General features: G+C 30.4%; 4 protein-coding genes across 7 annotated transcripts; 3 read left to right on the forward strand and 1 right to left on the reverse strand.

The window, feature by feature from the left end:
- The first annotated feature begins 1,130 nt into the window (after positions 1-1,130).
- LOC136976519 (gastrula zinc finger protein XlCGF8.2DB-like) lies at positions 1,131-3,203 on the forward strand. Its single transcript, XM_067271822.1, has 2 exons — positions 1,131-1,221; positions 2,662-3,203. The coding sequence occupies exons 1-2, from the start codon at positions 1,131-1,133 to the stop codon at positions 3,201-3,203; spliced, it is 633 nt and encodes a 210-aa protein (XP_067127923.1).
- Positions 3,204-16,487: 13,284 nt separating this feature from the next.
- Positions 16,488-43,164, forward strand: LOC136976418 (UBX domain-containing protein 7). Of its 2 annotated transcripts, none has more exons than XM_067271681.1 (12): positions 16,488-16,831; positions 27,423-27,549; positions 30,800-30,867; positions 30,965-31,033; positions 31,124-31,239; positions 34,735-34,881; positions 35,875-35,965; positions 36,197-36,250; positions 36,315-36,376; positions 36,483-36,765; positions 42,105-42,184; positions 42,281-43,164. In XM_067271681.1, the coding sequence occupies exons 1-12, from the start codon at positions 16,768-16,770 to the stop codon at positions 42,443-42,445; spliced, it is 1,326 nt and encodes a 441-aa protein (XP_067127782.1). In that variant the 5' UTR covers positions 16,488-16,767; the 3' UTR covers positions 42,446-43,164. The 2 variants fall into 2 exon arrangements, with proteins under 2 accessions (XP_067127782.1, XP_067127781.1); XM_067271680.1 differs by having other exon boundaries at positions 16,489-16,831; positions 36,315-36,379.
- An 8,094-nt stretch (positions 43,165-51,258) lies between these two features.
- LOC136976423 (ecto-NOX disulfide-thiol exchanger 2) lies at positions 51,259-95,093 on the reverse strand. 2 transcript variants are annotated; one of them, XM_067271687.1, is made up of 13 exons: positions 94,884-95,093; positions 88,464-88,644; positions 88,221-88,391; positions 85,740-85,963; positions 81,580-81,694; positions 78,532-78,738; positions 75,575-75,808; positions 75,253-75,465; positions 66,358-66,464; positions 59,909-60,050; positions 55,149-55,369; positions 52,691-52,847; positions 51,259-51,669 (listed from the first exon to the last, which is right to left on the reverse strand). In XM_067271687.1, exons 2-13 carry the CDS (start codon positions 88,642-88,644, stop codon positions 51,449-51,451), a joined length of 2,193 nt encoding a protein of 730 aa, XP_067127788.1. In that variant the 5' UTR covers positions 94,884-95,093; the 3' UTR covers positions 51,259-51,448. The 2 variants fall into 2 exon arrangements, with proteins under 2 accessions (XP_067127788.1, XP_067127789.1); XM_067271688.1 differs by lacking the exons at positions 59,909-60,050; positions 66,358-66,464.
- Positions 95,094-122,475: 27,382 nt separating this feature from the next.
- On the forward strand, positions 122,476-132,180 carry Mid1. 2 transcript variants are annotated; one of them, XM_067271683.1, is made up of 5 exons: positions 122,476-123,777; positions 129,189-129,354; positions 129,436-129,809; positions 129,897-130,214; positions 130,294-132,180. In XM_067271683.1, the coding sequence occupies exons 1-3, from the start codon at positions 123,187-123,189 to the stop codon at positions 129,693-129,695; spliced, it is 1,017 nt and encodes a 338-aa protein (XP_067127784.1). In that variant the 5' UTR covers positions 122,476-123,186; the 3' UTR covers positions 129,696-129,809; positions 129,897-130,214; positions 130,294-132,180. The 2 variants fall into 2 exon arrangements, with proteins under 2 accessions (XP_067127784.1, XP_067127783.1); XM_067271682.1 differs by having other exon boundaries at positions 129,897-132,180.
- The last annotated feature ends 11,999 nt before the right edge of the window (positions 132,181-144,179 follow it).

The following is a 144,179-nucleotide window of genomic DNA, read 5'->3' on the forward strand; positions in this document are numbered from 1 at the left end:
GAGTTATCGGAAGAGCTCAGAATAGGTCCCCAGATCCTGCACTCGCCTTCGACAGAGTCTCCTCCTCTCGAAACCTGACGACGCCCAAGGTACTAGAATATATTCTAGGACCTTGGACGACGCCTCTCGGGGGGGGATTCTCAACCCGGAAGTTGAAGTTGCTCTTCAAATCGAATGTTTGCAGCATTTGGAATGAGTCGTGGAAAATCCAACTGTGATTTTCCACGCGAACTTCTTTTATTAGTAGCAACAGAATGTTTGGCAGATGGTTTCGTGTCGTGTCTTACAACAGGATACGAACATTCCGTATTGCTCGATTCTTTCCCTAAAGTTTTCTGAATATTATCACAAGAATTTGGGGCATGTTTTGCATCTCTGAGGTAATAACATCATTCAATGACAGAACAGAATGTTTTAGATGATGCTTGGAAACTCGTTCCGTGATATCATAAAATTCATAGTCGAAAAATCTGAATCACTTCCAGTGAATTGAAAACTTGCGCTGCGAAATGCCGATGCTAAAATTCCCGAATCAGATGATACAACTTGCGGGATCTCCCTATTAATCTCATTTGGTGTTGTTTCGTGACAATTGTCCAATTCGTTTACTTTCTCCACACTACTTTGTATTTTATCAAGACTTTACTATTGGGAAGAAGTAAATTATGTAGTTTCAGATTTTGAGAATTGTCAATACGTACTCGTACCATTACTTTTTTTGTTCGCTTCTGTTGCCTCGAATATCACATATTGAATATTTACTGACTTGTACTCCTAATTATTGAGGTAACAAATACCTGCCGAAAATGCCCGAAAGCGGACTAGAGGCTTATAAAAGTTCAGGCGGCGGTGCCGCGGTCACGTGACCCGCGCGAGCGGGCCGCTTCAACTTCACGGCCGAGGTGGGGCCGCCTGGACGGCCCGTCATGTGCAGTGCGTCCCTCGGCCTCACGCGTCAAGTATGAGTTATGAAGTGTTTCAGGCAGAGCGACCTGTCTGAGTGCTGGTGCTGAGCGCTGTGCGAGGCTGGTGCTGAGAGAAGTAGACTGGCACCTGTCAGAACGGAGGTTTGAGTTCCTGCTCAGGTAAGAGATGTAATAATAATAGATAGTTGTATTTACAGGCAACAGATGGCGATTCTGGACGACTGCAAGCGGGAGACTTGGCCCGCGGGCTGCGTGCGAGGAGACGGTGGTGGCGGTGCGGACAGGAAGAGGAGGCGTGCGTTGGGAGCTAGGAAAGGGAGGGCACGCTTTTTTAAACACTGAGAGATGGAAAAAGCGAAGAAAAGAAAATTTCGGCCACATGACGCCGTCCCTTTTGGGCGCGGAGTCACGTGACCGGAAATGACGTAGGTGCATCTTTGGAGGGCTATATCTCGTGAAGGGTCACATATAGAGGTGTGGTTCCATTGACTTTTTTACTTGCACGGGGAGTCGACAATTTGGGGGGCAACCGTGTCATTCGCATCTAGAATCTTGCCTGTAAAAGTTTAAAATCAGTTCATAACACTTTTTTTTTTTTTTTTTTTAAAAAAGAGAATCAAAGTCTGTTTTTCCATGTAATGGCCAGAATTCTTTCATACTTCAACAGAAATAAAAGATTTGAACAGATGAAGAAGAAAAATATTTCCAAAAAATCTTTAATTTTATGAATTTGTATCAATATACAAATTCATGAAATTCAGTTTGTGGAATTTATCAGAGGATGCCTATTACAATCCAAAGTAATTATTTATAGTGACTTTTAATTAGAATATTAATTCAAAGTAAATTTCCAGCCAAAAGTCATTAAAAAAAATATAAAGAGCATTCTCCGTAAATACTTGTTTCTAAAAATCGCATGTAAAATTATTTTGAATGTCGTAATTGATGTCACTTTACAAATTCGGTTAATTAATGTATATGAATGCATATTCCTTAGTGAAAAAAATTAATTTGGATTCCTTTCTCTTTCAGATTTTGACTGAAGACGAAATTTTGCCATTAAAATGTCTAAAGTGGAATTTGTATAATTATTACTTTTAATTTTGAAATATTTAATTTGAGTTAGAAAATAATGGTTTGACATTATTCTAGTGTCTTGTTTCATACACGACTTTGTTGTTTGCAGATTCGCCATCGACCAAAAGAGGACATTTCTGTGTGATAACTGATGAACTGTTTAAGAAAAGTGAAAGGACGTGTATAATACTTTCTTTTATGGAAGATGAAAATTGAAAACGGCCATTAGAAATGACACAAGAATATATAGAAGAAGGAAACATATTTTGTGCGAATGAAGGAGAAAAGAAAATCAAATGAAGATGTTTTAAAACTATTTTTGAACTATTTTATTTTGCAAAATTGTATATAAATTGTTTTGAGAAAAAAATGTAAATTGCATTAATTTGTGATAGTGGTTACGCGTGTTGAAAATATTTGTCAATGTTGGTCTAAGTAATTAGTATATATGATCTAATGGTGTGATTGGAGTAGTTGTAACCTTTACATTTTCGTTACAAAAACTTATGAGGAAGATGCAAATTACACTTATATCTGCACACAAAACTTTGTCAATTCTTTAAAAATCTTCTTTACTTCTTTATTTAATTAAGAAATATATAAATGTAAATTAAAGATTTTTGATATTTTTGTTAATTGTATTTATCATATTTTACAGGTTTATCTCATCGTAAAACAACGAACGGGAAATATCAATGTGAAACTTGCAAGAAAGAATTTACTTCAAGATATGGATTTAAATGTCACCAGAAGATTCATACTGGAGAGAGATCATTTACGTGTGATCGTTGCAAACGAAGTTTTACACGTAAACATAATCTGATAGCTCATCTCCGAATTCATACCGGGGAGAAGCCTTTCACTTGTGATCATTGCAAACGAAGTTTCGCACATAAACATAATCTGATAACTCATCTCCGAATTCATACCGGGGAGAAGCCTTTCACTTGTGATCATTGCAAACGAAGTTTCACACATAAACATAATCTGATAACTCATCTCCGAATTCATACCGGGGAGAAGCCTTTCACTTGTGATCATTGCAAACGAAGTTTCACACAACAAATTCATCTGATAGATCATCTCCGAATTCATACAGGGGAGAAACCTTTCATTTGTGATCATTGCACAGAGAAATTCGCTTCCAGATCGCATTTATATGGTCATATTATGAGACATCATAATAATAATCGTAAATGATGTTTTTTATGAAACAAAATGTGGAAAATAAAAGTGATTGGCAGGTTGCATTTATTTAAAAAACATTTAATACTCGTAATTATATTTCATTAAAAACAAGAAAGTAGTTTTGTTTTCTTGATTTGTAATTTTTACATTTTAGATTTTAAAAAATTCGATTTTATGGACTAAATGGGAAATAAGTTGTAAAATTTATAACTAATTGGATTTATAAATAAATGGAAGTTGAATTAGTAAAAATACACTAAAGTATTTGTATGATTTACTGAGTGGACAAATTTATTCTTTATTTTAATTAGTAATAACTCGTTTAAAATTTGAATATTGTACACAGAAACACGAGAAAATTCGCAATATTATTTACTCAATGATCCATTGCCGTTACTTTATCCTGAATCCGAGGTAACAAATCTAAGTAAACATATCCGTTATTGTGACCCTCTTGCCTCAAACTTGAAATAGTTCTTGTCTTTCAAGTTGAGAGGAACTGGCAACACTTAAATTATTTTGGAAAGTATTATTAACAGTAGACTTTTCAATATTGAAAACGTCACTAGTCATTCAATGCCAGATATTCTAACAGGAAAGATGGGACTTTCATATCTTTGTATTGTGTGAAAATTTGGAAATGCAGGCCACTAATAATGCACGTTAGTTTTTGTATTTAATTATATTTTTGCATGTGTAACAGCCTGTTCGGGATTCTTTACCCATTTTATGAGATTTTATACAGGGTGGGAGAGAAAGCCACCTAACACCCCTGCTACAGAATATATAGAATGTATACTGTACATTGAGCACATCATGTAACGTGCATAACTCTAACCGTTTGAGGCAGTGAAACAAATTTTTCAGCAATCAACTCCTTGTGAAATTCTGACCCTAAATGATGTCACATGATCCCCTTCCCATTCAGTTTCGGAGTTGCATTCAAGATGGCGGCTGTGCGTGTAACACACAGCTGCCAAGGCAGCATGTTACATGCACACATGCTCCTTGGTTTAACGGATTTCTGACATGAGCGAATTAAGTTTGGGTTCAGTAGCAGGAGTGCGTCATTGCGTCTCAGCCGGCAGAATTTTCTGCCGGGCAATTCGCGCGAGTGTCTACTGTCTTCGCCCTACGCGGGCTTTGTATAAAGGGGTAGAAGACTGCCTTCGACCCGTGGGAGTGTCTTCTGTCTTCGCCCTACGCCGCAAGATTAAAGCCCACGTAGGTCTTTACCCCGCGAGATTAAAGCCCGCGTAGGTCTTTTGCCCTACGCGGGCTTTAATCTCGCGGGGTAGATGGCGGCTTTCGACCCGCGGTAGTGTCTTCTGTCTTTGCCCTATGCGTGCTTTAATCTCACGGGTAGACAGCCGCCTTCGACCCGGGGTAAGGTTTTCTGTCTTCGCCCTACGCCGGCTTTGTATAAAGGGGTAGAAGGCTGCGTTCGACCCATGGGAGTGTCTTCTGTGTTTGCCCTACGCGGGCTTTGTATAAAGGGGTAGAAGACTGCCTTCGACCCGTGGAGTGTCTTCTGTCTTCGCCCTACGCCGCAAGATTAAAGTCCACGTAGGTCTTTACCCTGCGAGATTAAAGCCCGCGTAGGTCTTTTGCCCTACGCGGGCTTTAATCTTGCGGGGTGGACGGCCGCCTTCGATCCGCGGGAGAATCTTCTGTTTTCGCCCTACGCGGGCTTTGTATAAAGGACTAGACAGCTGCATAGGTGCCCCGTCAGAATCGAGTAAACACGTGACATCTCATTACCTGAAAGTATCATTTAATTGTTTTCAAGAGTTTCGACATTTAATAAATGCTTCGTATATTTTATAATTTGAATCGGGTAAAGGAAATTTCGTTACAAAAGAAAATTTTTAAATCGTGTTGTATAACATATTCTAAGAATCGAAACAAAGTTTTTATCACTTAAATATATCATTTGTTGTCTGGCCATAGAAATTCAGCGAATGTTGGAATATGAAAAACTACGTACAGCTGAACTTGTCTATCCGGAATCTTGCGAGAAAGGAAAGTAAATTCGAGATGAACAGGTTTCGAGATATAGAGGTTTATACATTTGCATTTACACGGAATATAGGAGAAATTGAAGATTATATAGCTACGAAAGAATGGAGAGTGCTCGGGAAAATAGATCCTAATTAAAATTACAGTCAAGAGATACTATGGAAAACCCTTATATTGTGTGACAGGAAACTGTAAACAGCTTCGACTTAACGCAGTTCGTCTTAGCCAGGTTTTACTGTACGTAAAAACGACATTATAAGGAAGCAGGAGACAACTTCAACATACATAGAACGTATCGAACCTATCTATATATATAATCGAGACGAGTTGATGATGATAATAATAATAATAATAATAATAACTCTCCCATGGTCACCACCTGGTCATGGTGGGAGAGCCCAGTAATTTTACTGATCCATAGGGCAATGCAGGCTGGAGCACAAGCTCCTGGTAGGGACACCCATGCCAGTAAGGTTTATGGGGAGAAATGAAGCTAAGAGTAACCACACCCACATTCTGTGGTGATATTTATTATGGTAATAACTAGATCAAAGTGTGATACCGGCTCGGACGTCGCCCGGGTTAACAAGGTCCGCGTTCGTGGGTTAGGCAGAGGCTCACGTTCGAAAAATAGGTCACAGTCTCCCTTGGTTACCGGTGGCGAAAGCAGCACCGGCCCAAGCATGGCTACTGCAATGCCCTCAACAGATGTGAGGAACCAACCCAGCCTTGGTGTTTCTGTGACAATGCATCCACAGACCACAAAGGCTGGAAAACCATGCCAACGGATGAAATGGACAGTAGAAATGAACGAGTTTATCATCCGTACTTACTACACCATCACAAAACTTGAAACAAACATGACAGCATACAAACAACAACTACACCATAGATTCACACAACAGTATCCTCATCTCACTGCCACCGAACAAAGGGTTGTTGATCAAAAAAGAACAATTATACACAACAACCTTATTCCACAAACAACACTTGAACTTATCAAACAACAGGTTGCTGATCAAATACATCAACAGACAGAAACATCTAACATTAATGAAGATCATGTAACCTGTAAAGATAATCCAGTAACAAGCATTGATAATAACACACATACAACAATTACCACTAATGATACTACAGACACTTCCTCATCCATCACGGGTAACATAGACATGGATTTAGTTAATACGCTCTCACTTATATTTCAGGAAACACTCACTAAATATACAGGTACAGATCCCACACAACGACCACGAATACCAAAAATCAACACGTCAAAAGAAGTAGGAAAAACACTAAATTATGTAAACACTCACTTACTACCACACTACATTCATTCAATTTCTACACTCGCAGACTTTCATATATTAGTTTATGCTGGGGCAGTCACAGTAGTGACACACCATGGACTGAAAGTACAATCACAGACAAATACGCAGAAAACACAATTCTATCATAAGCCTGCCTGGCAGAGAAGAATAGAAACACAAATAAATGACATTAGACAGCAATTAGGCAGGCTGACACAATACACTAAAAACAACATATCACCCAAATTAAGGAAACAGCTCAGAAACATTTTCAAGAAAATAAAAACACACACAAAACATGAACATCACAACACACACATTACAGAATACATTGATACACTAAAACAAAAACTTGCTGCCAAAGCACGTAGACTCAAACGATACAAAACATGTACACTACGAAAACAACAAAATAAATTATTTACAAACAATGAAAAACTCTTTTACAGACAAATTAATAACAAAGCAAACACATACACAGCACAGTGGCACACCAACAGAAGAAGAACTCACAACTTATTGGTCTTCTCTTTGGTCCAGTGCTGTCACGCACAGTGCTGAAGCAGGCTGGATCGAGGAGGCGAACAGAAACTTGCACAACATACCAACTATGCCCTGTGCTGAAATAAACATACATGATTTCCAATACATTGTTAACAGAACACACAACTGGAAGACACCTGGTGTAGACAACATTCACAATTTCTGGTACAAGAAAGTTTACATCACTGCACCAGGAACTAGCTAAACACCTAACACACATCATCATCAATCCACAAGACATGCCAAATTTTCTTACTCAGGGCATCACCTACATGAAACCTAAAAACAACAATACCACAGACCCCACACAATGCAGACCAATTATATGTCTTCCAACACTACAAACTATTGACATCCTGTATCGCAAACAAAATATACAAACATATTGAAGAACACGACATTCTAACGGAACAACAAAAAGGTTGCCGTAGAAATCACAGGGGATGCAAAGAACAGTTACTCATAGATTCAGTCATTTTACGGCAAGCACACAAACAACACAGAAACATACACATGGCATATATCGACTACAGAAAAGCATTCGACAATGTTCCACACAGTTGGCTGCTACATATCCTATACATGTACTGTACAAAATACATCCATCACTCATTGCATTCTTTCAAAACACTATGCAGCACTGGAGAACAACACTACATCTCAGGGTTAGTAACACTTCCATACAAACAAACCAAATTTTTATTAGGCGAGGAATTTTTCAAGGTAATTCCTTGAGTCCTCTCTGGCTCTGCTTAGCCCTGAACCCATTATCCAACATGTTAAACAACACGCAATATGGCTATAATATCAGACATGAAAAAACAACACAGTATACACTGTCACATCTCATGTACATGGATGACATAAAACTTTATGCATCCACACAAAAACAACTTCATCAACTCCTACAAATCACACATTCATACACCAAGGACATACAAATGGAATTTGGCCTAGATAAATGCAAAACACTTCACATAGAGAAAGGAATCCGAAGAAAGAAGATTTTGCACTTGGAAATGGAAACGTTATTGAATCCATGGAAGAGGGCGAGTTCTACAAGTATTTAGGATTCCAACAGGCCAAACTAACAGAACATACACAAATAAAGCAAAGATTAATTAAAGAATACCAAAGTAGGTTAAATGCTCAAACCTTTTAAATTTCCGGTACTCCATACGAAAATTAACAACTAATTAACTAACGTTTTCGATCGCCTCCGCGATCTTCGTCAGGTTTTATCGACGGTTTTGAAATAGAATGCAAAAAGAATTATTTCAAAATTCAAACGATCGAACCTCTCCCGCGTGCAATAATTGCGAATGATCTAACATGCAATTAATCTCCCTGATACCATCATAAAAATGTCTCTGTCCATCCATACAGGAATACTACACTATCCTGAGATGCTACCATTGCGGGTGCATTTCGGATACATACCGCCACGCATATGATAATACGTTGCCATCCTTGAAATTAATACATTTCCCCGATTTTGACGCCTTGTAAATCTCAAGGGTCTCCAAGGCCCTGATGCGGTCCGTGTCGAATGACGTTTTAACGAGGCTGGTTTTATCAAAATCTGCCTTTATCTCGGGGTCGGTGGCGTACATCGACAGGGCGGTGGTGTGTCTTTTTTTGGCAACGTCATATTTGTGTTCCGAGATCCTTCTTTGAACGGACCTCTTGGTAGATCCGATGTATATTAGGTCCCTTTGGGACCTGTGATCCCTTATCGGGACACTATATACCCCTGGTGCTCTTAGAAAATCCGGTTTGTCTTTGGCGTTCCTGAGTAGCGAATAGATCGATTGGGTTCTTGAGTACGCCAACTTGGTGCCCTTCTTCCGCGCTATTTCCTTGTATAGGTCCTGCATACCTCTGTTGTACTGGACCACCGTGCGCCGGTTCGGCCCCGAATTGGACCTATCCCGTGCCACCGAAGCGCTAAGTGCCGTGTTTGTATTACGGAAGTTACGCGCTAATCTACGGACGAGGCCACGTCAATATCCATGGCTAGCGGCTATGCTCTATGTGTCCAGTACAACAGAGGTATGCAGGACCTATACAAGGAAATAGCGCGGAAGAAGGGCACCAAGTTGGCGTACTCAAGAACCCAATCGATCTATTCGCTACTCAGGAACGCCAAAGACAAACCGGATTTTCTAAGAGCACCAGGGGTATATAGTGTCCCGATAAGGGATCACAGGTCCCAAAGGGACCTAATATACATCGGATCTACCAAGAGGTCCGTTCAAAGAAGGATCTCGGAACACAAATATGACGTTGCCAAAAAAAGACACACCACCGCCCTGTCGATGTACGCCACCGACCCCGAGATAAAGGCAGATTTTGATAAAACCAGCCTCGTTAAAACGTCATTCGACACGGACCGCATCAGGGCCTTGGAGACCCTTGAGATTTACAAGGCGTCAAAATCGGGGAAATGTATTAATTTCAAGGATGGCAACGTATTATCATATGCGTGGCGGTATGTATCCGAAATGCACCCGCAATGGTAGCATCTCAGGATAGTGTAGTATTCCTGTATGGATGGACAGAGACATTTTTATGATGGTATCAGGGAGATTAATTGCATGTTAGATCATTCGCAATTATTGCACGCGGGAGAGGTTCGATCGTTTGAATTTTGAAATAATTCTTTTTGCATTCTATTTCAAAACCGTCGATAAAACCTGACGAAGATCGCGGAGGCGATCGAAAACGTTAGTTAATTAGTTGTTAATTTTCGTATGGAGTACCGGAAATTTAAAAGGCTTAGGAAGTGATATTGGATATTGGAGTACCGGTATGAGGATTGTTTTCTAGGTTAAATGCTATTCTCAGAACACAGTTAAATGCAAAACATACAGTTAAAGCAATAAACACATATGTCATCCCAGTACTTACATATTCTTTTGGAGTTATACATTGGACTCACACAGATCTTGAGCAACTCCAAAGGAAAACAAGAACAACACTTACTAAGCATAAACAACATCATCCTAAATCTGCCACAGAAAGATTAACCCTTCCACGTAAAGATGGCGGACGTGGCCTGATTGACATAGTTAACCTTCACTACAAACAAATACAGTCACTGCGAGAGTTTTTCTACAAAAAACAAGAAACATCACAGTTACATAAAGCAGTAACTCTAGCAGACTCAAATAACACACCATTAAACTTACACTCACATCATATGGACACAACACAACATATAAAAAGCATAGACACCATTAAACAATCGTGGGCTCGAAAGGCACTCCATGGCAGGCATCCTTATGATCTGGCCCAGGGTTTTGTTGACAAAACTGCGTCTAACAGCTGGTTAGCTCGGGGATGCCTCTTTGGTGAGACGGAAGGATTCATGATTGCCATACAGGATCAGGTCATAAATACTAAAAACTACAGAAAACACATACTCAAAGATGCAACACTCACAAATGACACATGCAGAAAATGTCACATCATGCCAGAAACTATACAACACATCACTTCTGGCTGCAAGCTCTTGGCACAGACAGATTATCTACACAGACATAATCAAATAGCAAATATAATACACCAAGAGCTTGCAAAGAAACACAAATTAGTAGACATCCACGAACCATACTACAAATACATTCCACAGACAGTATTGGAAAACAACACGCACAAAATGTACTACGACAGAGCCATAATCACAGATAAAACAATTTACCACAACAGACCAGACATCACACTCATTGACAAACACAATAAAATCACATACATTATAGACATATCCATTCCAAACACACAATATACAAAACGCATGCACTGGAAAAATTAGCAAGTACACAGAACTCGCCCAGGAAATAAGGCATCTGTGGAGGATGGATAGGGTGCTTATTGTACCTGTTGTTCTCTCCTCTACAGGTGTCATACCACACACACTACACAAAAGCCTGGGCACATTACAATTGAATAGAAACACATACATCACACTACAGAAGGCCACTATATTGAATACATGTCATATTGTGAGAAAATTCCTGAATACAGACACACACACTGATACACTTCTTTAATTTCTGTTTTGGTTACTATGCCTTGACTTTGGTCCGGCATAGTACACAGCCACCGGTGTTAACCGAGTATATCTCACTTAACCCAACATAATAATAATAATAATCAGTGCAGAGCCCAAACGGTTAGGAGTTGAAAGTTGAAATTTGGTACACAGTTAGGGTACGTCACGAGGACGCACACTAAGAAGGGATTTTTCGAAATTCCTCCCCACGGGGGAGAGGGACAGGATTAAGTCTTAACACTTCCATCAACAATGGAAGTGTCAAGTAACAATGGAAGTGTTAAGTAACAATGGAAGTGTCAACAATGAAAGTGTTACGTAACAATGGAATTGTTAAGAGAAAGCGACGTGCAAGATGCAGATGCAGTTTTTTTCGTTTTTGTGGGAAATCAAACATATTTTTAGATTCATCTAAAAATTCTCTAATTAATCTGGAAACAGGGGGTCCCAATTCTTGCATTCTGTGAAAACGAGTAAGGTAATAATCTTAATCTTCGGTATTGTTACTTTAGCCCGAGCAACGCCGGGCCCACCCGCTAGTCTATATATATAATCGAGACGAGTTGATAATAATAATAATAATAATAATCAGCGCAGAGCCCAAACGGTAAAGGGTTGAAAGTTGAAATTTGGTACACAGTTAGGGTACGTCACGAGAACGCACGCTAAAAGGGATTTTTCGAAATTCCTCCCCACGGGGGAGAGGGACAGGATTAAGTCTTAACACTTCCATCAACAATGGAAATGTTAAGTAACAATGTGAAGCGTTAAGTAACAATGGAAGCGTCAACAATGGAAGTGTTAAGCAATGGAAGTGTTACGTAACAATGGAAGTGTTACGTAACAATGGAAATGTTAAGAGCACAAACGGTTAGAAGTTGAAAGTTGAAATTTGGTACACAGTTAGGGTACGTCACGAGAACGCACACTAAGAAGGGATTTTTCGAAATTCCTCCCCACGGGGGAGAGGGACAAGATTAAGTCTTAACATTTCCATCGTTGATGGAAGTGTTACGTAACAATGGAAGTGTTAAGAGAAAGCGACGTGCAAGACGCAGATGCTGTTTTTTTCGTTTTTGCGGGAAATCGAACATATTTTTAGACCTATCTAAAAATTCTGTAATTAGTCTGGAAACAGGGAGGACCCAATTCTTGCATTCTGTAAAAACGGGTAAGGTTGACTATAACGTAATAATCTTAATATTCGCTAAAACGGTTAGGAGTTGAAAGTTGAAATTTGGTGCACAGTTAGAGTACCAGATTTAAGTACTAAAGTGTTAAGTAACAATGGAGAACAAGAGAAAGCGACGTGCAAGATTTACGGGCGCTGGAAAAAAAAGAAAAAAGAAAAAGAGTATGTTGGAACATATTCGATTTTCAAATTTAAACACATTAGTTCGGTTTTTCTCGACCTTTCTTCTTTAGAACATTCTATGAAAATCGAAGGATATAATCAGAACACGTCGTGAAAATCGAACAATATTAGAACATTCGATTTTCAAATTCGACCTTTCTTTAGAAAAACTTAGTTCGTTGATGAAATTACTCTTTTTTTATGACTATAATGTAATAATCTTAATCTTCGCTATCGTTACTTTTGCCCGTGCAACGCCGGACCTACCTGCTAGTTTATTATAACATTCAAACTGATGTATAACTATTTCCAATCAAATTTTATACGTAATCTGATAAATTAATTTCGAAAATCTCGTTTGAAATGAAACTCGAAATCTTAAACTATAATATTTTATCGCCAATAATTCAATTTTGATTTCCTGTAAATCATGAATAACAATTTACTTACTTACTGAAGTTCATTTATAATGAAAATTCTTTCGGAAAATCTCATAAAACGCAGGAAAAACGAGAAAATTTCCATTTAAAGATGGCGACCAACAATAGATAATTCGAACAATTAGTTTGTTCCGAACGTTCAACATTCGAATAAATACGTCACGCGTTACGTCAAAACATTAATCGATTTGAAATATTTTACTTCAAAAGTTGACATAATCCTGTTTTTATCAATAAGTACTACGATTCTGTGTTATATTAATATAATGACAAGTTGAAACCAAAACTGAGTATATTATAAATAATCATATTGCTAGGAGCAAACAAAACAATCCAGATTTAGATGAGAGAAATAGATTCTAAAGTGGCAATCCTGCCCAACACGTTGTTTAGACCTCAATGTTTTGACATAAAGTAAAATGGCAGTCGATAGTACCCGTCATCGACACCAAGCGCGTTGTATCTAAACTCACAGCCACTCTATAGTATATTCTAGTTCGTTGGAAGTTACTTACCCGTAATGCGAATTCATTTAAAATGTCTTCCTTCCATAGTAATTTCTTCTTAGTTTGGCTGATGTCGGCTTCCAAATACTTTATTTCAATTTCGTTTCCTTTACTGAAATTCGGTTTTTCCGTCTTTCCCTCAATTATTCTGCCATTTCTCGGCTTCTTCTCTCTAAAACTAGAAAAAAAATTCGGTATTTGTTTTGGAAAATGCCAGCGATATGAAAATGGCGTCTGGATTCCGACGAACAACAATGGAATTTGTATTGTTGATTCATTAACAATCAGCGAAAAAGCTCGTAACTAATTGTCGTCGATGACGTTGTCGATAGCTTAGCTTCTGCAAATTAGTAGAATGATTACGATAAATAAATGTTTCTGCTCACAATTTGTGTTAATTTTGAAATATTTTGGAAGTTTTCATAGTGAACCCATTATGTAAAAGTAAAGATTTATGATAGAAGATTGTAGAAAATGGTGGTTTTAATTAAAATAAAAATTTCAAAGTCAGAAATCAATATTATGATAAAATCTTTAATTATTAAATATAGTAATTTTAATCTTTCCAACGATTTTTAATGTTCGATATACAATTTAAAAAATCTGTCCATATAAATTATACAATACTGTCGATTTCCATAACACAGAATATTTGTGAAAATAGGAAAATTCTAATTAATTAAAACGGCGTGGGATATAATGTGTATATAAACCATAGCGGGAAATAACAATTTAATGTATTTATTAATTTCCATTTTGCAAACAATTACAAATCTTTAACAATTCGATTGGACGAAATTTAACAATGAAAAGGGTGAAAAGTATCTCTCAAAATAAGTGAAAAAAACCCCATTCGTCGTCTTTGTGACCAAAACGATCAATTGTTATCTAAGTGGAGCTTTGTCGGAAAATCATTGCCACTAATTGTGATATTCGACTTAACAATGTTCAAAAATACCTAAATTTAGAAAGTTCGTGGTCTGAACTTACCGATGAAATCGCTGCAAAAGATGCAAAACTCAAAAAACGCTTGAAATAAATTACTTTTAATCGCACGAACAGAAAATCAGACCGCTCGCAACAAATTGTCGGAGATTTATTGTTGCGTGGCCACGAAATTTAATGTAAAACGAAATTTAATGTAAAACGTTTCGCGGATCATTGCTTGCATATACATTCATGTTAACAGTAATATGAATTCAGAAATCTAATATTCTCGTGTTTCGTGTCTGTATAAATGTGAATAAAAATTTCGACTTTATGATGATCCTTCTAACCGAAAAAAAATAGACTTGAGGTAGAGTAATTCCCCTTTCATCTACCAATCTATTAATAAAGTTGAATTTTCTTTAAAGCGACAGATAAAAGCTTACACGTGATAAGGACTAGGAGACGAGATACGAAAGATAATGAAATCTATTGAGTGACTAAACATCCCTCTTGAGAATGATTTATTTTTCCATTTAAAACGAATTAGAAACTTCATTCTAGACGTGTTAAAATAGGGTTTCTCATTTCCCGGTCTTTTGCTTGTCCCGAGATTCCAGGATAAAAGTGAACTGTTTCCCGGGATCCCGGGAAATCCCGGGATAGAATTAATTATTTTTAAGATATACAAAATATCATGAAATCAAGTGATATAATTATTTTTCATTTTTTAAATTAATTTAATACGTTCCGCAACCTCCAAAATCATATTAATAACGCAGTGTAAGATATATATTAAAAACTACCTTTGAATTACGTAGAAATTTTCACAAAGAAAAAGTTAATTAAAGTTTGCTAGAAACTGCATACAACAACAAAGACAACAACAACAACAACAACAACAACAAAATACTTTGAATTGAGTTGAAAATTAAAAAAAAAGAACTTAGATCAAACTTCTAACTTAAACGGTAATTTTCGTTTTTAAATAAAACATAATACAAAATATTATTGTAAATTTTTATAATAAGATTTTAAAAAGCAAAGACGGTCAATACTCCCATTACTCAATCTGATTCTTATTTCAGTAATGAAATGTCCTGCTACCGAGAATGTTCTTTCCGATTCAATTGATATGAGTGGAATCGTATTTAATGCATTTAAGAGAAGACAGATGTTATGTGTTTTTTCACCTGTCGACTGGAAGATTTCTAGTTTGTTTTCGAGATTATAGTACTTCTTTTGTTCTCTAGTAATCTTGATTTGTCTGCCTCGGCTGCTTTAATAGCGGCATCGAGCTTATAAAGCCAGATAATTCGGCAATTCGTTTGGCTTTAATAATTAGGTTTATGAAGAAAAACTTCATACTTGCAGACTTCATACTCGTTTGTATCCTTGCCCAATTTGCACAACCTGGCGTTACGCAGTTATTGAAGCTACTGGGGATGGTTAAAAATTCAGACAGCATAAGCACAATTATTCCAGATATTACAGGCTCTGACAAGTAAAGAATTTTCAGAGTGCTGCCACAAATAAGCTTCATATTGATTATTGACCATTTGTGACATGCCATAACGAGGAAAAATAAAAAAAAAACTAATAAGTAGGTTTAAAATTAATAAATACAAATGTATTCTGACAATCATTATACTTTCTATTGGCAAAATTTCCACAACCTTAACATAAAATAAGCAAAAAGTGAACTTTTAAGAAATTTGCGGAATTTCCCGGATGAGAAGAATTTCCCGGGTTAAAAAAACAACCGGGATCCCGGGATCCCGTTTGAGAAACTCTAGAAGCTAGTGTATCGCATCCGCAGATCAATCAAACACGTTTTATATATAATTTTATTAATATTCTAACTTGTAGTATTATAATATTATGAAAAAAGAAGTAATATTAAACTCGTTTAATAAAACGGATATTATTTCAAAAAGGTATTTTCATTTAAATATAATTTATCTTGAATAAAATTTTCAAGCTCATTCCCGCAACGCGAGTTTATAAAATTTTGTTATTATAATTTTTATTTTATAAAAATTTATATTACAATTCAATAAAATTTCTGTAAGAAAATAAATTTTATATAATTAAACTATACGAATTTAATATATCGAATTTTGAAAAACCAGACGACAATCATAAACGAATTCTTCTGACAATACGTGGCGCTTTATTTTGCGAACAAACAAATGGGGGGAATGAATTGCAATCTTTCGAAATTAATGTAAAAGAAAATAGATTTCAAAATTAAAAATGATGACAACTTAATGAAATGTACAAGTTTGGGGTTAACAAACGTTAAATTTTATAATAATTGACATCGAAAAAAACCATTTTTATTCGTTTAGAGGTCAATAAACAATTTTGTAAAAATCGCCCGAGTCTATAATGCTTTTGTTTAGTTGAAAATCTTTCAGATAATGGCCTCGAGTTCACAACCAAAACATTTTAAATCTCTTATTGAAAAATTTTGCGCCATTACAGGTGAGAACATTTTCTTTTAAGTTTATTTAAAACAAAAAAAATTTCCCATCTTTTTGTTAAGAAACAAAAATTCTTTAAAGAAGTATGCAAATGTCAAACAACTTTGCATTTAGTTGAAGTAAACAATGTTTAAATTTCTATATTTGATGTTTCAAATTAAAAAGTATTTGATTGTTTCTAAAATTATTCAATGTCACTGACTCAGCATATAAATAGACAAAGTATGCAGGATTATTTAAATCTTGAATCCCAAATGTTACAGGATCCTAGTAAGCTCTTTTATAAGGTACTGTATAATGCTTATTTTCGTTATTTTGAATTATATATAAACATCACATAATGAATTTGACCAACATATATTTTATATTTCAAATATATTTATATTTTTTGACCATTTTTGGATGTTGGATTAATGATGGTACTTTGTGTTGAAGATGATGTTTTGTTGTTAGAGTGCAGCTTTTGTGTTGTAAATTTTTTGGAAATGACATAAATCTATGTGCTGCTGGTGATTTGTGTTTGTGTTTCGGATCTCGAGCATATTCCACGAGAAAATTGTTTTTGCGTGTAGGAAAACCGACTGGATGCGCAAGTGTTGGCGATAAAAGAATACGCCTTTTAAAATTCTGGCGACTTGGATTTAGTCTGCACAGAGCACCAAATCTGTAAACGTAAAAGATACGTAAGAAATGATTTCTTATGCTTGGAGGTTGCTATTTGAAATCCCTTAGCAATGTATTTTTTTCCAAATACGTTTTCTTGTTTTGATTTTAATTTATTTTTGATTGATGATTTAGTTGTTTATTTTATTTTATTTTGACTATAATGTTTAAATTTTGTAAATGTTTATATATCCTAATGGTTTTAAATTTTACCAATGTTTTGTGATTTAAAAGTTTTATTCCTTTTTTTTATTTTAGGTTCATTTCATTGTTCTTTTGATGTTCATTTAAGAACAACCCAAGAAAGGCTTTTTGTCCATATTTAAATATGGACAAAATGTATATTCTGAATAAATCTAAGTTGCTGGAATTTCAAAGATATAGCTTATTTTATTGCTGTTAATGCTTTTTATGTGTAACTTGAAATTTCTAGTATGTGATATATTTAATGTATTGGGTTGTTTGGAAAGTAATTTTGTTTTTTCCATAGAAAAATAAATGCAATATTCTTATAATAAATAAATATTTTATTGAATTATATATTGACCATTTTGGTCAAATACCTGTTGTCATTGTTTCTGGTAGTAGCATGATTTCACATTCATAAAAATTTTGATCGTTGTTTACAAAAAACTGATCCAAGTGATTTTTGACAATGTCATTTCAAGTAAATGTCTTACAGTTAAAAAAAATTTGTATAGACCAGAACAAGTAATAATCTGAGTGTGCCCGATCTGTCGAATATGGTTAATATGACAATACATCCCATCTAAAGCTATAACAGTTTCTGACGAGTTACCAAACTTGTGTGAAATTTGGCATTATCATGGTAAAACACTACACTTTGTTTGTTGATCAATTCTGGTCTTTTCTGTTTGATGATATTACTTAATTTGTTTACTCGATGGCAGTACACTTTTGAATCAATTGTTAAATTGTCTGGTAAAAGCTCAAAAAAAAATTTATTTAAAATCCCACCATAGAGAGCATCTCTCGTTAATAACATGTGGAACCCATATATCGAGCTTTGAAACGGAACCAATTCGTTTTAAGTAATAATAAACGGTTCAGTTTAACAGATTTAATCTCTTAGTGATTTCACGTCTTGTTATACGGCAGATTGCTTCAATCAGTACCTTTATTTTGTTTTCATTGGCTTCAAATGGCCATCCAGAATGTGGTGTATCTTCGATATTAAAATTGCCAGAGTGCAATTTTGTAAACCAGTTTTGGCACTGTCTTTCTCTCAACACATCTTCTCCAAACGTCACCACAATTTTTTCTTGTTTGAACAGCATTTTGATTTTTTAGTTATAAAAAAGTAAAATATGCCGTAAATGAGGCTTTCGATTTTCCATATTTGATGGGTCACCGGAAAAAAACAATTGTACAGAATCAAACAAAATTTTTTACAAATAAGCCTTAAAATGTCAGCTGTCGAAGTATATAATGAAAATGTGGTTTAAAATAAAATTGGCTGGTAAAAATACATCTAATTCCTCTAGTAATAAAAAAATGAAATTACTTTCTGAACAACCCAATATTTTACTAGTATACAAGAATTACAGGCTTGAAATATGTTCTGGATCACTTCTGGATTTATTTAAATTAAAATAATTTAATTATTAGCCTATTGATTTAAAATTCTATTTGTTTGAATGTTAAATATGTAATAATTTGTAACAAAATTCATATCTTAAATTTTTTTCCATATCATTGTTACTAGAAGTAAACAACTTATCATTTATTTTATGGTGCATTTATAAGTAGATAATTAAATATGTATCTACATTAACAGTTGGCTTTGCAAATGTATCTGCAAATTGTTACGTATATAACTGACTGCTATCATAGTCCCGATAATAGGAATTTTTATTTTGACATTTGATCTTATATATTATTTATAATAATTTTGTTAAAATTATATATTTTGACTATTTTTTTATAATTATGACAAAAATCTAGAAAAATAACAAAAATATTAGACAAAATAGAATATTTAATACTTTTATAATTTAAACAAGACAAACTCATGTGAAGTATATAAAAAAGTATTTCAGGTGAGTTAGTCATTCTATAATTTGTAATTATTATTAAAAACATTTAATGCTTTTAATAAATAATTGAATAAATAGAAAGGAGATGAAAGAGGTGTTTAGATGAAAAGAAGACTGTTCAAAAAATTATATGAATTCATGGTGCACTAAGAACAATTGATGATAAATGCCAGAGATCTATAGTGAAAAGCTCATTTTAGAGCCTCCAGTGAGATAAAAATTTATGAATCCAAATTTCCTGAGTGTTGTGAATATATCACAGACTCAATGTATTGTATTTCTTGAGTTCTGTGACACAATTCTAAGATGTTTTGTAAAATTTGAAGTTGAATTTTAAGATTTTTCTACAAAATAAAAAATTTTTAAATAATTAATAGTTTTTTTTTGTTTTGTAATGAGAAGTTAAAAACAACACAAATGCCATGAAACAGGTAAAGCTTGCTGTTCTATTTCTTTGTTTTTCCGATGCAACATTAAAACAACTTTATTTTCTTATAATTTGTCAAAAAGATCTTTTTTTATCATGCTATACTTTTGATGGAGAGGGTTCAGGATGTGCTCCATCTACAATTTTTTAAATATAAACAACTTTGTAAAAAATATTTATAATACAATTTATAATGTATTTATTATTATTTTTTAATTTTTCAGGTATATATTATAAGGACAGTAATCAAATATTTTTAAAGCCATTTAAACATTGGATAAATAAATAAAATGTCATCAGGCATTTTAAATGCTAAAAAGCAGTTTAAATTAAATGCACATCATCAGACAAATCTGTTTGAACTGATGTGAGCATTGAGGAATGTGTGTTATAATGTCTTATTGATATGTAATGCATCATGTAGTCTACTTGTGATGACTATTGATTGTTTTTTCAACTGCAAATATAAGATACCATCACATCTAAGATATGCCTCTATTTTGAACTTGTGAAAAAAAGATTTAAAAAATAAGTTATATCTAATAAATTGAGATAGAACTGAGGAAGTACAGTGATTTTATTTATTTATTTTTGCTTGCTTATTACAAAAATCAATTTTTATTAAAAACAAAAAAAAATGTACTATTATATTACTAGGACATATTAACATCTAATCATAGAACCTCTCAGCATCCAGTAAAATGTGGAAAATGAAACAAACCTTTTCGAAATCCATCTGATTCCAGCTTTAGGTTGAAATAGTTTGTTTCTAATTGGAATGCACTGAATAGAAAAACTATTTCAATCTGAAACTGGAATCAGGTGGATTCCAAAAACATTTGTTTCTCTTTTATGTTTTTCTGGATTTCTAAAGGGTTCAACAATAAAAATTGACATCTAATCACAGAACTGTGATTAGACTTGTTGTTACTCTTAAAACAGTATATTTTTTCAGATGTGATCTCATCAGTTTGAAAATTATGACTTGCAAATATTAAGTCTGTAGTTTTTTGGAGTTAATTTTATAGAAATTCTATACATATTTGAGGTGGAGTGTTAGTGAAGCCTCTTCTATATGGTTTTTGTATTGCATTCAATCTCAATATTTGATTGATTGATTTGACAAAGTTTTAGCATTTTCCATTTATTGCATTGAGAAATCCAAAATCATCATAAAAGATGGGGGTGCATGACTTTTTTTTTTCAAGATATAAGAATGTAGCATAAGCATGCATGACAAAATGATATTGCATTGATTGCACAACTTTGTCAGGTGATGTTGCAAGGTAGCTAGCACCTCTTCTATGAGCTTATAGAATTGAGTTTGTTCTTTGTTCTCAAAATTTGATGGGCTTGATGAAACTTTGCCATTTTGCATTAATTGAGATGAGGAATACAAAAATGTAATGATGGTCTATTTAAATTTAAATGTAAAAATTGGGGATCCATGACTTTCTTTTTATTATACAGTGGAGTCAAAATGATATGTCCATGTTCCTTGACACAATTGAACATGCCTAATGGAATTTAGGTGCATGCAATGCCATTTTTTTTTATTTTTCTCTCCTAACAGAAAATAGTCATGAAAAACAAACAAAAAACATAAGAATACAGCAATCACAATTGATTGCTGTATTCTTAGATTCTCTCTCCATATCAGCAAGTGCAAGGATCATCTCTCTGTACCTGTCCTGTGCAAGGATCACCTCTCCTATGGCTGGCAGGTACAGTACATTCTGAGTCAAGAAAAAGCAGGGGCAGAAGTGGTAGGTGCCAGGGCACCAAGATGATGCAGTGACAAAATTCCAAAATTTTACATGAGTGAACTAGTAAATTTACAGAAAACTGTTGCACACAAGTATGAAAAATTATATTAATAAAAAGTGATTTTATAATTTTTAAATTTCTAATGGACTAATGAAAGGCTTATCCAAAAGGTGCCATATTTAAGTTTGCCTCAGTGCAAAATGCTATAGCCATTTAAGGGGATATATGAGGATAGCCTCTTTTGTGGTGGCAAGTGCGAAGTTTGCCTGTCTGCAACTGCCAGGAACAAGGATTGCCTCTTCTATGCCTAACAAGTGCAAGGATTGCTTTTTTTCTTTTCAGCTCTTCAATTCTATTGATATCACAATACAACAAAGTCATACGATATCCTATTCTCTATATTCATAGTATGTGTTCTTAGCAGATGGCTAGATATCTTTTAATGGAGAAAGTATTACTGAAAAAAGTTAAATGCAACAAAATCTTTTGAGGAAAAACTAAATAAAAATAAGTAGTGACTACAATGAGTGTTTATAAAAGTGTCTAACAAGGAGAACCTACGGATTTTGATGATCTTCGGTGTGGAGGTAGTACACCGTGTGAGTGTACTACCTGTAAAATACTAAAGTGCAATACTCAAATGTAATCGAGAAAAATGAACTTAAAGTTTTCTTTAGCACTTTATGTATAAGTTACGCGTACTATGGCTTAAGCATGCTGTGGCGTGAGTGGTAACGCTCCTGACTCGTGCGCTGGCATGCTCGGGTTCAATTCTCTTTTGTAAAATTTTTTTTTAATTCATAAATACTTATAATTTATTTATTATTTATTATTTATTTATTTTAAGTATTTATGAATTAAAAAAAAAATTATACACAAGAGAATTGAACCCGAGCACGCCAGCACACGAGTCAGGAGCGTTACCACTCACGCCACAGCACGCTTGAGCCATAGTACGCGTAACTTATACATAAAGTGCTAAAGAAAACTTTAAGTTCATTTTTCTCGATTACATTTGAGTATTGCACTTTAGTATTTTACAGGTAGTACACTCACACGGTGTACTACCTCCACACCAAAGATCATCAAAATCAGTTTCCCCAAAGCCGTAGGGTCTCCTTGTAAGTATTAGATAGTATGTAATTTAATTAATTAGTAAATGCAATTAAATTAAGAAATGTACAGAGAGTATTAAAAAATTATTATAAAACAATGATGATAAATATTATTTGTTTAAAATTACAAAAATTTAAGGAAATTTTTAATATAGACAATACATAAAAGTGCAACTTTGTCCTTTCTAACTTTGTACTTTTGCACATGCATGAGGAAATTAAAAGTTCCATAGCAGAGTTGACCTTTTCTTAGAAGCTACTTGTCTATCTCAATATGTAAAACTTTAAAAATCTTCCCTCTGGTGATGGTACAATTAAAAAATATTATTTCTTTTTATGATTCAATGTAATATTGAGAATCAATAATAAAGTTAATGGAATATAATGGTGATTTAAATTAATTTTATTGAAAATAATATAAACATGGAATAATAACATTTTCCATTCTTCTATTACAAGTACAAATGAATTGTATATTTTAAAGGAAGTATTATTACTGTATTTAAATAGAAAATTAAAGGTTGATTTGTTTTTCTTGTTTTCAAATTCAGTGACATTAAGCTAATACAATAATTTTTTCTTTTTAAACTTTTCACTGTATGACTTAATTATTTTTTTCTTAAAAATTAAATAAAAATTTGAATTTAACCTGAGTGTGCTTATTACAAAATTCAATAATTTCCTTGGTTAATGTAAACTCTAGAATCTGAAGTTGAACATTCAATAGGTTTTACAATTTTAATGTAGAATATGTACAGTACTTCTGCATACAAAAGTGACACAAAAATAATGTGTTTTGGTTTATCAAACCAAAATTAATTTGTATGAAAATTTTCAACTTTATTAAACACGATAATAATTTTTAGGTGAATATTTTCATATGCTGTATTTGTGATATTGTTTATTTTTCATTTATTTTTCGATCATGAGTAATAGAAAACACTGTAATAAATTGGGATGTATATGTTGCAGCCTTAGAAACAAAGAAATACTAACATTATGTAATTGTTGTAATTGATTGTACATCTAATGTAATTGAACATCTTCCATATTATTCTGTTATCATACTTAGTGACAGTTCCAACACTATCATTTATGGTGAGCACTAAATCTATTAAATTTTGACATCCATTATGGAAGAAAAACAGTAAGCACTACTATTATATGTTCATACCTATAAAATTTACAAAACATGCCTTTTCCAGCAATAACTTTAATCATGGAACAAACATTTTTGGCCAAATTTACAGGCCTGCTTTCAAGTTAAAAGCTGTTCCAAAAATGAAAGAGCTATTGAGTTCTAAAATGGAACAAGTGATTAAAGTTATTGCTGGAAAAGTACGAAATGTGCTTTGAGATTTTATCCAAGAAATTCCAGCTTTTAAGTGTTATTCATACTACACAATACAGCTTGAACCTCACACCAAACATCACATAAAAAGGAAGTAAAAAAAAACTGAGTGCAGGTTGACAATTTTTTTATTTTCACTAGCACTTTTGAACTTATGTTCATCTTCAGGCAAACAAAATTTTTTCATTCATCTGGAGATGTCAGTACCTAAACATCTAAATTTTTAATATCAGTAAGAAAACCTTAATGCAAATTTTTAAAGGCAGATTACTGTTACAAGCATTCTGATGTAAAAGCTCTTGGACATTTTAGCTATATTAAACGATAGTTATTATATTAATATTATTAATTTTCATTTTGAGGTCCATCAGAATGAAAAGTGTCCATTTATTTTAAAATTTTTTGTGTAAAATTCCCTTATATTTTCTAAAAAAGAGGAAACATTCTTTTTTTTCTCTCTTTACACTTTCAAATTCCCTGTATCTACTTGATATTCATAGACTTGGCAATGCTGTGCTGAGAAGATTAGTACTATCAAGTGGTAAACTGTGGAGTTAATCCTTTTCATTGCAGAGTGCATTTGGAATATAAAAATTTAAGTCTATAAAAAGGCAACAAAATGTGTCTAAAATCAAAGGTGGCAAAAGTAGCACAATAGGATTTATTCAGAGAGGCTCTAAAGTCATGTCCATTAAAAATGTTTTTTGGAAAGTGCAAACTTGCAAATCTGTATCTGAAATTTGAAAAGTTTCCAAATTTCAGATACAAACAACCCAAAACATCATATATCATACAAAGAAGTGTATTTTTTTTTCTGATACAAATCTCGTTGATCATCATTAAGAGATTGGATTTGGAAGCAATTTATATTCTTAGAAAAGTATCAATTGCTTCCAAATCCAATCTATTAACCCTTTCAGAACCTCCCCACAATTATCATTCACACCTTCAATTGGAGGTAAGGTGTTAATGAATTGATTTTAAAAAATAAGAACAAAGTCTGAAAATTGATAAATATTTGTAATTTATTGGTATTATTTATCATTTTTTATTTTAATAATTTTTATTGTGTAACAAAACATAATTTCTAATTTCTTTCCAGTATATTAAAATTTTATAAAATTTATTAAGGTATAAATTTATACTTCTGTAACGACTACAGAATTCATTAATTTCCTGCACTTTGATACATAGTTTAATAGACATAAAGTTGGGTAACAAATATAACAGATTTTGGCAAATTTAGGGCTTAAAAACTGTCAACATTGATCATATTTGTAGTAATACTGTAGTATGTTAGTTTTGAATAACAATTAGATAGCCTGATTGATTTTTTACATGGGATTTTTTCCCATGTAAAAAATGGGCTTTATTTGAAGATTTTTAAATTTAACTTTTTGTTAAAATTATGTTGCTATTTAAAACAGTTGCCTTTTTTGTTGAAAGATTGGTTTTAAAATTACAGTACATGTTTCTAAGTCAAGAGTTCATTTTTTTTAAAAACACAGTACAGTACCATTTGTACATCAGAAAATACTGTTTGTTGATTTTATGCTATCTTGTTTTAACTAGGTTTACATCCAAATAATGATAAATGATGATAAAATAAAAAAGGCCATGTTTTGTTTCTAAATTGCTTTTTTTTTTTCATTACATTGAAGTGGATCCTATCAAACATTTTTTTACAGGATGTATATACTATACTTTTTGGCACAGTTTTTGGAATATATCAACTGTGTAAAAAGAGGGATAGTTGTACTCAATGTTTACAGTAAGTAAAATGCTGTTTTATTATGTTGATATTCCATACTGTAAGAAATGTGAGGTCAGGGAATTTGGACAAAGTTGGTCAGGGAAAGTCATGGAATTCAAAATAAAAATTTGAGTAGGAATCCTGTATACATATCCAGTATACACGATTTCATAATACAGGTATCCCTTGTATAACACAGTAGTTATGTTCTAAAAAAGTACCATGTTATGCAAATCTGTGCTATACGAAACAAAAGACTAATAGAAAACATGGGGTTAGGTTCCAAAAGTTAACAAAAGTATACTGTTCTTTTTTATTACTAAGAGATATACATTTATTAAAGCAGTCAATAATTTATTTCCAATCAATAATTAACTAACAATCACAATTAAAAGTACTGTATTATGCGTTAATGCCCTTATTTAACTAAAATTAATATTTTCTTTTGGCAAGGTATTGCCGTCATCTGATCTTCTTTTCGATCTTGATCAGAAATATCAGCAATGTCTTCATTTTGTTATTTTCACCATATAAATTTTTTATGTATGACAAGATAAAAATAGAACAAATTTTCAATTAATAAAATAACGGATTGTTTTTTTTCTAGAATTTGTGTTCTAAACTGAAATTGTTTGAGTTGTAACAGTTCAAGTACCGAGATACCGCTGTATTTCATTTGTAATTTTTACAAATGATTACTTACCTACAGTTAAAAAAAAGATTAAAAACACTTAGTAAAGTTTATTTAAACATTTTTAGGTAAATACAAAGATTAAAATATAGAAACAAAACAATGACAATCTTAAAGCCTAAAATCTGAAAGCAATGATACCTGGTTGATAGGAAAGCTAGGAAAAGGAATAAGAAGGATTTCATTGTCAGTTTTCAATAAACCTGATGAACGACACAAAACAAATTGAAAAATTCAATATTCTAAAATCCATGGATAAATTTGAATGAAAAAATATTGAATAAAGGAGTTTGCACTTAAAAGTTGTGAAATTTTGTATAGAGGATTTCCCAAATTCTTGAACTGTATTAGAGTGAAACCGGAAACAGTGTTGTATGGGGGGTTTCTCCAACTTTTTTCGAACCATGTTAAAGTGAAGCCACGTTGTACAAAGGATACCTATACTTTTATTCATGTATATGGAAAAGTTGATCATGTTAGCTTTATTGTTTTTAACATTAAAAGTGATCTAGAAATTTATTTATATAAACACACAAATACATGCATATATGCACACCTCTGTAGCATTGAAATTGAATTTTTGTTGAAGTTGAAATTCAAATATTGAAAGGTTAAAGTTAACAGATTTAGTTTTTGGCTTAATATTTTATATAACAAATTTATTATTTTATATTACCAAATTTAATCTATATAGTTAAAAATAATAAATTTTCATTTTACTAATTTAATTTTTTTTTAATCTTTCAATCTGAATATTCTTAATATTAGGTGCTGATGAAAATGCAGCAAAGAATTTGCTGGAAATTTGTAATGGTAATTTAGAAGTTGCTATAAATATGCATTGTGATTATGGAAGTGAAACTGTTCAAAATCCTTCCAGAGGTTCTTCATCAAAGTGAGTTAAAACAATTATTATTTGCTTTTATTTTTATTTGAATCAAAATATAACAGTTTCTGTAAATATTTATACAAATTAAAATACACTGTTTTATGTGAATATCACAAAATATTTATTTATTTAAAGAAAATTGCAGTTTCATTTGAGCCATCTTCTGTTTACAAATTGATTTTGTTTGATTTGTAAACTAAAGATGACTCAAATGTATCTGAAAATGTTTTTGGTTCTGCATAAAGCAGTGTGATTTTAATGGTTAAAATTAGTTCCAGGTTTTGTATACTGAGGATTTAAATAAATTTATTGTTAAGGTTCAAATATTTTTGTTGCCAGGTGACATTGTAAAACCCCTTCATTTACACATGTATATATATGAGACCCCTTTGTTTAGACACACACTTTTTTTTCCTTTGGGTTACACTAAGAACAGTGGTGGATTCAACTGTAGTTTTGTGTATCTCATGCCTTTGTTTGTAGTCTCTATACCTTGAGTTAATAGAACAACATTTATCTGTATACAGTATTTGGTGTAAATTAGTCTTGTTATGCGTTCCTGTTTTATTTAAATACAGATTTATATATCGAGATGAAGTAAAACTGAAAATTTGAACAGTGTTACTAAAAATATTAATTACTAGATTATACATTTTTTCATCAGTTATTTATTATGAAGACAGAACAGGATGAAATCATTAAAAAACAGGGAAAATGTAAAGTACTGATTTCAAAATTGCATTTACTAAAATTAAATGGTGAAACTGAAATTTAAAAATCTACAGAATGGTTATCTTCAAATTTGTTGCATTTCATTGAGCATAACAATAATTTTTTTTAATAACTATAATGCAGAATTGTTGTATTATAGTCCAAGGATAACTTGTTTAATTTATTGAAAATAACATTATATTTGTTGCATTTTATAATTGTATGCATTACTATAATAGTTTCAGATGAATTATTACTTCAAGAATTAAAATATACTATAAAAATTTTTCATAAATGATCTTAAAAAACTTTATTATTTAATGTAGCCATACATACCTTAATTCTAATACACAGTGCAGCTGCAAGCTGAAGAAAGTTAGATAGCATGTTGTTTATTATAATAAATACATTATTTATATGTTGAATTATATCTATGGGAGAGAAAAAAAGATTGTTGTGGACTGAATTTTGACTGTGGCCATTTGTTGAATGGTAAGATCAATAATGCCCAAACTATAGTTTGTAGGTCATACCACCCTTTAAAGATATTTGAAGCATCAGTTACAAGTGATCAAAAAACCAGTAATTCATAAGTTATACAATTCTCTATTTAAATTGCTCTTTGTTATTTCAAATGAAAGGAGAGAGTGCTTCATTTTATAGATAGTCATGTATATATGTTGGATGAGACTTGTTCTTCAAAGAATATTTTTTTTATCTAGGCTACTTAAAATATATAAAAATGTTTGTGAGCCACTTATCTATGACTTACTTGCAATTTGGCCCACCAATCAAAAAGTTTGAGCATTGCTATTTTAGATCACTTTTTCTTGAAACTTGTTTAATTTAATATTTTTTAAATAAAGATTTAAATTTATTCATTTATTTCCTTTAAATAAGTTGAGAGGTTGTAAATTTCCTGTTAAGTTTTTCTATGCTTAATGTTTCCATTTTATAATTTTGTAACACACTATGTTTGTAATAGGGGGGGAGAAATTGTGATGTGTTCATGTTCAACTTGCCAACATGTTTGCTTTCTTATCAATGAAAAGTTGTAATAGAAAACATATAAAGATCATATTTCCACATCACAGTTTTAGATGTAGAAAGAACCATTTCATATTTTTCAAAAACTTTATTTATGCATTATGTTTATAATACAGTTTATCAAGGTATTTTGTAACAGATTGTGTGTCACAGATTTTTCCTTTACCATCATCATGAAGCTTGTTGCTGATAGCCATCATTTTTAGGTAGAAAACTTTTTTATTGGCTGACCACATCTATCCACGACATCTGTATTCATGAAAAGTATGATTGACAACTATTTCATTTCATTCCATTATTTTACCATTTGTAAACTTGCTTCTGCTAAGCAATAATCTCTCTAGGTCTTGCTTTGCTGGAAAATGCCTTACAGACGAAACTAGTCTTAATACAGTCAAAAAAATGATGAAGAATATTTTAAGAATAATTGTTTGAATAGTAATGAAAAATTAAATATATTATAATAATAATAATGTTTACTGTTACTTATCATTAACAAAGACAGATATCTCTGCTTTTTTGTGTAGATTTTTTCTTTTGTATCTAGTCCTAAATTTTAGGCTGCCAGTAATTGTAATCAGAAACAAGAGCTCTGTATTTTGTAGGTATTATCCACTGTAAAAAGAAAAAGGGAAATGCATTGTTTTGAATTTGAGTTGTTAACTACTAAACTATTCAAATGAATCTTTTCATATAATTAATTAAATTTGTCTAACAGATATTAATTCTTAATTTACTTTCTTGGCTATTATAGAATATAACAGAAGGAAAATATGACAATTAGTCAATTTTGACTTCCCTCAGTTTTTTGTATTTTTGACATTTTGACATTTCATATACTCAAAAAGTGTTAATAAAAACTCTTGCAAAATTCTGTGTTCAGCATCTATTTGGCTGTATATATCAGGATCCCTGGACCAAAAATATTGAAATTGGCAGGAATATTTCTATATGTGGAGCATTGATATTATCACATTTTGGAGATTATAAGTCAAGAGGGTAGTGAGATAGAAGAAGTCATGCATCATATCTCAAGTAGGGACCTAGTACTGTTTGACTTATTGAAACCCATGTTCTATAACCCAAATCCAACCAACCAACAAATAGTTTTTTTAACAATGTACCCATACTCCAAAAATAAGGCTTTTTAACTTTTTATAACAATTAATAATATAAAAATTATTTTTTAATAAAATCTCATAACATAGCCATACCCTTAATGATTTTTAAACTTAAATATTTTTTTTTGAGAAATAGAGAAATTTCTCATAATACAATGTTACTCCTGTTAAGCTTTTATTATTATTTAAATTTTATATTATAATGTAACTGAAAATTATCAGATTTCCTCCTTGTTTTCTGAACCATGTATTTGAGTTTCAAGAAAGTCATGCAAGAGCCCTTGCTAACTTTTTTCTTTTTATTTAATAAATATATATTTATTTACAAATTAAACAGAATGTTATCTAATTATATATATGTATTCTTATATCTTCAGAGATGGGGAAGATGTAAGACCACCCATACCACCTACAAGAGGAGTTTTAGTTGATACATTACCTTTTGGTAAATAAATTTTATAAAAGAGAAAAATATTTATAGAAAAATTACTATAGACTATTTTTGAATAGTGTTACTAATATAAATGTGTCATTTTAATTAGGTCCAAGAGGGCGGCAGCAATCGTCTCAATCAATTTTTGATGGTTTTCGTGATTTTCAAGCTGAAGCAAGTATGTTGTTAATTGAATTTTATTAAAATTTACTAATCTTCTTTGAGAAAAGTAATTTTCAATATGATTTGAACATAATTAAATTTTCAGAATGGCAAGAAGAGAATCTTTCTTTGGTAGGAACCAAACTTTCCAAGAAGAGAAAAACTTTAGAAGATTTGTTCCGTCCACCTCTTGATCTAATGCATAGAGGTTCTCTGGAATCAGTAAGATGATTTATTTATTTATATTACAAAATTAGAATCTCGTATATTTAAAATTTTTTTTTTATTTCAATGTTTGTATTGCTACTTGATTTCAGAGTATTGTATATAGTATTTCTCAACAAAAATAACAGTGACATTAGTATATTACACTTGAAGAAGTGAGAAATTATGAAACTATTTGTTTCTGATTTTATTAGTTATATATATATTAAATCAGAAACATATTCTTTTATTAAACATTTTAAGCTATTTTTTAGATATCACTGGTTTTCATTTTTGATAATTTTTTTTATCATTTGAAATAGTGTAATAATGAAAGTACATGTAAAAGGTACAGGTCTGTTTAACAAGAAAAGTGATGAAAAGTTTTAGTGAATGCTTGGCCCTGGGGAAATTTGGCAGGTGATGACATCATATTGTATTCTTACCAAAAATTAGCTTAAATCAGAGGTCACAATTAAGTTTGAATTTTTTAATATGGAATTATATCTTTTATAGACAACTAATATACATTTTAAGATAACAGTTTATGTTTCTAATGATTGTTTTTCAGAATGATAATTGCTTAGTTATTGGTACATCACATACCACACTCTGTCATAATGCACACTGCTTGTTTTTAATCATGTCTTTAGGATCAAAGAAAAGTAAAATTGAAATAATGGTACCGGCAGTTTTTAAAAAATAATTCATTATAATTTAGTGAGCACTGCTTACCATACTTGTTTTGCAGCATCAAGTGTAGTGATGTAAAGCACTGATTTATTTTCAACACAGTATGCTGAAATAATGGGAAAATTATTACAATGGCTTAGGTGCATTATTAATTGCTTAATGCATTTTTACTTTCCCAGCTGTTATATAAAATAGAGGAAAAGTATGGTGATTGGTCAAAAAAATGACACCCCAGAATTTTACATTTTTGTACTCTGACCTTGAAACATTGAGAAATGCAACAAAATTTGGGGATTTTTTCTGTATTTATTCTGGATTTTTGTGTGGGGGGGACAACTTTGTTCACCCTCTTTGAAGCTTAATAACTCCTGTGCTTCTCAAAAATTTCTCAAAAGTTTGCAAGGAGGTTTGTTTATTAAGGGGATTAATGCCATTTTTGTGATTAAAGCTTGACAGGGTGAGGCAATAAAGGGGGTTGTGTGTATCTTCAGTAGGGTCAAACTTAATGACAATTTTATTTGTTGTTAGCATTTTTTACAATTTTTTATAAAACCCATCTCTACCCTCAAAATTCAACTTTTTGCCATTTTATAATACAGCCAAACTTCCATATAATGAAGTTGCTAAATTCTGAAAAAAAAAATTTGTTATAGGGGAATTTTGTTATACAGAAATTACACGTTTTGGTAAATAAAGTATTATTTTAACATAATTTCTTTTTGTTACTTTACATAATTTAAATTAATATGAATGCAGTTTTAATTTTAAGTAAGTTTATATTTGTGTGTTAAAATACTGTATTTACAACTTAGTTTAACTACATTTACGTAAAAAATTGTAATTCTTTGGTAGTACAGAACAATTTAAAAAATGTTCTCTATTCATCATATGCTTCACTCTTAAGAGCATTAAAACTGCTTCATCTACATCGACATAAACACAGGTTCTAGGACGTTTTCCCATAGATCTTGCATCTTTGGCTAATTTCAAAATTGATTCACAGTTTGTTATTATGATTGATAAACTACTTGCAGAAATTCCAAACTTTCCTACAATGTCTTTTTTTTTTGAGCCTTTATCAACTTTCATAACACATTAATGTTTTTAGTAATGCTTGAACACTATATTAACAAAGTGAAGGTTCCTCTGCCTGTCCTCTGTCTCCTCAAGCAGCTTTCTTGAGCAAGTAGGGCCTGAGATGTTTCAAATGTACCGTAGGTTCATAGGAAATAAAAATTCACTCTCAACTCGTTCATTATTGTAGTTGTCCTTCCTACTTTTCTATTACTTTTTTGTCCTTTTTCTCTTTTGCGCCCTTTTTTTCTCTTGAGTTTTGTCATTGCCCCATTGTGGCCTGAAACTCTCAGAAAAATCTTGCTACAGTTACATGCAGTTTATCACAGCACCAACTGTATCGATTGACACACTATCAATCAAGGATAAGTTGGAATAATCAGGAATTGATGTCTCCTTGATAATTTCTATACCGTAGAGAGGCTCTGTCTGCACTTTTCATCTGATCTCAGACCTCATCCGTACCCAATTGTTCTTCCCGGAGGAGGATAACTTCTCATCCTATCGTCAATAGACTTGCCAAGTTCTGAGATCCAAGTGTTATCAGCTGCTAGCCTTGCCCTCCACCTCTTTTACTCCAATCTTCTCTCCAATTTAAACATTTTTTGGGAGCCAACTTATGACCAATCAGAAAGGTGGTTGTGTACGAAGCTTTCTTTTATATCCTCTCTGACCCAAATATGGGTGGTTGTCCTCCCATGTTTACTTGTTTAATTGTAGCCATTTCCATACAGCTGTAAATGGTTTTATGACTGAACTGCACCTGGATCCAATTTAAGAAGCTACAAGATTGCTTTGTTTTTCTCCCAAATTAATAATTTAAATTAATTAAAAAGTAAAAAAAAAGTTTTGTTATATAGAAATTCAACTTCATTATTTAGAAGCAATTTTACATATATTTTTGGCTGAAAGAGCAGTGTATGATGTAAAAATTTGTTATATGGAGAAATTTGTAATATGGAAATTTGACTGTAGTTAAAAATAGAAAAAGTTTTTAAAATAAAATATAACAGATGGCACTACTAAATGTTACCAGGAAAGTTAAGCACTTCATTGCTAGATATTTTTCTGAAAAATGATAAAACCAATGCAAAAAATTTTTATCATAAAGTATGGTATCATTAAGAAAGTAGTAATTTTTTCAGAATTTTGACTAATCTGTTTAAGTTTTTCATTTTAAAGAGTTTGTTGTCTTACAGAAGCTGTGTGACTGCTATGTGGCTAAAGAAATCTTAATGTAGCAAATAATTTTTTGATGGATATTTTGTATTCTGTAATAAATCATTAATGTCAAAAATGAACATTATGAATTGTAACTTGTTTATCAGTTTTATTTTATAGTATCTGATTAAAAAGAAGTAAAGGTATTACTTAACAGGGATAAAAAGACAATAGTGTAATATTTTGCTATTTTCCTTTATATTTATTTTCATTTTATTAGTTTCATTTATTCAATATTATACTTATATTCATGATTAGATCAGATATTTAACTATAAATGTGGGTTTCATTGAAAAGAAATTGTCTTCGACAAGAATTTGTATTTGATCTTTAATGTGTGTGTTTTAGAAATCATTGTACAATATTGACACGTGAAACAAAAATTTATATATATTATAAATTATTATTGTTTTTTATTATATTATTATTTTAAAAATCAAAAATAGTATTATTGTTGCTGAAAAATATGCATACTAATTTAAAACAAAGAAATACAATAAATATTTTGAAAACATTATTTTTTAGGCAAGAGAACTTGGACGAACTACCAATCGATGGCTTATGGTGAACATACAAAATGTCCAAGAATTTGCTTGCCAGGTATTAAATAGAGATGTTTGGAGTAATGCTGCAGTGAAGAGTATTATTTCAGAACATTTTGTATTTTGGCAAGTAAGGAATTTTTGAAGTTAATTTTAAATTAGCTTAATTTTTTAATAATATAGGTCAAAAATTTACAGATATGTACTGTATATAGAGAAATAATGGTTCCATTCAAATTTAACATTTTTTGTTGGAAAATTATAAGATTTATTATATAAATCTTTAAAATTTGTTTGTCTTTGTCTTATTTTTGTTAATAACGATATACAGTAGAGCATCAATTATCCGAAACAATTCGGGACTGGGATTGTTCGGATAAGTGATCATTTACGAAAAAATATATTAAACACAAAACTGTACTGTATATATTTTGTATCACACGTCTTACAAATACATGCCTTGCATAAAATAGTACATTAAAGTAGGTGTACAGTTTAGGTTGGCAGGGAAGGGGAGAGTGCTGCAACACCACAGCACTAGTGGAAATTTGAATTTGTAACTGGAATGCTTTTGGTTAACCGATGTTTCAGTTGATCGGTATTTGGATAATCGATGCTCTACTGTATTATTATTATCATCATTAATTGTTATAGTTTAGTAGTTATATACTTTTAATATTATGATTAAATTAAACATCCTTTTCATTTAATTTATTTCAGCCAATATGAATATTTCAAAACAAACAAATTAGTTTGAGTAATATTTCATTTATTTTTGGAAGAAAAATGTTGAAATATTACATTATTATTATTTAAAACAAATTTCTTGTAGCTAAAAATAGCAAAATTGATAACTGATATTTTTATGAAAAAAATTAAACTGCTTTGAGAAAAATGCTTTTATTTTTTGAACATTTGATTATTTTTTATGATGAACTACTTTTCATTTGAAATAAAATCAAAACAAGAAATAAAGTTTTGTTAGATGTTGGAAGTTATCATTATCATTTAAAAAAATTATAAAATATTCTTTAAGATATAAATTTTTTATTTAATTTTATATAAATAAAATTCTTCAAATATTGTAAACCTTGATCTGATGAAATAAAAATTTTGTATTTAGGTTTATTGTGAAAGTGAAGATGGTCAGAGGTATATACAGTTTTATAATGTCACTGAATATCCTTACATTGCAATTTTAGATCCTAGAACTGGTAAGCTATTATTAATTAACAATATATATAACTAATTAAATGAATAACTTTGATATTCAAAGTTTTAAATTAAATAGTCTGGAATTAAAATATTTTATTTTTCATTATTTATTAAACTTCATTTATTTCTAAAAAAAATGAAATAAATTCTGTAGAAAATAAAATAATATTTTGTTCTTTTGCTCGCTTTTAAACAAATTAATCAAGTTTTTAATAAATACATGATTTTAGGTGAAAAGCTTGTTGTATGGAACAATATCGACTCTGTTTCATTTTGTGATTTAGGTATGTATTATAATTAATAAAATAATGTAATATACATTTTTAATTTTTAAATGTTTCTTTATAGTTACTGAATTCCTTAGTCACCAACCCTCTCCTGATGGTACAAGTTCAAATAAAAAATTAAAAGTGGTAATATAATTACAATTATTATTTATTTATTTACTTATTTTAATTGTTAAGTATTAAATATAAATTTTATTGTATATTGTTTTAATTAGTATTAATTTTGCAGGAAAGTATTGTAGATAAGAGTGAAGAACAACAACTTAAAGCTGCAATAGAAGCTTCTTTAAATGAAACAGTTTCGAAATTATCTGGAAAAGGATCAGATTTATCAGATGATGATGATGATACTGATGTAGAAACATTTGAATCTGATTCTGAAAGTAGTCTACCAAATAATCAAGATTCCAAAAATAAACATATCAAAGAAAATTCAAAGCATTGTGAAAATAATGAAAATGTTAATGATAAATCAGCTTCTAACTGGAAAATGTACTTAGGAAGTAATGAAGGTAATTTTTTTAATCTTATTTTCTAGAATTAATATATTTATAACTACAGTAAATCTAAAAAATAAAAATAAATGCAGATTATAAGTTCAAAGCTATTTCTTTAATTGAAAAGATTACTAACAACAGTTTTGATTTAAATGAAATAGAATTGAGATCTTCGAGAAAATGATGTTTCATAACAAAATAACAATTATAATTTTATAAAGAATTTATGCTAAAAATTTTAACATTCTTTGTATCTATGTTAATATTATACTTCCAAAATATTGACAATTTTATTTCAGTTAAAAATTTAAGAAACTTTGTAGTATTCTTGTTATTGAAACAGTATAGTTAAAATTTTCATGTTAATTTTTGAAGTTGTGTTATCAGATTTAATTAAATAACCAGGGATTCCTGTATGTAGCTGTCAGAATGTTTTTAGCAGGTCATTTTTAATATGTATTAAATACATACATACAATCACCCAATTAATTTTAATAGATATAATGTATGTTTGTTTAATATTTTGCAGTTAGAATTTACAAGTTATGAATTATTTAGTGTAAAAACTTTTAACTATTTATCAGAATTAAAATTAATGTATTTAGTGAGAAGGAAAATATTTTGTTTCAAAAAGTTTTCTAAGAAAATATTTTAAAAAAATGTAGAAGAGAGAAAAATTTCAAATAAGATGAAGCTCCTCACAAACTATATTAAGACAACAGACAAAATATTTCCGTTTTCATAATTTTTCTGTTTTATTTAAAATAACTTAGTAAATATATTTAAATTAATCTAAAGAGAAATCTATTACTTCATGTGATAGATATATTTTTATTTCTTTTCTTTTAGAATTCTTTCTCTCAAAATTTTCAGTATAAGATTAACTTTTATGTAATTATTTACATAACTTTTATACCATTCTATCTATGAAACTACAGCTAAATTATATTGATATATTTAAATAATTTTAATACATAATGTACTGTTTTAATTTTTATAAAAAAATGTCGGTAAATATTTTATTATGAATTTGTTATGAATATTACCAATCAAAATTTAATATGAAATATTTGAAATTAATTTATTTGGATTTTATTTTTCAACTGATAAGTAATTTAAATTTATTAATTTGTTTTTACTTGGTTTATTATTTGAGAAATCTGCAGTATTAGGATTATATGTAGTTTCTTGTTTGTTGTAAATCCCATTGCAAGAACACAACTGATTCCATGTATCCAGATAAATTTTTTTATAATAAATCAATTATTACTATATTTTCATGGAATGATCAGCATGCTGCATAAAAATGGAGGAGACCAGCATGCTGGTTAAATTGAGACTAAAATATAAAATTAATCAGACCTAACAAAACTAGTTGTTAATTAAACATTAAAGAAAACATTCTTCCGAGTACAATAAAATAAAAACATTGTAATTTGACCGACTTGTAAACAAAAACTCTTCCTGATTTTAAGACAATAAAACAATGACTTGTAGCAGCAGCAGCAGCAAATTTTACACAAAGCCAATGTTAATCAGTGTAAACTGAGATAATTTACAGCCAGTTTCTTAAATTTAATATGTTTATTTTTGTGTTTTTGGATCAAATAATAAAATACACATAAAAAAAAGCACTTTCGGAACTTCAAGAGTATTTTATGTTGTTAGAAAGACAAAATGGAAAAATGTATACATGGCATAACATCATAGTTTTTGATGTAATGCTTACAGTTTCACAGGTTTAGAATAAAAATGCATTTGTTTTTATGTGACATAACTCATTCGTTTTTTTAATGTGCTCTCTAGAGAGGGATGTATAACCTCACTTAAACTGGCATGCCGGCATTTCCTTGTATAAACCAGCATGCCAGCTTTTACCATATGGAAATATCTGATTTCATGTTCTCACCAGATAGATTGGCATGCTGGTCATTCCATGAAAATATGGTATTTGTTATTAATTTATTCTTTAACTTTTCTTCCTGTAGATGCAATAAATACGAGACATGATAAATATGTCTGTAATGACTTGCTTTGAATTCTTTTCTCTCGCTCTCTCCTGCAAAACAAATCAAATATTGAATTTGACATGTGACTTACATCAGGACATGTCCTGATGTAAGTCACATGTCATAATCATATCATCAAAGCAAGAATTTCATGTGTAAATACTGCCAAAAGAATTTATGGTATAAAAATTAATTTTAAATTGTTTTCATTTTTAAAAGAAACAATTACTATTGTAACAGAATCAAACCATTCATTAAATCTGATTAAAACTTTCCTTTTGTAAGTTTATTTTGATTAAGATATTTAATATATGATAAATGACTTGGATTTTATGAGATTTATTAGTAGCTATTTATAATAGATGTATAAATAATTCTGAAATATATAAATAAATCTAATAATATGCTCAGGCCAAATTAATAGTCATGCTTATTTTTTGCACTTACTTCAGGTACTACTGATCAAAACAGCATGAAACTTAATGTACAAGCAGAAAACATTGTATTCTTTATGCAACAAAACAATTATAAAAGCAAAAATTTGATCTAAATTATGTTAAACCAAAAACAAGAAAGTGCTGAGCATTATTGTAAATTTTTTTTTTTCTTCACAGAAAAAGGCTAATGTGTACGGTTGCCTCCTCCATGCACACACTGCACAGTGATTGCTCAAGCTGGTTATAACATTTATTAGCTCTGTTGGGAGCAAATCCCCATTCTTGAACACGAGTAACTTGAAGCTCCTGGAGTGTTCTTGATGCAACTCATCTCCTGCCCTGAAGTATTCCACATGTTCTTTGGTATTCAGATCCAGAGATCTTGATAGCCATTCCATGTGATGAATATCTTCACTGTCAAGAAAGTCATTGACAAATGCAATCCTATGCATGGGCATTATCATTCATGGAAATAAAATTTGTACCAACAGCATTTTGGAAAATCTTACTTGGGGGTTCCAAAACTCTCTCTCTACCTCATTGCAATAATGGTACACCTGACCAATTTAGAGATCAAAGTGGCCATTAAGCATAATGCCACCCCAAACTCATCTCTTTCTATGATATTCATGGAACAGTATTAGATTTCCTGCTTTCTCCACATTTAATTAATCCAAGAATCATTCTGTACACTTTCTGAACATGTCATAAAAATTGCCTCCATTCATTCAAAGTCTAATGTCAATGTTCTAGAAACCATCTTAAAAGATTCTTCTATGCACAAGAATCAATGGAATGCAACATACTGTGGGTGTCTGCCAAAAAGATCATTTGCCTGAAGCATTCTTCTGTAGATAGATTGTTGTGAAACTTTTATACCAGTGGCCAACTAGGCATTCTTCTGTTACAATACACTGTTAACATTGAATGGCAGTCCTATTGAGGGGTAGTAACTCTTAGATGTCTACTTCTTCATTGATGCTCAGCATCATCTGTTTTTTAAAATCTGGCCTAAAGCCTGGATATGACACTTTGCATATTCAGAGTCCTAAACATATCTGTTTGCAACTGGACTGCTTCTAGCCTTCCAATAATTACTCTTTTCATAAAATTGTTTGTATGACATCTTTGTGGAATTATCACTGTCAGTAAAACAGCAAAAGACTGTTCTTGATGGTTAAATTGCAACAGAATCAATGCCTTGCTACTGCTGTATTTATGGAGCCTGCATTTTTTGCATAAACTTTGTCTTTTTAATTTTTGCTCTATGAATTGGACCATTAAGTTATTATACACTCATGTTTAAAAAGTAAGCATATGTCTGTACATCTGTAGCTTTATACAAACCACTTCTTATTGATGAATGTACTGTATATTTCTATGGAAAAGTGTTTAAATTGAGATTTTTCTAAGAACAATCCATTCATCTTTAGCAAGTGAAATTTAATAATTTTTTGAGCTTCAATTCACTTATATTCAAGAAAATAAATTATTTTCAATGGTATGGCTTCTCTTTTCTTTTGAAAGGTTAAAACTAGTAATAATTAATACACTTTCTTTTCAATGATTTTTAAAAATTTTCATAAATGAACGTTCTGCACGATTAAGATTGATTATTTATAATGAAACTCAAATTATTGTTATTTTGTTATGTTATGTACTAATAAGAAAAATGTTTTGAATTGTGTCTGCATTTGTTGAATTAAGTGTTAATATGAAACCAATTCCAAAAAAATGCTTTTCTTTGCAGCCGATTGATTTTATCAACATTCAAGTAAAGCACAGAGTATATATAGCCAATATATATATATATATATATATTCCTATATTTCCTATTTTGTGTTTAAACAAATTTAGTTCAAACAAAAAAATATTTTGTGGTTGATCATTTATAAAATCAGAAATTTAACAATTAATTTGTAAATGATGGTATAATGTGTAATTGTAAATAAATTTCAAGTAATGTACGTGTAGATTGACTGAAAAATTTAAATTTTTCTGCGTTATCTGTTTTGTTATCTCCTTTGTTATTCTGTTGTAATTATATATATCATGTTTTTAGCTCCAATAAAGTTTAACTAAAATTCAACTTCTTGATGCACTTACTATTTGATAAATGTGCAGAAAGAATTTTATATATTTCAATTGACAACTGAAAAAACTTTAACTCGAAAATAGGGAACATTTCAAATCATACAATCAGTTTGAAAATTATTTTTTTTAAATTCCAAATTATTAACAAAAATTTTGATTTAAAAATATTAATTAACATATTTTTCTCTAAAGAAGTACTTACATAGGTATTGATTCATAGTGCTTGAGTACCCACTTGAAAATCTCCATCTTCTATACAGGAATTTTTCTTTCACAGTTAAACTTGTGATGTGATATTGAAGGAGTAATAGAAAATTGTCTAAATTTAATAGAAATTTTTTATCACTCCTCCAATATATTTGATCCCAAAATAATTTTTGACGATTAGAAATCAAGTCAAAATTTTAATGATATCCTAATTATTAGAAATGTTTAGAAAATTACAGATAATTAAAGTTTTATTGATTTTTAAACAAAATTTAATATCAATTTGTTTTTTAAATATTATGCTTGGTTAATTTTTATTTTGAAGATTTTGTAGAGATTTATTTTATATTTTTATTTCTTTAAATAACCTATTTTAAAATATATTATTATTCTGTTTGTTAACAGAAGTCAACACATAGACGATGCTATTTTATAACATATTTATTTTATTTATTATTTTAAAGATGTAATTTAAGTTTATTAATAATTTAATTGTTTAAAATAATTTTTTATTTTTATTTTAAACGTTTGAATTTATTTAAAAAAAAATTATTTTCAATCATAAAAAGTCCCTTTAACTTTTTTTTTCTAAATAAAATTTCTACAGATCCAAAGTCAGAATTGATAATACGTTTTCCCGATGGTAGGCGTCAACACATAACATTTCCTTGTTCTTCTCAGTTACAGGTTGGTCAAACAAAATTGATTTTATTAATTTAATAACCATGTTAATGTAGCAATATTTTGTATTAAAGTTAATCAGAATTTCATTTTGTGTCCTAGGCGCTACTGTTATATGCCGTATCTTCCGGTTATCCTGCCGAAACTTATGAATTAGTTACACATTTTCCACGAAGAAGGCTCTGTACTCTCGACAAAGAGCAAACACTGAAAGAAGCAGGACTTTTTCCCAGGGAGACGATATTTATCCAATTAAAAAATGATTAGCCGATTGATTTATTATCATTTTACCCACAAATTAACAGCTTTTTACAGATAAGAGAAACAAACTGTGCCAACAAAACAGTAATACATCCGATTACATGAAAGACAGTAGTTGTTCAGTATTAAATTTATTTTATACTGAGGTTTTGTTGTGGTTATATATACAGGGTGGGCCAACAAAAACGAAACGGCAGAGTTAACAGATAACACATTATCAGCCTTAATTTTATGATCAATTTTTTTTCCTTGCATGATTTCCGAGATGTCCCCCTCGAGAATAAAATCGACCTGTCAGAGCGATTTGCTTAAATACAAATCCAACTATCCAAAAACTCTGCCGTTTCGTTTTCGTTGGCCCACCCTGTATATATATTTGCCCCTTTTCAAATGGCAATTTTTGCCTATGCAGGCTTTAATATATTTCAATAAGATACGCAACACCAGCGTAATTTTTTCAAGTTTTATTCACGTTAATTTTTAATATTCACAGTACAATATTTTATACACAAGGTGCATTTTTTCACCATAAAATTTTTGCTCACGATTCGGTGTTCGACGGGACACCGAAATATTTTGTACCGCGATTCATCTTATATAATTACAATTACATAATTAAAACTGCCGAATACCAAGGATGTAAATAGTTAATTTCATGTTTGATCCTCTTCATATGTAAATTCCTAAGAATCATATTCATGTGCAATAAAATATAATTTTCAATACGTTTTATTTTGCTTACGTAATGTTATAAGGTCAATTTTTGAAGTTTTTAGTACATTTTCGGTGGTAAATTGAGATTTCTCGTTCGTTTCGGAGAACGTTAGCTGTGAAAGTTCGGTCTTGAAATTATGAAAATTAAAAATGGAAGAACTCCCGATTTATTTGGATTTAGTTTAAAAATTTAATTATTTTTTAGTAATTGACTTAATCTTTACAAATTCTATTTTGATGGAAGTGAAGCAACCCAAGTTTTTCCCAACTTGAAAGCTGCAGCTTTTAATTAAAATTAATGATTGTTCGAAAGTAGTTTGTATGTTGATCGTTTTGAATTTTTAAATACGGTCAAATCTCGGTTTACGAATTTCATTTGTTTCTAAAAGTTCGGAAACCGATTTTCTCTCAAACCGAAACGAACTTTCCTATAGGAAATAACGTAAAATGGATTAATCCGCTCCAGACCCCCAAAACAAAACATTTTTCTTAACTTATAGCTGTATTTTACGCATAAAAAATGCTTATAAAGGCAATATTATAATACTTTATCTATACCTATATTTTATATATACAGTATATAAAACAAAATGTTCTGTCATCTCCAAACCGAAACTAACTTTACAAAGAAGTGCTATAAATACTCACTATCCATACTTTCCAAAATATGTTTCTATTGATTTCTTTTCTAATGTAATTTATTCTATTTTTAGTTTGTTTCGCTGTAAAGGCAAGTTTTAATTATTATTATTTTATTATTAAATTTAGTTATTATTTTTAGTGTAACTGGCCAGCTAGAATTAATAAATATTAACATTATAATCTATAATCGAGATGGGTTGATAATAATAATAAGCGCAGAGCCCAAACGGTTAGGAGTTGAAAGTTGAAATTGGAACTGCTTGGCCACTGGTGAAGGGACTCATTTTGAACTAATTTTGCGAGACAGATCCTTCAGTATTAATCTTAGAAAGAAGATTTTTACCTGTATTTACCTTATATTTCGCCTTTAAGCGCCAAGCTTATCTTCACCAAATAAAAACTACCGAGAAAAATTTTGACCGTCGTCTAAATTGTCATAAATTTTTACTTGGTTTAATTTTTTACATTATAAAATTACAATGCGAGATCACTATGGATGTTTTTCTGAAAAGAAAAAAAATAAAGATATTCGATTAATTGTAACTGGATTTTTTGAGTGACTACAGAGACCTCGCAGGTACAGTACGTAGTGTTCGGCTTACCATTACGAAAGCTATTGTACTTGTAAACTTTTAAATTTTTCAAATGTTTTCGATAAAGACAAACTTGTAATTTCAGTTTCCTTTCTCTCCCTCGTACAAAATGTAAATGGAGATTTTCTTTCAGATTAATAAAACATTACGAAAGCCAATTTAAAAAATTCTTTGATATTCGAGTAAATTTTTCACGAAATTTGCAAGACAGAAACCTTATAAAATTTTATACATAACGTGACGTCACTCGCCAAACGTCATCGACGACAATTAAATTTCAGCTTCATCCCTGATTGTTACCGAATTGACAATACAAACGCCATTGTTGTTGGTCTGAATCCAAACGCCATTTTCGTATCGCCGGCACTTTCCAAGAAAAATACCGAATTTTTTTTTCTTATTTTAGAAGAAATAACGGAAGAAAAAAGCTGAGAACTTGCAGAATAATCGAGGGAAAAGGGAAAGACAGAAACACCGTATTTCAGCAAAGGAAACAAAACTGAAATGAAACTTTTGGAAGTCGACATTAGCCAACTAACAACAAATTATTATAGAAGGAATCAATTTTAAACGAATTCTTATTACGGGTAAATCACTTTATTTAATATAAGTGTTATGTAGATTATCGGAATATTTTCGTACGTTTCCTCGAGGGAACAAAATTCCCTTGGTTGAATTTGAAACCGTGTCTTCTTATTTACTTTGTTTCTTCAGCACGAATCTCAATCAACTGCACTTCATTGTGCCGAAGAAACAAAATAGATTTTCTTTATGAAATTCCCTTATCTCCGGATTTGATTCCGGGTATCCGGCTGTCACCTTTACGGTTCGACCGTCCGGCTGTCTACGTGAGATTATATAAATATATGTCTCCCCATCTAAACCAAGCGTTCAAGGATACGGTTTCATTCTATAAAAAAGGTACTAATAGTCTTTGGTGAAACCAGAGCGGTTGAGACATCAACCTATTGCTCTGAAGACCGGGTATCGAATCCGGGTGGACTAAGAAATTCGAGAATTTTTGTGGGTAAATCGGATATATCGGGCTGTGTCCCTTACCACCCGGCTGAACCTGCGATGGCCTAGAGCTCTAGACAAAAGGTCCTTGTAAGCTAGGTTCTCGTCCTTCGTGTAACAAAATAATTTTCGTTCCGAACGAGCTGCATAGCAAACCGTACCTTTAGTGACCGCTTTTTACATAATTCATAAAATAAACGTTCGGTAACCCGTACTAAGTATTATGCCTATCACTTCATTTATTCAGTATACTTATTTCAAACATGATGCGGGTAATACAACAGTATTCTTACCATAAAGGATTATTACAAGTTTAATATAATATTGCAATATATTCCAAAGATTTTTATATTTTAAAATGTGTTCTTAATTGTTATATTCGAAAAAATACTAATCAATGTTCCATAAATTTAAAAAAAATGACGTGTAGAACAGGTTGAAAACGTTCGTTAAAGTGAATAAATAATTCTCAGTGACATAATGTGTTGTGGAAATTAAGAAGCCTCTTGCCAGGAATAAACCGATTAATTAACTATAACATTACATAAACAAAATTGATTTAAAAAACAAATATTTAAAAATTTTAAATCATAAAGAGAAGTCTCCAGGAAAAAACAAAAAAGTGTAACCTACATACTTAAAAGCAAAACACAAAAATTTAATTTCTACGTCAATCCAATGGATAGTTTCCCAAGATGCAAAAACACAAAACACACTTATATAGCGAAAAAACACCATCTGTGAGCTAACCAAGAAACCTAAATACAAAATAAATCAAAATATAAACCGAACTGTATGGTTAATAATTACAAAAAGAAAAAAACACAACAAAATATTACCTCAGAATTAGCTAAAAAATAATTTCATTTTCTCAATAAAAAAGCAGAGGTTACAATGTGTGACATTTACCAATATACCAATAAAGCTCAATCATTTTTTAACAGAAATAACAGACAGACCAGAACTACTTTTACGCTATATTGAAAGAAACCCCATGTAACTATCACGTCCTACGCATTTAGCAACGTATCACCTTAGCAGCATGGAATAAATATAGTGTATACTTACTCCATGCTTGGCAACGTATGCAAATACCTCTGCAATAACACTGCAAAACATTTAACTTGCATTAAGAGGAAATTTTCTCGTTTTTCTTTTTTTATGACATTTTCCAAAATAATTTTCATTAAAAATAAACTTCAATAAGTAAGTTGTTATTTTTCATTTATAGAAAATCAAAAATAGAATTACGCCTGATCAACTGAAACATCTTTATAGCAGACCCGAGTCAGCCCGACAGGGCGAAGAAGGAAGATCGATAGTCCGCCCGATAGGGTGAAGAAGGAAGATCCGAGTCGGCCCGTAGGGGCGAAGAAGGAAGATCCGAGTCGGCCCGTAGGGGCGAAGAAGGAAGATCGATAGTCCGCCCGACAGGGCTAAGAAGGAAGATCCGAGTCGGCCCGATAGGGGCGAAGAAGGAAGATCCGAGTCAGCCCGTAGGGGCGAAGAAGGAAGATCGATAGTCCGCCCGACAGGGTGAAGAAGGAAGATCCGAGTCGGCCCGTAGGGGCGAAGAAGGAAGATCCGAGTCAGCCCGAGAGGGCGAAGAAGGAAGATCGATAGTCCGCTCGATAGGGTGAAGAAGGAAGATCCGAGTCGGCCCGTAGGGGCGAAGAAGGAAGATCCGAGTCAGCCCGTAGGGGCGAAGAAGGAAGATCGATAGTCCGCCCGACAGGGCTGAAGAAGGAAGATCCGAGTCGGCCCATAGGGGCGAAGAAGGAAGATCCGAGTCAGCCCGTAGGGGCGAAGAAGGAAGATCGATAGTCCGCCCGACAGGGTGAAGAAGGAAGATCCGAGTCGGCCCGTAGGGGCGAAGAAGGAAGATCCGAGTCAGCCCGTAGGGGCGAAGAAGGAAGATCGATAGTCCGCCCGATAGGGTGAAGAAGGAAGATCCGAGTCAGCCCGTAGGGGCGAAGAAGGAAGATCGATAGTCAGCCCGTAGGGGCGAAGAAGGAAGATCCGAGTCAGCCCGTAGGGGCGAAGAAGGAAGATGATAGTCCGCTCGAAGAGTACATATATTCAAATAATATTAGAATAGTAGTATTTTAAAGATAATATTTAGAATAATATTTATGTATTATATTAATTTAATGATAAATTAATTTTTCCCTTTTTTTTAAGGCGGCTCGCGCCGCCCCCTAGGCTTGCCGCCCGGGTGCCCCGCACCCTCTGCACCCCCGGGTCGGAACGGCCCTGGACGAAAACATTCTGAATGAAAAAAAAATAGTTTTTTCTTCAAGAATAAAAAATGCGAATATATAATTATTATTCTAATACAGTCTAACCGCCAACAACGGTCACCTTTAAATGACGGCTATTTTTCCAGAAACATTGAACAAAAACGTATATAAAATAACCTGCAAACAACGGCAATTTTTTTGTTTTTGTCAATGGCCGTTGTTCAGAGGTTTGACTGTATAATTATTTTTATACCAGAATATGATTTAAAAATCTTACCTCAGCAGCTTTTCAATGGAAAGGACTAAAAGAGTTATTAGTTAAAACTCTCATACAAAAGTATACCACTTGAGTTACGAAACACCACTTATACCAGGGAACGGACTCGCTTGGCCACTTGCGGGCCGGTACAGCGTTACAATACAGCTGGATAAGCAAAACATAGTCCATTTCTTGTGAAACGAATTATGTCGTTGGCTCGCTTTTCCAGCCGTATTAAAGCCGCTTTAGTATGCAATGCTCCGAAAATTTAATACTTGTATCCAGACAAAAACACCTGAGATGTAAAAAAAATTGTGTCAAGTGGAAACTTGGCGCAATTTAAAATGACAATTTAGACGACGGTCAAATTTCTTCTTAGGAATTTTTCTTTGGTAAAGATAAGCTTGACACTAGAAAACAATAATACAGGTAAAAATTGTGACGATTTTACTCGTTATTAGCATTTACCAGTGGCGTGCCCTGACATTTGATGATAGGGAAGCTGTGTTTCTGTAAGAAGCAGACTTCCAGGGGCAATCAGTTAATTGCGCGTCAGTGATGGCCTAGGCCCTAGGGTCCATTCGTAAGTGCGTGGTGCCGGAAAAGACAAAGACGACAAGTATCTGACAAAAACCGTTTATTTTAACATAAAATAAACATACACGGCGTACAAAATAGTTTGCTTTAGGACAATCAGCCGTTCGGACGTCCTGGGCGTCGATGTGGTTCTTTAATCGTCGATCGAAGGTGGCCCCGGGACAGTGGCGTTGACAAGTCTGTAAGGCGTGGGGACACGGTCTAAGTCCGAAGTGGTACGGGTTACAGGTTGGCACAATAGACGAGAAACTGTTTTCTTTTTTTTGCGCGTTGACACACGGCGTTTTGTTTATTTGGAACGTTAACAGAGTGCCAGGTGTCCTCGATTGTCGGGGATTATATCAATCTCCGTTCTTTCTTTCGTCCATTTTGATTGGTCGTTCTCCCTCAATCACGCTTCTCGAGTGGTTGGCCTCTCGTTACTAAGCGTAACGAGACTCCGACCTGGAGCGCGAGAAAGGTCAAAATCGAAGATGAGTTCGATCTTCCACCGATCATAGGACGACTTCCTTCCGCGATTTATGGTTTCTGCCTCCCAGTTTGATATAAATAATGGGTATCCGACTACAAAGGATTTTTCCTATGTTTTTTTAAACTAATAAATTTGTTTTTGTTTAGGTAACATCAAAATCATTTGTGAAAACTACTTTTTGTCTTCAATTTTCTGTTTATTATATGGTTTTAACATTTAAAATATTGTTGTAAAATATTTACCGTAAAAAAATAAAACCTTCCTGTCTTAATAAGAGATTTTGTAATTTTTCTGTTTACCTGAGAAAGTATTGTGTATTATAATGGAATTTCCAATTTTTTAACCTTTTATTAAGTATATTTTGTTTAAAATCAAAGTAAAAACTCAGAAAACAACTACTTGTTCTTTACAAGGTTGTCAAAAATTTTTATTTCAATTTACACTTTTACAGATTCAAAAAGGTGTATTTTAAGCAGCAAAATAATTTTAAAATTTTTATTATTCACAACTATATATATATGTATATATATATATATATATATACTTTAAAAATCTCAGCTGCAAAATCTTTTGAGAAAGTTCAATTTACAATTAGTAATAGCATTTTGTTCTCTTTCAAGTCATGGGTTACAAAATTAGCTTACAAAATACTGATTATGATGAAACTAGAATTGCTAATTTGTGCATAGTTTGAGAATATAATTTTATTTATAGCTTAAGTTATGTGTGTATAAGACACAGAAGTGAAAAATTTAGTCAAAACTAAGCATTTGCTGATATAGAGTATATTCCAAGAATGAACTTTTACAATTTATGAAAATTACTTTGTTCTTCTTTCTACTAAAAAATAAACGTCGAAAAACTCAAGAAAAGGTAAATTTAAGATAAACTGTATCAAGAAAATTACAAGATAAATATATTATCAATATCAGAATGTAAAAATTTCACATGCTAACTAATTGATTTGATGAAAATTTGGCAACAAATTCTGTTTTCTCGCATTTTAAAAAAAATGCAGAAAATTGTATAATCATCACTTTGCTAATTTATTAAAAAGGTTAACGTTCTTGTTTTTAATATTCTGTATTTATTTTGAAACTACTAAATTTGGGCACTGTATAAGAATTTGTTCTTCGAATTATAAAAACTAAAAATAAATACTTTTTACGGCTAATTAATAAAATAATTTATGGTATACATTGGAAAACTTCCAATCAAATAGAAAATGTAATCTAACAAATAAATCCTATAAATCACAGAAAAATATAATCAAATAAGATGTACATTTTAATTTCACAGGATTTTTGCTGTGTTTATGTTATAATAATGAATCATTTTTTAAAATAAAAGTTAATAATATATACAAATATTTTGCTGAAATAATATTTAAGGAACTACTCCAAGATTTCAATAAGCTATATTTTCATACGAAATCTAAAGCAATTTATAAATTAATACTGTCGATATAAATGAGAAAAAATGATGACAATAAAGATATGTACAAAAGTAAGAAAGAAATACAGTTTAAAAAACTAAATAAAAGCAATAAAAATGAAATATTTTTCATTAACAAGAATTTTTAGAAATTTCAAATAAAACTAATCACTTTTACCATTAATCTTTTAAAAATTAACTTATTCATTAAAAACTATTTTTTTGGAATTATGTATACTTGTACACAATTATACTGTAATACAATATCAAAATTTTCATTCGGCAATGTACTTTGAGTTCATACATATATGTACATTTTGTTTCATCACGCACAAAATATTTACAATAAGCAAGACAACATCCAGAACAAAATAGGAGAAAGTAACACTATAAAAAAGAACAAACCATTTTATAACTAAAAGAAATACAATGGATATTATCTAACATGATCTATGTACATTAAATTAATGGATAACAAATCTACTTGGAATACTCTGAAAGTTTTGTTTACAAACTTATGAATATTCAGGTAAAATGAAAAGTTCAGGTGCATAATGAAAATAAATATTATAAATTATTTCCTATTTGAAACAGGAGTTTTAAATACATTTATCAAGACGAAAACAAATCATGTTATGGACTATAAATCAAACTCAATCACTTTAAACCTTTCAATAAATATAATTAATTTAAAAATAGAATTTACTTCAAATAAATTCTTTTCTACTTTTTATAAAAAGTAGAAAATTTTATCCATTTTTACTGTCTCACATTCTTAATCAACAAAAGATTAAGCTTTTATTATATTATAATAAAATTATAGGTTTCGGTTTAGAAAACTCATTGGACGATACTCTTAATCTATTGTTACAAATTGCATATTTTTAGTCATATAACTAAAATATAACTTATGAAATCCGGAGAAATATTTTGGCTAAATAAATAGTAATTATCGACATGCCGCATCAGAAAAGCTTCATCGATATGTATTAAATTAACTGTTTAAAAGACGCAACTAAATACAATACTAGTTTTTTTTTTTTAATCTGTCTGATCCGCAATTTTAAATCCACAAAAAGTCCATTTTCTTTCTAATAATGCTCCTACGCCTGATAGTTCTTGTTTGAAAACTGTTGGAAATCTTAACATCAGACCTTCTACATCTCTTGGATTTAGTGTATTGTCAATCTGATGTAAATAAGACCAGATGTAATCAACTCCAGCACCATGGGGATGTACATGAAGGAATGTTGATATTAAACCTGTAATTATATAAAATAGTTTTTGAATACTCTAGTAATTTACATATTTGTAATATCAAAATTTAAGTTTTAATATTTGTTATTAAAAATTAATATTGCTGATGACCAATAATCTTTACATTTGAAATATGCATAACTAGATGAGATGGGATATTTTTAATATATCAAAGTGTAAAACATTAAATTGATTTGTCTTAAACATAATATCAGATTATTTTAACATTAGTAAATCACATTAAATTACATTCTTTTATTGATATGCATATATTCAAATATAAATAACCAATAATCCACTTAAAAATTAACTGATTTAATGCATAATAAAAACTTTATTCTGTATTTTTATTAATTTTTATTACTCAAATGATAATACATAATTAATAAAAAAGCTTAAAGCTTATTAAGTTCGATTAAGCTGAAAAGTTAGCCTAGCATTATCATTTGATCATTACAATAATTTGGGTTTAGTAGTCTATATATAAAGAATACTGCTATAACATTATCATTTATGTAATGTTAATAATGTAATTATTAATGAATGCATGAAAAAGAATACACATGAAAATTGTTTATTTTAATTCATCACTCAGATTTTTGTTATCTCTTTGACTTGTCAGAGTATCTAAACAAATTACAAAGAAATAGCAATCAAAAATTAATTAATGGAAGTAATAATTTAAAAGATATGAAATTCTTAATTAAATAGAAAGAAAAACAGTCATTTAGAGCAAAAATAAATTATTACATACACTGTGATATGCTTCTTGTCTAGTCTTTGTATATATTTGTGAACATTATGTTAGCCTTCTATATTGCTTGACTTATCACACCGTCACTGGACGTGATAAGTCTAGCAATAAAGGCGGCCAACACAATGCTCACATATATATGTTATATACATGGTTAATTAAGATTACTTATGTCAAATATTCAATTGTAATTTAACCCTCCATTATATTTCAGTTTGATATGATTTTAAAACTGGTTTAAATGAAGATAAGATATAAAGAAAAATTTTTACCAATAAGTTGTGCTTCTTTTTCTGTTATTTGGACTTTGCAGATTGAGCAATCAGAAGAACTGACATTTGTATTAAGTTCTTTTTCTTCCTCCTCTTCTGTACTTTTATCATTGTTTGAATTTCCTTTGTTTTCTTCAATATGAAGCATTTTCCGCAACTGGAAGTATGTAAACACGAATCATTTACCTCCCCCATCAAAATATGTTAAAATAAAATTCAAAATTGATAAATGTTTAAGTGCATTATATTATTATAAATATAAAATAATTATATTCAGATGATGATTAATTGTATTAATTACTATATATGTTAATGTTGAATGACTAAAATATAGCTTAACACACAAATTACTTGTTTAAATAATTTATTACTAAATTAATCTTCAGTCTGCTGGTGTTTTACATTTTTAGTTAAACAGTATTTCTAAAATCTAGCTAATATAGATGTATAATTATTTTAGAACACAATTTCTAAATTATACTTTGCAATGTTCACTGGAAACAGCTTTATTGCACAAACTTTCCATTGGTACTTCAATATGATATATACTGAGTGCCAAAACATTATGACCACTCCATGTTATGCAATTGGATGCAACTGAAAACAAAACACACAGCACATGCCTACATCAGAAAACAGTATGAATAAAACATGCTGTTAATCCATTTTTACATTTTTTTTAGAAGGGAAAATAGAAAACTTAAGCAAGTTTGACAATCACAATGGACCAACAAGTAGGTCAAAGCGTTTGAGACAGCAAGGCTCATGGGATTTTTATGGTCAGTTGATGTTAGAACCTTCAAAAATAATGATCCGAGGAGGGATAAACAATGACCACAGGCAAGGTATGGGTTGGCCACAACTCATCGATTCTAGAGGTGAGCATCAACATTCCCATCTAGTATGAGCTGACAGAAGGGATACTAACAGAATGAACCAATATTGAAAATTAGACAATCTGCTGAATAGTCAAACTACAATTAAGCTGAGTTAATAATTAAATACAAAGTAATTTGTCTAGAGGTAGGCAGCTAAGCTACCATCTCGTGGTAATTTTAATTATAATAAATTAATTTTGTGGTTGACTACACCTATAACACTATATTTATGGAACTCAAAGTCATGTATAAACAGTGTTGGTGGCATCCATGCCATAAAATTTTGTGGCACGGCTTTATGGCACAGGTGCCACCAACACTGTGTTTATACATGATTTTGAGTTCCTAAGTATAGTGTTATAGTTGTAGTCTAACCACAAAATAATGTATGACAATCCATTTATAATTAGCAATTATGGCATCCATGGAAATTGGCCCATCTCGCTCTGCTCGTGTGCCAAACTTCCATTCATGCCATAATCACCTGTATTATAAACTAATTGCATAATATACTATTAATTTAGAATTTCTAGAAGAAAAGAATTGGCCTGGAGCAAGACTCAAATCCTGTACCTTCCATTTACCATGCAGACAATTGTCAATTATATTACCCACAATTTATGAAAATTAACGAAAAAGTATTTGTTCTATTTTAACAAAGTCCAATTTTAAAAAATTATTCACTATGTCTGAGATAAAACTTTTTAGATAGATAATCAAATCTGTTATTTTTATAGAAAAACTTTTTCTATTTTTAAAACTCTAAAAAACAAACGTTACATACAATATAACAGATTTTAAACTATAAACAGATAAGGAAAACTCTTTAAAATAAATTATAAATCTGTTAATTAAAAAAAACCGACATGGGTTTCACATAACCAGTTAATAGGTAAAATTAAAACTTTCTTGAATCTAAAAAATGATCTTATACAAAATAAACTTATTCTCAAATTATACAGTGCAATTGTGAAGTCCCTCTCCAGTGGGCAGGGAATGGGAGGAACTTCCAGGAACAAAGTAATGACTACAAAGCAGACCATGTGTCAAAAGAGTTAATCAAAATAAAAAACTAAAATTAATTATTATAAAATAGCAAAAGACTTAATTATGAAGATGAGTTTTATAAAACACTGTAAATGCTAACACCAAGTAAAATCTTTTTTAAGTCTGATCCCTCACAAGTTATGACACGTTACCACCCTCTATCTCTCCATCTCGTTGACCTTTCACAACCAAATTTAATAGCATCAATTCCTCTTATATACAAGTTACTGTGCCAAATTTGGTTTCTTTAACTTCACCCCAACCTGAGATATTAAGCGAAATAGATGCCAACACACACACACACGGAATTTTTTGTTGTTTTTTTGACTGTTTTGGGTTCAGGAGGTCTCAGAATGTGGAGATTTGCAAAAAACTCAGAGGGTCAAATTTGACACGAATCCATTACTTTCCCTTATATATAACAGCCAGGAAAGTAATATGAAAATTACCATCTGTGTGAATTTTACAAAAAGAAAAAATTTCATTACATTTTCATATATTAATTAGAAATTAAAGAAAAAGTTATATCGTACTCTTTTAATTTCTTCCTCATCATGTGTATGTTGCTGAGTAATAGATATTAACTGTTGTTGCATTCCTTGTAAAGCTTGTTGGAGCAGTCTCAATTGACGTTCTCTGGCTTCTTGTTCTTGACGATTTTCGGCTCTCAAAACTTCTACTTCATTTCGATATGCTTCCAATTGACAGCGAAGTGAGTCATTTTCATCTTGGAGATGTGGCTCTTTGTTTGAATCTAAAATGATAATATCAGTATTTTCATAAAAACGTTATGGTTTTTTTTATTTAAGCATATAAAAGTATTTTAATATAAAAACTTTTTTATATTAGAAAACATGCAACGAAGTTTTAGTGTATGACATGGATAGAAAAAATATGTTTTTAATTAATGATAAATATTCAAATCATTAATATTAGTAGCCAATGAAGTTTTCATTTTTCTCAATTGTTCTCAAATTTAAACTAAATATAAATTTTATACAGATTAATGTCAAAATTGGAATCCGTGACATGTTTCGGATAAAATATAAAATAATAACAACAGTAATTCCATAATTAACAGTGAGACATGTGTATTCAGAAGTTTATTTTTCACATTTGAAGAAATCTGGTATACAATAATCAATGTGAAAATGTTATGATAAAAAAGTGCAGCCATACCAAATCTAATGCATTCCTAAAAAATTAGAATATCAGAAATTCAAATTTCTGAAAGTTTTTTCCATTGTTTATGGAAAAACTTTTACTGTCTATCCAATAATCTCAATGAATTGTTCCCAAATGACACAAAAACATTAAAAAACAAGAACTGCTAGAACAAGAAGTGATAACTAATCAGATTTATCAATCCATGTCTTGGCACGATATTAAACATTACAAACTGTAATTATCTTACTAACAAAATATTTGATGAAGTCATTAAAGAATATGTTTGTAAACAGTAACCCAACAAGCTTGCATAGTATCCTCTATTAGGAATTGTACATAGGGATTCCAATATTAGAGGTACCTGTACAGGCAAAAATTACACTAACGTTTATAAATGAAGAAAATATTTAATACATTCCACAAAAACTGCATACATTTGTTTATTTCTCGACATAATTGCCTTAAATGTTGAGACATTTATCCCATCATGAGAATAGTTTGAACATCCCTTCACAGTACTGTTGCTTGTCAAGTTGCTTGAAGTAGTCCAGAACAATGTCTTCCAATTCCTCCTGATCCACAAAGCCTTTCCTCGCCAAAAATTTCTTCAAAGATCCAAATAAATGAAAATCTGATGGGAGGCTAAATTTGGACTGTATGGAGGATGTTGCAGGACCTCCCATTTCTGCTGTGCCAACCACAGTTTGGTTTGATTTGACATGTGGAGTATAGTCCAGATTTAGCTCCCCGGATTTTCATTTATTCAGACCTTTACAGAAAGTTTTGGCGGGGAAACACTTTGCAGATCAGGAGGAATTGGAAGACAGCATTCTGGCAACTTCAAGCAAATTGACAAGCAAACGGTACTGTGAAGGGATGTTCAAACTAGTGTCACGCTGGGATAAATGTCTCAAAGTTTAAGGCGATTATGTGGAATGTATTAAATATTTTCTTTATTTATAAATGTTAGTGTAATTTTGGCCTGTACCTTTAATCAGACTCCCCTCATATATGAACTGTATTTTCTTTAATTAGGCAGTAGACAGCAATAAAAATGTTATAATGATATTGTATATATCACATTTAAGTATTTTTGTATGAAAACAGAAAAACAACAATGAAATCTAGTATAATGTTCTGTTATGAATAATCTTGCATTGAAAAATTTTGAGAAAAATCACTAAACTAAACAACAGTAGGACACAGATAACACTATTAAAACAAAAGAAAATAGACAATGGAAGCAAAGTTACCTTCTATTTCCCATTCTTTTTTACTAGCAAGACTTTCAAGTTTTTTCATAAATGCACTTCAAAGAAATTCATAATACATTTATTATTTGATTCAGATGTATGATCATTTGTACTAGAAGACATTTATTGCAGCAAGAATTCAAATAGTCATATATGGCTGTATATTGGCTGTCTTTTGAACCAATATCATTGTTATATTCAAACAATAACATTTTAAGACCACATTTTAGATCACTTTCGTCATATTTAAAAAAAAATTTGCATTTCTGATGAGCTATGGAATTTTGATCATAAGAAAAACTTGGTTAAATAATTAAATTTAAATAAACTTTGGAATTTAAAGTTTTTGCAGTTTTAAATAAAATTTATTAAAAATATAGACAAATATGATCATTCTCCAGCACATTGCATTTAATCACATGCATATAAGCAAGAATGAAAAAGGAATAATAAAAAAATTGTTTAGTTTCTTTTTTACTGTAGTTTATTCCTAAAGATTACAGTAACTAATGAACAAATTTAACAACCAAACAAATAAAACATGGTAAATTCCACATTACAAAACACTTTTTAACAAAACCGACTCTGAAAATTTACAAATTTTACTTTCATTATTAAAAATTGATCAAATTTAATCAATTAAATTATTCTGAGAAATTTTAAAAAATTGTTGCACTTTAATTATTACTTCATCTGTAAGTATAATATATGATATACAATATTTTGTATTTAAATTTCAGATTTATAGAGCACACAAACTTTAATTATTGTTTCCTTAATACAAGCAAAAATTTTAATTAAGAAAACTAAATTTTAAATTCTTAATAAAGCTTATTTATAAATTTAAAATGTTACTTATGAAAAACCCATAACCGGTGCATAACATACAATATCAGTCACTACAAACGGTTTAAAAACCCATCCTGGGTTCTTCTTCAGGTTAAAAAATTGACTGGAACGATTTTTGAAGATGAAAAAAGTAACCAAATCACGTGCCGAACAGCATCAAACGTGGAAATTTTTACATGTGGCCGAATGTTATTTTAAAAAATATCGATGTCACAAGGCTTGCTGGGAAACAGACCATCAAATCTTTAACACAAGTTCGAATGCTATTTTTGAAATATCGATGTCACAAGGTGTGATGGGAAGGAAATCATCATATCCCTGACATAAGATCGAATGTTATTTTAAAATATCGACGCCACCGGGCATCCCGGGAAACAAGTCGTACACTCTTCCCCAGCTCCTCCACAAACCATCCTTTACGTAAACGATAATGTTAAAGCTCCGTATGCATCAGGGCCTGCCAAGCCAAGGAAAGCATTAGCTCGTCCCTAGAATTGATGGATGAGGAAGTACTATAAGCCTTATAAATCTCCAACTGCTCCAACCATTTGACATGGTCTACACGTGTTGTGGTGACAATCAATGTAGCTTTCGATAAGTCCGCTGTAATATCAGGATCAGATGTGTAGGTTGATAACGAGGTGGAGCATTTATTGTGTTGTATGTTGTGTAAATGTTCCTTCAATCTGACCCCTAACGTACACTGCATCGATCCCATGTATACTAAATCCCTATCAAAATGGTTATCCCTAAGCGGTATGGCATACACTCCCAGAAGTCTCTCCATATTAGAATCTATCTTTCCCATTACGCAGCATATCAAACAGGGATGGGCATCTTCTGTATGCAATGGAGACATCCCGTTGCTGTGTGATCTTATTATATATTGATCTCAATACAGGATTGTAAGTAACAGGGATCCTCTGTTTCTCCATGGTTTGGCCGCCATTTTGTGAAATATCATTCGCAGAACAAGGGGCCTTCATTCGAAAGATCTGTTGTGAAATTTTTTTTTTTGGTATAATGTTGTTGTACCCATGCCTGTTGGCTACGTCATCCAAGTATCTCAACTCCTCGTTTAGTGCCTCTTGGGTAGACGAGTGTGTGTGCGCTCTTCTAACTAGGCCGCCATCTTGTATTGAACTGGGTCACATGATAGGGACTTAGTATACGTGGGATAGACAAAGCGTGCATTAGGGATCAGATTGAAGGAGCATTTACACAACATACAACACAATAAATGCTCCACCTCGTTATCAACCTACACATCTGATCCTGATATTACAGCGGACTTATCGAAAGCTAGATTGATTGTCACCTCAACACGCGTAGACCATGTCAAATGGTTGGAGCAGTTGGAGATTTATAAGGCTTATAGTACTTCCTCATCCATCAATTCTAGGGACGAGCTAATGCTTTCCTTGGCTTGGCAGGCCCTGATGTGTATGGAGCTTTAACATTATCCTTTACGTAAAGGATAGTTTTTGGAGGAGCTGGGGAAGAGTGTACGACTTGTTTCCCGGGATGCCCAGTGGCATCGATATTTTAAAATAACATTCGATCTTATGTCAGGGATATGACGATTTCCTTCCCATCACACCTTGTGACATCGATATTTCAAAAATAGCATTCGAACTTGTGTTAAAGATTTGATGGTCTGTTTCCCAGCAAGCCTTGTGACATTGATATTTTTTAAAATACCATTCAGCCACATGTAAAAATTTCCACGTTCAATGCTGTTTGGCATGTGATTTGGTTCCTTTTTTCATCTTCAAAAATCGTTCCAGTCAATTTTTTAACCTGAAGAAGAACCCAGGAGGGGTTTTGAAAACATTCGTAGTGACTGATATTGTATGTTACGCACTGGTTACGGGTTTTTCATGAGTAACATTTTATTTTATACACCCAGTGTGAAGTTGTTCGTCATTTATAAATTTGATATATCCTGTCTAAAACAATGCAATAACAAGTGGATAAATATGTAACACAATTTTTATGATCACAACATGTAGTAAAAACACTACCATGATTTGTTTTTCCAGCATCGTCATCTTCCAGTCGTATCTTTTTTGCCGTTTGGTTTTCTCCATCTTCACCATCACTCAATTCCATTTCGAACTCTTCTCGTTCGTTAAGAACTTCTTCAAGTTGAGCATTTTTTATTTCCTATTGTTTCATACAAATTTTATACTTTTTATATTTTACAAACAAGTCATTATTAATAAATTATTATTTATATATTAAAATTAATTTTTTTTCTGCAGAGTAAATCTTAAGAAATACTTCCTTCATTCACATAAATTTAATAATATATCTACAATGCATATTATCATTTATGGCTGATATTTCATGTTCTCACCTGTTTTGGTCCTGTTCCAATAAAATCTGGTACTATATTTTTGCTGGATGTTTAACATATTTTATATAGTACTCACCTTTACAAATACGATCTTTACAAATATGAGTAGTTTTGTACGATAAGACAAATCTGAATAATGATTATTATTTATAACTAATATTTTTGTGTATCATGTTTACTGTTAAAATCCACAAACACTAAAACAAGTAAAGGGTTTTTACTTGTAACCCAAGTAAAGGGTACAAGTAAAGGGTAAAATGTTTACTTTTGTGGTAAAATGTTTTTCAAGACCTGTTTACGTCACCATCAGATCTTATAAGTTTCAGAATCAAACTAAAACATTGCAAGTATTTCAAAGTTAACATCTATGAGAGATACAATGTTGCAACATTTTAGTTTGATTCTGAAACTTATAAGATCTGAGGGTGACGTAAACAGGTCTTGAAAAACATTTTACCACAAAAACAGACACGACTCCTCTACTTGTTTTAGTGTTTGTGGGCTTTACTTTTATTTCTTATAGAGTCAGTAAGCATGAAAAATAGCATATAAGTTATTAAAACTGAATTTCAAAAAAATAGTAATCACAGTTTTGTCTTATCATATAATATAATCCACTAATTAAATTTTACCATATTTTGTTATTATTATTTGTACAAATATATGTTTGCTTGGTCTTATTTCTTCTTATGCATGGACAATTGTCTTTGCTTAAAGCTACATTACTACAGAACTATAGCAAGTACAAAGCAGTCTTTTTTAAATTCATAACAGAGTATTAATAAAAATAAAATTTGAATTATTATTGATAACTGAAAATCACAAAGAAATGGGTAAAAATTAAATATTTAAATACAACATAAACTGAGATTACTTTGAATTTCAAGAAAAATGCTTTATTAAAATATAAATTAAAATTGTAAATAAGATAATATTTATGGTTTACAACTTGCCTAACTTAACTTAACACAAAAAATAACTAGGTTTTTTTTTGGTGTTAAATAAACATGAAGTATCAAACACAAATCCGTGTTAATAACAACCACTTGGCTTTTTTCCACCTTTATTTATTCAACTAAATAAAGGTGGAAAAAAGCCAAGTGGTTGTTATTAACACGGATTTGTGTTTGATACTTCGAAGAATAATACAACACGGTTTCACAAAAATCAGTTAAATAAACATTTTAACACCAAAAAACAGTTTTTCTTTACTTTGAGTTATATACTATATAAATAGCAAGGTTGAGGCCAAAGTTTTAAATGCGAAAATGTGTACATCAGATGTTCGGTGCCGCTTTCCTGTAAGCCTAGAAGTTTGACAATGGTGTTTGGAATGTCAGTGGAATCATGCTCAACATTCCAAACACCATTGTCAAACTTCTAGGCTTATAGGAAAGCAGCACCGAATGTCTGACGTATACATTTTCGCATTTAAAACTTCGGCCTCAACCTCGCTAATCATTTTTTGTTCCTTAACTTTCATAAATGGACATTCAACATCATCAATGTTATTAATTAGCTCATATTTTCTGTGTGATAGCTTCAAATCAATCTATAGTACATTAAATTTATTTATGATGATTAATCATAACTGTTAAAAAAACTAAAATTTTTAAAATAAATATCTAAAAGATAAATAGCAAATTAATGAATTATATATGCTGAATTTTCTCTGAATTATTTTTAAACTAGATTTTTGATTGTTTAGCATTCAATTTGGATGATGTGATGTTATCATTTTTGATGCATGCAAGTTTAATTTGCAGATATCTACTGGGAAAGATTGAATCAATGTTACAGTATGCAAACCTGTAATACCGAGCAGTTAAACTCATGGTATATTTAGTTGTAAGTCAACCTTTGCCCCTACCTATGTAATAGATACTTATATAATCTGTATATACATTAATTGTTGCTTGATATTTTCATATCAAGCAAAAAAATATTTGAATATGAATATGATTTTGGTGAAACAGATTCACCAAAATCATATTCTGTAGGACAGTGTTATAAAAGTTTTGATATTAAACTAGTTACAACTGTCAATTATTATTTAAATATATATTTTAAACCTATCTGTTCATTATTTTCTAAAGTATGCAAGCAATTCTAAAAACACTACACTTTTATATATTGATTATGTACATTCTGATAAATAACTAGTCAAGATTTAGGATAAAACTAATTTATATTCAGAATCTACAGTTCATTACAGAAACAAAGTTTGATTATATATTATTGTACTATACATAGTATTGATTTCAAATTAATAAATCCAATGATTATACCTGTATGATTCATTTAACTATGATCTTGTGCATTTCATAATCAACCGAATAAATTCTATTCATATTTCTCAGTTTCAATTGAGAAATCTGAATAGAATTTATTCAAGGTAACAGTTTAAGCTGTATTAAAATAAATAAAACAATGGGATTGGTTATTAGAATCAATTAAAATTAAAATGTTTAAAATACTTAAACACAGCGAGTTAAAATACTCAATTTTCCCGACTTCGAAGTAGTTGACACAAGACAAGTGGAAATACCCAAAGACGCTTTTATGCGAGGTATGTCGATGATATACTGATACTATATGATTCTGACATTACTACAGCAGGAAATATTGAAAGTTATGTGAATACATTGAATGATAATATTAAGTTTACCTGTGAGGAAGAGATACATAATGAGATAACATATTTGGATGTGATAATAACGAGACAGAAAGAAAAACTGTTATTTCATAAGTACGAGAAAACATGTAATATTAATAAAGTAATAAATTATAAATTGTATTGCCTCGAAAAAATAAAACATAATGTATTTGTTATGGAATTACAAAAAATATATAGTAGAACTACCTTACAAAAGTATATAGATATGGAACTTGAAAATGTTTATAAAAAATATTTGTTAAATGACTACCCACGGCAACTTATACAAAAATGGCATCGTGTTTATATGAATACCAGATATAATGTTAAAGATAAAAAAAATAGATAAAGTGTTCATCGCTATACCATATATTAAAAATCTGTATGAAAAATATGAATGTTTATTATATAATTATCCAATAGAATTAATAGGAAAACAATGTAATCGATTTGATAAATTTATTTATTTAATTAATAAAGAAAGCACTACAACAACAAAGAATCCCTTGGAGAGTGCTGGTGTTGTCTACAAACTACAATGCACATGTTCAGACAGAAAAATTTATGTTGGTGAAACGGATAGAAAACTCGGTGTAAGATTGAAGGAGCATGAGGCGGCAGTACATCTTAAAAGAATAGAATCTCCATGGTACCAGCATTGTAATAATAATATGTGTACTATCAACCATAATAATGTAAAGATACTTTATAAAATAGATAATGTATTTATAAGACGGTTTGTAGAACATTATTGTATCCGTAGCTATGCAAATACAATTAATTTGAATACAGGAGTAAGCACTGATGAATGTTGGGATGTATTTGTCGAATATAAAAGCACAAATATTGTTAAACAGAGTAACCACTGAGGAGGCTATTTGTAGCATAATGCATATGGTGATAATTGTTTAATAAAAGGTATTGTTGTCTTTGGGTATTTCCGCTTGTCTTGTGTCAACTACTTTGAAGTCGGGAAAATTGAGTATTTTAACTTGCTGTGTTTAAGTATTTTAAACATTTTAATTTTTATTGAGTTTAAACTGTCTTTTCTTTTGACAAATCAAAATAATTTGGAACAGTTTAAAATGCATTACATGTCCTCAGTACAATGATCAACATTTCCACAAAGTTTTACTTTTAAATAGGTTTTATTCTCTTTTACAAACTTTGTGTGACAGTTTCGACAAATAAATATAAAACTGTACATTTAATTATTTGGTATATATGAAGGATATTTATTTAATAAAGCAATTTTCTTTCTGAATTACAAAATAATCTCTTAATTCACAATCAGTTAATTTTATGAAGCTTAATTTTCATCTTCAGTAGATTAAAATGTAAACATAATTTAAAGCATCCAGTAACATTTGTGTTTAAATAATAAAAACTATTTCAGTTTTGTAAAAGTAAATTTTCTAATAGAAACTGATTATAAATGAATGTACACTTGTTATTAAAAATATTATTGAATTTTATCCATCAAAAAGATTATAATTTCTTATATTCACTTAGAATTAAATTAATAAAAAATAACCTATTAAAATAATTGTAATTTATCAGATTGATCAATTTAACTTAAATGGCATTAAGACCTTACTAAAGATAGTGAAACTAAGTTATAATGCAATCTGGAAATGGCAGAAAGTTTAGTTTATGCTTCCTAATGACTTTATTTAGCTTTATTACAAATATTCACAATAATAAGAAATTATTCAGTAAATTAAGCCCAAATTGTAATGGGTAATGCATCTACACAGTAAGCAAGGATAGCTAGTTCAAGTCCTACTCCAGATTGATCTTATCTTACAAAATGTTCTAAATTAATTTAATTAATTTTAATTATTAAATTTAATACAAGATGATGGCTTAATCACCTTTAGTCCAAATTTATAAAGTAATTTAGACTAAAGGTAATTAAATAAAAAAATATTCTGATTAGTTAAGTGACAAACAATTATCTAATTTGATTTTAACTTATTTTCAATTTTTTATTTTTATTTTATATTCAATTATATCTTAATAAGATTTATCCTAAATATGTTATAATTTTATTATTTGTTTATTCTGATTAAATATAATTTATAATTTTTTCAAGTCAAATTTATTTATTTTGGCAGACATTCCCAAAAGCATTTTGCCAATCTTGACATATTAAATTTAAATGTACTGCCTAGAACAAAATCTCATTTAATTTCACATTTGATTTTTTATGATTTATAACATGAAATAAAAATTTAATTAATGATGAATGTCAATACTGTAGTTTTGCAAAGGACAAAGCTCAGTGATATTTTTAATGACAACAAATATACATGCATGATATTAATTTTACACTTGAAATATCTGTACTTATTAGTTATATACTGTATTTTATAAGTACTTATGCAAACTGGATGACTCCATAAAGATGCTAGAAGAAACTGTAATGCTAGAAACAGTAAAGGAATCTACTTTTTATTCAGATTTAAATGTTTTTCAGGACCAAAATTCCCTCATCTTGGACTTCTTAAACAACATTTGTTCTTTCAAATGATCAAATGTCCAATAGTTTAAATGCTCAAAACCTGTTAGAATGTGTTATTGATGTTTGTGTTCCATTTTCTAACAGGTTTTGAGCATTTAAACTATTGGACATTTGATCATTTGAAAGAACAAATGTTGTTTAAGAAGTCCAAGATGAGGGAATTTTGGTCCTGAAAATCATTTAAATCTGAATAAAAAGTGGACTCCTTTACTGTTTCTAGCATTACAGTTTCTTCTAGCATTTTATAAGTGTTTACATTCTAATAAATTGAAGATAGAATGAAAGCTTTAAAAAACATTTTACATTATATTAAAAAAAATAAGCTGATTTAAGTTAAAAATGCAGATTGTCAATAATATCATGTTCAAAGTAAAATTCAAAGTAATTTGTGATTAAACTATTTACAATTTTCAGTGATTTTTTTTATTATAAAAAGTTGATAATAAATTTAAATAAAAAATTGATTGATTGATGATTTAGTTAAATAGATTTTTGATTTGTATAATTTTATGTTAATGATTTTCTTATTATAACTGAAAGCAGATATGAAAAAAGCAAATGCATCTTATGTACAATTAAAATTTTTTTTAATCTTATTTGAAAATTGATTTAATATTCTTCTAGATAAATGCAAGCAAAAAATGAATATAAATTTCTCAACATATAATATTTATTTCAAAACTTACATTTGGGATAACTTAGCAAGGATTTTATTTAATAAAACGAAAATTGTCAAGCAAATTTATAAACATGCTCAACAAAATTTTTAATACAAAATAAAAAGCCTGCTATGTTAAATTTTTACTCAAGTTCTGAAAAATTTATATCAAAATCTATATTCATTTGTTTATTTTTCATAATGTTCACATTTTTTCTTTTCTTTTTTTTTTTTATTTTTTATAAAAGACTGCTCTGCCAGATGGAAATTCCTTACCTCTGTTTGCTTTTGCCAAGAATCGATGTTTTTCCTTTGGGCCTTCGTAAAGTGATCCCAGACTTTCTGATGGTTGGCTGCCACAAATACCTTCTCAATCTGATTGACTTGAGAGGAGGTGAGAGAAAGTGTGGTTAACATTGTGCCATAGAGGCACTAACAGACCAGGAAGTATAGTAATAAAATAAAATTTCATTCATACTCACAATTTTCCATTTCCTCTACACACACATAGGTTAAATGAACTACGACAATGTTAATATACCATACTACTATGTTCAATTTTCCAATATGATATAATAACAAATCTATTAGTTTTATTATTTCTGATTATTAATTTAAAAGAAATGTTTTTTTTAAAAAAAAAAACATTCTATACTTTTTCAATTACCAAGGCTATACCATTGAGCCAAGCCTTTCCTTTAACATCCTATCCTATACTTTTTCAATAAATCTTTAATTGAAAGTTAGAATTTTTTAAAGTAATTTTCTTCTTTACCTTTTTCTGATACAGAGCTTCCAAGGCTATGTGATGCTAACTTTAAACATGTCCAAATTTAGATTATTATTACTACAAATAATAAACACTACTTGAAAATTTTGAATTTAACAAATAATATTTTGGTTTAAAAATTATAGATTGTATCATAAAAATTATATTAATAGAATACTAAAGGTCAACAGAATATAAATTTATTTTCAAGATTATTATAATCATCATCATGAGGCTATAAATTATATTTTTAAAGAGCTCTAAATTGCAATCATTGTATATTATCTAAACAGGGATAACTAAATATTAAGTAGTGATTAGTAGAAATGCTTTCAGATGTTGATTTTCCAAAACAATGCTTATTGTAAAATGTAATGTCTTGTTGATAAAAACTGTCTTTAAAAATGAAGTATTCTATATACTTATGATTGAATTAGAAAAGAACAAAAGAAATAGTTTAAAAAATTTACATGCAGGATTCCTAAGAGATTTAACAAGTATTCCCTTTGTTAAACTTAAAATTTTTATAGAGATGATTTAAGTGAAGATTTAAGTTCCTTAAGTGTGAAAAGTGACTATTTGAGTTTCTTGCTAGTATAACATACAGCTGACTCTCAATAAATCAAACTTCGTTAAGTCAAATTTCTTGCTAAGTTGAATTTTACTTTTGCTCAGATTTAAATCCCATAAATTCAATATATTTTGTATCTCTAAGTCAAAATGGTTTTAAGAATTGATTTCTGTCTGTATCCTTGTCTACTCGGACCTTGTTTATTAATGGGACTTATTACACTGGTGTAGTTTCCAATTAGCAAATAGAGGAGATCTTAGTCAAAAAGTCAAAACAAAATATCTTTATTATTTTACCTAGTGAAAATAAAGATATTTTGTTTGACTAAGATATCCTCTATTTGCTAATTGGAAACTATACCAGTGTAATAAGTCCTATTAATAAACAAAGTCCAAATAGACAAGGATACAGACAGAAATTGATAAGAGTAAGGACATAGATGTAAAAAGAATTAATGGTTTTAAGAATGTTTCAGTAACTTAAAACCTAGAATTCTGGTGAATTTATTTCATATTTGCTATTATGTGCTTTTATTTGTTGCAGTTTAAAGGGGTCACTTTAAATCCACATCAATTCTATTTTAATGCTTGTATTAAACATTTCATTACATAAAAACCTGTGTATCAAGAAATATTTCCATTAAACCAATCAGACTACTAGATTAAACTTTTATTAATTTTTCAGATGTATTTCAGACATTCACATAATTTGAAATCCCTCATCATCTATTTGGCACAAGGGGCATAACCCACATTTATCAAAATCTTTAGTAGAAGCAGAAAACCATTTGGAAAATCAGATTTTGTAATAAAGTAATTGTAAAATTGTAACAAAGCTTAACTTGATGAAAGGGTGATGGTAATAATTTTGTATCAGTCAATATTTTTTATGGGATACATCCTTTTGTTTTTACATTCAAATAAATCAAAAAGTGTTGTGGTAAAAGGCACATTATAAAATATCCCTTTTTCTTTTATACTACTAGGCATATGAAAATAAAAAAGGGCATAATCAACTAATTTTTCCTTTTACTTTCTCAAAGTAAAAGAAAAATAAATCAATTTTCAATGTACAATTTTCAACTTTCCATTTTATCATTCTCATCTGTTTCATTTAACACATTAGGGACATAAGCACTGCTTGGAAGTTTACAAAACTATACCTAATAGTTGAGTGATATGATTCCATAATCACAATGTTTATTAAATCTCTATATTTCAGGGCTAAAATTTACAGAATCTTGAGTAACATAAGGGAGGAATGGCTGCCAGTATGTCTTTTATTGCTGGTCTTAATGGTAAAAATTTTTGCATTCTTTTGAAGGCTGTACTTGGTATTGATTTCTTGGATTCCCTTTTCAAAACAAGCCACCTGAACTTCCTGCCACTTAATTATTTCCCCACATTGGTCAGTCAACTATTTGGAAGTACGGCTTGTTGAATATCCTTTAAGTTTAGAAAACCTGTGTGCTCAAGTGTCACAGCACTGTATAAACATGAATTCGTCCTTGGATTTTTGAAAATTCTAGGACATTCCCCACACCTCTACTTGCCTTGTAAAACTTTCAATTCTACTGTGCATCATATCAGAAGTCATATGCACATGTCCTGGAAAAAAAAGTTTGCTTCAACTTTTTCTATATTTTTACAAGACAAGACTGAAGAACAATGATGATCATTTCTACAGTTATTCTATTTAGGTTTTGTCCAAAGCAGACGTTACAATGAAAGCAAGATGTTTAGCTGTATTGAAAAAGGGAACACAGCAGAACATTTGTTCCAACCAATGTTGCCAACACTGGTGATTTTTTGATGATGATATTCAGGTATTATTTTCAAGAAATCTGGTGAATTTTAAAATACTGAAATCTAATTATTATTTTGTGTTTTTTAAATATGTTTTGTATAAATTACATTTTATTTTCATTATCTTTCACTACTTTGTATTAATGTTGTATAACAATAAAACCACTATTGGAAATAAAGATTTATTTTATCCATTTATATATTTTCTGTTTACAGTTTGTTGGCAACCTGATCCCAACTTTAAAATAGAATGTCCTTTTATCAGTATGCAAATGTTCAGTAAAAGCAATATAGAGTTCAAATGTGAGGAATTTATGGGTTATGCCCTTCTGTCAAAACATTGTCAATATCTGCAAAATGTTATTTTAATTTTTATCATCTGCTAGTTCATAATTTGTCTTAAATTATTTAATGTCCTATTTCATACTTTTTCCTGAGATTCAAATAGAGAATATCATTAACATAATGTCCATATTCCACTTTTTGATTATATTATACAATTAAAAATATAAAAATATTTAATTATTTAATTAGAAAAGCAATAATTATAGTATATAAATCAAGAACCAAATTTGAGCTTTATATTCTATTAAAAAAAACTTGTATTTTACAATAATTAACATGCATTATTATGGCATTTAATAGTTTAGTTGAATTATGAAATTTTTACTAATTCCAGCAAATTGTTTCTATTCAATTAATGAGTTATATACAATATATATATATATATATATCAAAATTTTGTATTTTAAGATGATAATTTTATAGTGTGTAGATTATATATATATATATATATATATATATATATACATATACACAGATATATTTAAAACTATATAAACTTGCTTAATTTATAAATGAATTTTGAAAGTATATTTTATAAATTTCAAAAATAACAAGCAAAAAATTAATGCACTGAATAGCATATTCATTATTTCTGTTAGAGAATGTACAGGAATTGATGAAAGTAAATAATAAACATGACGTGGACCAATTAAGAATTTGAATAGATAATGTAAACTAAAAATGGAACTTTGTATTTTTCTGCTTAGTTTTCATACGATTTTTATCATAAAAAATATGAATGCCATATTGCCAAATGTTTGATTTGTTGTCATTTCAATTTTTCTTGATTATTATAATATACATATCAATTATTACAAAATTAAAACTTCATTTATACAATCAATATTATAATTTATATAAAAAATTTGAATAAAATAAACTTTTAACTTGTAACAACACCAACAACAACATATAGATTCCATTCATTAATTGTCTCTATAACTAATTTATTTCTATTCAAAATTTAATATAAATTTAAAATGTCATTTTCAATTTTTCTTTTAGATAAACTCTCTTCTGATACAAAAATTTTGTTTCAATCTATAATTACTGAAAATAAATTTATTTCTCTTGAGCTTTTTCGTTATGCTGGTTAAAATTTTTCAATTATAATTTGCAACACACTTATATTTTTTATTAAATTTTCATTATGTTATTGTTTCAAAATATTTCTTCATTTGAATTATTTAATAAATTTTTTAAAAAATACTTAATAGTAAATAGTGATAAATAATTTTCTATTCACATAAAAATTTTATTTAAAATTTAATAATATAAATTTTCACTCTCACAATTTTGATCAAGTAATTCACATTTATACAAATAAAAATTTTTCTTAAAAGAACATCATTCAAAACAACTCTTATTCAATTTTAATTTTTAAACAAAAATATAAAATAAACTGCAATCCCATCCACTCTAGATCTATCAGTATAATACTAAATTTAAAAAATAATAATCACTGCACTTAATATAATTATAACACATGAAATAATGTATTGCTTTTCTATTATGTACCGATAAAGTGATTGAACTTTATGTAAGTTCAATAAAACTTAAATATTTTAAAAAGTAATTCAAAAGTTAAAAAATAAAATAAAATTATATGTAAAAAATTGAATGTACATTATTGTGACATTGTCACAATGCTGCAATTTTTAATCATCTTTTAATTTAAAAAAAAATTACACAACTTTCAGTCCAGACCAGAAGTTCTTATACAGTTAATCAGGACCTCTGGCCCCTAAACTTTCCATATCTGGTCTCAATTTTCATCTAACTAACTCCATTCCCGAGATTAATGAAGGATGGACAGATGACAGTGAGAATGTATAGATCTGCAATCAGAAAATTGCAACCCAATAACAAGGATTGGCAAGCAGAAACAATGTGTCCGCATTATATGAATTTAACTGGTATTAACTATCTTCAAATTTCTACAAATTCATTACAATGGTTGTCAGCTTATAAAGCAAACAATGTTCTTGCAAAGAATTTTGTTTACAAATTTATTTACAGAACTGTCTTCAAGAACATTGGGAAAAAAGAAAGTAAACAAAGTGGAAAAGAATAAAAATGTGAAACTGTCATTTTCCCACAATAATTTTAGTTCTGTACTGTGATTTTTATGAACTGTTTAAAAGTTCTTTTTATCTTTCTTTTCGGTTGATAAAAACATTATTTGATTATTTAAAACAGATATCAAACAGATGTAAAGAAATATTGATAAAAAATCACAAAAAGAACTTTTAAATTATCTATGAAATTCTGGAACTGCATTTCTCTAATAATGGAAGAATATTGGACTAAAATTTGAGAATTCTATCAATTTATCTATTGTTATTAACTGAAATATTTTTACAGTGAATTTTAAAGCAATTATAACATTAATCTTTTTTGCATACCTCTCATTAAATATATAATTAGAATGAACAACAACACTAATAATAAACGATAATTCCTTTATTTATTCTTCCAACTGAAGAAATAGGCAAAAGTTTTCTTTACATTTCACTATTTCAAGCCATCAAATTTTAAGGGAAATAAATAAGAATTCTCATAGGGATATTTAAAAGCAGAACCAGTCCTACAGAAATTGAAAACTTTCTTAGGAGAAAATTAAGATATGTATCTCATGGATATCACATATTGTTACAATTACAAACAGTAAGAAAGATATATATATATATATAAAGTTCTGGAATTTGTCTCACAGTCATCTGTCCATGTGTATAAAAAAGAGGAAATGTTTTCAAATGAAAAACAAATTATCAATTAAATTCAAATAGATAGGTAAGTATATCTGGAAGAAATTATAAAAATATAGATGATTAGCTCTCCAATTGTTATTAATGATATCATATTGGAAATTAAGGGTTACTTTGGATTATAAGTTTAAATTTTTTTATATAGTGTTAATGAAAAACTAACTATTATTCAAAAAGAAACATTGAATTTGAACTGATTACATCAGTTTCCAAAATTCAGGAAAATAAAGTTATGAGCATATTGTCACAATACCATCAATTTTAAAATCATTTTTACCAGTAATAAAATGTTTTTTAATAATTCCTAAAAATTTTTAAAGCACAATCTCAATATAGAAAAGCAACACCAATTTAAATTAATTCACATGATTCAAATTATATTTTTAATTTAAAATTTACATATTTATTATTTCTACTTAAAAGTGAATAATTTGGAAAATGATTCAATGCTTTAAATACAAAAACATATACATTATTATATTAATTTTTTCAATAAGAAAGCACTATATTTAAGAATTTTTTAAAAAAATGCTACTTATAGCAAAAATCTTCATTTTAGCAGATGTCTTATGATATAAAAGATCAGTAAATATTTGATCTTTTATATTTTTCTATTGTCTATGAATGATAAAGATTAGTATTTATGGGGATACTATAGATTACCACCTATGGAATTTCGAGACTGAGTATATTTCTGAACTGAGGGGACCGAAATGAGTTCAACGATACCCACTTTTGGACCGGAGGCAAAAAATAAGAAAGTTATCATACTTTTTTCCAGCAATCATGCGATGATTGGGAGTTGCATCGCTCTCTCCGCTAAGTCACGTGTTTAACAGGCAGTCAGGCAAGTCGGCCATATATACTTTCAACAGAGGCAGATGTTGATCCACAAGCACACTAATCGTCTGCAGTTGGAGTTAAGTCCTTTTTGCACATCCTCGAGCTCCTCAACCTCGGGGCCAACAGCCCCTCAGCTGCCAACATGCTCACTATCGCTTGCAGTCGGCTAGTACTACGTTCTGCTATTGTGGCATGTCCAACAAACCTATCCCATCCCTCCAGGAGATGACCATCACTGCTAGGTGGTGGAAAAATCTGAAATGGCATGGAATGCACTGTGAAAGGCAAGAAATCGTAAATATTATATTTCTTATTTTTGGTCTCCGGTCCAAAAGTAGGGTATTGTTGAACTCATCTCGGTCCCAAGTTCAAATATATACTCAAAGTCCTGAAATTCCATAGGTGGTAATCTATAGTACAGCCATATTTACAGAGGCAATATTTCTTAGCATCTTTTAAATTATAATTTTGTCAAAATTTCAGTTTTTTTACTATGAATCTGATCAATTGTTTTAATTATTTGGCTTTTTACAATAAATCTGAATATAAAGAACATAATTATTCATTTTTTTCATCTACAGACATTATATACACATTTATTAAAAGCATTTAATACAGTGTATATCTTGGTTTCATTGCAAGAGAGAAGACAGTATTCTATAATACTTAGAAATTTTTCCTAAGTTATGTTTAAATGATTTTTAGGACTATAGCAGAGAATGCAATAGAAGAAAAATTATACTCTGCATTAATACTAGTATATTGTATTAATACTAGTATATTGTATTAATACTAGTATATTGTAGATACAGTAGTATTTAATTCTACCATTCTGCCGTGCAATAAAATCTTAGGAAAAATGAAAAATTTTTTGGTCAAATTAATGTAATATAATTAATTTTTTTTATACTACATTAAACAATATAGAGTACTTTTACAGTATAAATTTTAATTTTATATTAATAGTTAAAAATATAAATATAAAGATTAATATATAATACAGAAATGTTTATAGTATATCTTCAATTTTAATATGAAATTTATAGATGAAGATTAATTTTATAAATATTTGTTGTTTTATTACATAATATATTTATTAAATCTTTTCTATATAATTACAATATACAAAACATTCAACATCATTCAAGCTGAAGTAGCATATACCTGGATTTAGCAAACATTCTTGAGACCAGAGACTTTGTCCACTTAACTCAGATATCTATCAAAAATTTGCCATATATTTCAAATACTCTGTGGTTTTTTAAATAATTGATAACATAATTTTGTATTGCAAACAAAAGGGATAAAACAACAATAATCAGAAATAGAAAAATAATCACCAAAATTATTAGCTATTTTTATACAATGATTAATATAATACTAAGAAATGTCATTTTGCACTAAATTAAATAATTAGAATTAATGATTCACCAATTTAGAGAACTTTAGATGATCTGGAATGAAATGGTACTTAAAACTGCAACTACTGCAAATTAGACAGATGACATTACTGGTTATGCTATCTAGGCTTCTAAAGCAGGATGTTTGCAAATTTTCTTAACACAATTCATTTGATTCATTTCTCTTATGTTCTTTCTTCAAAATTCTCCAAACTTCTTATTTGCTACTTTCCATTATGCAAGGGAGAAATGCTAAGCCAATGTACCAATGTTTGATGTGAATAATGTCAGAGTACTATCAAAACATGGAACTATGAAAGCTTTACTTAAGTTTAGCAACAAATCCTAAAAAACAATGGCACCTAAGATAAGCATGATATATTTTTTAAAACTGATATAGTGATATTCACATGTACACTGAAGGCAGTGTCTACTTTATCAAGATAAAAATACATTAATAGTCCTGTTTTTATGCTGGAACCAAACATTTTGCCTGCTTAAGATAAGCATTTGCTAAATCCAGATTTCATGGTACTAATGCCTAACTATCAATATTTTTGTCATATAATTTATTCACATAAAATGAGCCATGTGAAATTAATTTAAATTTTAAAATACGTTAATAATATGTTAATCGAAAATAACTTAATTAAAAATTTAAAATACTTACATTGTAGTAATATTCCTTGCATGCGTTGCTGAAGTAATAATTTTGCTTTATTCAATTCTTCTTCATATTGAGATTTTTCATTCATAAGACGACGAACATGACTATAAGAACTTTGAATCATGGAATAAAAATGTCCAGCATTTCTTTTATTACATTCTCCTCGATCTAACCAAGTTATTAAAATTAATACTGCCTTTTGAAAGCTTTCTTCACCTATATAAATTTATTTAATAAAATCTTTAGTCTTTAACTTCCTTACATACAACTATAAATTTTTCACTAATTCAAAAATTATAATTTATTTCATATTTTTATTACATACCTCTCAATTTATCAATTAATAATGAGGCTTCATGATCAGAATAATGAACTATAGGGGGAGGACTTGGTGGTTGAAGCCTTTCTTGTTCTAAACGTTCTCTGTGACGTAATTCTCTTTGAAATGCACGCTGATGACATTCCCATTCGTACTGATCATCTCTTGCTTGTGCATAATCCACATGTAATCTTCCAGTATAAGCTGCTTCATCTTTATCTTCAATTTTTATGCGATAACCTTACATTTCAAAATAAACAAAAAAATGTTTACATTTAATATATTGTGGTCTAAATGACATATTAACTATTTATATAAAAATATGTATGTAAAATTTAGTTAAATATCATGAAATAATGGACTTTACATATACAGTATCAACAAAAGTCAAAATTAACTAAAAATTACTAGAAGTACTTACATTAAGAATAAGTTATTTAATGTATTAATAATGTAAATAAACTAATTTGTTATTATGAACAGAATACAGGTGCTCCCCTACTTACAAACAATTTGCACGTATGTCTAAAATTTAAATTTCACATGGATTCTAAAGTTCTATTGCTTCTTGTGGGGTGGTGTTGAAATCAGTCTTTGACCAGTAATAAAATTTTCACACAAATTCTGAGGTTCCATTGCCACCATGAAACGACATTAAAGTTGGTAATGTTAGAATAATATGTTTTTCAGTATTGTTTGCAATTTTTATAAACTTTTATGATTAGTGCTTTAAAAAATACATTCAAAATGTAATACAGTTAAACCTGTCTACCTTGAATCTCACAGGAACAAGAAAAAAATTCAAGATAGACAAGTTTTGAGATAGAGGTTCTTATACAGTAAACAGTAATAGGTTTAATTGGAAGTACAGTATTTTATTAATACAATAGCAAGTACAGTATATACCTGCATTAGGTATGAAAAAAAGCATTTTTGACATATCTTAACAAACAGTTTGTCAATAGTTTCTGATGAAATGAAATGAATTATCCAAATATGAAAATAAAATAGTCCATAAAGTATTTGAACCAAGTTACAATTTATTCCTAGTTCTCATTTTTATGACAGCTATAATTCTAATTTTTTTACTATGAGAAATTTATAAATGCATAAATTTATGCATGAGAAATTTATAAATGCATACATTTATAAATTTCTCATAATTATAAATATTAACAACAAACAAACTTCAGTCTTGCAATGCCTGATCAATTCATATAAATATGTTAGAATTCAACTACCATGAACTTAGACATTTCTCAAATAAAATCTTGAAATAAAATTTTGTAAGTCAGTTTTTGATTTACAAAAATTTTAACTTACAACAAAACCATGGGAACTTCACCTGTTCATATTAGGGGAGCATATGTATTATTATTTGACAACCTTGTGACTCTTAATTAAATTTATTTAATTTAAAAATATCTAATTTATGAAAAAAACGGTTATCCAAGCTTAAAGAAGTTCAGGTTCAAAATCTAATTCAAAATCATTACTGTATTTTAGAATAAACATAAATAATTTCTTTTTCAACTAAAAAGTCATTAAATATTCATCATATATAATTGTTTTTAAAAATACACAGAATTAAGAATAGTCTGAGAATTTTTTGAATAAATTAAAATTGATTTAATTTATCAAATATTCACCAAGAAATTTGTATAACTTATTAATTAAATAATTTAAAATATCTGCAAAATTTTATTCTGAGGCAGATCCAGGAGATTACAAGTGCTTAAGTCCACCCCACTGAAACAAAAAGATTAAAATTTATTTGTTAAAAAAGCAATAAATAAATAATTAATTTTTTTGTATTTTATTGTTAATAATTATAGAGGATTTTCAACAAATTTATTACATAAATACAATATAAAATTTAAGTTATAAAAAAGACATAACTTGGTCAACTTTATGAAGTTGTTTATCATAGCTTATTTGATATTTCATAAGTTTTTTTGGATATTTTTACAAAATCAAAAACTTTTATAATAATAAAGACAGTAATGGATCCAGAAGAAGGAAAAGACACAACAAACACAAAAACTAAAAAATTAAAATAACACAAAAACACAATAATACAATAACAACACAAAAATTAAAAGTATTTCAATAATTAATGAGGACCTTTTATTAACATGGTGCAGAATAATTGTATTGCAGATGATCCAATAAATTATATTTACTATCATAAAAGTTTTCAAAACAATGTTCTGAAGTTCGAACAAATAAATTTTAATCTTTTTGTATCAATGGGGTGGACTTAAGCACTTGTAATCTCTTGGATCTGCCCCAGAATAAAGGAAAGAGTCAGATTATAGTCTTTAAAGAGAGAATGAAAAATAAACCTATTGAAATCAATGAAAAGGAAAATTAATACAAAATGTCTTTTTTTCTCCTCGTGTAATTAATGTCATTACTTTTTTAATTTATTGCTCTCATTATTTGATAATAGATTTAAGAAATGCATTCATCCTCCTATTAGACTAAAACAGAAAGACACTAAAATCTGTAAGTTTGATAATGATATCAAATTAATTTTTAAATTATAATTTTATTATTACTGGCTTGTCTTTATTCCTTATCTAAAATCTAATGCCTAAGCTCTACATGTATAAAAACAGTTATTTAATTTAAATTATATTATTTTAAAATGAATTTCATTTATTACTAAAAACAAGTCTAGAACAAGAATTGCATCACAGTCTATCAAAGTAAAAATATTCAGATGATAACTTAAATCATCAGATGTCATCTACATAAAAATTAATAGTGTTCAATTTATTTATAGAATTATGATTGATTACTTTTTAAATAATGAAAAACTAACTTTAAAAACACAAAAGTGAAGCAAATAATTATAAAAACAAGGATAACAAGAGTATGCAAAGCATAAATTTTACATTGGCAAGCAAGTGAATAATATAATTCAACAATAAAAATGAAATGTTTTTCATTAAAATTACCAGAGAGAAAAATGGCATTGTCGATGTACATCTCATTTTCATAGCGTATATGACAAAAGTTCTTTTTACTCATTCTAATTGTTGTGATTTCTCCACACCTTTCAAAAACTTCTCTTATTATGCTTTCTGTAATATTTTCAGGCAATCCACCAACAAAAACAGTTCGGCAACCAGGTGGTCTTTCTCGTGTAGTAGGAGGTGGAGCAGCTAAAATAGTGAATAAATTAATTCTAAGTTTATAGTAAATACTTACAAATATAATATAATTTAGTTTAAAAAGTAAAAATGTATGTTTTCTTTTAAGAAACTAATTATTGATTATATAGTTATATAGATCTTAGTTTATTTATACTGGATAATATAATGTAATAGTAAATAAATAATACAATATTAAATAAAAAAGAAGTTCCCAATCTAAAGTTTGACACCTGAATAAATAAAATTAATCTAATAGGAAAAATATTACAAACAAAACAAAGCATTAAAGTGTGGTCCCAATATAGGCACACTCAATAGACAAATATACATTTATAAGAATTCAATATAAGAGCTTTCTTTTATACTTTCCAATTTGAGATGAAATAAACAATAAACAAGCAATGTCAATGTTTATGATAAAATATTCTATACGAGTATAATGAGATTGAAATTCTCATATGCTGTGATTATATAGTTTGTAAATTCCAGTCTCATTTACTGCATATGTATTCATTAATGGTAGTGCCTTCATTCCAGCATGGCTTTGTGCACTTTAGTAAACTTTATTTCTACATTACAAACCCTTCTACTGTGAATCAAATTTTATTAACTAAAAGAATTTTAATTTGAATTAAAAAGGCAGACGGTATATTTCACAATTTTAAAAAATATATATAGAAGAAAACTTAAATGTCTTCAAGCTTGAAGACATTTTAGTTTTCTTCTATATGTATTTTTTAAAATTGTGAAAGCATTTTATTTACTCTATTCTCTTGTTTTCTGCTTTATTGTTTTAACTTTTTTCTCATCAATAAATAAAAAAAAGTATCTGGTGAATTATGTATTTGCTAATGTCATATTTACTTTTCTCATTTTAATTAGCTCCTTTTCTATCAATAAATAATGTAATTGACACTTTCATTTATTTTACTTCAATTAGTATCATTGATTGATAGATTTAAATAGCATTTTATCATTATTTGGGAAACAAATAGGATGACTGGATTATGATGAAAATGAGATACAAATTTCAATCATAAGAAATAATGAGAAGTTTTTCAGAAACGAGATATGCTAATAAATTGAAATTTTACAGTATTTGCATATACATAAGTGTTAATCACAAAAATAATGTTATGTAAAATAAAAGCATCATCTTCATGATAAAAATAATTATTAAGATCAAACAAATCAGATAGGATCTATAATGATCAAATTATAGTTAAAAATAGTTAAATCATCATATAGTTAGTTTAGAAAAATGAATCTGCTTTTTTTTTCTTATCAAAAAGACAATTAAGTGACTAGCTAACTTTTAAATTTCATGTTTAAAATAAAAGTTTATATGAATTTAAACCTATATGTAATAACCAAAAATCCTCAATAATACTCAGTTATAATAAAAAAAAGGAAATTCAATAAAATTCAATAACTTAAAATAGTTATTGAATTTACACACATTAACACAAATACATTCATAACTAGTAGTATCATAGTTATGTTTCCATGGCTATGCCGAGTTTTCAACTTTTTAAAGAATTTTTTAAAAATATATAATTAATTTTTAATTTTTATTTTTCAGAGAAAGATGGGTTAAGTCTTTCCATCACCAAACTACTTATTTTAATATATTTAAATTACATCTTTTAGTAATCTCCTCTCATATTTTTATTCTATCAATATTCTATTTTAAATCGCTCTCTCATCTGATTTACAGGATACTTTTATTATGTTTCTAAAAAATTCCTAATAGTATACACCAGGGGTCACCAAACTATGGCCAGCGAGGTCAGTTCATCCAGCTTGCCGCCACACGTCAGCCCAGGGAACACCTTTCCCTAAAAATGAAAATTAAAAAAATAATAATGAAATTTATAAAAAAAAATTTCAACCAAGCACAAGTCATAGGTTACAGACTCTTAATTAAGATGATATACTAGCCATTGTGATAATTTACTGTACTAATTACTGAACTTTAGCAGTCTTCTAACATTCCACTGATACATGTTTTTGAACCAATTAATGAGACATCTTCAAGTATTAAAAATCAAAAGAAAAAAAAACTCCACTTTTTTGACTTCTGACATTTGAGGTCAAAACCAGATCAAAAACATTAGCATTCTTCTAAAATTCCAGTTAAAAAGTCACTTATTAGTCCTACAAACTGTTAAGTTGAATACCTCTATACCACTCACTAATATGAGCATATTTACATCATAGCATATACAATAAATCCAATAATTCAAAATTGGTTTCTTTTTTCCTGAAACTGTTTAGTATCAAGGATTTTTGACTATTACATATAAGTTTAATTTCATGTAATCTTTTATTTTAAACATGAAATAAAAGTTAGGTAGTCACTTGGTTGCATTTCCTTGTAAGTAATACTTATTTTGAAAAATGAATCTGTTTTTCAGAAAAACATATCTTGATATTCTATTGGAGGTGCTATTTCTATTAATATTTTGGAGAAGTTCCCTTGTTACTTGCAGACATTTAATTAGTGAAGAAAAGGAAAATCAAAGAGAAAATTATGACATGATCTTATATTATTGTAAATTCACAGAAAACTGTTACAATAAGTATATGTTACAATTTTATGCATGTGGTGACTATACAAAGATTTAGTAAAGTAACATTAATAAAAATTCATATAAAATTAATTTTTATATGCATAAGAACTTTTTTCACTATTGTAATAAAATTAAAATAGGCAGTTTAAAATTTTTGTAATATAGAGAACTGACATTTTAGCTCATTTGTTATATAAATTTATCTACAACTATAGAACAACATTTGCTATAATCTCATCTAAATTACATATTACATTTAAATTAATAATAAATTTACTTGGTTTTGGTGGATATAGAACACAGCTGGGCAAATGAATAATTTCTTTTATTGGTCTTGGAACTAATGTTCCTGTACCCAATGGACCTGGATCTGAACAACCCATAAATCCAAACTGAAATATAAATATATAATCAAGAATTATAAAATATACAATATAAAAATTAATTTACAAATTATATAAAATTATAATAAATTATAATAATTTAATATAGATTTAAACTATAATTCTAAAATTAGAATTATTTAGTGAATTCAAATCACTAACACGTTATTTTTTTAATTTTTTTTATATAATATAAACAGCATTATATTACAATAAACTCTCTCTTTTCTGGTCTCACTTTAATAGGCCTCCATTTTAACCAGTCATATTTTCTACATTTTTTCCAATGAATTAGATTTCTGGTGTCAATTATAGAAATTAGTACAGTATACTATAATACTCCTATAACTCTCTTCACTTCAGTTAGTCTTTATTAGCTATGTTGTTTGAATCATAGTCTCTCTGTAAATACATATTTCGTCATTAATTTTTGTTTTTTTTTTTTAAATACATTCCATTTTGAACCTATCATTCCATAATGTTAGTTATGAAGTGATACAATCAAAAATGGAACATGTTAGCTATGAAACAAAACTAAGTCTTGGAATGTACTGATAATGAAAAACCTGTAAAACATATGTGATGAACTGGGTAGCATTAATACGGTAAATAATTGTCAGAGAAACTGAAAACCCTTCAAGACTTTAGTATGCAAACACAATCAGAGAAAATGATCTCAAACAAGTACACTATGAAAAAGCCAAAAAACACAAAGTCAATGATGCATTATGGGCATGGTTTATGAAAGAATGACACAGAAGAATACTGCTTATCAGGCCAATTTTAAAGGAAAAGGCAGTGCATTTGCACAAGAAAATAACAGCATGGAAGAATTATTAGCCTGTGAGGGAGAACTTTCATTAGCTAGGTGACATCAAAGAAATTGTCAGTAGATCAAGATGCTGAAAAGTAGATTTTCCCAAAATATTTTAGATGTTCTACTGAAGAAAAAATATTATTCCAGATAAAGTCTAAAATTTGGATAAACAGGATTTTTTTTCCTCTCTTTCCACCCTGTGAATACTATGAAGGCCTTTTTAATCATATTCATCATGAGTTCAGCCAGATCCATACAAAGGGATGGCTGGGCATTCAGGGACATGGTCCAACTTATCTGGGACAGACCATCCATGAAAATAACCTGTGCTGTGGTCCTGCAAGGTACAGGTCATTCTCAATTAAAGTCCTCCAGAATAGTAGGATTATGTCTTAACTATATTGGCTATCTGACAATTCATCAGATTAAACAGGCTTATATGATTTAATAAGTATAATTAAATTAATATTTTACTAAAGCAAGGATTGGATGAAAGTCTGGTGTGATAGTCACGCGAGTGTACAATAGTCCATGAGAGGCAGTACACAAAAAAAAATAATAATTTTTTTTTTTCATGTGATTAGCAATATACAGGATTCTTTCAGATTCCAACTCTTAATGTTATACAATATCCCAAACTGGGGCAAGGAATTAAGCAAATACAGAACAAAAGAATGCACTCACAACAAATAAGAAAAGACGGACTTGTAATCTTACGACTAACTTACACTAAATTATAAACTAAAAAGGAAAGGAAGAATAGCAAGAAGTTTTAGTATGATAGAGGAGGTTATAAGGAATACCCGGGTTCTCTGTTTGGTAGTGACGCTCTTCTGGTGGGGAACCACTCTAAATAGTTTCTTGCTGATCTTTTTCGGATCTCTTTGAAGATTCTCCTTATACAAGGGACGTTGTCTCTCTCTCTTTATGTTAGCAGAGTCCTTTCTCTTTCTGTAGGCCACCTTCATGTCCCTTTGTCCTTCTAGATGATGAGCAGGAGCGTAGCTTTCGCATGCCTACCTTCACCGAGAGTCCAACCCAAGAATGAACTTTCTTATCGTTCTAGTAGCCTCAGGGCCTTCATTTCCCATTGTTAGCGTGGTTCGTGGAAAGGGTTACTCCACCCACAGGAAGGAATGTTAATAGAAAATTCAAGAAAACAAAAGGAAGAACAAAGAAAGAAAACTTAAAACTAAACTTATATCTAATATATACATTAATATGGTGTATTGTCACACTGGGTAGCATAACTAGCAACATGACAGCATGGTAAGTAGGAGTTGCTGGTTTGAGTCCCACTTTGGGCAGATTCTTTTCTTCCAGAACCTTCTAAATCAATTATTAAAATATTAATTTAATTATAATTATTAAATTTAGCAAGAAATGACATCTAATGCCTGCCTCTAGTGTCAAATTACTTAGCATTTAATTAATAATAGTGGCAGTGATATGATCCAATATAATTTAGCAATTGTTTGGCTTTTATATATAACTACAGTGGAACCTCGGTTAACAAACTTAATCCGTTCCGCGACTCCGTTTGTTAACCAAAACAATTTTTCCCATAGAAATTAATGCAAATGCAATTTATCTGTTCTAGCCTCCAAAATTTTTGTGATTTTTATTTGTAAAATACAGTAAGTTTTCTTTGATGAAAATGTAGGAAAACATACTATCTATCATTACAGCAACAAACATGTAAACTTTATTTAATAAAATAGCACTGCACATAGCTTCATTTTTTGTAGTTGATGGCAGAAGAGTGGAGATATACAGAGCTTAATGCTTAGAAGGGGAATCCCCCAGTAGCGTAGCGAGGGGGGTGCAAGGGGGTGTATCATGCATCGGGCACCACTCACAGAGGGGCTCCCAAATGGTCTCCAAGACAAACTATATGTGTTTCTGGAGGGGGAGAGGGGTGTCAATAAAGTGTTGGGCACCAGTTATATTTGCTACGTCACTGGAATCCCCTCCAAAAAAAAATAACGGGTAGCACTTCATCGAGAGATTCTTCAAGTCAAGGTCTCTTTTGGCAAGGAACAAGAAATTGATCTAAAGTTTTCTTACTCTTTTAATCAAAATTTTTCTCAAATGCAATAGCGCATTGTCGTTTTCTATTGCCACTATCACTTTTCTCTTTCTTGGATGCCATATTGATTAAATATATAAATCACAAAACTGAAAAAAGAAGTTTAGCACAAACACTAGGAAAAACAATGCTTAACTTGCGCATGCCTAACAGTAACTAAAATTTGACACAAAATACCGTTATGTTCGTTATCCGAGACAAAATTTTTGCAAAATAAAAGTTCGTTAACCGATTTGGTTGTAACAAGGGCGTTCTTTAACAAAGGTTACACTGTAGAGATTTGGATGTTTATATTTGATTCTTAAATATTTTGTAATGAAAAACTAATTAGCTACTTTAAACTTTAAATTATCATAGTTTTTTCTCATTAATTAATATATGATATATATCTCCGTAATTTGTCAGTGAATGCAAATTTTTGAAATGCCTTCTGGATTGGATAAACTTCATTAGTTTCTTTCCCTATGTTACATTTAAGATAAATTTATTCTATTAGAATTTGCATATGGTTTGCAACAAAAATTATAAGTATATAGAGTAATGGCACCAGTAGTCAACCATTTAAAGTTGTTTTGGATTTTGATATTTTTTATTACAATGTGTACTAATCATGAAAAGCAAAATTCATATAAGAAAAAGTTTGTTCTATACTTGTCATGGAAAAATAAAGCACTTTTTTTTTATTAGACCTTTTTTTTACATTATGAAAAAAATTTAATCACAGGGCTGTTCATCCAGTAGTTGACCAGAGGTCTCACAATTGTTTATGGCAATCAACAACTGGGATTTTCTTCATCAAGAGCCTGACAAATGTGGCAACTGTAAAAGGATAAGCATAACTCAATAATAGGCGTTTTGTGGAAACTATGCATCTGAAACATAGAACCCTTGTTACCTTCTAAAGACCTGAAAATGCCTCACTACATGATTGACTACCAGAGTGTGGCATAATAATTCTTTCCATCACTGTGAGTGAAACAACCCATTATTCTTACAAGTCATAGAGAAAGGTATTGTCTTATGATGCTTCCTGTGAAGATAGCTTTCCTAAACCTTCTCTGATAGACTAATTATGCACAGATTTCGGCTTACAGAGTCAATTACTGGAAGTGGTCGACAATAAGAGCCCCTACTCAAGATACACTTACTTGTCCAAATCCAGCCATCCCCATTACTCCAAGAAAATTTGGATCACCAGTTACTCCCATCATTGCAAAAGGATTTACAGTTGGATTAATTGTCCATTGAGATGGATTTAAACCAGGTAATACACCAGGTAAGGTGCCAGTATGTGGAACTATTGAAATATGTCCAGGAACTGCAGGTAATACATTTTCATTTAAGGTATTTATATTAGACAATGCTGGTATTCCTAAAAATCAAAATAAATCATTTTACAGTTAATAAATAGAAATTAAAGTAACCATTTATTTTTTATTCTATAATTAAAAAATATGCATCTAAAAATATATAATATAAACTTTAAACATAATTTACAATCATTTGAATCTTGTTAATTAGAAAAATTTAATTTTTGCTTTTTTTTTTTTTTTAATAGAATGAAAAACAGAAGTAAAACCTTTTAAACTTTATAAACATATTGGTTAATGTTACCATGATTCCAAAATGGCGGCTTGTCTCTGATTCAAGGAAACAGAAGAAAGAAAACAGTGAGGATGTAAGTTCTAACCTAACCTAACCTATTTTAATAATTTGGTTGGTAATAATTATGGTATTTTTATTTTTTTTTTTTTATTTTTAACTTCCCTTAACAGGGATCAATACACCCCGCACCGCATTGCACAACGGGGAATAATTATGGTAATTTATTAGAATAGGTTAGGTTAGGTTAGGTTAGGTTAGAATGTGCATCCTCACTGTTTTCTTTCTTCTGTTTCCTTGAATCAGAGATGAGCCAACCATAACCAACATTAACCAACATATTCAAACAAATATACTTTTTTAAAAATAAATCTTTATAAATTGATAGTAGCATTAAACGTTTAAATTTCTTAAATATTTCAGCAAAAAGAAAAAAGTTTATTTTAAAATATATTTAGTAATAATAATTACTGGAGTGATATTACTTATAAATTATATATGCAACAATTTATTACACTTACCATCACATTAATTTACTTTTCAATGTTGTTTTATATAATGTATAGTACATGTAAAAGCAACTAAACAGATGTTTATCATTTGTCTTTAAATTGTTTTTGAAAACATTTTGAAAATAATCTGTTAATCTTAACATAACAAAATTTATAAACTAATTTTAATAGATTTTTCGTTATTTACAGCTATCTCAATAAATAGTTTAATTCAGGTGGCCAAAATATTTTTATTTTAAGAAATATTTTTGGTTATAATCTGTCTTTGGCTTACAGAGAATAAAATAATGGAATATAACAGAATAGAATGAATTTGAATAATTTACTAAACAAACAAAAATTCTTTAGAACAGATTTTATTACATAAGTATATAATAAAATTTAGTAGAAATTTATAAATATATACAATAAAAAAGTATTTTAAAATAGGCTAATATAAAATAAAAGACTATTTCTGGCATATACAGTCAAACCTGTTTTTATGTGGGGGATAGGGACCGCATTAAAAAAAACGCATTAAAAAAAATCTCACGAAACTTCACGAATGGCTGTAAATAATAGTTTTCGCAACACAATTAAAAAATATTTTTTTTATGCGGTCAACAGGGACCGCATAAAAAAAGTCTCGCATAGAAAATAACTCAAAACCGTACGAAATAGAATTTATTGACAACAGATGTCAGCACTTGACTGCATCGTCTGGTCTATCGTCTGTTTTACATATTTTTGTCCAGGTGGTGTTTTGTTGACTTAAAAAGTAAATTATTTCATTTTTCGCATATTCATGCAATAATATTACTATAATAAGTGCATTTATGCTATAATAAGTTTATTTAGCTATAATAAGTCAACGTAAGACATGACGAATCGCACGTTCGCATTTGACTGTATTTTTAAAATACAGTCAAACCTGTTTTTATGCGCTCTTTTTATGTGCGATTTTTATTTGTGCGATTTTTTTAATGCGAATTTTTAATTTGTGCGGTATAGTTGGCGACTAGTCTCGTGCGATTCGTCATGTCTTACGTTGACTTATTATAGCTAAATAAACTTATTATAGCATAAATGCACTTATTATAGTAATATTATTGCATGAATATGCGAAAAATGAAATAATTTACTTTTTAAGTCAACAAAACACCACCTGGACAAAAATATGTAAAACAGACGATAGACCAGACGATGCAGTCAAGTGCTGACATCTGTTGTCAATAAATTCTATTTCGTACGGTTTTGAGTTATTTTCTATGCGAGACTTTTTTTATGCGGTCCCTGTTGACCGCATAAAAAAAATATTTTTTAATTGTGTTGCGAAAACTATTATTTACAGCCATTCGTGAAGTTTCGTGAGATTTTTTTTAATGCGTTTTTTTTTAATGCGGTCCCTATCCCCCGCATAAAAACAGGTTTGACTGTAATGTTTTTTAAACTGTTATTTTAAAATAGTGAAACTTACTAAAATTAACAATAAATATTTAATTAAAAACTTTAAATTATTAAATAAATAAAACAAACCTTTATCCCTATCTTTCTCTCTAGAGCTGCGATCTCTATCTCTATCTCTTTCTCTTGTCCGCTTGTCTCTTCCTTCTCTCACGCGTTCCCTACTTCTTTCTCTATCGCATCCATGATCTTGTTCTTTATCATGTGACCATCTTTCTTCCTCATTCTGCTGAGAAGTGGATTCTGTAAAATGAAATATTTTTAATTAATATATTAATTCAATTTGTACAATTTAATTTTTTTAAATCCTGTTACCTTGAGCATCCAATTTTTCTGCTAAGTTAGATTTATTTATGTTAAATTCTAATGGAGCATCATTTGTAGCAGGGTCAATAGAAGAAACTGTAGTTTGATTTCCAGAACTAACCAATTGATTAGGAGGTATATGAAGTGTAGACGACGGTAGTTGCGGACCAATAAATGGTTGACATTGCATCTATAAAAATATATTTCAAATATCAATATGATAATTTTTTTTTCACTTGCTTATTCAAAATGGTATTATCCTGAACATTAATCACAATACATGTTTAACTAATATACAATCACAAATTTTTCCAAAATTCTTAAAAGATTAATTTACTTTATTTGATATCCATATTATTTTATTCCAGTTGAAAAATATATATCATAGAACAATTTGGAGATTACAATTAAATATGCTGATGAGAAAACATAGAATCTATTGAACAACAAAACCAATAACTCCTAAAACAATACTTTATGATACCATATACAGAAAAAAAGACATTTGCTTTAGCATTAAAAAGTAGGAAAAATGTCTTCAATCTATCTTTAATGATAATATTTATCTTTACTTCTTATCTTATGAAATGCAAATACTCAACTCCTGAACTATTATTATTATTTCTCAATCTTAATAGTTTCATTAACTTTAATGAGACTGAGAACAGTTCCATTAGAATAGTCTGAATAACTTAAAATAGTCTATTTTTGTGTTTAGAAGTTACAACATATCATCTATTTTATTACTGATCAAATGTAAAATGAAAAATGAAAAATATTAAATCTCCCAATTTATTTTATGCACTTCTTTTCCCTTATAACTATCATATATATATACCCTACGATGACATATCTATTTTAAATATCTATTGTCTTATCATAGAACAATTAGCTATATTCATCTCAAAAAAAAAAAAAAAAAAAGTAACAGATTAGCTATTAAAATGTTTTATATTTGAGATGCAATGTGCATCAAATATATTTTAAAATAATCATATATCTAAAAAGTATCATTTACTAATGCAGTTTTACTAACTTGGCATTATTTGAATTTTTATGTGTTTTGTTTTATTTATTTGTTTTTTAATTCAAAGATTTCCAAAGGAATTAATGTCTTTTAATATGTAATTATTAAGCTATTGTAAATTAATTAGTATAAAAAGTTTTTTTAATTCTTTATTTCAGATTTTCAAATTAAATCACAAATTCTTTACTTAATTCAAAATTTCTGTTATTATATTCTTAATTTAAATTCACGTCATTAAACTATAAACAGGAAATAAATTTTGACTTCTTTAGCTTCCTTAATTAAGTTATTGATTTAAACTGTTAAATTTGAAAATATAATAAATATATATGCACTCTATGTATGTGTGTATATATACATATACAATCATCATCATCATGTGTCCTTCAGTCCATAAATGGACTGTGCATCTGATAATACTAAATGACTTCTGGCAATCTGTCTTCCATTTCATGTTCTATTTATATATACTTTTATTGACAAATAGCTGAACCATAAAAGAACTGTAGATGTCTTCTCTAGAATTTTCTGGATACTTTATTTTCTATAATAAATATTTATTTTGTATATTATTATGTGAGTAAAAACTTGCTGTTTTTCCATATGTTTTTAATTGAAATTTAGTCAAAATAAAACTTTAGCAGTTAAAAAAAATTACAATGATATTTATCATATTTATCATCTTACATTTGTTCCTAGAAATATATCTAAAACTACATATCCAAATCATCATTAGATCATCGATAAGTCAAATAACCTAATGAACATTATTTTAGAATTATCATATTTAAAATGATCACCTTCAGCTTGTGTAATGAAATATCAATAAAATATATCATCAATTTGAAAAATAAATGAGAAAGCTTGTGATCCAGATATCAGTCTATTGCCAAACTCAAATATGAGTTATAGATAAAAAAATAAAAGGAGGAGTTTTATTGAATCATCATCTCAATCAGTATATATTAGAGTATGTTCTTATATTTTATAAATATAGTAATATTTATAAAAAGAGTTTCCACTTCAAAAATAAATAAATAAAACTTCTCACAATTATGTTCTATAGAGAATATCTTGTTATTTTATAAATAAGATGAAATAATACCAAAAGATAGTTTTCCAATTAATTTTAATTAACAAGATTGTGTAATATATAATTTCTGTATTTTTCAAACACTTTTGATTAAGTTATCGAAGTACTTGTGTAATTTATAATTTCTGTGTTTGCTTATCTTATTATTTCAATTAAAAATTAATTAACATCGAAAGAGTTTTCTGCTTTATTTATAAACTATATTGAAACTACGTACTATTCTTTCTTAAGTTGCTATTTATTTATTAAAATCTTAATTATTCTATTGAACTTTTAGAATATTTATATTCATTGCAGTTACAATAAAAAATTTATTTAAAAAGTTTTTCATGTTATTTAAGAACACTTGACATAATTAAACTGTTCTACCACATTGTAATAACTAATCAGTTATAAATCTGAATAAAGATATATTAAAAATATAAAATTGAGCATTTTTGTTTACTATTATCTTTAAAAAATTATCATATTTACTCGTATATAGCACGAGGTGTGACTTTAAAGATCAAAGTAAAGAAAATTAGATTTATTAATACAATTCTAATTTTATTTCGTTTAATCACAAGTAAAATATCAAACAAACATAAATGCACACATTGTCCCACAAAAATTACTGGCATTTTAAACTTTAAGAAAAAATCTTGTAAAATCGACAACATAATTTGTTCACGTAAAGCTGGACAATCGGGAACCTTTTTTGCCAATTCTTAACAGTCAAATCTACTCTCCGTCAATTACAGTTACAAGTTTTTCGAAATTCTGATTTCCGAATAATCATCTGTTTTCACGTGGGAATGGATTAAAACTTATATCAAACTCCCATGTGATTTTGGAATTTCAATCTGGAATTCAATTCAAAAGCTTTGCTTTTCCTATTGTTATTCATCTTTACTCCTGACAATATACAAGAACGATTCAAACAACCCAAATAAAATACTTATGTTTTTAAATAGAAAAGGGTAAGCATCTGGTAAAAAATGCAAATTCACAGTTCACAAAAATCATTTGCAAAAACGCAAAGGATTTTTCACTCGTGCCTATAGGATGACCTAGGAATTTGAAGCTGTGATAAATGAATAAAAACCTCGTCTTATATGCGAGTAAATACGGTATCTAGTATTTTAATGAATAAATACTTTTTTGAAATATAAGTTTGGTAATTTAACTGCTTTCTTAAATTTGATTTTGTATTTGTCATTTTAAACTTTATAGAATGGTTTAAAAAATAATTCATAAATATTAAACACATTTAAACATTTCAAGTTTATTTACATAATGAATATAAATGAACAATTTTAAAAAAATTATATCTATTATTTATTTATCTATCTATGCACATTATACTTTATTGCATTTACATACATTATATATATTGCAACAGATATTCTACGTGCAATTTACAGTCTATATCAAAGATAAATTCAATAGTTCTATAGAACATTATATTACTAACTAATTAGGAGAACAACACAAATGTTACAAATTTTAGAAGTCAAACTTTTATATTGGGTAAAAAATTTTTGGGACCTCTCCCTCCCATCATCAGACCCAAATATTCAAAAAACAGAAAATACTATATGTTCTCATTTGAATTTGATTATGGAGATGAACAGGCATATGTGTTTTTTCTCCTGAAGTCACATGGAATTGTTATATTCAGATACTACTAAGTAATAAATAGTTCTTAATATAATGAAAAATACTCATCTTATAGCGGCTGTCTACAACACTCATTTTGTAGAATTTAGTTGACGTCATAACATATTGCATGAAAAGAGAGAAGATTGTTTTTATGAATATAAAAGTAAATTCATTTATGATATGATGAAAGTGATTTATCTGATTTGACTGATTTATGCTTTAATCAGAAATGGAATTAATTTAAAATATTTAAACATATTTATCTAGTTGATGACATATACCGTTTTTCAATTTATTCAATAATGAAAGACTTACTTAATCAGTAGAAAAGAAAAAAAGTACTTATGTCATTGTTGTATTTATTATATCAAAGGTCTTCTATATATTCAAATCTATTACAAAGATTAGAATGAATCTTTGTAATAGATTTGAATATATCTGAAAGTTATTTGTTGATCATGTTGGATTTCAAAGTCTTAAAGAAAGAAGTAACTTATTTATAAATTATCTTCAAAACAACTAAATCAAACAAAAACATAAAAATTTCATGGTAAAATTGTTGAGAAATGACACAACATGACAAAGTGATATCACTAATTTTATTTTGTTAAAGAATTTAGAGTTTTCAATTTTTGAACCTTTGACATCACAACTAATGTTAGGTGACATGTTGTAATTGACATCACTTGATATCATCTGATATCAATTGACATCATATCCAGAAGCTTTTGAAAATATCTGTAATTAATGATAAAATATTTTAAGAATTCAGTCTTTTATATAACTGTTACAATTCAATATACTTGGTATCATTTGAAATTGGTGAAATGATATTTTTAATATGGAAATATTTCAAATCATGACAATAGAGATGAAAAAATGCAAACATTATTTGCATTTTTATACTGTGAATTAGGTTGACTTTTTGTTTTGTTACCAGCCCAATTCTATCTACATCAAATGCTGTCCAAATCATCTCTGTGGTATAGGAATGCAAAGAAGTTTGAATGCACTTTCCCAAATAGTAAGACCAACATCAAAAAGCAGAACAAATGAAGAAAGAATGAGTTTTCCTGCTGGACATGCAAGAAAGCATGCAGACATTCATTATGTAGAGACTGTTATGTTGGACAACATTATTTTATATAGATATAAAATGTTTAAAACATGTATCAATAACTTCAATAGGAATTTACTGAAACAAATAGATTATGTCAATTGAAGAATTGAACACATTTTAAAAGTTTAAGAAAGTATTGAACAGATTTCCCAATTATGTTATTTATTTTATGAACAAATTTAATTTTTACAGTTTCATACAGAGGTCAGCATATCACTTAGACATGTTTTAGGAGAGTCCATTTTTCAGGAAGAACTATCTGGACTAATGATTCTTGAATTTATTATTATTATTATTATATTAGTATAATCCACAATAAGAAGCAGAGAGAAAAATAGAATCTTATATACTTTTCCAGGAAATTCCTGTATAATTTACATCATCATCTAGATTAGCAAAGGAAGGAGAGGAAAAAGAACCAGAGACCGAAATTTTAAAACAAGAAGTTGAATCGGCAGATCCTACATATTGGGAAGAAGATACGGCTCATTCTCTCGACAAAGCCATCAACGGGTTATTAGATCGTACGTAAGAGGGAATAAAACAGAAAGAATTGTGGGCAAACAAATACTTAAGTTCTTTAAAAGTTGCTGCTTACATAACAAAGAAAGCAGAGGCCGAAATTTTAAAACAAGAAGTCGAATTGACAGATTAGCCGATCTTCCAAAATAAAAAATCAAGAAAAATGAATTCAAAAGAAATAAATTTTCTAAATAAACAGTAAAATTCATTGATCTTTGCAAATACAATTTGTAAAGGTCAATGATGAAATTTAATTTTCTTGTTGACAAATCAAAAAGCGATGAATTTCTTCATTCTCTCTGTGGACTATTTTAATATAAGATAAATTCCCAAAATAAAAATTAAATAAATTTGTCTGTTAAAAAATATACATATGAAAAAATGACAGTTTAAATGACTTTTTCCAAAACATTTTCCATAACTTTAAATAATTCCCCAAGATCTTCAGAATGTTTCATACTATTTTAATAATTAGACATTAAATTATTAAACATTTTATATTTAGAATTATAGAATTAAAACAACAAAATGGATAATTTAATAAATCAATCACGTTTCTCAAATTCTTCTCTAAATTATAATTGATCAAAGTACAATTTCTCGAAATTAAATTTCATTTAACAATTCAAATTAATTTGAAATAAGCAATTCATTACAAATTATCACTTTATATTTGTAAACAACATTAGAAGATATTTTTCTAATAAAGACTAAAATAGAAACAATTACACATTTAAGATTATAAAAAAATTTCAAATTTGAAATAGATTATTAAATCAACGATATATCACGCTTTCAATCAACTCTAAAAATAATTAATTATTTATTTGATAATATATTATTAAAATATAATTAAAAATTATTTGAAAAATTTTTTTTTCTTGGTAAAAATAATGCAAATATTTTCATAATGCCGAATATTCAGAGCACTAAATAATTTTCGATTCTGAAATATAAACTGTTTACGTATCATATATTTGCTTGTTACACCGCTGTATAATGCTTAAAAAATAGTTTTTCTAATACCTTTGTGGTTAAATCCTTAAAAATGTTATGAAATAAACAAGTAAAAACTGAAAAATCTTCAGAAACCAAAAGTCAAAATTTCCACATTGGAATCTCAACGGTATCAATTGCCAGTTTTAAGCATCTACACTCCTCTTCATCACATAATTTCTTCCGTATCACTTAAGATTATTGAAGTTTTTCAATTATAATTAGAATTAATATTCTTAAATTATTCATATTATTATTCAGTTTATCAAATATGAGAATAATGTTTTATATTATATACGAAATGGAGCACGGAACGAAAACCGAAAAATCCGATTAATTCGAGAAATAATAAATTAAGCTTTTTAAAAATTTTTATTGGTGTTTTCTTAAAAGTTAAAGCATATTGAAAGTTTTTTTTTTTTTTTTTAAACAGCGATTATGAATTACAAGCGGGAATCTATTCAATATTCCCACTTATAAGGTATTCAATAATCTACGATAAATGCTTGTTTTAAATGCTAAAAGTGTGACTTTTTGGCTTCCTTATTTGTACTACAATAAAATAATAAAGTGATAAAAAACAGAAATAATAAAACCATAAAAACTTATAGTAATTAATAATAACAGAAACTTGTTCCATATATTTATAAATTCCTATAATAGTCCATTGCTCAACGCAATAAGAAATTTTAAATTATTGTATATCCTGACTAAATTTTTGCAGTCATTTAGCTAATTTGAATGGTTATTGAGATATCTTTAATAACCACCGATTAAGTAAATTAATTAATCTCTTACTTGAAGCGAAACCAGAAAAACTTCTACAAACCATTTATCTGATAATTCGCTTCAATGATCATTAACGGAAAACTGCAGAAATTTGTTTATCAACAAAGTTCTGCAGTTTTTGGTTTTAAATTATTTGAATTTTTTACTGAATTAGCATTTCCTCGTACATTTTAATTTTACATTTTATTTAATTTTACTCTTTCCACTCTATAATTAAGATTAGGCATCATTGACTTGTCCAGGCCACAATAGAGTTGAAGGCACGACATATTAGGAACATATTGAAAAATTCCTGAAAATCCGACCCGGATTCAGGTCTCTCAGATAGGTAGACAGATGCTTTTACCGACTTGCCATTTGCCCTATACCTTTTAGATAAGAATGCTAGTCAAAATCAGAGCCGAATGGATAAAATCATTGAAGACCGGTAGTTGGTCGCGAATTCGAGACTCGCCAATGGGCTGATCGCATGGAGTTTTCCGGATTTTCTTCGCGTGTCTAACACCTACAAACGGGTAAGTTTCCCATAGAAAGTCCCGTCTGGGAGGCACTTCTTTCAATACTTAGAGAACTCGCCTAGGCATCGATGTGACGTAGGCACAGCAAAGATCTTGTGGAATGTTGGACGGCTTCCTGAAGGGCCGGTTTCAGCTGATCTTCTGTTTAAGGTTTTCGCACCTCTTTCTTGAGGACAGACAAAATATCATTGATTGGGTTGAGATCGGGAAAATTTGGAACCAAGTCCAGGACTAGACTCAATTTTGGCGAAGCCAAGCACAAGTGAAGCATGCAGTAAGCGGCTTGGCGAGATCTTGCTGGAAGATCGCATCTTCCTGCGGCCGAAGATGGGCTATGAAAGGCAGTAAATGCTGTTGCAAAACTGCCTGTTAGCATTGAGTATTGACAGTCCCATCATACTGAACCAAATCACCAGTGCCAGAATACTCAAAATACCCCCACACTTGAACCGTGCTTGGAAACTTGACTTTCTGCTTCACACAGTTTCGGGCGAGTCTTTCATTCGACCGGCGGATAACTCTACGTCTGATATCTCCATATAGGACTGGAAAGGGCGACTCGCAAGAGTAAATCATCCTCCGCCATTGAGCTTCCATCCAAAAACAAGTGGTCCTTAGCCCATATAGACCGCTTATTTCACTGAACTGGCGTCAACATAGGCTTTCACTTACTCTTGAACGAACTGTAACCAGCGCTGTAACTAACTTTTTATGCGCTCGGTGCGAGCATCTGTAACTACGCCCCAAAACTATGACCGAAAACTTGATTCAGGTCGTTTGTGCGCCCCCAGGGTCTAAGCCCTGTGCCTGGGCACCGCTGGCACCGCCCTAGTTACGTCACTGACTGTAACCCATGTCATGTAACCTGTTGCCAGCAGTTCGTCGAGATACCAGTCGGCCCATTAAGTACGCTCCATATTTCTGCAGTTTCCACGAATGTATAGTACCAGGTTGGTATTTCATGACAAGCCGACGCAAAATTCGTCGGCTTTCCCTAACAGCAGTCGTTGGCGATATGTCATTACTGCATTCAGGGGCGATAGAACCGGTTTCTTCATAGTGTTTGAGGAAAGTTCTGACAGTAGACTCGTTTAAACACAACTCCCGAGCAATCTGCGGTATAGCTGCTCCATTTTACCGTTTCTGCAGGATCTTATAGCGTACTTGCAGCCCTAGCTTCTGTTTTGCCATTTTTCACATTTTGAACAACACAAGGACTACACGAAATTTTATAGTTTTTAGCAAGCCCATTATGAGTGTAGCTATGTCCATAATGGGGCGGCTGTGATGAAGGACGAAGCCTGACGTATACGGATGGATCACCTCAAATAATTCTTGGTTTTTCGACCCGCTGGATCCGATCCTGGGTCTCTGGCTGCCACCATAACCGTTCGGCCTTCCGGCTGTATCACGAACCATTGCTCCAACCAAATGTAAAAACCAAACTACCTAATTGGAAATATAGAGTAAATCTATGGTAATGGTTTCAAACCAGATCGTATGAAAGAAGTAAAACTTTTCGGCAACTTTTTTTAAAACTTTTTCCTCCCTGTGGGCACTAAGAGGGCCTCTTCTAGCAAGCTCATTATGGGTTCGGCCAGACCCACAATGGAACGGCCGGGTAGTGAGCGGCTGACATATCCGGTCGGATCACCCCCTCCGAAAAATTCCTGGGGATTTTTCGACCTGTCCGGATTCGATCCCGGGTCCCCCAGGGTGGTAGGCTGCCACCTTATGGGCAGCCTACCTCTCTGGGGCCTTATGGGCAGCAGCCCACCGCAGGCAGAAAGGAGTTGTTGCTCGGCCATCCGGCCGTTGGCAACTTCATTCTGCCTGCGGATTACCACCATCAAATAACTTGAATTCGTTCCTCCTTGCGCACAGGCATGCTTTATCTGTAAAAGAATAAACAAATAACTCTTATGGTTCCAGACTTAGATGACACCATGTATATCCAAAATTGTTTTGTAATGCCAAAAACTCCAAGGCAACATTATATTATTATATTATTGTTGAGATATTAGAAAAGACTATTCTGCAATATAATTACACAACAAACTTCGGGCTGTTAATAATAGAAAAATTTAAGGAAATTAGTTTAAACATCTTGTTAAGTTCTTATATTTTCCTGTTGAGAGCTTTTTTTTATTTAGTTTCATAAGTTTTTTATAATAGTTATTTGAAAATATTCGTTATGGATTACAAATCTTTTTAAAAAATATTTCTGTCTGTGTTTGACTCTTTCCAGTGGTGTGATATAGCTTCATGAAGCCCAGAAAAATTTAAAGTAGGTGGTACCTGTACAGTGTTGACTTAACTAAGAGATATTTTTTTCGGGTGAATTCCCCAATATTTTCGTTTGTTTTTTAACGCGATCTCTGGCAATCTAGGTTCCCTAGATATGGCTCAAATTTAAATTTCGATATTCTTACTACAGTAATGAGTTTATAAAAGATTGTCCTCTGTTTGTGGGATCTCCAAGCAATTGCCTTTTTTTCCCACAGGATAACGCGTCACCAACTCTTTTTCTTTGTGGGCAATAAGACAACTTTTTACACATCATCATGGATTAGGCCAGGCCAACAATGGAGCGGACAATTGTTGAGGACAGGAGTCCAAATATATCTGGGTCAGATCATCTCACGAAAAATTCCTGGGGTCGCTTGTCTCAGTCTCCAGAGCAGTAGGCTGACGTCTTAGGTTGGATTTACACTAGCACCGCTGTACCCGATCGTAGTGGTAAGAGCTGTCCATCACCGTTATGCCTTGCCGCGTATTTCGCACTTCCACATGGAAAGTGCAACTACACAAAGACAAATGAGAAGGCGCGATTCAAGAAATCCACCGGACGCGCCACCGTTAGTCTTTCGACTTTTTTGTTCAAACTGCGAAGACACGTAGCCTATATATACCTAAAACAAATCTATGACATTCATTAGTATTCAATTGCTGCCTGGTTTATTTGAGTATGAACCTCTAAATGATAAATCTGTGGGTACACACTCATTCAAGGTTGCCAGATTGGCTCTTTTGACACTAAATTCCGGGAATTTTTCTCTTTTGTAAGCTGGTTGACGTCAGGAAAATCTAATTGGCATTTTGGATCTTTTTTTGGCTATTTTTTAAAATGATCTGAATTTTCTTTCTTCGCATGTGTGAAATTCAGATAAACATTGTCTTTCTAGAAGCCAGCATAGCAAAATTTTCATTTTAGACGCATAATTTTTATTCTTTCCCTGCAATCTTATCTTCTGCATCTCTCTGCATTTCTAATGATACAGCTTTTGGTAAGTGTCCTCTACTGAATCGATTTTAGCTTCAGGAAGTTTTATAATTTTATATTTTTATTTTTATTTTTTTAGGTTATTTAAAATTTATGGTCATTATGGTCATTTTCAAACTGAATTTTAATTTTTTAAAATTCAGTATTTATTTTAAATAATATAATTTTAAATAATTGAAAGGGTGAATGAAAAAGTTGTATAAGTGACAAAAATTTTTCTTTATTAAAAATAGAAAAAAAGTACAGTGGAACCTCGCTTAACGAGCATAATTTGTTCCAGAACCTTACTCGTAATGTGAAGCAAAACAATTTTTTTTTCATAGAAATTAATGTAAAATACGATAATGTGTTCCATGCCGAAAAAAATACTCAAATACCGTATTTACTTGCGTATAAGACGAGGTTATTATTCATTTTTCACTGCTTCAAAAACCTAGGTTGTCCTGTATGCATGAGTGAAGGATCCTTTGCATTTTTGCAATAATTTTTGTGAACCGTGTATAGTTCATGCTGCCATTATAGCAGAGTGCTATCGAGGTCAAGGTAAATGTCGCTTTTAAAGAGATGATTCAAAAATAGCTGGTCACATAGCAATGATTATAAATGTAGTTATTTCATATTTCTTAAATTGGTATTTTTAATGAATATTTGTACATTCTGAATCATTAAAAATTATTTTTTTGCTGTTACATGCATTTGTGAGGTTGCCAACAGGGTGCCGACTATGTCAAGAGGGTAGAGCGGTCGTGAAGGGTCGTATGTGGGCGATCGGCACTGAGACAGACTCTACGGTTACAAGAAACCGTTTATTTGACACGAAAGAAGCTTTCAAGATTTCCGCGATCTTGGAAGTTCTAGGTCGGCAGCAGTCTCTGGGTCTTCCTCTCCTTTCCGAATATAGTCCCATTTTGAAGGAGTGTCCCTAGGTCGCGAATGGCCAGTTCCCTCGACGACTCCGCGACTCCAGGACGATGCGGTCGACTTCCGTTGATGGAAAGATGTCGATCCGAGGTCGGGAGACGGAGACGAAGATGGGCACCAGACACACACACAACAATAGATCCGTCACTTGGAACTTTTGGGAGAAGAAGCCGTCGCGTCCTTGAATTCTCAGGTTTTATCTGTTTTCCTCCGATTCCACTTTCCGATTGGTCTCTCCTCGTCACCTGGTGACAATTCGAAACCTTTCGGGGGCGCGGGAGAGGTCAAAATCGAAGTTTAATTCGATTCCCACTCGGAGATAGACGATCTACGTTTCCCCACTGTTCTATTGTTTAAAAGTTCGCGTCGTTTTCTTTAAGAAAAACTATTTCTAACTTCTATTTTTTTTTCTTCTAAAAAAAAAAAAATAAATTTTTCCCAAAAATAAATGATTTTAACGCGAATTTCAGTGAGGTTCGGACCTATCCAGAGCCTCACACATTATAATCTTTTGGTTTTGCTATATGGGTATCAGTGATTGCGTCAAGAAAACATGGTTGTTTGCCTTAATATATGCATTTGATGATAATTTATTTGTGATTAAACGAAATAAAATTAGAATTGTATTAATAAATTGAATTTTCTTTATTTTGATCTTTAAAATCACACCTCGTCCTATATGCGAGATCATCTTATACGCGAGTAAATAGGGTATTTTGTGTATAACGTTTATCCAAAGGAAATTATACAATATACGTTGTTAACGAGCATGAATCATCATCATCTTTTCTTCTAGCATGAAATGAATTAAGTTGGAATGCGAATTCTATTTGCAGAGAACAAAAAAAAAAAAAAAATCACAGATAATAACATGATGGAGCATGAGCACAATCCGGGACTTCCCCTCTCTTCGTCACTCGTTATGCGAAACTTCGCTCGTTAAGTGAGTCAGTTTTTTTTTAAATACTTTGCTCGCTAACCGAGGTTCCACTGTATTAATTTAAAAAGAAAAGAATAATATATTTCAGAAACAAGCAAGCAAATAAGTAAATATATTTATTCGATTTAATAAAAATATGATTTTTTAACCAATATTGAATTGTATCACTAATATATTTGAGTTATACTATTTGTTACTTGTATTGTTTAATCCCTCAATTAAACTTTTAAATTTAATAAAATTATAAATAATTGAAAATCACTTTAATTTATTTAAAAATTTATTGTTATTTTAAATTATTTTGGTTTATTATCTTTAACTTTTGAAACTATTTTTTAAATTATTTTTTTTTCTTTTGTTTTATTACTATCACTTTGTTTTAGATAGACACGTTTTTGTAAAAGAGAGCATTTTAATCACTATTTTAATCACAAAAATCACTATTCTTGAGCTAAAATTTTTAATTTTTAATTTTTTATGCTTGATTATTTTTCTTTTATTGTACCTATTGGTTTGTTTCTTCTGCCATAGCATCCAGTAAACTGTAGTAACAAGTCGTGCTGTTAGTCCGTCAGCTTTCTTAAATCTCGTCTTCTCATTTGTCAATTTTGTATAGTTCTATTTATTTATTCATCTTATTTACAGTAAGAAATGTCTGTCAATTGTTGAACAGACAAATCAAAATTGAACATTCTGAATAATTTTGATACTCGAAGATCTCTCGACGGCCTGACCATAAAAATAATCTACTTAATTTTACATTTTGGTTTCTGTGATTTTTTATAAACTGGAGTTTTCAGGTTAAATTTGTATATAAATAGTTTAATTTTGATAAATTACTGAACATTTAACATATGTTTTTGTAATTTTCATTTGCCATTTTCAGGATCGTTTCGAATGATTTTGAGGTCCGAGGCATGCCTAAAAACAGCGCCAATGTGTTTATATTTCTAAAAAAAACATTATGACGCTTTTTTAGTATCCCTTCCTTATTTGGCCGCTGAGGAAATTGCCTATCAGACTCATCTATGGGCATAGCCCTAGCCGTTTTTAAATAATATTTTTGTTTTTTCAATTTAGTCTCCATGGCAGTCAGAACTTGAATGCGGTTTCTATTGATGCAGCTGAGTCAAATACGCACACAGTATACTATTTCTGTTTTAAAATAGATAAATCATTTATTTTTGATTTTAAAAACTTCATTGTAAAATTTCAACTGTTTCTTTATAATTCCACATTTTCAATTAGAAACTGTTTATAATTCTCACACACACAATATAGCCTATATACCGGTATATATATATAAACATATCTGAATATCATCTTTTTAATATGCAGCTTAAGTTATGTAATAAATAGAAGAAAAGATAATTTTTTGCTTAAAATTTACGTAATTCTACTAAACAATAGAATTGTCTACCAGTGGCCAAGTGAATAAATCCACTGAACGCTGGTAGTTAGTCGTGGGTTCACGCTGGCCAATGGGCTGGCCACGTGGAATTTTCCGAATTTTCTTCACCTTTGTAACACCTAAATAGGGGCCAGTTTACCATAAAAGATCTCCTGTGAGGCATTTTCCCTCGGCAGATCTCCAATGTGTCGCGTTGCCGTATAAGAATAAAACCAAGTCATACCAAATGAAGAATTTCAAATATTTTATTCTTAGAAATAACGATCATAGTGTAACGAATTTACGAATTTCTAAAGATATTACGCAATGAAATGTTAAATTTACATCTGATAATATAACTTGTTAATATCTCCAAATTAAAAAAAAATTAATTAATTTCAATATTATTTTTCGTATAACAACTTGTACTTTTTATGATAATTTGTTGTATTTTAAAAACAATTATTTAAGTCAGAAAATTATTTTGTATGAATATATATATATAAAGTCAGTTTTATATAAATTCCTGAATAGTATAGATTATCCAATAAGGAAACTAAGCTTGAAGTCCAGAACTTATGGAATCCATTAGAAATAATTACACAGAATGTTCTAGAGGTTTAAAATTAATTGACGCCTTTAGTTGTGTTAATGATGGCACAGTGAAAATAGGCTTAACATATACCATTGTTGTTTTTGTTACCATTGTAGATGGGGTAAATGTAGGTACACTGGAATTGCTAGTAACAGAACTGGACACGGTATTTGCAATAGAAAACGAGGTTGTAATGATAGCAGTATTAGTTGTAAATTCTATTGGTTTATCCATCTTTCTACAATCTCTATTCTTGCAGACTTCTCTTATTCCAGATAACAACCATTCCAATCGTTTTTCTTCAACTTTTTTATCTTTATTGCGCTCTTCTAATGTAGGAAGATGAACAGGTATAGGTGGAGTTTTTGTATAAATTCCAAGAGAGGTATATAGAGAAAGATTTCTTCGATAAGATATACCCTTTTTTAATATTCTCATTGAAGAATTGCTTTCAGATATTTTCTTCAAATTCTGAATGGCGTTTTCTTCTGAAATCTGGGATTGATTTCCTTCTCCAACATTCTGAATAAGTTCTCCAGGCAAATTTTGATTACTTCGAATCATTTTAATTTTCTTATTTGGTGTAACAAGATCTAGAGAAGAACCTCTTCGTTTAGTAGACTGATTAATGGAACTATTCCATTTAATTTTTTCTATTATTCGTGTACTAGAACTGTATGAGCTGAAAATTTCATTATTTTTTGTTCTTTTCCTTCTCATATTTAAATAAAGGCTCGATGACTCAGGAGTAGGAGAACCTTTCTCAATATTCGAAGATAATTCAGAATTTCGAATAGTTATTAAGCCAGCAGATAGTTGATTTCTTGGTTTGAATGCTGGACTATTATCATGACGCTGCCATCTTGACTTTTTTGGTTCAGTGATGTCTTTTTCTCTCGATCTTTCCCTTGTTTCTTTTGAAGCAGCTATTACGGTTCTGGCATCACAAAGATCATTTTTTCTTTTCTCTTTATTTGGCAATGAATTTATGCATTTCCGTCCAGAAAAAAATGGTTTAAAATTATAATAATCATTCGAATTTGAATGATTTGAATCCACTTTTTTATTCTGATCAAATTTCTGTTTCGACATTTTCTGATATGGAGGTAAGCTTAATTGGTGTGTTGACTCCTTTCGATTCTTTCGACGAACATATATTATTATTGCCAAAATATACACACCAATCCCAATCAGACTATATATGAAAGTCGATATATACCATAGAGGTAAAAACAGTACAGTTCCCATAGCAAATAATTGGCGTACATACATTGTTAACTTTTGTTACAATTAATTGATTATTAAAACTTTGTATTGTTTGATTATTTATTATTTTACAAAATAATAAAGTAAATTTATAATATATATATAATAAATGAAAAATTAAAATTATAAAAAAACTAGCGGGTGGACCCGGCGTTGCTCGGGCAAAATTAACGATAGTTATGATTAAGATTATTACATTATAGTAAACCTTACCCGTTTTCACAGAATGCAAGAATTGGGTCCCCCCGTTTCCGGACTAATTAGAGAATTTTTAGATGGATCTAAAACTATTTTCGATTTCCCGCAAAAACGAAAAAAAAAAAAAGAAAACTGCATCTGCGACTTGCACGTCGCTTTCTCTTAACACTTCCATTGTTGATGGAAGTCCTAAGACTTAATTCTGTCCCTCTCCCCCGTGGGGAGAAATTTCGAAAAATCCCTTCTTAGTGTGCGTCCTCGTGACGTACCCTAACTGTGTACCAAATTTCAACTTTCAACTCCTAACCGTTTTGGCTCTGCGCTGATTATTATTATTATTATTATTATCATCAACTCGTCTCGATTATATATATAGATAAGTTAATGAATAATAATAAATTACAGCGAGCAACGAATAAAAGAAATTTAATATTACTATATTTACGGAATATTAAAAAAAAATGCATTTATATTCTCTTTTGAAATTGTATATTTTTAATTAATATTTTATTATTTAATAAATGTATTTTTTAAAGTTATACCTTAACCCTTTACTGTCCTAAGCACAAGAAAAAATATAAATAAATAAATAAATAATACAGAGTTAACATAATAGAAAACAAAAGAAAAAAGCTTAAAACTATTGATCGGGAGAAGTACAGATTGTCTATTTTACTTATAGAAGTATGTGACTTGCTTCCCGAGATCTGTAAATAATTTAACTACAAGTAGTTTATTTGTAGATATGAACTTTCCATCTGTACTAAAGAGGATACTACAATAGTGGTATCTGAAATGCATATATGTAAGAGGAAATAAAAGGATAGTTTACTAACAAGTAAGGTCTGTTTATTGTTCTTTGTGTGAAATTATTTGACTGTTAAAAAACGAGATAAGAAATTTTGGATCAAAATTTAACTGATAATTAAAAAAATCCTATAAAATAAGTTAAAAAATATTTTTCCATCATTATAACATAGGATAGATTTAACTTAAAATATTTTTGTATTACTGACTATTATACTAATTAATTTTTTAAAATAATTTTATTTCAATAATTGTATTTTTTTTCAAGATTTTTTCCTCTTAAACTTATGAGAAGTAGTTTTAACAACGATGGGAAGTTATATAATGAGAACAGTAGAAGAAAATTCTAATTGTTTGCAATGTGTTGAATTTCTTTCAACTGTTCAGAAAAAATTGCCTTTGATGAGTTTAATAAATTATCAAAATCGGGAGTACTAAGGTCCATTTTTGTTTTTAAAATTAAAATTATGTTTTATATGTTTTGTTATTAATATATGTGTATTTTTTATAGCTATCCTAAACCAGTTTCACATTGTTTCTCCTGGATTAATTTTCGTAATTTTCGATTGAAAGTTTCGTTAGACATTCGTTTTCTACAAAGTCAAAGTATTTCAGAAATATTCTGTCCATCTGCGTTCATTTTTCTGTATTAACTCTTTATTTTTCCGTGTTTCTTGCATTCAATAGATATTCAGTGAATTTAGATAAGATTTTAATCAAGATTGAAGACAAAATTAGCGAAAATTCGAGGATAAGACGTTGATAAGGAATAAACATGAAGTATTCAAAATTTGAGGATGGAGAGTCAAAGTTAGAGAATGGACACAAAGAATGAAAGTGTACTCATTATTTCGTAAAATAATAAATAATCAAACAATACAAAGTTTTAATAATCAATTCGAGTGTACTCATGATTCGAGTTAATGAGAACCATTAATAAGAACACAAATTTGTAGTAATGAAGTTTGAGGCAAGACATAGACAAGGAATGGACACAAACTTTACAATTCGACTTTTTAAAAAATTCTTTAAGACAAAGCAAAGAATACAGACAATAATGAAGCTTGCTTTTGACACATTCAGTTAAATTTTGAATAATCAGTTTCGAAATATTCGAAAATTTAAGCAGGATTCAATCAATCAAAAGAATATTGAAAACATTCGCTGAAATATAATTCATAAACGATAGCTACGAATGAATAAGATAAATAAAAATAAAAATAAAAATGCGAATAAATACGAAAAAAAAGAAACACAAAATTAATCAAATAGGCCTACAGTGGTACCTCGATACTTGACCGAACAATAACAATCCTCTAGAACAAATTTTCGGTTAATAATAAATATTTTAAATTTTTGTCACTAGTAAAAAGTTTTTTGTAATAAAAAATGAATAATTAATAAATGATGATGTTTGTTTGTTTGTTTGTTCGCCATATACTTCTAGGTCCTTCGACCAATCGCTACGAAACTTGGTAGTTATGTTTAAATATTTCTAACTTAGATCATGTCGCACATCCCACTCAAAAATATCCATTTCATTTCTATAAATCAATTGATTTTTATTTACATTCGATTTTCTCAGTTACACGTAGCGCCATCTATTAGCAAAAAATTAACAAAATAATTAATTACATATAATTCATACAAACAAGGATATAATTTTAAAAAATATATACAGTAGAGCGTTGTTAATTGGAACGTCGGTAATTGAAATGGCCGGAAATTGGAACGATTTTCAGTCGGACTGTGTCGTGCTGAATCGAACGTTTTTGATACTAGATTTACTTCTAAAGTATAATTTTCATGTTTTTATATTCTTTAATATATTTATTTTGTTTGTACAAAATGCAGAAATAATTTTTAACGATACGATAGCCTCGATTATTATTATAAAAATTTTCGTTAGGCTTAAAATCGACGAAAATTCAACACGAAGCGACACGCAACGGAGAAAAATTTGAACATCGGGCAGGTTAATATATTTTTTCGTACAAAGTCGGAAATTGGAACAAATGACTAATTGGAACGACCCCAGTCCCCAATTGACGTCAATTTTCGACGCTCTACTGTATTATATTCACTGAATTACTGCGACATGAATCATTACGCCATTACTGGGACATATAGGTAGCACATAGCACTTGCCTGTGTGGAGTATAGTAGTGTTTTGCCTCTGTACATCATACTTTTCCCGTTAGCAATAGAGTCATGCCGGTTGTGTATCTAACTCCGTTCAGGGGGAAAAATTTTTGTATTGAAATAAAGTGACTTGCGGTACAAATCGGAAGTTTATATATAGGTAATTGCGTCCTTTTCTTTCACGATTTCCATGTATGGTCTCGACTTTCATCTACCATCTAACTCCATTCTCGAGATCAAGGAAGGACAGAGACGGACGGACGACTGGGAATTTATAGCTCTACAGTTTTTTTTTTCAAATTGCAGCCTAATAAGTGTTCTCCAGTAACCAAGTGGATAAAACCACCGAACCCCGTTAGTCAGTCGTGGGTTCGCGCATGGCCAACGGACTGATCAAGTGGAGTTTTCTGGGTTTTCTTCAAGTTAATAACACTTAAAATAGGGGTCAGTTTTCTCATAAAATTCTTCCCGGGAGGCATTCCCTCAGCAGATCGCCCACTGTCACGAAGTGCAACCAAATAAACCATACAAATTCTGATAATTAGGCCCACCAGTGGCCAAGTGGTGTTCGTACCCTGAACACTGGGAGTTCGGTCGTGAGTTTGAGCCTCGCCCGGACGGGTTGGCCACGTGGAGTTTTTCGGGTTTTTCCACGTCTGTAACACCTAAATAGGGGCCAGTTTCCTTTAAAAAGTCCTCCCGGAAGGCATTCCCTCCTAGAGAGATCGCCCAAGTGTTGCGTTGCCATAACTTAACAAACTGATAATCTATATATATAATCGAGACGAATTAATGATAATAATAATAATCAGCACAGAGCCCAAACGGTTAGGAGTTGAAAGTTGAAATTTGGTACAGTACACAGTTAAGGTATGTCACGAGAACGCACACTAAGAAGGGATTTTTCGAAATTTTTCTCCACGGGGGGAGGGACAGGATTAAAGCTTCTATATACATTATCAAGACGTGTCCAAACGGTTAGGAGTTTGAAAGTTGAAATTTGGTACACAGGGTACCAAATTTAAGCAATTGTGTTACACCAAAGTGTTAAGTAACAATGATAGTGTTAAGTAACAATGGAGAACAAGAGAATGCGACGTGCAAGATTTACGGGCGCTAGAGAAAAAAAAGAGAAAGAAAAAGAGTAATATGTTAGAACATATTCGATTTTCAAATTTAAACAGATTAGTTCGGTTTTTCTCGAGCCTTCTTCTTTAGAACATTCGATGAAAATCGAACGATATAATCAGAACAAGTCGTGAAAATCGAACAATATTGGAACATTCGATTTTCAAATTCGACCTTTCTTTAGAAATACTTAGTTCGTTGATGAAATTACTCTTTTTTGTGACTATAACGTAATAATCTTAATCTTCGCTATCGTTACTTTTGCCCGAGCAACGCCGGGCCTACCTGCTAGTTTTTTTTTATAAATTTGCTATTTACGAGAAAAAATTCCCACGTAGTTATATGCATTTTGATAATATTCTTAAAATTGGTTTTACTACATATATTTTTGAAATGTACGATTAAAAACTTCGGATGTAACAATTACTGAGAGGGGTACTTTATAAATCCGAGCGAAACCGAGCGTAACAAGCTAGTTTAAAAATAAAATGAAATTTTAGAGCTCCCTTGGGGATTAAGAAAAGGACAATCCGACGACAAACAGGGTCTAAGTACCCCAATGCACAGGCGCCCCTGTTTTAGAGTCAAACTAAATAGCAGTAACCTCGTTGTTTTTAAAAAATATACAATATTTTGTTTCTTAAAGTCCCGAATACTCAAAGTTTAAATGTATTTTTGAACATGCATGAAAGTTTTCATTTTTCGGGTTTTGTCCAAGTTTTGCAGAATTTTCGCCGTGAAAACAGGATCGTCATTTCAGGCAGAACCACATAGATGACGGATGCCAGATGACCAAGCAGTGAAGGTTGCTCTGGGGGACCCGGGATCGAAAAACCCCAGGAATTTTTCGGGGGTGATACGTCCGGATATGTCCGTCGTCGTGCCTCACCACCCGGGGGCTTCGGCCAATTGGTTCGACCAGCCCCCACAATGTGGGGCTGGTCGAACCAATAATGTGATTGTTAAAAAAAGATCCTCTTAGTGCTTACAAGGCGGAGAGAGCTTTTAAAAAACCGGATAATTAGTTCTTGTGTGAATCCAGTCTTAACAGCCTCGGCCATCCGGCAGTCAAATCTCTGCACGAAACATTAGGTATATTAAATAGTTTTTGAGCATTTTTCATAAAATATCTTTTAAAATTTCTAATTTAGTTATCATCTCCTTAGAAAATGTTTCTTTTGTTCATTTACATTCGTTTAGTGAGACGAGTAAGTTTTCTATTAAGGAAAAAAAAATGGTTCAATGGTTTTCTTAGCTTGCAATTCGTACAGATTTATAACACTATATTTTTTAACTAAATAAAGTTAAATTATCACAGATGATTGTATAAGTAGCTTTAAATTTATCCAGTATACGATTTATAAAATTTCTAGAGGGGGACGTTCTGTACAATAACAGGCTATCTCATTTTACTATTAGGAGTATGACACAAAGATCATGATGAAATACTGAAATGGGAAAAACTTCAAATAGTTTACATCATGGATGTCCGCAGACGGGACAAATGAGATACTTTCCCCGGAATCGAATAAAAAATTCCACAAATTACAATCGTAAAAGTGATTGAGAGGTGTAATCTTACATCTTCGACCATGGGATGCTTTGTCTTTTTGTATTGGTGCAATACTATATTCCAGGAGTGGCCAACAAGTCGATCGCGATCGACCGGTCGATCGCCAAGCCAATTTTGGTCGATCGCTAGTGATGTCTTCACTTAATGTATTATATTTGTAACCGAACGCAACTGTATGCATGCAGTTATGACTCGACTCATAAGCAATGAGTGCACTTCGTACTGAAACAGTGTATAAACATAGTATGTATTTCACACTTCCCCCTCCCCACTTAGACTATGCCTATGACAACAAGTCGATCGCGACACATTTTTACAATAAAAAGTAGATCTTATGTGAACAAAAGTTGGCCACCCCTGCTATATTCTATAGTATACAGATATCTCTCGTACAACACGGCACTTCTACAACACGGCACTTCTACAACACGATTTCGTTCTAACGCGGATTGATATCCCCCATACAACACGGTTTGGGAAATTTTTTGTATAAAATTTCATAATTTTTAAGTGTAAACTCCGTTATTCGATATATTATTTATTATTATTCAAGGAAGCACGCGTGCTATCTCAAATTTGCCCATAGATTTTAGAATATTGAAATTTTCAATTTTTGTGCTTTTCGTCAGGTTTACTTTAATGATAATTGATAGTCAATTTGTTTCTTCTTTGTCCTAGCTTTTCTATCAACCAGTTGTGATTATCGTTACTTTCAGACCGAGTTTTTGAAATACGTGGAGATTTGCAAAAACTCGGAAGGTCAAAATTGACACGATTGCAATACTTTCTCGTGTTACGTATACAGAACAGTCGGGAAAGAAAAAGCGCTATCAAAAAGCAAACAATATGGCCGCTGACAAGTACAGTACGTAGTCAGTGTGGTGTCTCCCCGAAAAATTTCATACAATGTAGACGTCACAAATAATGATTACACACATAAAGTTATGTCAACTTTGCAGTTTGTGTAAAATTAAACTTGTAATTTTACAAAATTGTAAAATTTTCGGCATCTACGAGTTTGATGAGAAGGGGAAAGGAGCTCTCCTCAGTTGGGATAGTTTCATTTCTGCAGAGCCCAGGATACGTAAGATAAAAGGGAGAAAATTCCCACCACCATCCTTCAAATCCCGCTCTGGATTTATCACAATAAATCAAGTAAGTGTTCGTAATAGTAGTGTTGCTGTCTTGCACGTTGTGTACATTTTAATTACAAATAACAACAATACGATAATAAATATTCGGAGGCCTTATTTGAAAAAAAGTTTTCAGATTTTATAGTTGATGTATCAATAAATCAATTTGATGAATCGAACTTTTATGCTTAAAGGAATTTCGTCCTTTATAATTTTGCGCGTAGAAATGGTGCAGGATGAAAGAAAAAGATGGTTCATTGATTTTCAATATAAATCAAAATAGCATTTGTGTAATTGTAATATATGTAATCTATATATATAATCGAGATGGGTTGATAATAATAATAATGATAATAATAAGCGCAGAGCCCAAACGGTTAGGAATTGAAAGTTGAAATTTGGTACACAATTAGGGTACGTCACGAGAACGCACACTAAGAAGGGATTTTTGGTAATTCCCCCCTCGCGGGGAGAGGGAAAGAATGAAGGCTTATCCTAAAGAACTCAGCTTCTACAGTACTATTTTAGACGCATTTTTTGTTTTTAACTGCGTTTTAGTAGAGTACCACGTGGGGATGAAAAAAGTGTATTTCTTAACAATGGAAGTGTTAAGAGAAAGCGGCGTGAAAGATTTACAGACGCAAAAATCTGCGCCTATAAATCTTGACGCCTGTAAATTTTTTACAGGCGGTTTTTTGTGTTTTGCGGGAAATCGAACATATTTTTAGACTAATCTAAAAATTCTTTAATTAGTCTGGAAACAGGGGGACCTAATTCTTGCATTCTGTGAAAACGGGTAAGATTGGCTATAATGTAATAATCTTAATCTTCGCTATCGTTACTTTTGCCCGAGCAACGCCGGGCTTATCTGCTAGTATAGATAATCATAATTCTTTATAAAAGTCGAAAAATTATTTACTGATTATGTTCAGTTTTCGTATTGGTTGTTTTAGTACGAAAACTGAAAGGATTATTTTACTTCAATTTATGAAATTTTCGCTTTAAGATCGGTGGGTTGGAAACCTCACTCTGAAAATAAACTTCGTAAAATTAAAACTATCTTGCATTTTTTCCCCTAAAATTCCGTAATTTGCTTATATCTTCGTTCCATTATACCAGTTATTCTCTAATTGCGCTGATCACAAAGTAATACTATAAAATGCAATTACACTTGTTTAAGAAAGCACTGCCTAAATTTCTTTACCGATATTTTAAATTTATTTAAAAGGTTAAACGGAAGATTATTATCAGAACGAGAAGGGACGTGGAGAAGAGAAGCTGGAAATTTTTCTCTGGCCCTGAGAAAATTTAGCAGCCTGTAATGGTTCCTATCTCCTATAAAATTAACGTTATTTTTACTAACTGAAAATAAAATCTTTAAGACTGCTTTTTATTAATAAAAAAGCATTTATCATATTTAATTTGTTCAAAAAAAAGAAAGAAAGAAAGAAAAAAAGAAAGACTGTAGGAGCCCGCTCTACCTCGGGCCCCAAGCCATTGACTGTCCTGAGGACTATCCTAAGTGCATGCCAAAAACTTTCGATTGAATATGGGTAGATGTGCGAAAATACGCGTTATCATGCAATAGGTTACTATCCTCCGTTGGAACAGCTGTCTCTGTTATCTGATTCATTGCATCTTGCATTGAATAAGCGTGAAACGTATATTGGCCTAATGGTCAAAGAGTAGCATTGGATCGAATCTGGTATGCGACTGATGCTGACGCGTGCTGATGTGGTGGCCACTCCGACGGGATTCTGTGTTGTTTACAGGCTGTCGGATCCGATTGAGAAAGCTACGATGTCTATATGAAATTCCAAGTGGGTGGGGTCTGGATACGACAGTCAACCCAGTACAATGCGTCATGCCTTTCATGCCTCAGCGCTGACCCATATCTGATCTCTCACCCATATATAATCTATCTAGGCACACGCATTGGTATTCGTAGAAAGACTATTCGGAAAATTGGCCCGTGCTGATCCGAGAAAGAGATGAAAATAAATTTCTTAAAACTGGAGGATCTTGAATTTTTTCAATTGAGGTGAGTAGGAATGTAGGAACCAAGCCATGATCTGCAATTTGAATACTGAGTAGAAGTAATACAATTAGTCTATCATTTCTTGCGATTCGTCTGTTGATCCTGCAGATGCAGGAAACAAATATATATATATAGGCTGTGTATATATTATAGCATTATCAGTGCGTCAAATTAGAATTTGCTCATATCATTTCGTAAATTTTCGGTCACGTGTTGAATTTTATAATATTGGAATTATTTTTTCGTTGAATTTAATTTGTTTCTTCACCAATAAAAGCCAAATCTCAAACACAAAGTGTAATCCACGAATTTGCATTGTTCTTGCATTATTTCCTAACTGTAGCAACTCAGCTGTAGTCCCCTCTTCTGGTGTTTACAGACACGTCTATTATTTAATTTGACAGAAAAATATAGAATCTAATTTATATTTCTTACATTTTTCATCTGTTGTAGTTTCTGAATTAATAATAACGAATACTTTCTGACCAAATTTCTGCAATTCATACATTCGAAAACTATTTAACTTCAATTTGTTTACTTCGTAATGGCTTTAAATTTATAAAAATCGGTATATTTATATAATGTATAGCGAAATTATTAAAAGAAATGTTTCGTCTGTGGCGAGAATTATACAATCATTTTACCGAAGACACGTAAAAAAACCAACATTTAGAATAATTTTCGCAGTATCCCCGTCGTGACTTTTAAAGCAAACTATAAACAAACTGTATTATTATTGCATACTTAAATACTCACGTGGAATGATATTTGTATATTTGAACTTCGAGAATTTGACGAACACCACATTGGTTTCTGGCATCTTTCAATAAACATTTCTTCTTTATATGGATCTGCCAGAGTTATACAACTTATAAATAACAATTTACATTTAGGTGGAAGAGTTCGTTGATTCACGTTTATCTTCCAAACTTTAATTATTTTTTAGGATTTATTGATAAACATTTTGTCGATTTAGTTGGTTTTCGAATATAAAAATAAATTAATATTACTAATAAAAACACGTAATTATTTTTTGAAGGTCATCAACTTGCCCCTATGGGAGATCCGAGTTTGAGTCCGAATCAGGATCCTCAGGGAACTTCTCTTGATATGTCGGACCTCGTTCTTAATACCTGTCTGCCCTTACTGTATGTAGGTCTGGCCCATCTCAGTGCGATCTAAAAAGGCTCTCTTAGTACGCCCACCAATGTCCGAGTGGATAAAATCACTGAACACCGGTCGTCGGTTAGCATCTCATCACGCTGGCCACATGGAGTTTTCTGGGTTTTCTTCACGTTTGTAACACTAGGGGTCAGTTGACCAAGAAAGTCCTCCTAGGAGGCATTCCCTTATCGGATCGCTCATGTGTTGAGTTGCCACTTACAATCAAACCTTTTTAGTGTCTCTAAGCCGAAAAAAGCCAAAAATGAAAAAAAGTATAACAATGATTTTAAAACAATCATTATAATCTATAGTAATTATATATTACGACTGTAAATTATAATAAATAATTACATATACTGCATACAATTTAATGATTTTAGACCGGATTTACACTTATTGTTGTCTTGTCCACTAAGAGGGCCTGTTTTCAAGCCTATGGTGGGTTCGGCCAGGCCACAATTAAGACTCGACATATCGTAAACAGAAACTCTACCATCCGGCCTGCAAGCCATAATATGATAGATAGAAGGCCTTCCCTCTTTTACCTAATAGTAATACTAATAAATTTAAAAACGCGAGACCCTAAACCATAGCTTTGTATCTTGAAAACCTGAACTGTAATTAGCTTAGCTTGAGTGAGTCCGGATCTGACTATGATTATATATTAAATTATTCTATTAGAGTTAATTATATTAAACATAAAACTGGAAATTCAATGACAGACTATGAAAAATTACATAAGTTAATAACATTTTAAAATCTAAAAAAAAAATATAATTTATTTTATGAAAAAAAAGGGAAGGCGACCTTGATTGTTTATTTATTAATATTTTTAATTATTTTATCATTATATATTATGGAGAAAGACTTGTCAAACCTATAGTCGAATCTCTAACATTGGACACCTCTAAACAGCAGCCTTTCTTTTGCAAACAAAAATGCATAAAAATTTAACCTTCGAACAAAGGACACCTTTTAATCTCCCCATTAGTGGCCGTAGTTCAGAGGTTTGATTGTCATAAAAAAAGTACTAACATAATAATTAAATAATTAAGAATATTTTATAAATAAACAATAAAATTAGGCATCCGTTTCTCTTTCCTCCATAAAATAAACTTCATTTCTAAATATTTTTTAATATAATTTATATTAATTATTTAGACCCAAGTAGAACTGAATTTATTGAACTTAATTTCAAGTTTAATAATGAATAAAATAATTTAATAATTTTTTTACTTTTCCGGCTCTATTATATATAACAGAGGGAAATATGGCGATCGGTCGAAAAATAACCCCCAAGATTTTTACATTTTCCGACTCAGGGAACTTGAAATGCTGAGAAATGCAAGGAAATTCGTGGGGTTTTTCCCTGCACGTATGGATATGTTAGTGTGGGGGGGCACGATATTGTTCACCCTCTTTGAAGCTTAATAACTCCTGTACATTTTGTCGAAAATTTCCGAAATTTTGCAGGGAAGTATTAGAGATGTATTATGGAGATTGATGCTATTAAATTTTAGTGGTCTAAGGTCAACGGGATGAGGAGATAAAGGGATTCGTATGTCATATCTCGAGTAGGGTCGGACTTAATGACGATTTTACTCGTTATTAGCATTTACAACTTTTTATAAAACCCACCCCACCCTCAAAACTAACTGTTTTGCCATTTTATAATAATTAAAAATATAAAAACTTTTCTAATATAAAATATCATAACAGATGGCGCCACACATTGTTTTAAATGTTACCGGGAAAGTTAAGCAACTCGTTGATGGATTTTTAAAATAATTTTGTGAATACAAAAATAAGCATATTTTTGATTTAAATATAAATATATATATATATTTATATTTAATTCAAAAATATCATATATTTATATGATTATATATATGATTATATAATCATATAATCATATATCATATATCAAATAATCATATAATTTTTTAATCATATATATATATATTTATTTATTTATTTATTTATCTTTTTTAAATCAAAAATTACTTATAAAATGGAGTATTGATACGAATTCATTAGCATTTCTGGCACCGATTTGATAAACATTGTCATACATCTTCGTTATGTTTATTTCTTTAAACCATGTTTATCCTTTGTAAAGGTTAAATACAAAACGTTAAATTAAAACAAGAAATAATTATATTCAGTTATTTACTTTGAAATTAATATTTAATTATTCTTTTATGAAACAGAGCAAAATCAAAATATAAATCATAATTTATAGAAGTTATAATTTATGGAAATATAATCCAGAGAAGAAGGCTTTTAATTTTTTAAAACATTTTATTAAATTAAAATTAATATTTTTTTATCTATTTATCTATTAATCGCAATAAAAAATTTTAACTGTTTTGTTAAATATAATTAATTATTCCTGTAATTGTTAATAAATTAAGACTCGATAATATCAGAAAATTGAATAAATTTTGATTATTATTTAATTTTAAAATTCAAATATATATGTAAATATTGATCTTAGATCCTTTCTTGTGTCGAGTCATTTACCTTTTTGAGGCCCCTCAGTATATAAAACAGTGTTAAAGATTGTGTTACATTTTTTAAATAAAATTTCACAAGATAAACTTTTTTATGCAACGAATTAATCTGTAATAAGTGTTTTTGAGGCCTTCGTGGATGTGAAAACAAAGTCAAATGGACTTTTTTGGCTTCCTGTGAAGATGTAAAATTTGCCGTGATTTACTTGAAAATCCTTCAGGGTATATATAAAATAATTTTATAATTTTTAGTTATTAATTTCTATGCAGATATATTTTTTCTAATAATTAGGAAATAAACATATTACTGTATACTATTGCACCTTATACTACTGTACAGTACAATAGTGTGTACTGTACGTGCAAGAACTGAAAGAGATGAGATAGAGAGAGAAGGGAGGAAGGTGAGACAAAGAGAAAGGGGGGAAATGTCTAGGTAAATCACAAATGTGAGACTCCATCTCTCTCCAAAACTGCATTAAAATATATGAATAAAATCTACTTTTCACCACTTACCAAAATAGATTTAAATTTATATCACTCGTATCATGTTTTACTATAAAATATTAAATTTTGGGGCCTTACTATTTAGATGCGGCTTTATTGTCTCTTCTATATGCCTTGCAATATTTAATTTGAAACATAAGAGAGTTTGGTTTTACTGTATTTTCAATGTTTATATATAAGTAAATAGAAAACACTTAATTCTAAATATGTTGATAAAAGTATATTCTATTCTGAATCGTGTCAATATAAATATTGACATGATTCAGAATCATAAATTATTTCGAGTTTAGTCAAGGATTATGGATTTTTTTAATTGAAAAATTGTTTTCGATAGTTTCTGAAAAATATTTATTACTGGCGAATTTCCAAGGGGGGTGCCTCCTGGGAGGACATTTTATTGGAAACTCGCCACTAAAGAACACGTGTTAAAAAATTAGAAAATTGTTCCGCCCTGTTGTGGGTTCTTGGAAGTTGGATACTTGGGGAGGTTCGAACCCCGGGTTGAACAGTCTTCTTTAAAAACCGGTATATGGTCAGTGACTTTATCCACTCGGCTAATGGTGAACACACTTAAAATGGATTGGATTGATGGAATAAGGCAACGCAACACGTGGGCTATCTGCTAATGAGGTCGTCCTAGGGATTTTCTATGGGAATATGATCCCTATTTAACAATTAGACATGTGAAGAAAATCCGGAAAATTGGTGAGGCGTAAATCTGTGGCCACAAGTAGATATATTTCTTAAAATGATTTAAAATATTGTAAAAAATTGAATGAGATTTTTTATAGTGTCGTATTCAAGTTCAGATAAAGAAACTTCAACAATACTTAGGCCCTAGAAACAGAGAGGATACTAAAATTTAATTTTATATTAAAACGAATTATATGAAAGCAGTATCAAATTATTCCTTTTGATTAGTGAAGAAAGATTTACTTTTGTATATTTTATAGATATATTTTTGTGCTTTCAGAGTGGTAGGACCCCCACATTTGTAACTATTCTGAATTTCTCTCAGATCTTGCTTTTATTTTTATTATTGGGCTGCAATTTTCAAATTGCATATCTATATTTTCCCACTGTCGTCCGTCTGCACTTCGTTAATCTCGTGAACAGAATTAGGTAGATGTTTATTGTTTGTTTACTTAAGTTACGACAACGCAATAGTTGGGCGATCTACCTGGGAGAATGCCTTCCGGGAGGTCTTCTTAAGGGTAACTGGTCCTATTCAGGAGTTACAGAGGTGAAGAAAACCCGGAAAACTCTACGTGGCTAGCCCGTCCTAGCGAGGCGCGAACCCACGACTGAACTTCCAGTGTTTAGGGAATGGAACCGCTTGGCCGCTGGTGGGCCGTATTAGAGAGATAAAAACCGAAACTAGATATGGAAATCTTAGGGATCGGAAGCTCTGATTAATTATATACGAACTTCTGGGCTGGACCGAAAATCACGTGATTTCAATTCGAAGTTTTCTCGAGAACGGAGTTAAATAGATGACTGGCATGACTCGATTGTTTTTAGGAGAAGTATGATGTACAGGGGCAAAATACCTAAAAACGAGACCAAGTAGGGAAAACTCATTGGCCGGAGACCCCGATTAACTGTATACGAACTTCCAATTTAGACCGGAAGTCACGTGATTGAAAATTAAATGGTGATATGTAGCAGTCGAAACCGAATTAAATTTTGTATGCTGACGTTTCCGGACGTAAGGAAGCGATTTTCACGTGGAAAAATTTTGTTTCGAAACTTACCAATACGGGACTTCTGGCACTGCGTGTGGCAAAAAACTTGGCGAAATTTTGAAGTGCTAATAGTTCTCATTAAACAGCTTTATAAAAAAGGCTTATTTACAGTAATAAACGATATTTCACATAATATGGACAGTTTTAAACCCAAAAATTTCCCGTAAAACGTGCGAATTATGTATGCAGTACGTATTTTTGACACCCAGCGCCACAATTTCCGTAGTGGTGACTTTTGGAATTAAATTTTTCTGCGGAAATCTTTTCCACGTGTCCAGAAAATTCAGCATACAAAGTTTGATTGCGTTTGGACTGCTACATATTTCTCTAGACCGCGTTGAATAGGGATACTTTAATTACGATCACTGGTATATAAAATATTTAATAAGAATCTAACCAAACGATGAAATATTATATACAAACTATATATATATATATATGTATGTATATAGTAAATTGTAGATAAAATAGTTGAGATACTTGGCTTCTGTCGGGAAAATCACCTAACACTCGAACAAAGACTGTCAGACAGACATGAATTAAATTTTATATATGTAGATTTCAAGAAATTATATAAAAAATAAAATTAATTTATTGATAATTGATGTTAAATGACCATTAATTTATGTTTATAACGACTGAAAAGCATTTATTATGTGCACCATACTGTATTAATTAAAATAAGATTATGCTACCAGAGAAACGTGTTTGCAGTTTCAGTTTTCAAGAGAGAATTTCAGATTTATCCGTATATAATAATAAAAATCGAGTGGGAATAATTCAGATATACTGTATTCCCTATATACTGATAAAAAAATTAAAATTCAACAGTGAAATCTTGTTATTTCGTCCTCCAAAATCGCCATTTCCTAAGGCACCAACAAATACTCATGAACAGATCTTCTCTCATAAGTGAATCACATTGCATTGCAAATGATTCCAAATCATGTGACTTTCAAGCTCTAAAACTCCAAGTAGCATAGAACTAATTATTATATATAGTTCTTTATTGAATTCACTATATTAAGTTAATATATTTTTGAATCTTAAACAACGAACGTATGTAAATTCGTTGCTTGGCACTCCATTCATTTTAGCTACTAATTAGCGTTTTTGTTGTAAAAGTGACAAAATATTAAATTCTCTAACACTGTAAATAATTTATTAAGAATTACTTAGAACATATTTCGTCCCTTAACGTTATTATAATTATTAATAATATATTTTGAAAATTTAGTAAGGGTTATACAGAATGTAGATAAAGACATTGCATCTTACTTTAGCTACGTATTAGCTAAATATAAGCAAGAAAATATAAGTTAGTAATCGAATGGGCTGGCTATTCGATGGAGTATCCTCCATGCACCCCGACTCACCTTTCATGGGGCCAAATCTCTATAAAAGATACAGGCACAGTTTAAATTACTAAGTCGTAGAGAGTCTCAAAATTAGTACGAAATGTTTTTTCCGGTTAAAATAATGAAAAGGGAAGAGGCTGGACACCGTCAAAAATGGTGGGAGGAACCGTGTGAGGCTTCTATGCATGGCATCGCGCGCTCTCTTACGTATTAAAACCAAGATGTAGGTTGATGCAATGTTTTCGTCATTGTTCGAAGTTAATAACGAATCGTCGTTTTACATGTTTTTAATAATCGCTATTCCACAATTTATTATTATTTTATATTTATAAATTAAAAATACTTTTAATCATCATAATTATTAATTCAATTAATCAATTTGTCCACGTGCAGGAATTGATCACAATTTCGCTACCTGAACTTCTGTTTTCAACCAGTTTGCTCAAGTAGAAAATAAAAAGAGAAGAGGACCCACCAGCAGTCGAGTGGATGAGACCTTCTGGGGCCATTTGACTGTGGCATCACGTTTCGGGAGCCTCAAAAACAATCGTTACAAATTATTTATTTCATTTCATTTCTTGTATATTAAGAAAAATTCGGCGTCTCTATTAAACTCTTTATTAGTATTCAGTTTTTTAGTATATTGGGACCTGAAAAAGGTAAGTGTCTCGAGCCTCTCTTGACATCTGAAAGGCCTCGGATTGTATAATTATTTTTATTAAATGTTTTATTTAATTCTATGATAAATTATAAGGTATCATTTGATTCAAAATATTTATATTCATCACTTCATAAACATCTTATTTTCATTGATTTATCAATGACAAACACCTTTCGTCTTTGTTAGATTTAAATGAGAGACGATTTAAACGAAAATTTATATGAAAATTTTATTTTTTATTTTTTATTATAAAATACCAAGAATTTTATTTAATGTATAGATATTTTAAGTTTATTATAAATTTTTTTTAATTTTTTAATCCAAAATAACGAGATTTGTAATTTTAAAAAATAATGAATTTTTAATTAAAATTTTCAGTTTTAAAATCTCTTTGAAGTAATTCCGTTGATTTTTAACGACATTTAGGCCTCAAAAATTAATTTTTATTTAAAGATTTGTATATAATTCTATTAATTTAATATTAAATATGTTTTATGTTAAGATATTTTTAATATTATTAATAAATTAAATTATTAATAATTTAATGATTTTAGTAAAAAAACTATATGATTTAAGGTCAATTTTAAGCATTTAAAACGACATTTATATTTTGTTTTTGTGTGTGTGTGTGTGTTAATTCGCAATGAAAACCTTAAAACCGATTTAAAAAATTACATTTTAAAAATGAATTTTGTTTAGTTTGATGGATATTTATCGATCTATTTTCTTAAATATATAATGTATTTTTTTATTATCGTTTTAAAATAACTTTAATGAATTTCACACCGAAAATGGTCCCTGGTGTAAAAAAATGCGTCGAGAGAATTTTAGAATATTTTAAAATATTCGAAAGTTATTATAATTGGAAGAAAACGAGAAATATAAATTAATTTGAAGTAAAATGGAAAGAAAAAAAGCGATTAAGGGACGTTAAAAGCTTTAACGTCAACGAATTGGAAAAATAATGGCAGATGTGAGAGGGAATACGTCACAGCAGGTGTTGGAGCGAGAGGGCGCAGATGTTGCTGTAACGACGAGGGCGAAGCCGATCTTAACGAGTGGATGCAACGTCGACGACTCTGCACTTTTTTTGCATCGAAGATCGCAAGTATCGCATCCAGGCGTTTAATAGTAAAGCGGGAGATAATAGTCGAAGGCGGGTAGATGTTGGAGACGTCGTTGGGTGGATAGTCAGTCGGGTCGACCATTACTGCCGTAGCTGCGTTGGATGAGAGCATGCGTCGACATCTCTGCGGATGGTGAGGAAGGGAATTTTCTTCCAACATGGCGACATCTGAAAAGAAGTAGTGCTAAGGACAAAAGGTGGTCTGATATCGGTATGTGGGAGGTCCCTGCCCCATGGGACGATAGATCGACAAGCGTTGGTGGTCTCGTTGGGGTAGTTTGGGGCTCGTTGATCTCACATTTTCACACGTACCGGGGAGTTGGGGTGAAGGGTGACGACGCTGCCCGCCTCGACCGGGTGGCCGTCCGGGGGTGCTAGCTCCCAACGCCGGACCCTCCCGGAGGCGGGCGGCCGGCCATGTACACCCCTGTTCCTGCTCTGGTGATCGGGTCACATCACAAGGAGTATGATGACTCCGAATGTTCGTCGCTGCTAACGATTTCTCTTCCATTTCTCTTTTTTCATCTCTCAATGAACTATGTCATTGGTTTGTAAGTATGGGATTGGCACTTCAACAGTGGTCAAGCCATACCGGGATGTGTTACAAAGATGGCGGAAATGTTTAGCATCGCTCTTGTTTTTCGCCATAGTGATTATGGACAATGTGGCCGCTTCCACTATCGTCGGGCTGTCACACGTCTTCACGCCACAGTTCCGCAATCCGTGGATTCCTTTTCCATTGACGTATCAGTTTAGTCACGTTTGTAAATCACAGTTCCAGGTTCCCAGTGTCGCTATGACGTCTTGTGCTCACGACTGGAAAACCTACCTGCGGCGCTTTGTCCCGCTTCACCAGTGCCTTCACATAAACGATGAGCTTGTAAACAGTCTGATGTGCGGAGGATGGCAAAACGATAATCTTCATTCCATTCATTTACGTTTCTGTGCTCACTACTCGTTAGCACATGTGTTCTACGGCAACATGACCGACGAAACGTGTGATAATCTGAAAAAGTTGCAAGAAATGGACCATGCCGCTTACGTCATGCTTTGCCAATTCGATTCCTTGTTGGCCAGGTACGATTGTCAAAGTACGTATTCTGTACAGTGGGATTGTGTACAGTGCAAGGTGAGTCTATACTTTGCTTTCGTAAAAAAAAAATATAAAGCACTCTGACCCGCTTACCGACCAGTCAAGGTCAAATTGAAAATGCTTATTGCCGTTTCGCCTTACCTGCATTACGTATTCGTTCAGACACCAAGTATCCTTTCCAGGGTAATCCGCTCAATAATCAATTAATCGCAATTCTACTGCCATTACACATTTCTTTTAAATGTTTTCACTTAGATTTCTACATTCTTTTTAGTTGTTTGATCGATAAAATAGTAAACATTATATCACAATTAATGACATCGTCGACGAGACGTAAACATTTTGAAAAAATCTTCAATAACAATATCGACTTTATCGTGTTTATTTGTGCGATTTATACGTTCAGATTTACCGAATGTGGATTTAAATTGCCCATAAGTAGGCATGTAATGATTTTTAATGGGATTTATTATTTGCATTTAAATAAACACGAAGTACAGCCATGTAAACGAATCACTTTCGACTCCTTTAAACATCATTCCTATTTTTAGATATTGCTAACGAACTTGGTTATAAAACACGTGTACTTTAAAAATGATTTCATAATTAGATTAAGGTATTTTTAAACAAGAAAATTCATATTTTTTTTCTTCTCTTTTTAAAATTCTCTCTCGTTTTTAAAGTCATTTTATTCTTTACATCTCATCTCAGATACTTTTTCCCTTCGAGTTAAAATGTAATTTAATTTTGTAGAACTCTAAAATATAATAAAATATCAATGCTTACTTTAAATGCACTTTTTAGATAATAAAATTTATTAAGTTAATTTAAAACTATAACAGCTGAAATATATATATTTTTAAGTAGAAATTTACTTCGAAACTTTCACGCAGTTTTTAATAGTAAATTTTTATAGTAAAATGGGGTGGAAAGTTTCGTAATTATCGGCCACTGTTTTATAAATTGGATGAGACTTCCTACTCAAAATCTTAGCTTTAAGAAAAACCTGGACTAATACTTAAACAGCGGGGATGCCTTTCCAGGATCCACTTGAGGCCCCCAAGAAACAGACTCCCGCTGTTTAGTTTTGTATTAAGTATTTGTATATATTAACGCAAAAATCAATGATAAATAGACTATAAATAACGCCTATCTTAAAGAGAATTCTTTCTAAAACTCGTTGTTTTTATTAAATAAAATCTACTTTGAATATATAAATATATTTAAAATTCATTTGCAATGGAGAGAGAGACTTTTGGAATCCGAAATATGTTAGAAATGTTAACACCATATGATTCTGTACTGTTTAAAGATTTACAGAAAAGGAAATATCCTGTAGACAGTGAGCTAATATGTTGAATTCCAAGCATGATCTGTTTTACTACTTTAAACAAACAGTGAGTCATATGAAATATACTTCCAAATTTAACTCTGTTTAAGCGGTGTGCAATGAACAATAGATGATTATTTTTCACAGTTTAACCCCCCTTTTTCAGCTTTTATTTTATGTTTATCTTAATAAAAAAAACTCTGCTGTATGAAGAATATTATCACACGCTTCGCTTGTCTTACTGAAAATCTAGTTATTTATATTTGTTTAAGGGAATGAACATATTATATAATGCTATTTAACTTACAAAACACCCAAATTAATAAGCTAATTTTAACAATATTTAAAAACGGATACGAGTAAAAGGAGGACGAATATTCATTTCATGAACCGAATTCAAAGTAAAATTTTTCAAGATGTTATTTTTATAGATTTAAACAAAAAAATCATGTAAATTTACTTAAAATTTTAGTTGTATAAGGTATATTTTTAATATTTAATAAATTCTCCTAACGCTTAAAAATTATTATTAAATTTAATTATATTTAGTAATTTTGTGTGTTAAAAAGAAGCTCTGAAATGACTTTGTTGAATTCATTACTTTTATTTTTTATTGGGAAATTGGGAATTTTTTATGAAAAGTTTGCAGTTAGTATTATAAAAAATTGAAAACTTATATCCCGTCGATGTTTGTTAATAGTTTATTGACGAATATTTTTAGACATAGGACATAAAAATATGATTAGGTATCAATCTTTAAAAGCCTTGCAGATATTATCTATTATTGTAAAAAGGAGAGTTGTACATGTACTTCAGAAATGGTCGAGTTAAGAGAATATAAAAACGCTTTTTTCTAATCAAAACTTACGATTAATTAAGTAGATAAGGTAAGAAAATATTGCATGCCCTACTTAGGTATATTTTATTAATTTATTTTACCCAAAAAGTTTCATATTATATTTAAAAATAGCCTAGTTTAAAGCAACAGTAAAGCTAATTGTTATCAGTAATGATTCATTTATTTGTTGTTATAAAGAAATCAAAGCAATAAGTTTATATTTTAAAGAATTATTTATCGCAAAGAGTAAATAAATGCTTGTATATTTTCTAACATTAAATAATTGAAGATGTCGTTCGTTAAATTTTAATAAGAAGCTAAAAATGGCTTGAAGCAAAATATATCAGTTTTAATGTTCTCGGATAAATGATATGAAGTAAGAATGCTTGGTTGTTCTGTTAGAAATTAATGGCATTGAGTGACAAATAGGCCTACTAGGTGACTCCGCAAGAAAGATTTGCTTCTTGACAGGATAAAGTAGTATTAAGAAAGATCTCCTTGATTAACAAATGCCAACAAGACTGAATTCAACATCTATCCCCTCTTTTTTTAGATAAAAATGTGCATTATTACTTTTACTAATAAACCTCAATTCTGTTCAGGGAATATTTTATTTCATTGTAAATTTTTTTTTGTTAAAACGATTTAATTTAGGGTTTTTTATGATCAACTTTCATGAAGCAGGCGTGCTAAATATGCAAAGAATCAACGTCAAAACGCTGGTGTGTCGATTTGGTGAATTATATTGTGATGTGGGTGTCAGGAGATTGTTTTCTTAGAATCTCATTTATGCGATGTTTTTCTCGAATGATTTTCCGATATGGTAAATGGAAGCGTAACTATTTAACTAAGACATTTATGTATTAAATGAGTGTGAATATAAATTTAATAAAAACATCGCTTCACCTTTGTCACCTCTTTAAACATCTCCGAAACATTCATCAATTGTAGGTTTGCATAAGTATGAAATTTAATGGAGCGTAATGATGTAACGAATTCTAATTAATTGGTATTTATTGACGTATCGCACTTACATTTTAAATATTTAATTTTTATAAAAAAGACACTTATATAAATTTGTCAAGCAATTTATCAAAAACTTATTGTTAAAATTCATTAAATTAATTTATAAATTTAATTCTGAGTATAAACAAGGAAAATAAATGGCGCCTTATATTTTTTTTTAACTGTAATATAATGATGTTGTACACTGTTTATACATATTTACGAACATGTATCATTAGTTGCAGTTAGTTTCGTCTCTTTAATGAAAAATAACGAAATAATAATTATGAAAAAAGGAGATTAAATTGCACTTAATTCCTAATTAATGCACCCTTTTTTGTTGTGGTTTAACGAATTTAAGCGAATTAAAATTAAATAAAGCATGAAGACGCAATTTTTTTCCTTTTTTTTAAGAGGGCAACTTAGTATCAAAGTAATGGATTCGCCGATAAATAAAAAGCCATGATTTGTCGCACAGCAAATTTTTATCTACGATATAATGGGGCAGAAAGTGGCCCAAGGTATGTTTACTTACACTAAAAATGGAGCCACTTCAGGATATATACTGTATTTTTCTAATTTACCATTTTTCTGGTTGATTAAAATTAATAAAAATGGAGGAATTATCTCTTAATTTATGTTCTAACGTTCTAAAATTTAAATTATTAAATACATTCATTGTACATTCAAGCCAGAAATTAATATTTTATTAGATTTTGTAATCGTATCCCTTCGAAAGTTATCGATATTTAATATTACGTCAAGTTATGAATATATTACGCATTTTCTTAAATTTCTTTTGTCGTTCATAGATAATTATTATTAAAAATTACTCTGTGATTAACGATACTTTTTAATAAACTTTAAATTAATTAATAAAATGAACGATCCAGTTAATTATTTTATTTAAAAAACAGGAAATTTGAAAATTTAAATAAACCAATTATACGCCATATTCTGTCGATTTTAACGGTGCGTGACGTTTTCTGTTGTTTTTTTTTTTAAACGTTTTATGTAAAGAATTCTGTATAAATATCGATTTTTCTGGTGTTTTATTGTAATATTAAACGTTTTATTCAGTTCTTATTCATTTAAGGTTTATAGAAACATTCAAACAGTGGCATCATAAGTTTGAATGTTCGTAGAAATTTCGATGTTTGCTTACAGATTTTAACTGAAAATAATTAAGATTTCTCTTCATTTGAAGTAATTATTAGGTGATTTTTGTATTGATTAGGATGTTATGGAAGTTATATTAATTAGAGAAATGTTATAATTTGCCTTTATCGAGTATTTTTTTAAATAACGAATTCGATGTTTTTGTGCCATATTTTTAAAGATGGAGCAATAAATCTTCTACATCTTATAGCATAAAATATTAGGGATTTTTTTCAATTATTTTATTCTTGTATTATCTCAAAAGTCTATTTTTATTATTATTATTTTGAAATAAAGATAAAATGCCACTGATTTTTCCTGCTTTCTTGTTCCTCCTCTGAGATCTCAAGAGTTAAAGTGCAGAAAGATTTAAGCTTCCTCTAATATTTTTCTAACAGGTACTCAGTTATTTACAATTTATGCACTATTTAATGTAAGATAATAATATATTTTCCTGAAAAAAGTATATTTAAAAAATATCTCCTTTATATCACTTAATGACCTTGATACGTCCTTGACTTAAAACATAAATCAAAACTTGTACTACGTAGAACGCTGCGATTTTATTCAAGATTGAATTAATTCCGAGTTTTAGGCAAATTTCAGAGCGTGTGTATGACACATTGAATTAATAATCTTCATTAAAAAAACGTTATTTGTATTAATTTATTATATCGCATGATATTTGAAAAATTATTTAAAATTTAAAAAAGTATGTTTATATATACTATCCTAATTAGATGCAATTTATTTCATTGGTAAGTGGCTGACATAAAAAGTTTTCAATGCCGCCATTTTGAATTTCTTCAGTGAATTCGCCAACTGCACTGATCGATCGAGTTGGCGAGTTTACAAATGAAATACAGTTGACTCTACGTATCCTTTGGGAGAATTTATCAACAAGAAAAGCCGAATAGAATTCCAAATTAAAATTTCTCTCCATGTATAATTTGTTTAATATTCTAGATTTCAGTTTTAATGTTTGCTATTTCTCTTTTCTTTCTAATATATTGCAAAGACAGATCTTATTTCTTGATGTGAGAATTTATTTTTTTGTATGTTATATTATAAATTTATAATATATATATATATATATATATATTGTTTTTCTTACAGAAAGCATACAAAGAATGGATATGCTCCATGTTAATTCCTTTCCAAAACGGAGGAAAGCCGTTGAAACCTTGTCGCAGCTATTGCCATTTGGTGGAGCAGCGATGCCCGTATTTCCACCCAAGAGTCAAAGAACAGTATGCTGGAGAACCTGTATTCAAATGTATAGGTAGATATTAATTGTACATATAGTATGTCAAACGTTACGCTAGCTTAAATGGAAATACACTGCTTTAAATCTGCTTTCTAGATCCCAATATACCCGACTATCCTAGTATAACGCCCAATTCGTTGTATGGACAGCCCGAGCAGTGTTATGGCCCAGATAGTTTTGATAAAGAAGGCGTCGGAGTGTCTTGCGATGACCAAAACAAAGAAGTGGCTGTAACCAGCGGCGCCACGTCGCTGGATGCTCGCCTCATCTTTTACATCACCGTTCTGTGCAATTCTGTCCTACTATATTTACTACCTAGTCAGACATTTACGTCACAGACAGTTAAACCACCTTAGTGCTATTCTAGCGGTAGACATCAAGTAACCAATGGCGAGTCTCCCTTTGGGGGAGGATCTGATACAAGCATGTTGGAAGCAGACAGTCCTTAATCAAATTGCGGGACATCAAAGGTAAGAAATCCCTTTCTAAACGTTAACTAAGACCTATAATTTTTTTATTGTAAACAATTTTTTGAACAGTTTTAACTTTTCCTTTAGTCCCTATGCAAATTTATAAAGTGAAGATGGATGTTACAAGAAGAAAAATCAAAACTTTCACACAAAATGTCACCAATTACAATTTTTTTTCCCCTTTTCTAATTTGAAGTTTATTTCAGTGCTACTTGTATGTATATATATATTCAAGCTGCTAATTTACTAGTTTTTATTAGAAGTATGTAAATTTAAACAGCAGCAATAACTTAGATTTGGAGCTTTTTTTTTGTCAAAATTTGATTAATGTATACATCGCAGTCCTTGAAAAAAAATAACATAGCAAGAGTGATAATTGAAGTTTGAACTCGCTTATACTCAGGTGTAATGTTTCAAGCTTTTCTATATATTTTTGTCTTATTTTCAATATCGTGTCAACCTCATAATCTAACGAATGTTACAGTTCCTGCTATAGTGCGACTCGTACAGTGACTCCCCCACACAAGTGGTCAGAAGAATACTTCATGTCCCCAGCGGTTCAACGTCACACAAAGAGCACCTAACAAGTATTACGAGACCTGTTAATATAAAGGGGATCTGTTATCCTCATCTCATGGATGTCTTCTTTGTTACGACACGGGTACCATTCCACTGTCTTTGATGTCCGCTGTGTTATTCATATATTGTAGATTTGGAATTGACTATAGTCATCCAATCAATTGCTCCGATGGTGCAAGATGACCAGTTAAAAAAATATATATAAATAAATAAATATAAATATATATATATACGACTTCCACCTAATAGTTAGATGGATTCGTGATACACATGAAGTTATCACTTATAGAAAACAGTCTTCCCACTGGTTAGCAACGATTTGGACATTTTATCTGTGCTACAGTTTTCATCGTTTCGTGAGCACATGGACAGAAACTTTATATTGCAAGTTGTATGCCGACTGGCAATTGCTCCGACTATATAAAAAAATATATATATATATATATATATACATATATACATATATACATATAAACCATTGTTTGCAACAATAGGTCAAAATACACCTAGGTTGGTTATGTTATTCATGCAATTAGCCATATTGCGTTGGTGCTGTGTAAAGTTGTAGAATAGAACAAATGCAAATTAATTAAAATAACTAATACGGAGTTCAGATATAGACCCATTTTTGATTTCGGTTACGCAGTTTGTTTTCCTCTCTTATTTTCATATAATTTTTTCTTTTTTCATTCAAGAATACGGATTGGGCGATGTCAAAACACTCTAGAAATGGGAAAGATTGTGTCATTTTTTAATCGACGAAAGTGAGTTGTCGTATTCATAATTTTTGTTAAGGTTTTATTTCAGAAAACTTGCAAAGCTTTCACCAAAATTATAAACAAAAAACAATAAATACATGCTTCATAGTGAATTTTTATCCTCCAACACCAAATTACCATCTTGATGCTGTTTGCTATCGCATTTTTATAAATGTACTGTTATAAAAGTTACAAAAATATAGATATTTATTATATAAACACGAATGTTCATGTGATTTTTGTGAAAAGAATTATTTTTTAAAAAAAATAACGTAGATAATTCTAGTTAGTGTCTAAGCATCATGAATCTAATTACAATTAATAAATTGGGGAGTAACAAAAACACACATTTCTCCCACTTTAATTTTTAAGAAAATATTAAATTTGCGATAAATTTCGGCTAATTTTAATCAAATGATACATTAAAAACAGCATAAATTTTTATATAATATAAATTTAGAGTTAGTTTAATTCACAATGATTCCCATTTTGGAAGCGTTTCGACATTAAACACATATTAAATTAGACAATACGGTTCTGGATTACAAGGGGAAAAACAGTAGTGTACAAACAGAAATCCATCTATTAAAAAATAAAATAGTCTATAGTGTATCTCTTACTCTATGTTGAGGAAAATAATATATCTGAGATGTGCTCATGAAGGATGCAGAGAACACAGAAGCATGAAAATTATGAATTATAACCCTTAATAGGGTGTCATGTAGTAGGTTGTCTATCTAGCTATTGATATGTGCTGTCTGTTAAAAAAATACAAAAAAAATACAAAAAAATTCTAAAAAATTGTAGTTATTCAAAGACAATATATGTTGACTCATACGTCCAAAATATATATAAATATATATATAGTGTGGAGTTGAAAAGAAGGAAAATGTACTATAAGAATAATTTGTATCATTTTTATATTCTACACAATGGGAAAAAATATTAAGATCCCTGTATATATTGAGAAACATTAAAATACTGTTGACCTGTACAATGCTGTTGGAATAATTAAAAAGGGATTCTGACATTTATTAAGTTGTGTATTATTATATATATATGCATGGAACATTTAGTGCTGATACATACATACAGTAAAATACTTTCATATACGGTTAACTTAAGCTGCTCATCAAAAATATTTTACACGGTTATTTTTTTATTTACTGATACAATTTAATTTAATGGCGTCTGAAAATTAATGAAGCTAATATATTATCATCAAAAGCATACGATGAAACATATAAATCTCATTTTTATGGTTAGTTAATTCACCACGTTATTTACAGGGTGGATTACTAAGTTGTAGCCATTGGAATTATATTAAATTTTGAAAAAATTCGCAGCCAAAATTATTGATAAACTTCACAATGAATAAAATCAATTTTATTTTTTATTTATATATAATAATTTTTAAAATTTTGTTAAACTTTTCGTTATGAAAAAGTCTCTCTCTCTCGATATTAATTTAATATTTCTACATAGGAATAATTCTAACGAATCTTTTAATTTGTATAATTTAATAACATTGATAATGATTTAGTTATATTGGTTATAATCAATAGAAGCTACAACAAAGTTTTATATAACTGCGGGATAAATCTGTTAATATTGTGCTTTAAATTAGCTTAAATCACATCCTACAATACTTCCGGGATTCAGAAGTTACGTTAGTATCTTAGATAAATTATTTTTACAGAATTTATTAAATTCAAACCCTGTTGATTAACCTTTTTATAAAATAGAGTAATAATAAATTAAATAAAAATATTACAAATTTTATTAATTAAATTCGCACTTTTCATGCGTTTTCTTTTTACAAATATTCATTTGTATAGATAGTTAAATTAGAAAGATTATTTGTATAATTCTCTCATTTTAATCTATATGAATGTAATATTATTTATTCAATGAAATTATTTAATTATAACAAAGACAAAAGTTTTATTCACTCAATTATACAAGATGATAAATTATTGTCCTACAGTAAACACATAATTTAATACCGGATATACATAAATATTAATCTATTTTAATACATTAGCATAATAAAAATTTCAAAACAATGTATAATAAATATAAAGCCGTTCCATTTATAATTTATACATCCAGTTTAATAATAGTATTTAAAAAATATGGTAATGAAGTAGCAAATTTAATGCACTAATTTTTTTTTTGGCTCGATTGTTTGACCAGAAATCTTCATTGTCATATTTATATAACTGATATAAGTCATTAAGTCTATATATAATTGGTATATTAAAACAATGTATAAAAGTTATAAGCAAACAAGCATCATGTAAACCGCTTTAAGCATTTCACGTGATGCTTGTTTGCTTACCCTGAGGCTTAAATATCTAAATCATTACAAATAATGACACTAAAAAGTATTAGATCTATTCATTAGTTAAAAGTTAAGTTCTTTATATAAAATAGTTTCAATTAGGATGTTTTAGAAACTTTATAAATTAATCCAAACAGTTAGAGCTCTAAAACTCTAATTTTAGGTTATAATAAATTGTTAAATGTATTTTTATTTTTAATAATTTCAAAAATTCTTTTATGAATTATTTCCTGATATGATTAATTAGCTTATAATTAGGAGAATTTGTTCTTTCCAACTGAATTTTATAAGCCGAGGAAGGTTTTTTTTTTTTCCTCCCAGCAAATCATCATATAGATGATGATTGTATACAATATTTAATGATAATTAAATACTGTAGACCTTGTATTTAAATAGTTAATCCAACTTTATCAATTCGATCTGGAATTTTTGAACCGATTAGTTCTATCTTCTCTAGCATGCAGTCAGGAATAACCGCTTGTGAGGCAAATGCATTATTGGAAAAATCGATTGGATGAATTTTATCTCGAGCGTATATTTAGAATTTGAATCGTGATATATTTACCTATTTTCATACTTCAGTATTAAAATGAATAGAAATTATAACGAATTATTATCATTTGTAAATGTGCCTATTAAAAGCGAAAGAAAAATAAACAAATTGGTGCAAAAATCTTTCATGTATAATGCCATTGAAAATAAGGGGGTTGAAATAAAACGCCAGCTGTTCTATTATGATAGCAAACTTTCCTATCATTGCTGCTATAGTAATGATTGTACTCGTGATTACTCAAGGTTTATAAAGTAATTTTAATACTCCTAAAAGACCTAGAACAATGATAAATTATCGTGTATCAATTAAATTTCAAACAGATGACAATTTAATAAATATAAATCACATTAACAAACATTATTTAAAATATTAAATTTGAAATTTTAAAGGTAAAATACACATAATAATATAATTACACGATATAACTATAGGATTTATAAATTAAATACGCGCTTATATCTGCTGTAATAAAGTAGTAAACGAGTTTTAATTAATTCTGTAATAAAAAGATTTTGACATTATATTCCGAAAATTATTTTTTATACTATTTCTCTCAATTTACACGAAAATTTAATGAATACTTAAGAAATCATTAGTAAAAGCTATATATTTATACATATAACCATTAGAAAGTTGTGTTATAGAGGGTGGCCCAAATGTGCGTAAATAATGCTTTGTTTTGTGTGAATATGAACAATAAACAGAGTTTTGAACGTAAAAAATTAACGGAAATATGATAAAATAAATGCAATTTGAATTAATCGCGTTTTTTAAACTTAATTCAGCAAAGTTGCAATTTAGTTTTACCGTGGGTAAATGACTTTTAGACCTTCTACGAAATGGAAGAATTCTGGCATTTAAAATTTCTTCTTTAACAACAATAAACCGAAGGTTATTTTTTATTAATAAATAAAATGTATAAAATAATAAATTTAACTTCGAAACTGTTACTGAATGCTTATATTCTGGTGAAATCGATATCAATCTCTTCATTACGTCCAATATGATTTAGATCTTAAGCATGAAAAATAAACGAACAGATTGAGATTTTAAGCATTGTTTACTCTGCTAAATTAGAAATTGTAATTGTGAAGTGTCGTGAATTAACATTTCTTTTTTTTAATCTATTTAAAAGTTTGGCAATTATTATTTTAACATTTCGTAATTTTTTAAATTAATTTTTTGATGAAAAATTCCAATTATAAAATTTATTTTTTAAACAAATTTTAATTCGAGATGATATTGTTTACAGATTAGACATGACCCAGTAGTCGACTTTTACAGTTTCGCCGAAAATTTTCTTCAGGTCCCTCTCCGGTATCGGGCGGAATTAATTTTTAATATTAAGCATATATAATTGTGTGTTTCTTAACACACTAGCAAAGAACGCCCAGCGTTGCCCGGGAACTCGGGAGATGATTGAATCGTTGTCATAAGGTAGCGTATGTTTCCCGCTGGGTGGCAGAAAGTAACTACGCAAAATTTGGTGCAAATCAGAGAGTTTGGTAATTTGTGGGGATGAAATCGGGAAAGAGTAAGGGTCCGTGTTTGAAAGTAGCGTATATCTTTTGAAGGTTTATAGAGAGTAACTATGCAAAATTTGTCCAGATCGCTCAAAAGGTTTGGAAGTTTGGAGGTAGGGAGATGAAATCAGAGAGGAGGAGTAAGGACTCAGAGTTTTGTGCTAGTTGGTGTTTCCCGTAGGGTACTAGAGAGTAATTTTGCAAAATTTGGTCCAGATCGGTGAAAGGGTTTGGGAGATCGACTAGCGAGCACAGATGTTCGGTGCTGGATTCCCTCGCGCGGGCCAGTGATCTTTGAACATTTTGGTTTGCAACATGCTGCGAGCGTTCAACGGTAATTCTTTATTTTGTCGTAGTTTTCTTGCCCCTCGGTACGGATGTATTTCGTGACAATTGTGACTTTCTTTTAGTCATTTTATCGTCGATAAGGCTGACTCGCACATGTGTAACCTGAAAAGTAACCGAAAGAACTCAATTTACGTAAGTATATAGCTCATAACAACTAATTTTTAAATAATGGTACGGTAGGATTAATACTAAAACAACGAACACACAAAAATACTATGGACCTACGTAAAAAAAGTTTATTTTCATCTAAGGGAAGTAAATTCCCTCCTCCTAGTTGTAGGTATATGACAACATAAGGGTCGTTCGTTTCTTATAATAATACCAAGATTATACACACTACCCGAATTACACGAATCGAAACCGAATAGATGATAAGCTTTAAAAAGCCCACCAGGTGGCGAAGGTGACTGATCTTGAAGGACAGACAAACGCCGCGGTAAAACATCATTCTGGTGTATTTTCCTTTTATAAATAATAAAATAGTATATAGCAGGCGTGGAGAACCCATGGCACGCGTGCTCTAAGTAGAACGCAACGTATGATACAATTTCGATTTATAATTGTTTTTCAATCATCCGTTCGGTTTATCATTTGACCATACTTTTTCAATCAGGTTTTTTACATTTACTATAATTACTTTTTTTTACTTAATTTTACTTAGTAAAAACCCTATGACTATTTAAGTATTCCAGGCTCTAATATCTTTTTAGAAAAGGTTTTTTTTCAATAATGAAGAATAAATGAACAAATGTCAGAAACAGTAACCATCCAAAGCTGATCAAAGCGGAACTATAAATTGTACACAATTTTACCAATTTGCAAAACAGGATGAAAAATTATTAAGAGGACTAAATCACAAAAATATTAGGAGTAAATAGCATATAAAATAATGTAAACAATGCTCTGTACAATGTAATAAAGTGTTTGATATGTGGTATAAAATCTTCCTTTTCTTTCTGAAAACACCCGGAAATCTTATGTCCATAGGACGGAAAGAGTAAAGAAAGGGATAGTTAATTTTATTAAATGTAACTGTTTCCTTCCTTCTCTCTCTTAAGAACCTCCTAATAAACTTTATTATAATCTGCGACTTTTATGATATTAAACGAACAAATAATTTTACATCAACTTCAACATAAATCTCAATATTAAATATGTAATTTAGATTTTATTTCAAAGAGCCTTTCACAATATATATCATTATTTGAAAAAATAAAACATTAGGCCTGTATACGGATAAGTTTGTTTAGAAATATATTTAATACAGTATTATTTTTCTTTCTATAATTGAAAATTATTCGCAAAGTATATTGTTATGAGCCGATTTAAAATATTTTAAGAAAAATCTGAAATGTATAATTTTGCTTTTTTTTCAATAAAACTTTTATTTCTAGGTGAAATATAAGCTTCGATATTTGAGATATCTTTAAGCACACACGCGTCCAGCGCTGATCTGTTCCTTTGTAACTCTTCGGCTTGAATCCATTGTTCTCTTTTACCTTCATAGCATTTCACACTGGAGGTTTTAATGAAACGACTCAGTAGTCGTTTCATTAAAACCTCCCACATCATCAAATCTCCCAAAATCTTAATGAGAAACAATAGCTTTATAAAAATTTATACCAGGAATAGGATGTATCGTCTATGGTTTTTCAAACGGAATCGCGGTTGTTTTTTAACCCGGGAAATTTTTTTATCCCGGGAAACCCCACAAATTTCTTAAAAATTCACTTTTTTCTTATTTTGTGTTAAGGTTGAGGAAAATTTTGCAAATAGAAAGTATAATTAACTCATAAACTGTTGGATTACATTTGTATTTATTAATTGTAAACCTACTTATTAGTTTTTTAAATTTTTGCTCGTTATGGCATGTCACAAATGGTCAATAATCAATATGTAGCTTATTTGTGGCAGGACTCTGAAAATTCTTTACTTGTTAGAACCTGTAATATCTGGAATAATTGTGCTTATGCTGTCTTAATTTTTAACCACGCCCAGTAGCTTCAATAACTGAGTAACGCCAGGTTGTGCAAATTGGGCAAGGATACAAACGAGTACGAACTCTGCAAGTATGAAGTATTTCTTCATAAATCTGATTATTAAAGACAAACAAATTGCCGAATTATCGAGCTTGATGTTTCTATTAAAGCAGCCAAGGTAGACAAATCAAGAGAGCAAAAGAAGTACTATTATCTCGAAAATGAACTAGAAATCTTTCAGGCTACAGGTGAAAAAACATATCTGTCTTCTCTTAAATGCGCTAAAAACGATTCCACCCACATCAATTGAATTGGAAAGGGCATTCTTGGTAGCAGGCTTTTCATTAGTTAAATAAGAACCAGATCGAGTGATTGGAGTATCGACCATCTTTGCTTTTTAAAATTCTATTATAAAAATTTACAATAATATTTTGTATTATGTTTTATTTAAAAACGAAACTTACTTTTTAAGTTAGAAGTTTGATCTAATTTTTTTTTGTTTTTAAATTTTCAACTCAATTCAAAGCATTTTGTTGTTGTCGTCGTTGTTGTATGCAGTTTCCAGCAAACTTTAATACATTTTTTCTATTTGTGAAAATTTCTACGTAATTCAAAAGTAATTTTAAATATATATCTTACACAGCATTATTAATATGATTTTGGAGGTTGCAAAACGTATTAAATTACTTTAAAAAATAAAAAATAATTATTTCATTTGATTTCATATTTTGTATATCTTAAAAATAATTAATTCTATCCCGTAATCCCGGGACAAGCAAAAGACCGGTAAATGAGAAACACTAGTACTAAGATTGCCTTTTCTCCATGCCATCCTGCCCACCAGTAGCCGAGCGGATAAAACCACTGAACACTGATAGTCGCGCCTCGCCAACGGGCTAAGCCACGTAGAGTTTTCGGTTTTCATATTTGTAATACCTAAATATGGACCAATTTCTTTTAGAAAGTCCTCCCAGAAAGCATCGCCCACATATCGAGTCGCAGTAAATAAATAAACCAAACTGTCCTGGATGCATTGGGCACATTCCATAGCATCCAACGGAAGCCCATTGCGGATCTGACCGAACCCATGTTAGGCCTAAAAAAAGGGCTCTTTTTGTTCTCAATGAGCACAGAAAGAGAGAAAAATAGAGTGTGTATTGGAGTATATAAGTATAGCTCATAACTCGTATTGTATTGCATGAAAGACAAGAGACACACATTTATAACTAAACATGAATTGAAAGTATGTATTATACTTATATTATTATTTTATTTTTTGACTTTTTTAGAGTTTGTATTTACACTATCTCTAAATACTATTCTTACAAAAAAAATTCATAAACCGGTCATTAAACTTACTATGATCTGTTAAATTAAATTTCGACTTGTGCAATCAGTTTTAATACGAAAACTAAACAATCAAGTTTATTTTTATTTCGAATATTTTAATTTTAATCAATTGATCAATAATAAAAATTTAATTGTAATTAGTAATAAACTATCAACTATTTGTATGTCCTCCGGAATTAGCACAAAGTTGCTCTTGTGAACAAATCACACAGGAATACTCTTTTTGATGGATAAATGTATAAATAAGTAAATGTAGTAAGATGTTATTAAAATAATAAGACAGGATACACGTAGAAATAAAATTACTATTGTTAAAACGTATAAAACCACGGACTAGTACAAGTAAAACTGACATGTATTAAAATAATAAGTACGTAAATAAATATAATAAATTGTGAAAAATAATATTTATTTACTTATTTTTAATTTTTTTTCAGTTTTACTTATTTTACCCCACGGTTTTAATAATTAGCTATTCTAGCTGTCACTATAATAATTCTTAGGTAATTATATTTTTTTAAAAACATTTATTGTACGCGTATGTTAAATATAATTTAATACATTCTGTAATTTCTTATATAGTTTTTTGCCGATATATTTAATAGAATAAGGACTGAAGAGGGGCATAAAGCCCGAAATGCATATCCTTTTATAAATTAGAGAAAATAAACCTGCTTTTTCCATCAAAAGGAGTGTTCCGGTGTGATTTGTTCTCATCAGCAATTTTGTAGTTATTTCGAAGGACATACAACTAATTGAGAGAACAGTAAGCAATCAACTGTCAACTATTTAATTACATAAATTAGCAGATTGCGGATTTTAAAATTCTTGTATTATTTTATCTGGTTTGAAATATCTGGAAGTAATTAATGAACTTCTGTGTATACAATTAAAATCAAATTATTTTATATTTTCAAATTCTTTATATATAGAATGGCCCCGAAGTCGATTAATCGAGATATAATGTACAGTATTTAAAATGGTTACAATTGTTTGGAACAGCTACATATTGTTAATAATTTAGTCACTTTGTTGGACCATTCTGAATAAAGATAACTATATTTAACGACACTTGGTGTAGTTCAGTCTTATAGATTCTAATGCCTGCGGGCACTAAGAAGGCCTTTTTACTATGCCCATAATGGGTTTGCCCAGTTCCATAATGAGGACGGCTGAACATCTGAAAGGTAAAGTCAAAATTTATATTATTACATAAATTTCATATTCTAAATTTTCTTTGTATGACAAAATAATTGATTACCTGGATCCAATGACAAATAATAAACTATCAAATGCTAAGATTTTATAAAACTCCTCCGTCCCACGGGCACTAAGACAGTCTTTATCTTGAAATTCGCATAGCTATGACCAAGCCTACAATGGGGAGGGGGAAGACTGGCCTCGACATATTCAGGTCAATCCATTTATGAATATTTCTGATCTGGACTCTCATTTGGTTTCTACAGAGGGGAAGGTGGTACCTTTACAGCCTTGGTCTTCAGCCCTCCGTCTACTGAGATTGGGTATATTTGTTTTAAACAGTATTGGTTTTTTAATCCTACAATGCCTAGCGGTCGAGGTGGCAGCCTACTGCTCTGGGGGATCCGGGATCGAATCCAAACGGTTCGAAAACTCCCCAAGAATTTTTCGGGGGTGGTCCGTTGGGATATGTTGGGCCCCGTCCCTCACCATCCGGCCGCCCCATTGTGAACCCATAATAGGCTTGCTGAAAAGAGGACCTCTTAGTGCCCATAGGGCGAATAGTTTAAAAAAAAATACCATCGAGGACTTCTGCTGATACACTTTATGGAGGAAGGTGAAAGGGTAATTGCGGAACGCTATTTCTGAGATTCTGAAGACAGATTTGAGACTCTCCATAAAAACAAGAGGCTTTGGATGCTTAGCCAAGGTGCCATTTTGATTCGGGACGATTCGCGCCCTCATAGCGGCTACGACAATGGGCAAACTGCAGAGGACGCAGTTGGAGTTTCTTCAATATCTATATAGTCCAGATTTGTCGTCATGCAGCTATGTGAGCATAGAATCAACAGTGTTTTTCTTTGAAGAAAATTTCCAACGTCGGGTATTGATTCTATATTGACAATGAAGTACTGTATTGAGTCTGTTTCCTCCACTGTACTTCAACAAATCTGGGCCGTATAGTGGATGAAGCAGACTCTTCCAGCTTCTCTAGGATGGTCTTTGCTGTACATGCTGGCACATTTTCGTGTCAATTGGGCTTTGTCAATTTTTAGATGAAGCAATTTGATCTCGGTGATCGAACTATTCAGTTGTTCACGGTCGAATGTTTTTCTGAAGACGATTTAGTGGAAGCGGCTGCTTCACGACGTCAGCAAACAAACGCCAATAGTAGCTTTCTTCCGCACTATCGGGCCTTTGACATTTACCACAAATGCTCGAATTTGTTCATCCAGCAACGCTTTAACAAAAGCTTTGAAGATGAGATGGTAAGCCTTCGTTATGGGGTGAAGTGATAAAGCAACAGCACGCTTTCTGAAAGTTTCGTTTTGTCAGACATTGCCGATGCAATTTCCAATGCAATACGTGATGAAATGCCCCTTGGTTACTTTAATTATTATTAAATTCCTACATGTTATAGAACATTCTTTTTTTTCAGTCATTTCTAAAAAAAAAATTGAAATGTCTAAATTTAATCTATACAACCTGATAAAAGCATTAGAAATTTTATAAAATACTTTTCAATTATATCATCTTTCTAAGACGAAGGAAGTAAAGCATGGATGGACCGACATACGCAGCGGTTTCCTCATCTTTGCTTCCTGAAATATGAATTATAAAGTGATTCCATCATACGCTTCTTGGGTACGTAGAGAAAAAGTGAACATCCACCGCCAAAGACCCGGATTCGAATCCCAACTCAGCAAATTGACGTAATATTAATAAAAATTTATAATTACATGCAATAAATGGCGACTCTAAAAGATACGAGTGGAAGAGAAAGGGCATAGTGGCGATGTTGAAAGAGGAAATGCCGACGGTGGCAAGAGAAGAGGGACACGCGAACGCGAAGAATTAAAAAAACCCAGCGTGCATGGTTTTTTGGCTTTAAAGCCTTTCCCCACACCCAGAGCCCGTAAAAATATAGCCGTCCCTTGAGAGTATGAGGTCAGATAACCGAAAATGACGTCGTCGAACCTTTGAAGGCGAATATCTGGCGAAGGGTGGCATGTACAGGTACGGTTCCATCGACATTTTTGCTAGTACAGGGAGTATACGATTCCGGGATGGGGGGAAATCCCTCATTCAGAGTTCACATCTACAGTTATATGCCCGTGTTTCCATCCTCGGTTCTATCAGAATTTCAGCTGCGCGAAAATTCAAAATTTGATTAATTAATTAAATAAATGGATTATGGTCACAATAGACTAATATTAGCAAAATAATATTTAAAAATCTAGAAGCATTAATTATACGATCGGAAAATTTTAGACCCAGGCAAAAGACACGGACGACATCGGAGTGGGACACTCCATTTTGGCGCGTAGACGAATTACGAGACGAACCCGTATTACTTATTTACAGTATATTTTTATTACAATATTATTTGTCGTAACCCGTATTCGAGTAAAATATCATTCGAAGTTTTACTCTCAAACATTTCGTTTACGAAAATAATAATAATAATAATAAATTGAAGTCTTTCCTATTTTAAATTGAAGACGGCGCCACGCGATTCATTCGAATTTCAAAAATGTTCCGTTGCAATCGCGGCGCCAAAAGTCGTTCGAGTCAACGGCCAGAAGGAACTTGAAATATATTTGCGTAATTAGAATTGAAGGGGTTAAGTAAGAGTTACGAGTTCTTAGGAAAAGGGAATGTTTCGGAACATTGTTAATTATTGCATCTCAAAAACGGTTAACAAAGCACATCAAATAAAATCAGTTCTTCGAAAACAAATTCTTCAAATTAAAACATTTTAAATAAAAACATTTTCAATTTCACATACTGTTTTAATGTATACGTGGTATGTAACGTGTGCAAATATGTTTGTTAATTACAAAATAATATCGGTTTAAAATTTTCCGACCACTTTTTTAAACGATTCTACAAATTTTGATATATGATATAAACGAAAATATTAACTACCTGACACATTTTTTCATGAAAAGCTTAATAAAACTTCTATACAATTTTGTAATTCTAAACGATAAAAATAAACTTAAGCTAATTATAAGTAAGTTTTTTTTCAAACTTTATGTTTAGATCGTTCTTTTAATTCGTGTTTTTTTGTGGTTTTGTTCAGGGACAAAACCACAAAATTAAAAGAATAAGAATACCACTTTTCAAAAAATTGCAATTTAAATTTTACAAATAATAATTTAATCAAATAAATCGTAAAATACAAACATTTAGCACAGTTTTATTGAAAATTATGTTTACATTTTTTAACAATATTTTGAGTGAGAAATAAATTTTTTATTAAAGTGAAGCAGCGTATCTTAACATTCGGTATTGCTTGCTCACCGGCAACAGCTAGGGAAATTGGCTACGGGATGACGTTGTGATGACGTTTCGAAGTGCCACAAGATCAAAGGGACCGGCCACCAGGTAAAGCTACTTGTCGATTATACTATAGTCACCCAAAAGGTCTAAACCAGGCTGTGGAGTCGGAGTCGTGGAGTTTTAGTGTTTTAGTCGGAGTCGTCAAAAATCTGGCGACTCCGACTCATTTTTACTTTCCCAACTTGTTATGTACAGTACATAACATGGAAAAATATTGGAATCGTGTCAAATTTGACCCTCCGAGTTTTTTTCAAATCTACACGTTTGGAAACCTTCTGCACCCAAAAAGTGCCAAATAAAGGGGGAAAATACGTGTGTGTGTGTGTGTGTGTGTGTGTGTGTGTGTGTGTGTGTGTGTGTGTGTTGGCGTCTAATTTTAGTTTCTTTATTC

Source organism: Centruroides vittatus, unplaced genomic scaffold (genome assembly GCF_030686945.1).
Source record: "Centruroides vittatus isolate TY-2023 unplaced genomic scaffold, ASM3068694v2 contig_400, whole genome shotgun sequence".
Classification (NCBI taxonomy): Eukaryota; Metazoa; Arthropoda; class Arachnida; order Scorpiones; family Buthidae; genus Centruroides; species Centruroides vittatus.

Excerpts from the sequence above, each read along its gene's own strand:
- LOC136976418 (XM_067271680.1), top strand. The coding sequence starts at position 16,768 with ATGGCCTCGAGTTCACAACCAAAACATTTTAAATCTCTTATTGAAAAA. Across the intron at positions 27,550-30,799 it reads TCCAGAGGTTCTTCATCAAA|AGATGGGGAAGATGTAAGAC; the intron begins GTGAGTTAAAAC and ends TTATATCTTCAG. Across the intron at positions 31,240-34,734 it reads ATAGAGGTTCTCTGGAATCA|GCAAGAGAACTTGGACGAAC; the intron begins GTAAGATGATTT and ends ATTATTTTTTAG.
- LOC136976423 (XM_067271687.1), bottom strand. The coding sequence starts at position 88,644 with ATGCAATGTCAACCATTTATTGGTCCGCAACTACCGTCGTCTACACTT. Across the intron at positions 81,695-85,739 it reads GGATGGCTGGATTTGGACAA|TTTGGATTTATGGGTTGTTC; the intron begins GTAAGTGTATCT and ends TTTATATTTCAG. Across the intron at positions 75,466-75,574 it reads ATTAATTGATAAATTGAGAG|GTGAAGAAAGCTTTCAAAAG; the intron begins GTATGTAATAAA and ends AAATTTATATAG.
- LOC136976519 (XM_067271822.1), top strand. The coding sequence starts at position 1,131 with ATGGCGATTCTGGACGACTGCAAGCGGGAGACTTGGCCCGCGGGCTGC. Across the intron at positions 1,222-2,661 it reads TGCGGACAGGAAGAGGAGGC|GTTTATCTCATCGTAAAACA; the intron begins GTGCGTTGGGAG and ends CATATTTTACAG.
- Mid1 (XM_067271682.1), top strand. The coding sequence starts at position 123,187 with ATGTCATTGGTTTGTAAGTATGGGATTGGCACTTCAACAGTGGTCAAG. Across the intron at positions 123,778-129,188 it reads GGGATTGTGTACAGTGCAAG|AAAGCATACAAAGAATGGAT; the intron begins GTGAGTCTATAC and ends TTTTTCTTACAG. Across the intron at positions 129,355-129,435 it reads ACCTGTATTCAAATGTATAG|ATCCCAATATACCCGACTAT; the intron begins GTAGATATTAAT and ends TCTGCTTTCTAG.